The 144179-nt window shown below is 40.8% G+C and overlaps 2 protein-coding genes and 3 long non-coding RNA genes across 7 annotated transcripts; 1 reads left to right on the plus strand and 4 right to left on the minus strand.

Annotated features, from left to right (window-relative positions):
• Window positions 1-640: 640 nt before the first annotated feature.
• Window positions 641-38914, minus strand: Daw1 (dynein assembly factor with WD repeats 1). Of its 2 annotated transcripts, XM_013122361.3 has the most exons (13): window positions 38752-38896; window positions 28207-28279; window positions 27345-27489; window positions 25472-25530; window positions 24355-24477; window positions 19525-19624; window positions 16423-16530; window positions 13981-14087; window positions 11370-11472; window positions 10478-10592; window positions 4717-4793; window positions 1800-1962; window positions 641-1060 (listed from the first exon to the last, which is right to left on the minus strand). In XM_013122361.3, exons 1-13 carry the CDS (start codon window positions 38789-38791, stop codon window positions 1026-1028), a joined length of 1248 nt encoding a protein of 415 aa, XP_012977815.1. In that variant the 5' UTR covers window positions 38792-38896; the 3' UTR covers window positions 641-1025. The 2 variants fall into 2 exon arrangements, with proteins under 2 accessions (XP_012977815.1, XP_040609124.1); XM_040753190.1 differs by lacking the exons at window positions 641-1060; window positions 1800-1962 and adding an exon at window positions 1974-3223 and having other exon boundaries at window positions 38752-38914.
• Window positions 37045-67845, plus strand: LOC121142772. Its single transcript, XR_005879867.1, has 3 exons — window positions 37045-37216; window positions 63652-64987; window positions 67705-67845. It is a non-coding gene; the product is annotated as an uncharacterized LOC121142772 (long non-coding RNA).
• Window positions 67846-77652: 9807 nt separating this feature from the next.
• On the minus strand, window positions 77653-81197 carry Ccl20 (C-C motif chemokine ligand 20). 2 transcript variants are annotated; one of them, XM_040752675.1, is made up of 4 exons: window positions 80955-81197; window positions 79778-79892; window positions 79031-79108; window positions 77653-78116 (listed from the first exon to the last, which is right to left on the minus strand). In XM_040752675.1, exons 1-4 carry the CDS (start codon window positions 81031-81033, stop codon window positions 78095-78097), a joined length of 294 nt encoding a protein of 97 aa, XP_040608609.1. In that variant the 5' UTR covers window positions 81034-81197; the 3' UTR covers window positions 77653-78094. The 2 variants fall into 2 exon arrangements, with proteins under 2 accessions (XP_040608609.1, NP_001268628.2); NM_001281699.2 differs by having other exon boundaries at window positions 78058-78116; window positions 79778-79889; window positions 80955-81101.
• Window positions 81198-113389: 32192 nt separating this feature from the next.
• On the minus strand, window positions 113390-119909 carry LOC121142773. Its single transcript, XR_005879868.1, has 2 exons — window positions 118341-119909; window positions 113390-113642 (listed from the first exon to the last, which is right to left on the minus strand). It is a non-coding gene; the product is annotated as an uncharacterized LOC121142773 (long non-coding RNA).
• Window positions 119910-122358: 2449 nt separating this feature from the next.
• On the minus strand, window positions 122359-130111 carry LOC121142619. The gene is made up of 8 exons (XR_005879644.1): window positions 129899-130111; window positions 129631-129794; window positions 127847-127938; window positions 125863-125983; window positions 125063-125213; window positions 124538-124701; window positions 123037-123117; window positions 122359-122656 (listed from the first exon to the last, which is right to left on the minus strand). It is a non-coding gene; the product is annotated as an uncharacterized LOC121142619 (long non-coding RNA).
• Window positions 130112-144179: the final 14068 nt, after the last annotated feature.

Here is a 144179-nt window from a genome sequence, read left to right on the forward strand (position 1 = left end):
AACAGCAGTCATCTCTCCAGCAGCTCAAGATATGTTTAATATTTTAGCAACAGTTTGGTTGTTTCCTCTTATACTTCAATGTTTTCGTTTAGGGTTTTTAAATTTACTAATCTGAATATCTATTCTTTTAACGAATTCTTATAGATAAACCTACCTACATATATTCTATACCACTTTCAATGCAGAATACATTTGTTGGTGAGAACCATTTTATTGTTTGTTATCTTGCCCTCCAAACATATAATGAAACACTGTAGGAGGAAAACAATGCCGCCATTAGCCATGTGACTTACTAGAGGCGCACACAGATGAGGTAATAAAAGAGCGGTTTACCACACCGCTAACCACACCAACTTTAGGCATGACTAAAGACATATACGGACATAGGCGGTGAACTACGTCACTAGCCAGGCCCACTTTTGGGCATGTCTAGGGGCGTTACAGAGGAAGGTATAAAAGACTGAACAACGGAAGTCTCTCTCTTTTTCCGGCTTTCGGCTTCCAGTTCGGTGGCAGAAAACTACTCGGCTCATCTGGGTTACTTGTTTGGTCTCTTGTGAGTAATTTCTACAATACTTATTTTTACTTTTAGTAAGTGTGCCGTTTATCGTTGCAGCATCAAAACACTATTCATATGAAATTTTGTCTGAAAACTTTATTGAAAAGAAACTAACACGAACCTTCAGGTAGTATCTAGAAGATTCTAGAATCTTGACAAAGTACTGTAAAAGCATGTTGACTCAATTTTATCAATATCCTGATGCTATTGAAACACAAAACACAACTAAAACAATTAGTGGCATTTACCACATATGATGCTTGCTCCTGTTATCACCTCGGATAACATCAAGAAATGATGTAAGTTCGTCAGTTTTCACAGCCATGTCTGTAAGTGAAGGACAGGATGCTCTGTGGGTGAGTTGCACAAAAAGAGGAAGCAGAGGAAATAGGCTCACTTGTTCTCTGGGAGTTCAAGTTCTTCATCACTGTTGCCAACAGCCCTGCTCCACAGCAGAGTCCTTCAGTCAGCGCCATATCCTACAGGAATTGTCCTTGCTGCCTGATGAAACAAATTGCAAGATCATTTTCCCCTTATCTTGTTTCTGTTACCCTTTTTTTGAACAGAGGGACTTTCTCCTGGGTCACTGATACTGAGCCATGTGTGAATGTGAGGCTTTCCAATGGACAACTCACCAGGAAGTCACACAATTGCCGATAGCTGGGAAAACATTCAATGCATATTCTTCCCCCCACCACCACCTATTAGCACTTTCTCAGGAAAGATCCAAGAAAAAGACATTGAAATTTAACACCTCTACTGGGCTATTATTTTCCACATCATCTGTGGAAAATGAAAGTCCAGACTTGTTTACTTTATCGGTGTCTACTACCGTCAGTTGAGCAGTAACCATTAGTTGAGTATACACAAGTTCCTAGCTACCTTACCTAAAGCAATAGAATTAAAAGTCACAAATGTTTACCATCAGTGGCAGAGAACATTCTGGTGAGTCCTGGTGCAACTGAATGGGAACCTGGCATGGTGGCTAATACTTCCAAACCTGGCACTGGGTAGGCTAAGACAGGAAGACTACTGCAAGTCTGAGGCCAGGATGCAAAATATTTTCTTTAAAAATCCAATAATAACAAAAAATTCAATAATGGAAGTAAAATGAAATTCCAGGATAAGCCAGGGCCTCTAGAAAATTGAGCAGAGGTTGTACTCCTTTTAGCATCCTTTTAAAAAGTCTAGCAGGCAATTGAAAAGGAAACTAGCTCCATGATGTGTATTTCTTCCATACCTGTAATGACTATATTTCCTTTATAGTTGAAAGCACACGAAAATATTTCATCAGTGTGGCCCTTCAAGACCTGGAGGCACTGGCCAGTCTGGACATCCCAGATTCTGGCTGTCTTGTCTGAGCTGCCTGTCAAGAGGCGGTTTCCTTGGGGATTGAAAGAGATCTGCAAAACAGCAAAAGAGATGGTAGAAAGTAGAAGTTTGGGTTAACAATAGATTTCCAAAAGCAAACGTAGTGCTGAGCACCAATCTTCTCCCTGATCTAGTACTTATTTTAGAAGAACGTCTTCCTGATGGGAAAAATATAGGGACTAATATCTGAAAGTTGAAGCCTGGATGCTAATGTTTAATTGTTTACTTTCTCACAACTCTAATCATAAAAGACCAAAGCACCTGTATACTTTTGAGTATTTCCCAACGGTTTCTTCCCAAAGACTTGTGGTTCGCTCCTCATCCAAAAGAGAGGCAGAGACAAATTGTAGATAAAAACAAATCAGGTTCTACCTGTAAATTTCAATGTCACCTCTGCCACACAAGCTTCTGTCACTAAAACCACATAGAACACCCCTCCGTCTGTGCCACAGAAAGAGCAGACACCTAGGGCTGCAAGAGGATTTTCATCTATTGCTACCCAAATTGCATCACTTTCAGATAATACGTTTGGATGCTTCACTTGGACCAGGTGCTCTCCTTTAGTATCTGAGTGTCAGAGGCACCTGTCACTGGCCCTTGAATTCCTCTGATAACCCAGTGGAAGTCCTTTCTACTTAACACAAGACAATGATTTGAGTCACTTCAATTGGGTCTGGAGATATGAGGAGGACAAGCCATGCCTTATCTTATCACTGTCTCACCAGTGTCTGTAAAATTCCTAGCACAGGGGAAGCTCTCAAAAGGTGGTTACTGACACCCATAGTCCTCTAAGCTGTCCTAATGAAATTCTCTGGGTCACACACACAAAAGCACATGAAACCAGAAAGAGTGCTAACTGGTAATAGGAAGAGGGTCCACAATAGAGGAAGGGGAACAGGGAAGGTAATGGGGATACATATGATCACAATACATTACATACATATATGAAATGTCATAATGAATTCATTATTGTGATTACTGAATATATACTAACATCTTAACCATTTGGTGAACTAAATACTAGATGTTTTAGCTCTGTACTCCTTATAAATATTATCACCATGAGCAATATATTTGCTTGACATGCATACAATTAAATAATACAGAACTCAAAATTTTCTTATAGTCACATGTTCACAAAGACAAATACACACTCATTGAGAAAAATGCCAAACACTCAGGAACATGGCCCAGGCTGCCCTTCCATGCCCCACTTCCCCATACCCCCTTACCACTCTGTTACCTCTCAGTCCATGAAGTGGTCAGCAGCACCCATTTCCATGTATGCCAGCACTTTCAGCCAGAGGGCAATGGCCAACAGCAACAGGGATAAAGGATGGAGGGACAGGAGTATACATGGGAAATATTGGAATCTTGCTATAACCTTCAAAGTTCTGAAGCCATCAAGCTATTATTTCATAAGGAAGTGGCAGATAAAAATCTTACATATAAAACCAAGAATTCAGGCAGAACTGGGAGGCAAGAGCCCTGAGTCACAGTATGCTCTGCCTTGTTGCGGGCACACATACAAACCTCAGACTCTCACTGAGTGGCTCTGCTCTGTGACGCTTCTAAAAAGTGTTCTATACAACCCTAAGATACAGCCCTGTAGTTTCAAAATGGATAAGTTCATACTTTGTTAAATATTCTTAAACCTCACCCCTTCCATTACCTCTAATTTACAGAACCCTCGAAGCACCACATGTCTTTTTGCATAAAACAAACTTGCATGTTTACTAGAAGTAGAAAAAAGCACTTTGCAAGCTCCTTACATTGCTGAGTTGGGTATTTTCAGCTAATTAAATATTTGCTGATGTTTGAAAAGAATATTGTTTTATGCTTTTTAAATGTTTAAGAAATAATTTCTTTTTGCTGAATCAGAGAAGACATGCTTAAAAATAAAGGTTTGGGTAGTTGACTGGGCAGGATGATTTAATTAAAGAGACTTAAGTGCTTTAGTCCCAATACATCTGTTTTGTGGGGGTGGGTGTTGGTGTTTGGTTGCTGAGACAATGTAGCCTATAGCCCAGGCTGGCCTTGAACACCTGATCCTTATGTCTCTATCTCCAACCTACTACACTTACAAGCATGTGTCATTATGCCCAGCTAACCCCCATAAGATCCAAAAATACTACGTTTTATGTAACCAACACTAGATATAGCTCCACTCTCTATGAAGTATATGAGCTTAATCATATTTTGTAAAGAAAATTAACTGAAATCCCTTGGTTTGTAATAGGTCTACTATGTGTAGGTGAAGTCTAGTATGCTTCATTTACAGCTCTCTGCCATCCAACAGGAAACCCACTGTCAGTAATAGATGCAGGAAAGATGGTGAAGAGCAAGGAATTTATTTCATAATAAACATTTTCAAAAGAGGTGTTATCAGTTGCTTTGAGTGGTGTTTCCAGTCACTTTACATAGAAATTCACCTTAAAATAATGATCAAATGCAGATATAGCATAAGCAAGTTCAATAATGTGACTCCTCAGCCATTCAACTCCAGTAGCTTCAGCAATATTGGACACCATATTAGGCTCAGTGAGTACTCAGCAAAGTATCATTCTATTCACTTAACTTGTTTTATCTTTGTTCTGTATACCTCAAGCTACTGAATGTCAGGAACTGTACTTTTCTGCCTGTTGCATATTAATAAACATGTTGGCTATCTTAAAGGGTCTTATCTATTAATTTAGGGGGTTAATTTGTAACCTCTATTATCCTACTAACATTAAATATATTCTTTTTACAGTAAACACACAGATCAAAGTGAGAAAGCAACTCACCTTTGAGATCTCTCCTTCATGGCCTTCCAGTTTGGTTATACATTTTCTTGTGGATGCATCATAAACTCTTGCTGTTCCTTTTGGAGAGGTATTAGAATAAACATTAATCCATCTGAAATGAAGGACTTCACATTAACTAAAAGTCTATTCTCTGGCAAATGAGCTCTGCATTTAGTTTGTCCTTCCTGTGTCAAGAGCCATGTCCAACCTTCTGAATACAAGTTGTCCCACTACAGAAGAGGCTGGACAAGACTTGCTCTCTGTCTCTGACATTGTTGCAAGAGATCATGGGCTCCTGTTTAGAAGAATGTGTGATATGTGGAATAAGAAAAACTGGAAGAGATAAAATGATTTTTAATCTTATTTTAGAACTGTCTTACAGCTGAGATGCTTCACAATTCAGTAACACTGAAATGTGGTGCACCATAGAAAGGAAGATGGCGGATGAAATAAATTATGTGATGCATAGACTCACTCTTTGACATCACAGCTATGTGCAAGATAGAATGAGAATGGTCAGAAAGCAGTCTGCTGGTCCACATCTCACCTCCACAATTTCCTAACCCTGTGTCCTGACACAAGCTGCTTTAGTTAATTTATGTACACTTTAGCTCCCTCAGCTGTAAAATGGGGACAGCAATTAGACCAGCTGGTGTTAATTATCTTCTACTGTGCAACAAACTAATCCCAACTTCTGAACCTGAAACAATAAACATTTGTCATTTTGGAGATAAACAAGAGTGTTCTAAATTGCAATGCTTCCTAGGAAGCACAGGATTAGAATACCTCAAAAGAAAAAAAATCGTTTTTAAAGTAATGGTTTGTAGATGATGAAATAACAGAATTGTTACTGGAAAAACAGCAGATAACAAGGAAATAAAAACTATAATTGAACTTCTCCTTCAGCAAACTTTTCATTTCTCAGCATTCTGATCCTCCAGCCCTTTCCCCAGCAAATGCTGCTGAGTGACTTCTAATATTCTTTGCAACATAACATTTATTAAATAAACATGTATGAATGATTAATTATGTCCTGACCTTTAATTATGTCCTGACCTGCTTTCCATAAAATATCCATGAGGAATATGTTGAATTAGCCACAGTAAGATAAACCACAACATAAAATCATTAGAGAGTTTTCAAGGGCATGATGTAGAAGCCAATGTACATTATATGAGCTTATCAGGAAAGAGGACTGATTATGCGGCATTCCACACGACTCTAAAAAAACATGGCACAGGATATAGCTTGGTATCATACACAATAGGCAGAGGCGGTGATAATGAAATATGAACTAAGGGAGTAATGAGATGAAGTATCACACAGCTTCATGCAGTGTTATCAAGGATTAGACCCATTCTAAAGACCACAGGTGTATGCAATTTGTGTAGAATCACATCACACATTATTCTCAAGGATGTGCTGTGCATTCAGTATGATTGCTTATGCAGATTGTTAAAGATGCATTTTATTTTAATTGTGTGTGTCTGTGTGTGCGTATTATAGGTGAGTGCAGGTGCTGGTGAAGACCAGAAGACAATGTTGTAACAAACAGAACCGAAGCTTCAGGCTGTTGTGAGTCACCCTACATGAGTTCTGGAACCAAATTCAGGTCCTCCTAAAGAGCAACAAGCACTCTTAACCACTGAGCCATCTCTCCAACCCCTCTTACACAGATTTTAAAGTGACAGAAAGGATATGATACAGTTCAGGACCACATGTGGCAACCAGAAAGATAACAGAGACTATGCATGCCACCATCTGTGGTCTTTCTGGAGATGAGGCACATTCAGTGAAGATGTCTTTGTGCTGATCACAATAAAGTATGGGGCCTAGCTATTAAAGGGACATCAAAAACACAGAGGCATAACAGATTATTTGTACTCATGAACCATGTATTTATATCAGAATGATGACACTGATCCATTAAAGTTCATGTTTTTTTTATCTTTGAGACAGGGTCTCATTATGTAGTCCTGGCTATCCTGGAACTCACCATGTAGACCAGACTGGCCTTGAACTCATAGAGATCTGCCTGGCTCTGAGCCCTTTCTCTAGGCCCTGCTCATAACAACCTTTGTGCAAAGTTACAGAGCTAGGTTATAAGAAGTACTATTTCCATGACTGATCTTATGACATTGATTTTATGCATTTAAATTCATAAATTTACACAGTATAGCAGTCATTACTCAAGAAGGATTCTATGAGACATTTAGACTGTTTATTATGAATTAAGGAATGTGATCTCCAAAAAAGAATGAGGACAGAAAAGCAGGTAAGGACTAACAAGAACTAAAATAATTTAAAAGGATATCATTTGGAGAACTTTTATTTCCTGATACCAATATTTTCTTCATGCCATGGTAAATAGGATTGTGTGGTCTTGGCCAAAGAATAGACATGTATCACTAATAGAGAGCTCAGAAGAAGCTCACACATATGGTTTCCACACCACTGCCCTGTCCATTCCAGTCCAATGGAAGAAATAAAATGTTATATGGTTATGGGTATGGGAAACAATGAGATTGCACTTGTATTTACTCCATATACAGAAACTAGTGTGATAAATTGTAAAAGAACTATAAAATCTCTATATTGTATTTTGCTGCATGCAACAAGTTCCCCAAGACTTAGTATGTTTGTTTTAAAGATTTATTTATGTATTACATATACAGTGTTTTACCTACATGCCAGAAGAGGGCACCAGATTGAATTGTAGATGGTTGTGAGCCATCATGTGGTTGCTGGGAATTGAACTCAGGACCCCTGGAAGAGCAGTCAGTGCTCTTAACCTCTGAGCCATCTCTCCAGCCTAAGACTTAGTATGTTAAAGACTTATCTATTACCTGATAGTTACTGTGTGAAGAACTCGAGGGGCTTTGATAGAAAAGGATCTCCTTGCTGGGATTAAATGGGGATACCACCATGCCTAGCTTAAATACCATTCTTTATGGCTATCCAAAAGAAGACATATATAGTGACATCACACATGATGTTTAAGTTCATGATTAATACATAGGGCAGTTTCAAATATCATCAAAAAGATGAACCATAAGCCGGGCGTTGGTGGTGCACGCCTTTAATCCCAGCACTCGGGAGACAGAGGCAGGCAGATCTCTGTGAGTTCGAGGCCAGCCTGGTCTACAAAGTGAGTTCCAGGACAGCCTCCAAAGCCACAGAGAAACCCTGTCTCAAAAAACAAAAACAAACAAAAAAAAGATGAACCATAATATAATGTTACTTGAGAATATCTTGGATATCACAAATTACATAATATCATCATCAAAAAAGGGATGAAAATAGAGTTTTCATGACTACAACACTATCAGAGGCATAAAAAATGGCAAGGCTTCACTAAGTTGTCACAATATATCACACTTAAGATAATACTATGACATAAAATTTAAATATAAAGCACATGGTGTTTTGTTATATATTTTGCCATGTATATGATGCAGACACCAGAAATATAATTCTGTATCATCAGTTTCACCCATAACACAGCAGGATTACACATTGTTATCAAAGAGGCAAAGCAGTCAAACTACAGTGCCATACGTAGTATTCTAAAGTGTATGCATACAGTGTAACATGATGCATAGTTGTCGTGCTCATTACCTACATAATAGAATCATGTATAAGTTATCAGCAATTATGTATACATACAATGCCATATAACTGGCAAAGAGATGACATATTAATGCAGCATCATGTATAATCTTCAAGATTACTATACAAGCATTGTGCATATCTGATACAGTCAGTGAAATAATAAACCCAATGTAACACAGATGGATTATTTGACACTGTGATTATCTATAGAGATTATAGAGGAAGATATAGTCAATATTGATAATATATATAGTAGCAATATATAGAGTAAGATATTGTCAGTAGAGATCACACATACATACACACTAGAGGATTGTATAGAGTAAGATATTATTAACAGGCATATATCTATACACACACACACTGTAATATCATATAAAGTAAGATACCATTGGTAAATATCATGCAGATATATATATGTATATATAGATATATCATAGCATCATATAGACTAAGAAGCTACAAGTTCATCTCATGTAGATATATACCTCAAGCATCATAAGGCAGATAAGGTAAATGCGACAAGTGACCTGACATAAATTTACCATAGTGTCAGAGGTTTGTTTTTTTAAATTATGACTTTGATATACTGTGGCATAAAACATGCTGATTCAGAGAGTGTGGCTGACATTGTGGATTCTCATTTAAGATAATCAGGGAGGTGACAATGTATTGTCATTTATGGATAGAAAGGTTGACACAGCTGCTTCACATATAACATTCTCAGGCGCACATAGTACACGTGCATCATGACTGGTATTCAAGGAGATGAAACATAGACTGGTGCCATACATAGGCATTTATGTGTCTGTTCAGTGTAGGACGATATCTACCCATCAAAATGATGACCAAGAACATAGTGTTGGGGAATAGACATGAAGGAAAATTCATGGAAACTGTGTAGCGTCATGTGTGGTAATCAAGGACAGGGGCATACAATATTATAGCACCATTTGTAGTTAACAAGCAGCATCATATATGAAAATCAGGCCAATGGTACAAAATAAGAATGGGGACTTGGGGTTTCAAACACATACATGATCATCAGATGATGAGGACATAATATGGTATTGTTTTTTTCTGTAAACAAGGTAATGGGAGCATACTGTAGGACATGTTTTTCATAGGGATTTGACAGACATAGTGGAACTGTAGTGATATATTGTTTACACTCTAATAAAGATTGCCTGGAGATCAGAATGCAAAAATAGACATAGCCATAGAGGCCAGGCAGTGGTGGCACACACCTTTAATCCCAGGAACAGGAGACAGAGGCAGATGGACCTCTGTTCAAGGTCACTCAGGGCTATATGAGAGTGAATCAGTCTAAAAGAAAAACAGATCTCATGTCTTTAATCCCAGCACAAGAAAAGTATATAAGGACACAGTCAGCAAGACAAAAAGGCAGCCCACAGAATGGGAAAAAATATTCACTAACCCCACATCTGACAGAGGCTAATCTCCAAAATTTACAAAAGAACTCAAGAAGCAAGTCTCCAAAACACCAACAGATCCAATTAAAAAGTGGGCTACAGAACTAAGTAGAGAATTTTCAATAGAAGAGTCTAAAATGACTGAGAGGCACTTGAGAAAGTTCTCAACAACCTTAGCCATCCAGGAAATGCAAATCAAAACAACTCTGAGATACCATCTCACTCCTGTCAGAATGGCTAAAATCAAAAACACCTAAGACAATTTATGTTGGAGAGGATGTGGTGAAAGTGGAACACTCCTCCACTGCTGGTGGGAGTGCCAACTCGTACATCCACTTTGAAAATCAGTATGGAAATTCCTCAGAAAAATGGGAATCAATCTACCACAAGACCCAGCAATTCCACTCTTAGGCATATATCCAAAAGATGCCCATTCATACAACAAGGATGTCTGTTCCACTATGTTCATAGCAGCATTATTTGTAATAGCAAGAATTTGGAACCAACCTAGATGCCCCTCAACTGAAGAGTGGATAGAGAAAATGTGGTACATTTACACAATGGAGTACTATTCAGCAGAAAAAAACAATAGAGATAGGCATGGGTTTCCACCATAGTAGGTTCTTGGGGAGATGAAGCATGGTATAGAGTCAGGCACCATTTCCAAGGAAAACATAAGTTCCTCCATAACTTAAATGTGTGAACAGATGACTTACCATCAGCAGAAGCCGTTGCAATAAGTTTCCCCGTATAATCAAAGCAGCTGTCTAGTATTTCTTCATCATGGTCTGTTAAGGTTGCTATGCATTTCCCGCTTGAAGCATCCCACAACTGAAATTGAGAGAGACACAAACCATCAACTAAGCAATGAAATTCCTTCCCAAAGTGGAAAGATGCCCAGTGATATCATGATAGGAGTGTGTCTTGCTAATTAATTGTGATCAAAGGATACATATCATTCTCTCTGATCACTTAATTCCACTTTGATTTATAACCAAAGACCACAGTCAACCATTTGGTCACAGGAAAATCAAGGCAAAGGCACTTAGAATTTTCTACAACATTATGGAAAGAAAGAAAATCCTGAGTGGTATGCTTCAGGGATTGGTATAAAGGGATCTTTTCTGCAACAAAGACTTTAGATGACTAGGGGTTTGATCCCAAACTATGATGACAGTAAATGAAAAGTACATCCATCGTGAGATTTGAATGCCATTTGGATAAAATTATGTGGCAAGTGATTATAGCCTCTCAGTAATTATTTTTGAAGAGAAGAGAATCAATGGCAGGAGAAAACTTATTTGAGGCTTCTTGAGGGCAGTGCCAATCAAAGCAAGCATGCTAAATAAGCAGCAGGACACTTAAGAAAATTATTGTGGTGTTTCAACAAGACCTTTCTTGTCTTTGAAGCAAACAGTATTGATTTATCACTTTATAGTTCCTTCGAATTTAGACAACTGGAGACTTGAAGTGGAAATTAGCAATTATCATTTATAAATCAATGTTTAATTGTATTCCCTCTTTGAAGTCTATTAGTGTTACGATGAACACCTGAAACAGTATAAAGGAAAGAAACACAGTACAAAGACAGGCCAACTCTGAGCTCACCATGCAGGTCTTGTCCATGGAGCCTGTTAATATTAGAGAACAATCCCAATTGAACAAGGCGCTGCTGATCTCAGCACAGTGGCCAATTAAAGTGTGCACCTTCCTGCAAGACAGAAATAGGCACAACTGGTCAAAGATTACCTGGTTTCATTTCTGATTTTGTGACAAACCACCCTGAAGAAAACGGCGTAGGGGAGGAAGGGATTATTCAGCCCATCATTTCATGGAAGCCAAGGCAGGGGCTCAGACAGATGGTCACTTTTCAGAGGGAAGCAAGAACACCCCACACCCCATACTGTCTGCTTGATTCGGCTTCTGCCCAAGTGGCTTTCTTCACTGGTAACAGCTTAAGGCCCAACCCAGGAAATGGCACTGTCCACAACCAGGGTGGATCCTCATAACGCAATTAACAATCAGCACAGTCTCCCACAGACATGTCCATAGGCCATCCTTATCAAAATGATTCCTCACTTGGAGCCTCTCTTCCCAGGTGACTCTAGGTCAGTGGTTCTCAACCTTTTGAACACAATCCCTCTAGAAAACCTGTATCTCTACAGATATTTACATTATTATTCATAACGGTAGCAAAATTCTAGTATGAAGTAGCAATTAAAATAATTTTATGGTGGTCACTACAACATGAGGAACTGTACTAAAGGGTTACAGCCTTAGGAAGGGTGAGAAGCACTGTTCTAGGTCGTGTCAGGTTAGTGATAAAAACACAGGTGTTTTACTCCAGCATGTGCACACATAGTCAAGCCCATACATGTGAACTAAATTTTATTATTTACAAAATTACAGTTTTTATAATGAAACGAAGAGTTTTGCTGTGACTTGAAAAGAGCACACTAATTTCAGTAAAAACACACATGGGAAGTTTTAAGTAATCAAAGATAATATAACTGAGGCTGGAGAGATGGCTCAACAGTTAAGAGCACTCACTATACTCAAGAGATCCATGGCCAGTTCCCAGCACCCATATGGCAACTCATGACCAACTGTAACTAGTTCCAGAGATCCAATGTCCTCTCCCAGCCTCTCTGGGCACCAGACAAGTACTTGATGCACATACACACATGAATGCAAAAAACATTCACATGCATAAAAAATAAATCTGTGTTTGAAAAGGTAACATGATGTCTTATTCTAGCCTCAGACAGTTTCTGATTTGCTCAGTAACACATTATATCATATGCCCATATATCACACTGTACCCTACAAATACGTACAATTATTTCATACTAGTATAACTTTGAAAAAAGTATTTAAGGAGATGGAGATGTTAACTATCCTGTTTTCATCATGTAATAGTTTATACATGGATTGAATTATCACTGTAACATAAATATGTACAATTAAAATAAAATTGAAAACTATAACTTTACTTAAAGTAGCATTTCAGAAAGGAATGAGTAATGATTCATAAAGGTCATCTAAAACTCCAGAAATGGTCTTAAAATCAATGAGTACTGCTAGGAAAGTAGCTCATATGGCAAAGTGATTGCTTTCATTGCATGAAGAACACTCTGGGTTTAATCCACAGTATTACATCAAGTGTGGTGGCACATGTGTATAATACCAGCATTCAGAAGATGGAGGCATGGAGATCAGAAGTTCAAGGTCATCCACAGCTACAGAAAGAGCTCAAGGCCAGCCTGAACTACATGGGACTCTGACTCCAAAACTAATTTATTAGCTATCTAATTCATGAATGAATGAAAACACATTAGTGGGTCCCACAGACCCATGGGTGTTCAGGAGCAGTGCATCCAATAGTTGCAAGGCCCTTCCCTCACTCATGTTCTTGGATAATAGCACTGGTAATGAATCCCTCTATCCAAATTCTTAGTCCAAGAGTGGAGTTTTCCAACACAAATATGTATATTTAGCTAACTTCTTGACAAGTAAGACCAACAACCATTAGAAAGGAAATTGAAGTTCTGGACCAAATTAAGTTTGGGAATTAACTATGAGTTTTAGTTCATGATGCTCAGCCTTACCATAATAAGATGACACTGAAACCTGATTATATAGTACATGGGACTAGTAACAGCTATGCAACGAAGCTCTTCATGTTGCTGTCTGGTATCATTTGCCCAGAATTATAGGAACTGTCTTATTTTGTGGATCCAAAATAACACTAAAGAGTCAACCTGGGGACTGGAGAGGTGACTCATGGTTAAGAGCACGTGATGCTCTTGCACAAGACCCAGGTTTAGCTCCTAGCACCTGCATTGTGGCTTTCGATCATGAAAGTTCCAGGCATGTTTGTGCTGCTCATACATATATGCACGCAAATTACTAAAACACATTTTTAAAAATCAACTATGAGCCGGGCAGTGGTGGCACATGCCTTTAATCCCAGCACTCGGAAGGCAGAGGTATGTGATTCTCTGTGAATTCGAGGCCGGGCTGGACCAACAGCCTCCAAAACAATACAGAGAAACCCTGTCTCGTAAAACCAAAAAAAAAAAAAAAAAAAAAAAAAAAACCAACTATGAGTCATACTCCTGAAGAATTTAAATCATAAACAGCTTAGGCAAGGATAAGTTCATATATAACACAGATCTTCTTAACTACTGGCACAGATCAAAAATATCTAGAAAATTACCTTCCAGTACTAGAATCCCATACTACAACTGTGTGGTCAAAGGATCCTGTGATGATTCTGTCTCCTGAGGTGTCAAATGACAAGGAAATTATTTCTGCCAAATGGCCCTGGAAAAAGAAAAGACACAGTCATACGCACGTGTAGATGAGAGAACATAGATAAGAATATTGTAGATAAGAGTATAGTATCATACAAAAGATGGTAGAGAAGAGATAGGTGCAGGGGGACACAGGAAATCATCCTGGGCTAGACTAGGCTGGGCTGTATATATGCACAGCTTTCTATGCAGGGTAACAAGGAAGTTGAGAGACCAGAATTTGGTGATATGCACAGTAAATCAGCAAAGTTCATTGCCTTGCACAGTTCAAGCAGGTTCATTGCAGAACAGCAAAAATGTTGTAGGGCAGACTGGGTTATATTAAAGATAGAAGAATATGTTTGAAGAAGCTAGGTCCTGAGAAGACTAGAAGAACAGTCTTCAGGTAGTCATGATAATCAGCAGTGAGCAAAAGAAAAGAGTAGATAGGATAATTTAGTAACTTTAAAGAGGAAGAAACTCCTATGACTGTGTGATGTCAAATGAATGATGATAAGCAGCCGTCCATGACCTGATTTTCCCTCCTCACGGGCTATACCTGAGGAGCCCACTGTATGAGACCATATGAAGAAGTTCCTCCTGCAGCAAATTCTGAGAATCTGGAAATAGGATCTTATTTGTGATATGAGCATCATTTCAATTGTATCAGTAAATAAACACAATTAAATACCTTTATTTCTATTTTGTTTTGCTTCTGCACTATAAAACCTTGAATACATATTTCTCCTGTCTCAACCTCTAAATTGCTAGGATTACTCTCTCTCTCTCTCACTCTCTCTCTCTCTCTCTCAGTGTGTGTGTGTGTGTGTGTGTGTGTGAGAGAGAGAGAGAGAGAGAGAGAGAGATGTATATGTGAACATGCTTGTGGGTGCACTTGTCTATGCATTTGTGGAGGTTGTCAGAGGTTAACTTCATTTATCTTTCTCCATCACTATCCACTTTAGTATTTTTGAGAATGAGTCTCTCACTAGACCTGGATCTGACTGTTGGACTAGGCTGGCTGGCAAGGACCTCATCTGTCTCTACCATTTCAGGTGCTGTGGTTACACAACTGTGTCACCACACCTGACTTATATAAGAGTGCAAGGAATCAGAACTCAGTGTCTCTTGCTTACACAGAGGGATTTACCCGCTGTGATATCTTCTCATCTACTCATTATATTTGCAGATAATAGAATAGTTTAAAAGTTTACGTTCAAGCCTTTAATCCCAGCACTTGGGAAGCAGAGGCAGGAGGATCTCTGTGAGTTTGAGACCAGCCTGGTCTACAAGAGCTAGTTCCAGGACAGCCTCCAAAGCCACAGAGAAACTCTGTCTCGAAACTGCCCCCCCAAAAAGTTCATTCACGAATTGATTTACTGATTGCTGACAAGGTAAAGCATAACTGAGCATTCAAGTTCAGGACATGCACACAGGTTTTCTTCCCACCAGCAGATAGGCATGCAGACGCATGCGCAGAGCAGGACTCGGCGTGCCAAACAGGCACAGCAGAGTCAGTAGAAAGAAAAATATATTGAAACCACAGACACCAACTAAAATGAAGTTTTCCCTCCACATGTTCCTGAAAGAAAACACAGTCAGAAAACACTGGCCTATTCTGATGTTAATAATGCTAGGTCCTCAGATTTAAAAAATAGAAAAGTTGTTGGAATAACTTTTACAATAATGACCATCTTTCTTCTTGTTTTATTCTACTTTTAATTTTCTTAGAGAAAGTATTCTGTTTGTGCTTGTCTGGTTTGAGTTTTGAAAATTCACTTACACTTGCAAAAGGACAAGGAACCACTCCCTGATGGTTCGTACTCATTACAATATACTTTAGTTCACTTGCAGGCACTTGGGCTGGGTGGGATGAAGTGGAGGGTGACAAGCCCTGGGAAGGTGTCAAAGACATCGTGGTAACAGGTAAGTCAAAAACAAAAACAAACAAAAAAAACAGGCATGGCCTCTGTGAGTCACACCCTTTGGTTTTTGTGCTTTCAGTCCGGTACTCTATGTAATCCAGAAGAACTTGAAGCTGAGCATGAAGGGAGAGGGGGAACATAAATCATAATCTCAAAAAGAATCAGCTGGCATGGCTCTTCAGTTGTGCATCTTCTAAACGGTAACCGCCCCTACCCATTCTCTTTTAGCTAGATAGACTAGGGACGCTAAGATTATGTGGTTTACATTTAAAACACAAAAGCCTATTTGGTTTCTCCAGCACCTTTGCCTGAGTCTGTCCCAATTGTCACCAAACCAACTGTAGAATCTTCCATGGTTTAAACGCCTTCACTTCATAACAAATACAACTAATAATTAAAACAGATGATTAGTAATATGGCTTATTAACAATATGGACATACTGTTAGAGTGACCACTTCCTCTCCATTCTGAATGTCCCATAATTTGGCCGTTGTATCCATACTTCCAGTAGCAACCACTGTACTTTGTGGGTTGAATGATAAACACACCTACAACACATGAAATGGGAGGTGGGGGGAGACTTTAGAAACATGGTGTTTCCTGCTCTAAATTATGCACTAAAACTCTTGCAAATATCTTAGCAGATTCAGATTTAATTGGTGGTGTGTATAAGAACACACCAAATCATCAGAGTGAGAAACCTGTCATCTCCAGGTAGAACCCTGAACAAATCACCACCTAAAGAGAGACCCTGTTCTTCTCATGTCACCTGCTCTGTCACAGGTTCCCTTTACAGCTTTCAGAACACAGAACAGTAAGAGTCAAAGCACAGCTCATCTCCTGTGAGTTTCATGCTAGGGGCTCTCCAGGTTGCTATGATCACAGTCTGAGCATGTTCTTCAGTGAGGAACTGTGACTCTGGCTCACCCAATCAATTCCATGTCCTGGATGGCCTTCCTGCAAGCAGTCTTTCTAGTAGCCTCAGACCCATGCTTTTGGTCTTCCCATTAGCAACTGTGCCTATATCTTCATCACCAGCTAGTCCATCTCTGGTTAAAATTTCCAAATACTTCCAGCTTTCTTCCTCACTTGCCATCCCTTCCTTGTCCCAGGATACATTCCCTTTCCTCGAGACCTCCACTGGTCTCCTGGTCTATCTTTACCATTCAACTTATGATACTGAGACATCACTACCTCTAGCATGCTCAACACCATTACCTTCGACCTATCAAGTTCACTCTCCATGCAAACTCCTAACATTAACTTTATCCATCAAGGACTTAGAATCATATACACTCCCTGAGTCATCACCTGACCATGGAAGCTAAGGAAAGTATATAAAGTACCTGGTGAAATTATTTTAAGAGCTTTTCTTCCTTAAACCTGGCGATCAACATTATTAATGAATCATCTTCCTGTTCTCAGATGTGATGTTGTGGAATAGTGAGCCAATAGCAAAGGATGCTTGTTAGATGGCATAGGCAATTTTCCTCAGTCTGTCTGAGGTTCAAAAATCACGCGATCTCTTCTTATACACAGAATTAGGGAAAGGCACTGCCAATAACATAAACTCCCAAACAAGGAATCATTCTAGATTCCATTTCCTCATTCCTCAGATATGTGGTAACCAAGCACCTCTGTCCCCACTCCATTAACACTTCTCAGCTTCTCAACTACTTTAGGGCAGCCTTCACCATGGATCACTTGGATAGCAGCAGATCCCTAACTAGCAGAGACCTCTTGTCTCACATGCCTCCAATTTTTCCTTCATAAAACTAAGACAAATAGTAATTTCAGAGAACCAAGTCAGGCACACCCTCCGGGACAAGCCCCAATGGCTCATAAGATAAAGCCCAGGTTCCTTAGTATGCCATGATATAATTGCCCTTAGACCTACCCCATGATTTTTGCATGCCTCTTCCATGCATTCACTTCCACTTAATACTCTGGCTTTGGTTGAATATAGACATACAAAGACATGAATGTCAGTACCTCAGGAAGCTGGGCATCACAAGAGTTCCTTGCCCATCACCCTGGACCAGGTATAGCAGGCAACTCAGCCAGTGTGTGTATGTGGCATGTCCATGTGGCATATTCAATGCATATCATCTCTGGAGAAGGTTGAGTTCTCTGATCACAAAGCAATATCTGAATTCTCAGAAACACCCCCTGGTGCACAGCTCTGGACACACAAAAATGCTGATCCCTGTGTCTGGAAAGCATGCGCCCCTTCTCCATCATTCTTTCTGAATGTCATTCCTGGTCAAGTTCACTTGACGTCACCTCCTTCCCTGTAGCCTCACTGAGGTCACCACACACTTCTAGCACAATAACCACACCTCTTTAAACCTAGCCAGTGATGTATCTGCTCCTTCTGCTGAACTGAAAATTCCTGAGCAACAAAACCCTGCATCCAGTTCCATCAAGCATTCTACAACTACTGTACACATTACATGTACAGATAGCTTTGGGGGTTTTATTTTGTTTCTTTTGAGGTCATGTTGCCCTAGAACTCCCTATGTAGCCAAGAATGACTTTGATCTAATTCTCCTGCCTCCATCTCCTAGGGCTGGGATTGCAGAGATGTCTGGCCATGTCTAAATTATGCAATGCTCAGAATCAAACCCACACTTTACCAACTGAGCTACTTCAATGACTCTTCACATGTGGTTAACATTTAGTGTTTATTTGATAGATTTTGTTAACCATGAAATTGTATGACTGTCTTACTAGGAACTCTGTGCAAAAGAAAAGCATTTCAAAATTTTAAGGGAGTATGGGAACACAGCTACTTTCTGAAGACAGAGATTTTGTCTTTCTTCACCTTTGACCAATTACTGTCAGTGCCTCAGTCTCCTTAGCTGTGCCTCAAAATCGGATTTTCTAAGGGGCAAAGTAAGCTATTACACATCGATGTCTTGAGAACAGTGAGTGCCACAGAAGAATATCTGCAGCATCCCCTATCTGCACAGTACCTTAAGTCCACCATGGGCTCTTGTTAAATGAATAGGCCATGAATCTGAAGGTGGATGAGAAACAAGTTTGCTCCTAATTCAAGCATTCTGTTTGTTCTCAAGAGTCATCACCAGCTCCACAGGGTGACATATTGTAGAATACAGATGACAACAAACAAAGGCCTCCCCATAAATGGAAGCTATTTATTTAGAGTTTCAGATGACTTGTCCAAGTCTGAATCCTATTGAAATGCATGAAATAATCATTCTGCACTCTCAACGTGGTTCACGGAAGTTATTTTACAGAGACTGTGATAACCTCATTAACCCTCATGGAGTCAATAAGCAAATGTAAACCAGGGAGGAGTGCTGTCCATCACACACAGATGCCAATCACATTACAGGCTACTCTCACCAAATCTGTGAGTGGTTAACTCTTAAGTGGTGAGAATCACATAGACAATCCGTGCAGACTAAAAACATTGGGTCAAAGGTAGAAGATGCGATATGAAAGCAACCCCCATGCTCACTACTGAGTCCTCTAAGGAAGAGCAACATGAAGGAATCCTCAGTGTCAGCTGTACTCACGATCTCGGCTGTGTGACCCCTGAAGGTGTGGTAACACTTTCCCGACTCAGCACTCCAGAGTTTACAGGTCTTGTCAAAGGACCCAGTGGCAATTTTGTCACTGCGAATTTCAAAAGTCTGGATTTTAGAAACAAACTCGGCCACATTGCATGATACACTGAACTAAGACTAGATGTGCTGACGCATGGCTTATTGCCCTACTTAGGCATACGTTGTACTGTTAAAATAAACAATTTCATGTTTGCTCCAATGAGTAACAAAACCTATTTGATTTTTAGTGGTGTCAATTCATATGTATGGATATTGAATATGTGTTAACGGTATGAATATGCTTTTGTAATAACAATTTTTGAATTAATATAAGACTGAGTTAGAAAAGAGTGAGCGAACTAGCCCTTGCCCCACACCAGCTGCAGCACACAGGAGATGACCCTGCTGTGGGTGCACAGGTGAGCTAGACCAGAGCTAGCCTAGAGCAAGAGAGCTGGCCCCTTTCCCCCCTTACATGGCCCCTACAACAATCAGGAAAGAGTGCCCTGCACCTTACCTGGGCAAAACACTAGAGCTGGCCCTGGTGATATGAATGAGGGGGACTTGGATCTGAGGTCCCTAGAGCAGTAGAAATGACCCTACTCCTTGCTGTAGCCTGCATTGGGTGGGCTAGCCTGGGCAGTGTTGGCGAGTTCATCCAAGTAGTGACAACGAGGGAAGGCTAGTGAGTTGACCAACCCATCTAACACCCAAGCTCGGAACCAGAGCTATGAGTTGGCCCAGCTGCAATATCCACTGAATTTAAGAAGGGTTGGAGCATGTGAAGGGGACAAACCCACAGATCCAAAACAGCAGGGTCTCCATGACACAGGACAACAACAGGATATCAAAGAGGAGGCCCAGTGAAAGACCATGATTTGGGGTGTAGCAGAAATCAGAGGCCTTGAGCCAAACCAATGACTGGAGGCAATGAACACTTGCAAGTAAAGATGAATAGACTAAAGGGTAAACTCTATGTCTCAACAGGCCACACGACAGCTTCCACAACAAGATTCTTCTTCCTTTTGTTTGTTTGGTTTTGGTTTTAGTTTTTGTTGTGTTTTGTTTCTTTATTTTGTTTTGTTTTAGATTTTTCTTTTAAATTTGGTTTTGATTTGTTGGGAGGGATGCAAGGGCAGAGGGAAGATGCAAGGGAGATAAGAGGGATCATAGTACATGGTGTGAAATCCACACAAAAAAACCAATAAAAGTAAAAAAATGAAAACAGTTACATGAATATCATTAATATGTAATCTTAGCTGTGTGGACATATAAAAACTCTATTACATGTATACAAAAGGGAAACACTAAATTTAAAAGTGGGAAAGAGGCACATGATTGGTAAGATCTTGAGAGATTCCACCTCAGTGATTCCTTAAGAAAATAACATCAAATTATTCCTGTTGCAGAGGCATTTAGAGAGGATAGACTCGAAGTCTGAAATACTGTGGGCAAATGAGACAGTTCAACTGGACAAGTACTTGCCACACAAGCATGAAGTCCTGAGTTCAAAGCCCAGAATCCACATGAGAGAACCACATATTGGGGTAGGGGGGACAGCTCAGGAGTTAAGAAACTGCACTATTCTTGAAGAGGACCCAAATTTGATTCCCAGCACCAGCATCAAGCGGCTCATAACTGTCTACAAATCCAGTTCTAGGAGATCCAATGCCCTCTTATGGTCTCCACAGTCCCTACCTTATCATAACATAGTAACTTGCTAAAAATTCATTTTTTTCAAAAGCATATGAACTGGGCCATAAAGTCCAAGTCACATACACTAAAAGAAGTTATAAGTGCCCAGGACAGGCATAGAACTTAAATTTGTCCAGACTAGCATTGATGATGTCTTGCCTTTTTCCTATGGTTCCAGGCCATACACTCAGTGCACCTGCAATCGTTCTGACTAAATGAAGCATGGACCTTTCTGTGGATGCTCCGGGGTAGTTCATCCTGGTGAACACCCACACAATGTCCAAAAGCTTCCTGACACTCTGGTACTCTAGGCAAGTTAGGCTACAAGGTCTCAGAAGGGCTCCTCCTGTGGTGTGATGATTTGAAAGAAAATGGCCCCCAAAGTGAGTGGCACTATTAGGAAATATGGCCTTGTTGGGAGTAGGTGTGGTCTTGTTTGAGAAAGTGTGACATCATGGAGGTGGGTTTTGAGGACTCACATATGCTCAAGATACTGCCCAGTGTTTCAGACCACTTCCTGTTGCCTGAAGGATATAGAACTCTCAGCTGCACCTCCAGCATGGTGTCTTTCTGCATGCTACCAAGTCCCACCAGGATGATAATGGACTGAACTTCTGAAACTTCAAGCCACCACCTCAATTAAATGCTTCCTTTTTAAGAGTTGTCATGGTCATGGTGTCTCTTCACAGCCATAGAAACCCTAACTAAAACACATGGTTTCTGGTTCAAGGCAGCAAGACATTTTATCTCTATTTCTGTTGCCTTTCCTCTCTTGTTCAGCACAACTTCAAAGTCTTGTGACTAGCCTCAGACCTCAAAATCTTGTGACTAATCTCAGTCCACTTTGCTGGCCTTCCTGCCCTTCAAACACATCAATCTCATGTTGTAATTGTCTTTTAGTCAATTTGTACTCCATGACAAACTGTTCTCTATGTCTTATGGCATCATACCAGAATTGATAATTAAGGTTCAGCATTTTAAGAATTGTACAATTGAGTCGAAACTTATCCTTAACTTTATTTAAAAAAACCACACAAACACTGAGTGCACACACACACAAACACACACACTCTTAGACACAAACATGTAGGACCACACCACTCACACTCCATCTTATTCTTTGATAGCTATCTCAAACTCATTTCTCTGAAACTAAGATGCGGTGAGGTGCAATGGAAAAACCATGCTTTGGTTCATAAATAAATCATCAGACTAGGATGACTGTTTTGTAAGTTGACATGTGAATTTTCATCAGAGACATACGTAGAATTCAATAGAACAACAGAAATATATGCCTCTCTCCAGGAAACTTTGTTCACATTCACAAGAATATCATGCCTGTTAAAAAGACTGCTAAAGAACATTTAGTAAAAATTAAAGATTATACCAGTATTTAAACAGTATCATTTATAATTTCAATGACAGTTTTTATTGCTATAAATTAGTATAAGTTACTATTAAAAATTATCATTCTCTATAATGTAAACATGTATGCATCAAAGTTAATTTTTCTGCATAATCAGTTTATAATACCAATTTAAGTTGATTATGCCATCATAATTAATGTATTTTGGGATTGTATTTTAAAGATACAATGACACAAGAAGCCCACAAGTTGATTGTTTTAACTATGATGCAAAATTTCTAGTCTGGGTGCAAACAATCTTATAGACTACATTGTCTTCCTCTGTCACTCTGTCAAAGAAGGCTCCATGCCCTGTGGGGACTGGTCCCCTGCCTCCCCCACATGTCCCTTTGACCCTTTCAGTCTGCCAGTGCAAACCTTGTCAAAAGCACCTTCACTGTTCTGCTCCTGTATTCACAAGCCTCTATGAGCAGTCGAGCCCTGCAGGACAGTGTGCCCTCCCCAGGGCAAGCTGACCTCAGTCTTGGGCTCCTCTGCCACTTCAGAGACAGACTGGCTTGCACTGGGTCACTAAACTGGCCCAGGGTCAGCAAATTCAGCACCTGGGTTACAGAAATCGGACTGAATCCCCACAGATCCCAGCTTTGCTTTCTTTGAAATGGGATGAGAAGGAGCTGGAGAGATGGTTCAGTGGGTAAAGGTACCTGCTGCCCACGCTGAGATGGCAGTCATCTCTCTGACTCTACATGATGAAAGAAGAGAAGGGAATCCTGGGAAATGTCTTCTGACCTCCACACACGTCTGTGTGTGTGTGTGTGTGTGTATTATCTCATGTATATATAAAATTATATTTATATATATAATTTTAATTTTAAAATTGAAATAAAAATAAACATGTATTTTAAGATTTTTAAATAGAATGAGAAATGTAAAGAATTTAAATAGACTGGAAGAACAAAAATACAGTGGCTCTTGCTCACAACTTCATTAGGAAGAACTTTCTCAAACATTTCCCCTACTGCTTTCATAGAAGACAGTAACTCTCTTTTCATCTTCACAGCTCATTAGTTTAGGTAATATTTTTTAATTATTTTGACAATTGTGCAATTAGATTCCTACAAGTATGGTTAAAAGCACAGGTTCATGGATATACAACTACCCCTTGATAAGCTTAGACTCTCACCATGGAGGAGTCAAACACAGTGATGGGTATCTTTGTGGCTACAAACAGCGATGGTGTCGTGGGAATGGGAAACATGCAATGCTTGAAAACAGAGAGCATTCTTAATGTGCTGAGTCAGCTAACCAGAGGTTGGCCTGAATGGGGGCCTCCACTGTTCTTGGCACTGCTACTTAGCATACTTTTTCTGCTCCACAAGATTGAATGTTCACTTACAAATGAAAGAAACCATGTTATGCAGCAGAAGCATGTCACACTCCCCAGAGCCTTGAACACAATGCTGTACATCAATGAGTCCTTTCTCTTGGTCAGCATCACCAACTATGAACTCCAGATAACTCTCCACACACTGTTCCCAGGAATGGTACTTCAGCTTCCAATCCCTTATAAAACTGATGGCCATCTCGAAGGCAGCAAACATTGAAAGAGACTTTAAAAGGTTCCCGAGGAACAAAGGAGAAACACAATGAATTTCAAGCCTGTCTTTTTCCTGTGGTCACACAGTAGGTGGTGGGGTGAATACGAGTGATGAAGAAATGATGGGATGAAATGAACGTACCCGTAAGGATTGTTGAAGGCTATGGCATAAACCACGTTCCTGTGGCCCTTCAGCGTGTGCAGCTCCTCCCCAGATGCAGTGTCCCACACCTTGCATGTCCGATCGTAGCTTCCTGTGATGATGCTAATGTGGAAAACATGAGCACGGTGCATGGTGAAAATGGCGGGCATTGTGCTCATGGATACCTCCCTGGTTTTTGTGTTTTGTTTTGTTTTTGTTTCTTTTCCCCACTGGATAATAACCCCCTTCTTATCCTTTGGTATGCATTTTAATATTGGAAATCATACATTCAAAACAAAGGACAGTTTCCAAATCCTTTAATTTAAAAACCCATTAAGTAGAAAGTAAATCTTCCAGTTCTGTTCCAATAATAAGTATCCTTATACAATTAAAGTGTGTGCTATAATGACTTTTATGACTTCTGTGAAACTCCAAACGCTTCACTATGAGTAAGATTATATTCCCGATTGTTCAGATCATAACTTTTGACACCATCATTGACCCTCTCTTCCCCTAACCTGTACACACCCTCTGTCATTACATTCTACAATATCAAAATGTTTCTGTTTGAGAGTCATTTAGTTTGTGCTCTTTTATGACAGCAATCCTGGCAGAGTTATAAGGCATATTTGCATGTCTGTGTACCAAAATGATGCTTTTATCTCACCTTTCCTAACTAGACCCTCAGATCCCAAGCAATCAAAGCATTTTCTGAACATGACCTTGGTAGTTCTAAGCATTGTCCACCAAAACAGAGCTAGACAAAAAAGGCGGGCTCTGAACCAACGCATCCCTACCAGCTACAATGCTGCCCCTGATAAACAGCTCCAACAGCCCTGGCAAAAAGGCAGCTGCCTAGGGACTGTTCTGTTTCTTCTGATTCCCAGCCATAGTACTTGATGACACCTCCTAGTGCCTCTCACACAAATTACACAAACACAAAGAAAACCGGGGTTACACCCTGGGAGCGAGGGCTTGCACCTCTCCTCTGTAATCATAGGGATCAAGAAGTCCAAAAGATGGGCACATTAGGTCTGGAACTAACTGAACACTTTAGAACCCTCAGAAATGTTCATTCTTTGATTGCTAAAAGTTAAAAAGAACAAGGTGACCTTACCACGAGCCTGCTTTGTTGAGTGCCACATTGGTCAACGGCAGTAAGTGTGCTCTGAGAACCTTCAACAGAAGGAAACACCATTTATTTTGGACTCACACAGAATTAAGTTTATCAATTTTAACTTCAAACAAATGGTGACAGACTATGTATTCTTAGATGTATGTAGTAAATGGACAAGATCCAATAGTCAAACAAACTAGAAGTAAAACAGCAGTGTGCCTCTGATAAAGACAAACTATACTCTCAATAGCCACACATAATTGCAAAAAGTGATTGAGTCTCCGCTTCCCACCAATCAGTTCACTGTTGAGATTAATTGCAGCTACTGAAGAAGATTCCAATGGCACTCTTTTTTTAACATTTTTTTAAATTTTAAATAGCTTGTTTTACATGTCAATCCCAGTTCCCTCTCCCTCCCCTCCTCCCGCGCCCCCCCACCATCCCCCCCATCCTCCCACCCTATTGCCAATTCCTTCCACATAGGGGATATCTAGAGTCTATCATTTCATTCGGGGTAGGGTCCAGGCACTTCCCTAAGAGTCCAGGCAGAGAGAGCAATCCTCTTTGTGTTATGGACACATGATGTCTGTTAGTATTCGAGGGATAAACACTGATCCACTGCTCAGGACCCCATAGGGGTAGCCCAGGCCTCCTCATTGACTCTCACATTCAGGGGGTCTGGATCGGTCCCATGCTGGCCTCCCAGCTGTCGGTCTGGGGTCCAAGAGCTCCCCTGTTCGGAGGATCAGCTGTCTCTGCTGGTTTTGCCAGCCCATTCTTTGTCCTCTTTTGTAGCATTGTCTTGTACATGCCACACATAGTTTTCTATACATGTTTGAACAGTGTACTTAAGAAAAACATGTTTCAAATATATTTTACAACGCAGTGTTATTTTTCTAATCCTAAAAGTCTCTTAAGTTGGAATGCCTCATTTATATTTGAACCCCTACATTATCTATCAGTTAGGGGGTACTTAATGACTATTCATTGAATAAGTATAGTAATTGAATAACCTATTGGTTGAGTGATTCGAGAAGGTGAGTCAGCTTCAGATTTGTCTGGTTCCAGAGCACAACTATTAATACCTTTCTTTTTTGCTATCAAGTATGTTCCCTTACATGAGAATTCACAAGGTCAAGGTAGTTACACAGCTTGTATTTGTAATTGAACAGTGCCACCTGCTGTAGAAAAAATAAAGCATTAAAAAAGCCTTATTTTCTGGAAACTTGAATGGATGAGAACCAAGGAGAACCTGCATATTTATACCAGGTAGAATCAATGAATACAAAATAAAAAAGTATTTATTTTAATGATACTTTAAAACATAAGGATAAAATCAGTATAAAATGAGGCAATCTTAGAACAAAATTTTAACTTAAAAAGCTGTTCTTAAGTAACTACACAGATACATTTGTTATATTTTTAATTTAGTCAGAAAATTATAGAGAAAAAATATTTATAACACATTTAGTTAATAATTCAATGGCTTAGTTTAGTTTAGTTAATGATAAAGCAGAAAATGAAGAACATTGATTTATCAAGAAATACAACTTGTTAGAAGTACTGTAACTAGAAAATAATTTTAGTAATTTGATTAAAAAGGGAAATGAATTGACTGGTAATCCTTATTGAACATCTCAAGAAGTTAGTATTTTGAACTTCATCCATTCTTTCAATAAATACCTATTGAAGGTTAATTTTGGCCAATTGTATGTGAAATACTAAAACAACACACAAGTATTTTTCTAGAAAAAATTTAAGATATTACTTGTAAGAGAAATCAACAGTACACCCAAGTTGTCCTTCCTGGTGTCCCTATGCATGCCTTCAGCAGGTAGCTGCTGTGACCCTGGTGTTCCTAAGCACTCCTTACCTTGAACAGGTAGAAGTTGTGGTCACAATGCTGCCTGAGTTTCTCCTGCAGCCTCTGGACCAGGAGTCTGACTTGCTGTGTCCGGGAAACCGTGATCAGAGGCTCTGCTTTCTGGATCTCTTCTACCAGGGTGTTGACATCTGTACTGAAATTCACCCCACAACACTTACATGTCAAATTTGTGTCTATGCTCACTACGTGAAGAAATACATTCTGTTGAGCTGGGGAGATGGCTTGATGGATAAAGTTGTGAACTACACAAGCATGAAGACCTAAGTTTCAATCCCTAGAAGTTGGATGCACAGTAATCACTGTGTTCCTCTGGGCCAGTGGAGGCAGAACTGGTAGAAGGAAGTTCAAGACCAAAGATTGCAACTTTTTTGAATGATTCGTGTTAGACGCTGGCTCCAGTATAAGTGGAGATTTCCATGGCGTCTCCTACATGATGAATCCAGGGTACTCTAAGCTATACAGACATAACAGCTAGATGACCTATGGGATCCTGACTAGGGTCCTAGAACACAAAAGGGAAATGGGGTAAACCTCAAAGAGTCTGAGTACAGTATGGACCCAGACTGGTGATAATGTATCAATCCTAGTATGCTAGCTGTGACAATTCCATCAAGCCAACCTAAGACATTAAATAGGGAAAGCTGGACACCGTGTCTTAAATATTTTTCTAAAACTATTCTAGACTAACCAGTTCTTATTTTAAAATAGCCCTTCTCAGAAAAAAAGGCTAGAATGATGGCCTTTGTGTTTTGAATAATAGTTGTTCAGCCCAGCCATACGTACAACCTCCTTGGGTGTTTTTCTTAACAGTTCTGATATGAAGCACATTCTGCATTCATGGCTAACTTACCTAGGATTGAGCTCAAGCAAATCTATGGATTTGGTCTTTAGTTCTCCACCTTTTTCATATTCCAGCATAATTCCTGTAAACACACAAGCACGATATAATGTGCTTAAGAAAGGCTAGGAAAAGGTTATGCACTTTGAGTTCTTTTAAAACTTTTCCTTTGCAGATTTTAATTGTTGTTTTGTGTCTGTTTGTGTGTGGCACATGTACAAGTTCTTGTGGCCACACACATACATGAAGGAGGGTGTGCATTTACTTGCATGAGCACACATCTGGAGGCCAGAGGTCAATGTCAGGTATCTTCATCTACCATTCTCTATTTTTTGAGGCAGGGTCTCTCAAGCTAATCAATTTGGCTAGGCTGGCTTGCCCAAGAGCATCAGGTGTTTGCTAGTATCTGCCTCCCGAGTGCTAGAATGCTATAGATCTGAAATCTGGTCCTCAGTTTTGTATAGAACTGTGGTTTGAATATGAACTATCTATCCCCCATCAGCTCACAGGTATGAACACTTGGTCCCCAGCTGGTGATGTGGTTTAGCAAGATCATGGAACCTTTAGGAGGGAGAGCTTCCTTGGTGGATGTGGATCACTGGAGGGCAAGGGAGGTTATTATCTGGGCCCCACTTCCTGTTCATGCTTTGTGAGGATAGATGAAATGTGACCAGCCAGTAGCACCTTACAGTTGAAGCCCTGGGCTATCCTTGTCCTAACACAGAAGCAGCACAATACAGTTCCAGGCCTCCTCAGCGCATGCCCAACAGCAGACCCAGTGCTGGTAGAATGGGGACACAGCAGCTAAGACGTCCCACACTTTTTTCTGAGGCTGACCACTGGAGGACAACCCATCCCACCCATCCAAAAAAGGAGAAACAGTAAACTCCTGGATGTCCCAAACCTGTCCACAACTACACGTGTTCTAAAGCAATGCTAGAGAAGCCTTGTCTCCTTGTCCTCCAGACAGCAGCATCACCAGTCTCACGGGGTGACCTAGAGGGCACTCAGAAACATCAGAGAAGTACCTTCATGCCCCTGTCTGATGTCACAGGAGCACCGAAACACAAAGCAGAGCACAGTAATACTCTTGGGGCTCAGGAGAGCAAATTGCCACTGCCACTAAAGCCCTCAGAAAGGGACCAGACCTGTTTATTAAATGTAGCAAGGTGATGAGCTGACCCAACAAGCGGTCTAGATAGAAGCTTAATGATAACCTTATGGTGCTAAAACCAGGAAGAGACAGTCACCAAACACCAATACCCAGGATACATTAATAAAAAGAATCATCCATCATACTGATAACCAGCAAAGGCCAATAGCAAACACCAATGTTGAGATGAATGAGATGTTTCAATTACCTGGTATATAAATAGTCATTAAAAAGTGTCTTAACATGGGCTAGAAAGATGGATCAGCAGTTAAGTATGCATACTGTTGTTGCAGAGGAATCCAGCTCTGCTCCCAGTACCCAAAACCACCTGTGACTCCGGCTTCAGAGGAATTAGACTCCACAGACACCCTGAACCCACATGCATATGCTCACATATAGACACATACACATAATTAAAAATAAAAATAAGATATTAACAGCAATAGATGTTTATTTGCTGGTGTAAGACCTACACAAGGTGAAACCAGGCATCATTCTAGCTCTGAGAGGGAAAATGGACTCAACAGCCCCTATCCCTAACTGAGGAGCTATGGACAGTTGGTGAATGTTGGAGAGGGAGAGTCAGTTTTCTTTAAGGGTGTGGTCCCTAGTAGACAAACCATGCCCCAGTGACCACACTGAAGAGTTTATAGACAGGCATGATGTTGAGGAGTGGGTAGACATGAGAGGAGTTGGAAGAAGGGAAATTACTGTCACCAAAATGTTTTATGTACATGTATATAATTCTTCAAAGAATTAACAAAAAGTCTATGTGTTTTAATATTTCAACAATCACAAGGCCACTTGCAATTTTTAAAAATCTTTGGCAATAAACAGAACTTATTAAAATAAATCAAACAAGAATTTTAAAATACGGAATGGACAATGACATGAAAAATATCATTGTGGATTGGCTCAATGCTAAAGATGACTAGAGGCATAATCTGTGTCTGTGAAGACACACAACAGAGAGAAAAGAGCCCGGGGCAAAGAACTGATCACATCCTAATCACACGCGCTGCCTGCCTTGTTGTACTTCCCCTGGGCACTGCACAGCCTCCAAACACATGCGTGGGCCACAAGAACATCTTACACTTCTCAGACATATTGGGACAACAAATATGCTTTCATTGTGTAATGGTTTCCACGTTAAAGTTGATAACTTTTAAGCATTTGTGAAGTGGTTTTATTACAGATTCATAACATGCTAACACAACTGTACTATTTGTGTTTCCCAAAGGAAACCATCAGAGCAGCGGCACAGCAGCTTTACACACATCTCCTACACCCAGCCAAATTGAAGCCAGCTGTGACCTCACTGCCACTTCTGAGTTAGAATTCTTGCCATTCAGACACTATTCTGGTTGAAATACAAGAAATAAGCGGCCATATACAGATACGAAATATATAATAGCTTCTGCAAATGATGATGGCTCTTCATTAATATGATATTAAAACTTAGCAATTAAGAGTTTTTACAACTATCAAGCGATAGTTGCAGTGTAGAACTACAACCACTTCACTGAGTTCTGCGACATCCAGATAGAATAAAATCCAGATTTTCTGTGGATTTTTATGCAGGCATAACTGCAAAACAATTCTCTTTGAATTACATGTGGCTTCTAGTCTTCACAGGCCCTGTCATATGGTTTCCAGTGACCACATCTGTTAGCAGCCCCTCCAACCTATCATCAGAAAACTCTCACTGCTGGCAAACGGTCATAACCATGTGGTGGGTACAAGTTTTCCAAACATTTTGTTTTCTGTGAAAGCTCAAATTTTATCACTGGCAGGAAATACTGAGGTTTTCAGTAGAAACTTTGTCTGCCAAATGCACCAAATATGAAAAGCATCAGTTATCTGTCTGTCTTTGAAGTAAAGATGATCTTTAAGGAGTAGGAGTTGGGGGAGCGCCTCATTCTGCAACTCACACAACCACAGGTATGTTCTTAAGGACCACCATGGTGCCAGCTAAGCACATGAACACGGTATGTGGCTGGATATATATCCTCAGACTGCTTATTTAGATAGGCGTTCCCTGCCTTTTTACCCATGACCCTTCATAGGTAGCCAATCCCAATATATCTATCTTCCTCGGGATTTTCTGAATGCACTCCCTCTTTCTCCTCCAATGGCTTTGTTCCTTTTAATCTCAATCTACGCCCAAGTATTCTTCTCATTTTATCTGTCTGCCTATCTATCTTTCTTTCATTGGTGCTCATGGCCTGGTTATCAGTAGGCTAATCATTAATCATAATTATAAACATTAATTACAGCTCCCCACAATAGGCTTCTTGAATTCCAGACATGCTGGTGACCTGCCCTCACATTAAACAAGCAAGGCTCTTCCCCCAGCCCTGCTTCTCCTCTTATGGCCCCTTCTGGGTGTCACAATCTTGGAATGAATTCATCTCAAAACAGTCTTGCAACACTTTACTTGGCAAAACTGAAGTTTAATGCCTTAGAATAAGAAAAACACTCAGAATGTTTTTGATGACTATTAGAGCTACCCAGCCTTCCAGCACAAGAGAATGACTAGATTTATGGCACTTTTGTATAGTTTGTCTTGACAAAATTTGTCTTCATAAGAGACAGTTGTAGTGAAGATTTGGAGTCAGACTCTGGTTATATAACTGTAAAATAAACTTAAAAAGAAAGAAGAAAATTCTTGTTTATTTAGGATAAAAACAGACAGCCTTTGGCACAAAGAAATTTTCAGCAAAATGTAGATATCACAATATTTTTCTCATTTTATTGGTCCTTTGAGAATTTCACAGAATATATTTTGATGTATTCCCACCACTCTCCAACTCCTCCCAGATGTGCACCTTGCTTTCCTACCCTCCCATCTTTTCATCCCTAGCTTTTATTTAGGATCATCACACTTTTAAACTCTTTTAAGAGCCTGGCAGTAGTGGTGCATACCTTTAGTCCCAGCACTCAGGAGGCATAGGCAGTTGTATCTCTATAAGGTCGAGACAAGCCTGGTCTACAAGAGCTAGTTCCAGGACAGCCTCCAAAGCCACAGAGAAACCTTGTCTCAAAAAAAAACCAAAAAGAATCTTTTAAAAACAAATACACTGTGAACTAGAAATAAACTGAAGGGAGTTTAAAGGAGCAATTTAAAGATCTAAGGTTGAAATTGGATAAATTATAAACATATTTTAACAAATGAAGATGCAATTAATAGAAAAATCCCTTTTACAATTGGAAAGGGAACATCTGGGTGCCTGAATACAAAATCAATGTGAAATATACAAGATATGTCTGAACCATTAAATAACAGCCCGAATGGCAATGGAGAGATGTAATTTTGAAAGACAAAGGTCAATATTGTAAAGATGTCATATAAATGTATGAAACTGATACCATGGAATTTTCCTATTTGGAACTTGAAATATCGTTCCACTATGCAGAACAATAAACTATAAGACAATGAAGTATCGTTCTGATACAAAATAAACCATGGTTATATAATTACCTATACCTTGCCATTTCAAAGAAAGGTTAAGGGAACATATAGAATCAATGGGCAAAGAATCAATGGGCAAACAATGTGTTATTTAACAAGCAATGATGTAAAAATCAGTTTGATTTAAAAATTAGCATAAATATCTGCCACACACAAAAACATAACTACAAGTTGGTTAGAGATAATGTTTGTAATAAAATATGAAATAGTTTGAATCATAGGGCATATTTATCCGCCAGTGTCTGCAATCAGTCTTTTAAGTGTATAAAACTCAACAGCTAAAGATGAAGTTTTGAAAGGACTTCTGCAGTTTTAAACTCCCACACAGTCAAGAGTTAATGACATTAAGAACAAATTATGATCAGTGAAGGCGCTTCAACTCAGGAAGTTCAATAGGAAGAGTTCTAAACCTGGGGCTGGGGGCAGCCAATGATGAGTAAATACACAAAATAAGAGAGTCTCTGCCTCACTAATAAGAGAAAAAATATGATTTTCCTAGAATTAACCAATATAAACCCTTAAGGAATGAGGCCCAAATAAGATAAGCATTTTAAACTTTATAAAGCCAACCTAAATGTGAGGCAGTGTTAACATTAAAATGATTTTCCTTTTCTGTGACTGTAGGAGTTTACATCATATATAAATGCACTTGTTGTGTGCTATTATTGAGGAAAGCAAGCACTCAATATTTTCTAGTAAGTGCTAGAAGGCAGAAGTGGCCAACTTGTAGGTCACAATCCCTCTGGGGTTGAAACAACCTTTTCACAGGGGTCGCATATTTGATACCCTGTATATCAGATATTTACACTGTGATTCAAAATAGTAACAAAATCAGTTATGATGTAACAACAAAAATAATTTTGTGGTTGGGGTTACCCCAACATGAGGAACTTTATTAAAGGGCCACAGTATTAGGAAGGTTGAGAACTACTATAATAAGGGATGATATGTAATAGGATAATCTGTGTCTGAAAGATTGGAAAAATAGAAGTTGACACCCACATTACACAACCTAATATCCTAAAATACTCATTTTTTAAAATTATCAAATGAACTTTAATTATAAGTCTGGTCAGCTCTTTTTCTTTTCACTGCCTATCTTGTTTCTATCAAAATAAGTGCTGTCCAAAGCCCTGAATATGGCTACTAAAAATAAATTAAATTGCTATAATATGAGGTCTAGAAAGTAAAGTACAAAATCTCAAACAGACACATTTGGCTGCATCACTGTGATAAAATATCAAGGCAGTGTGATTATCCTTTCCACGACTACTGGGCTGCACCTGGAGCTGAAAGCTGTGGCATGAGCTTACAGAGAATTCACACAAACAGGTGAAAGTGCTAACGGTGTACATCTCTCACGGGTGATTTGTTTCTACCTCTCAATAGTCCCTACCTTCTGTTTGTCATCAGTTACTATGCAACAAGCCTACCTCTGAAAACACTACATAAAGAAGCCTCTACCCTCACACCGTAGCAATGTATCAAGAAATGCTAGTATTCTTTACTCAGAACAGCAGAAACTTTTGAAGTGCTGGGAATCCGAACCAGTTTAATTGATGTTTATTTAATTTCTAACCAAAGAGCAAGGAACTGAACACAAAATGACAAAAGAGGCAAAGACTGTCATAACTGAATTGGTGGAAAAACTCAGTGAGCACCTACGTTTCAAAAAGCCAAGACCTTTCGGTTACTGAACTACTGAACATGACCAACTTTCTGCTGCATGAATTTAGTCACCAGGTATTTAGGAAGGGACAGCATTGATTTAGCAGATGCTAGCAGAAGGGTGTTTCAGACTTTAAGTGGGAGGATTGAAGCAAGAGCCTTAGAAGGCAAAACAAAATTGTTCTCTATATAGACCTGATAATAAAGGCTATACAGGGGACATTGCATGTCAAGCATTTTTTCCATATAGTAATGTTAGTAAAACACCCACTTGCTATTCAGTAGTGTCTGGGAAACTTGCATATGCAATAGCACCCTGAGGATTGGAATTCAGAAATCAAATATCTAATTGTGCTAAGTAATATGGTCTCACTAGGAAAATAATCATGAAGGCAAGAGTGACAAGCCGGAGTGTGCAGCCTGTCTGACTCCTGGTACAACAGTGACTGCCGGGGCTGCATCATCACAGATCAGACTCCTCTGCTCTTACTTCAGCTGAAGTTCCAGGATCATCCTTGTGTATGGTCTCATCAAGCTTACCTATTCAACACATGTGTGTGGACATTTTATGCACCAAGCTCTATGAACCTGCCGAAAATAGGTAACAAAGCAGCCAAAGTCCCTCATAGAACTCTTCTCTTGGGAAAGTTAAGCAAGAAAAACTAGTAAGGGGATAGTGTATTGGACTGACATAGCCCTGAGGTGGAAGAGGGCTGGAAACTACCTTGGGAAGAAGGAACTCTTTAAAAGAGAAGCCGTCTAGGTTTCCTCTGATACATCTTTGAGGAAAGTGCTAAGAGTTTCGAAGACCTACTATGCAAATAACCACAGAAAACCACCACAGAAAAACTATCCCAGGAAGTAGTAGCAGCCTCACAGACTCTTAGTAGGACCACGTAAAGTGGGTCTGATGCACACAGAAAAGAGTGGTATTGCTAAAGGAAGACTAAGAAAATATCAGGGTCAAAGAGCCAGAAGGATGAGATCCTGCAGAGACTGGACAGAGTGACCCTTGGACTTTGAGATTTAAAATGAACAAAGGTGTGTGGGGAGCTTGAGCAGCAGATTGGCTTCCTCAGATGGGCTCTTCAACAGAGTCATCAGGTTGCTCTGTTGACATGGGAAGCTCTAGTAATAGAGAAAATTAATGTAATGTAATGGAGGTGGGATGAGGTCTCTGATATCTGGTAATACTGGTATAATATTGGTAGAATGTTATATCAGATGGAGGGTAGATGGATGGATGAATGGAGAGATAGACATGGATGGATTCATGAATGGATGAGGAGAGAGAGAGTGAACTGACAAAATCACTCATTGAACAATATACAAAGTGAGAAAGAGGAGAAATAAGAATGAGACCAAATCTTTGTCATGAACTAGTACAGAACCAAAGCTTCCGCTGAGATAGGGAAGACCACAGGAAACTTATCCCATATGAAGTGTACATTGGATGTACCTATGAAGATGCCAAACTTCCAGTTAGATGCTCTGACCTATAGTTGAGGTTGCCGAGCAAATGAGTGCAAATAGACAAGACACGTTTCAGGTCAGAGGTCTGGGGCATTCCAGACTACGAGAGCAGAGGAGACAGCACAGGACAGAGCAAGGAGTGGTGATGAGGTGGGAAAATGGCAGAGTAGTCATTTTAGAAACCAGACTGGGTAGCCATGGAGTGCAGTGCTGCTGCCTGCTTAGGACTGGGACATGGCCAGTGGATTCAGATACACGGAGGTCAGTGAAGATCTTGAAAAGACAGGTTTTGGGGTGTGATAACAGTGACAACAGGCCAGGAGAGAGGGCTCGGGGGTTAAGATTACTGGTTGCTATTCCAGAGGACCCAGGTTCAGTTCCCAGCAGCCACATGGCAGCTCACAACTGTCTGTAACTCCATTTCCAGGGGATCTGACACCTTCACACCAACGCACATAACATAAAAGTTAAATAAAATTTTTTAAAACAAAAAGAAAGAGAAACCCTGTCTCGAAAAACCAAAAAAAAAAAAAAAAAAAAAAAAAGAAACCCTGCCTCAGTGAAAAAGGAAACTAGCTAAAGAAAGAAAGGAGAGAGATTGGAGGACATGTGGCTCAAATTAGGCTTACACTGTAAGGAGAGAGCAACCATGCTGGCAACTCGAATGTCACTGGAAGTGTGAGTCTAAGAGCTATTGACTGACAACTTGACATATCCAATCAACTTGCTCCACAGAGAAGGTCTAATATGCTGATAATTGGCTGCTCAGGTCTCACAGCCCACAAAAATTTAAAACGGTGTAGAGTAAGTCGGTGAAGGTACTTTTGACATAGAGAAGGAAGGCTTCTCTGTGTCAATGACACTAGTTGAAATGATGTAAAGAAAAAAATTAGCCATTGTGAGGTCTAGGGGAAACTTTGTCCAGGGAGAGGACAGTGGTGACAGGCCTTCTTGTAAGTTTTGGAAGAATAGTTCAGAGATCTAAAATATAGAGAGGACAGAGGGTAAAGTTCTAGAAATGAAGAGAGCCGGTTGAGTGGACCATTTCAGACTATTCATTTTATTCTAATCCTAACAGGAGCATAATGGGAGTCTATTGGAGTTGTCTGGTTCAGATTCCACTGGAAAACAGTAGATGAGAGTTGACAAGACACTGCCATCCCAACAAGAGATGGAAGATGCCTGAAATCAAGAGTCGGGCTACATTAGTGGATGGAAGAGTTGCTGAGTCAAGAAAACTGTGATTCTGAAGAGGGGTGAGCTGATGGATTCACAAAATGTTTTGGAAGTAGAAGTGATTGATACAATTTGTTGACAGATGGAAAAGAGTGAGCAGAGAGGGGCAGTGAGAGGTGTCAAGAGGAAATAAAGGGTGGTCATGTGGCTTCTGCAGGGAAAAAACTGGGCAAGGAAAACAGACAGGTGATGATGTTGTCTGCTGACTGGACAACGTCTAAGACAGCGAAATCAGAGTGGCATCACAGAAAGGAATAATGATAGCCTTGTCTGGTAGATACTTTGGTTAGAATTATGAGCTGAAATGCTGGCTGCATTGCTAAGGAAAATGAGACACCTGTTCCCGCAATTCTGAGTCCACATCCATAAAACTGTCTTGCTGAAAATGCTGCAAAGTGAATTAACTCTCCCCTGACATTCCTGCAGCTTCTATCCCCAAACGAATCGTTGAGAAGGTATGTTTAGCAGTTATCCAGAGCCAAGTTTTGAGCATTTTCTTTCACACTTTCCATGTCATTTGCTATTTTATCTACATTTATTGTTTATGGTGTGCACATGAGCACATGAAAACAAGCATACAGTCCACAGTGCACATGTGGAGGTCACAGGAGAACTTCAGGAGGCAGTTCCTCCTCCGACCACATTAGACTGGCCACAAGTATCTTTACCCACTGGCTTTTTATTTTTAAATTGAGTTCCTAGATAAAATCTGGGAGGTATCCTCCTATTTTTGTTGTTGTTTTGTTTTTTGTTCGGTTAGTTTGTTTGTCGTGGCAGATTTTTCTCTGTGTAATGGCTGGCCATAGCTGTCCTGGAACTCACTCTGTAGACCTGGCTGGCCTTGAACTCACAGAGATCCACCGGCTGCTGGGATTAAAGGCGTGTGCCACCCTGCCCAGTTTCCTCCTATTTTGACCCTAACAAGTTTTATTTCATTTACTCTCCGATGGTGACCATGTCCCCCTCAACCTATAACATGTGACCATCAGAAAAGTATATCCTACTCTGAAACAGCAGCATTTTGTGGACATAGACCACAATCACCACATCAGAATCAAGGACCTTCTCTAAACGCATGTGGCCAGGTGCATGCACAGAGCCTGAAAGTTGTGGGTTCGTAACGTGATTTCTTGAGGAGGTACACTGGAGTGTGTGACAAAGGTAACAAGCTTGGTTGAGTGAGCATTTTTTTTTTCATGCTTCCTTCACTTAGACTTGGTCATTAAGAGTTTAAAATAACAGATGGTTCTAGAAAACACTATCCCAGGACATCAGTATTCATTACCCTTCCAGCCCCACCTACTCAGACTCGTGAGTTACTAGAAAGCTGTTTAAAAGTTGAACAACTTCCTCAGACAGTCACTTAAAGGACTTTGAGGAACAGGGGTCGGTCAGCATGTGAAAGGCTAGGAGGCCCAGACTGCAGAGCAATGGCTTCCTGTCCCACTGGGTCACAGAAGCAGGACCTCCATGCCCCTCCCCGAGTTCCCGCCCCTCCTTCGTCTCAGACCGTCCCAGGCTGGGAACCCAGGGTCCACACATGGGAACTCCGTACCTGGTGGGTAATACCGAAGCAAGAGGCTCTTGAGCTTCATTTTCTTCCTCTCCCACGCTGATGGGCTTCGTAGCCATGGAAACGGGCAAACAGCAGTGGGCCACTGCAGCGCATGCGCAAGTGATTCTGTTTGGGCTTTGGAGAGCCCAGCCGCGGCCGGTCGGGAGCGGTCAAGGGGAGCAAGCTGTATTCCCGCTTGGTGGCGCTAGTTCATCCCATTGGAAAGAGTTGATCCTTTAACTGATTAACTGAATCGATTCGTTTATTTTAGCTCCTTTTAGAGTGAAAGAAAAAGAATTGCTATTGTGGAAAAGAAAATGTTCATACAGTTTCCAATAAAGAGAAGACAAACTATTCCATTTTAAGAAACGATTGGATTGGTGTTCTATTACCTGCCAAAGCCGCTAAACCGACACTTTCTCTTTCCTACCTCTGAACACCACTGCATAGCGGGGTCCAAGCCCCTCAATACATACTTCTTCAGACCCAAACTATAACACATCTTTGGAGTAGAAGCCCTGCCTCCCTAGGGGGCAGCAGGAGGGCAGCAGGCCTTGTGTTGATCTTTGTATGAAAACAGTTTCTCAGAAGTGTACATGCATACTTACTTCCATTTAGTGTCCAAAGCCCTAGGAGTTCCTTCAAGGACCTCTTATACACAGAGGGATATGAGGGTCCTAATTGAAACCCAGAACTGTTGTCAAATACCCAAGCCATTTTCCTACCAGATAATAGAGCTGTGTACAAACAGAAAGGAGCAAATAGAGCGTTGAGTAGACTCAAGCTCTCTCTTGGCTTTGGCTTCACTTGTAGTTAAAGCTGACTCATCACTTACTCATTGCCGGAAACCATGCACCATCCTCTCAGCCTGGGTATGGATTCTTTCACCTCCAGTGAGTGTATTATGTGCAATTCACCCAAAAAAGTGCACATACTGCCCAGGGATGGTCCCCATCAGGGTGTGGCTTAGCATAACTATGTCACAGAGCCACATTACTGCCCTTCGTGAATGGATCCCTCGTGGTTTTGCACAATTCCTCACTAGATGATCAGTTGACATTCACAGGGCCTTAGTCACGATGTAGTATTTGATTCCCTGCAGTGGACTGACAATCTCTTCCACTCCCCCCAAATTTCATTAAGTTCAAATTCTCACCCAAATGGAATGTCATAGGAAACAGTTGAGACAACTACTTGGAACCTTAGGATAAGGCTCTTACTAAGAGCTCACAGAGAGTTCTATAATCTCCTTTCTGTGTGAAGATACAGTGGGCTGTTAACAGTTTAAAACCCAGAAGAGAGGCTCACCAGAACTGACTAGAGTGTCACCTTGAGTTCAGACTTCCTGTCTCCTGAATCATGAGACATTGGTTTCTATAGTTCATGGACCATCTGATCAATAAGATTTTGATGCAGCAGCTTGAACTAAGAGGATCCTTTGAGGACTAGCCTTGAGCAGTCAGAAGCTATACATGTAGGAGCCTTCATGTCACTCCCCTAAACCAACCCAGCTAGCTAGTCAAGTGAAGCTACTGGGGCCTTCAGGTCTCACAATGTGATCCAGGAATGAAAGCAACAAAATTACCTGGGAATCCTTCAGAAATGTTTGTTCTGGGCTCATTTCCTATCTCCCTAGACTGGCTGAAACAGAAAAAAAATCAGCAAGGAGATCCTACAATCTGAGGTGAAAAAAAATTACAGATAGCAGTTTGAGATCCACAGCACTGGTTTAATAAGTTTCCCTGATGCGGCTAAAACTGAGTGATTCTATTTGGACCCTGTCTCCCATGAGCAGATCCTTTGTGAGCTATAGTCATAGCAAGTTTCTTTGATTGTCAGTGTATTAATTAGTTGATTTTCTGTTGTTGTAACCAAAGCAACTTATAGAAGGGAGAGTTTATTTGGCTTATAATTCTGGAAGGAATCCATCACAATCATGGTGAGGAAGTGTGGCAGTAGACAGGCATGGAGGCTGGAGCAGCAAGCTGGGAGCTCACACTTTAAATTACAAGCATAAAGAGAGAGAGAGAGAGAGAGAGAGAGAGAGAGAGAGAGAGAGAGAGAGAGAGAGAGAGAGAGAGAGAGATTGAACATTAAACTACAGGATTCTTTACACTGTCAAATTCCACCCCATTGCCACACTTCCTCCAAAGCTTCAACAAGCAATACCACCAACTGGGAACCAAGTATTCAAATGCCATAGACAATAGAGTGCATCTTCTTCAAACTACCACATACAGAGACCTTGTCTTCATATTTTCAAATATGAATGAGACCCCAAAACATATATGGTAAAACTTGGAATTCTTTTTTATCATTTTTGATTTTATTATTTTAATTTTAAATAGCTTGTTTCACATGTCAATCCCAGTTCCCTCTCCCTCCCCTCCTCCCTCACCTCCTCACCATCCCCCCCCAGCCTCCCACCCCATCGCCACTTCCTTCCACATAGGGGATATCTAGAGTCAGTCATTTCACTCAGGGCAGAGTCCAGGCACTCCCCTAAGAGTCCAGGCTGAGAAAGCATCCCTCTTTGTGTTATGGGCACACGAAGTCCATTTGTATGCCAGGGATAAATAAATACTGATCTACTGCCCAGGGCCCCATAGGTTGCCCAGGCCTCCTCACTGACTCTCACACTCTGGGAGTCTATAACCATCCTGAAGCCTTCATCCAGGGACTGATGGAAGCAGAGGCAAACACCCACAGTTAAACACTGAACTGAACCCATGGAACCCAGTGACAGAGAGAGAGGAGCGATGAGCAAATTGGCAAAGAATGGGCTGGCAAAACCAGCAGAGACAGCTGATCCGAACAGCGGAGAGCTCTTGGACCCCAGACCGACAGCTGGGAGGCCAGCATGGGACTGATCCAGACCCCCAGAGTGTGAGAGTCAATGAAAACTTGTAATTGTTTACATAACTTTGCTCCAGATTTCCCAGTAATTGACAAAGGCTGGTGGACATGGCTTCGAGAGTGATAGTCACCAGGAAGGGAAAAGTAGAGGGAAAAGTAACCCCTAAAACTGATAGAAGCACAGAAAGGCAAGGGGACAGAGGGGAAGGTCAGGCTATGGAGCAAGGGTCTAGATTCAGTATTGAGAATGGACAGAGTGGAGTATGAGTGCGATGTCTATCTACAGTTGGGCTTCGTGGAATCCATTTGGACCCTCCTTGAGAAAGTTACAGCATCAACAAGAGGTCGGCAGCATTGGGCCTTGTTTGAGAGCAGTAGGTAAAAGAGCCTGGGTCTCCTATTGGAGAGGAAAACAATCTGTAGACACCATAAGTCAGGCAGGGGAGGTGAGCTACACATGGAAACTAGAGGTGGCCTTGCTACACGGGGACTCAGTGTGAAGGGCCTGCTTTGTACTGGTGTACATGACGTTTCATTGCATTTACCTCTTCCCATATGGCTTACACTCCCACAAAAGGACTCAAAAGCATCTGATCTTACCTAGAACTTGAACCCTGACAATGAGAATCCCCTGAGTCATTCAGTAGATATGCATGAAAGAGCTGGTAAAGCTGGATGTGGGACTGTTACTGGTACTACTTCTGAACAACATTGCAAAGGGATCAGTGTTCAGGGAGATTTGAAATGAGTCATACTTCAGCAGCGTATGCTCTGGACATGAATAGAAGGAGCCAGAACCTTCCATTCTCTCTTGTGAATCTCAGCCATGAGGTGAGCAGCTTAGCTCCACCATACACTCTCTACTGTGATGTACTATCTCAACACAGTCCCACAGCAACAGAACCAATCCTTCCAAGACTGAAGCTTCCAAAAACATGATCCCAAATAGCCTCCTCTTCTAAAATTTGCACTGTCCATAAATATGCAAATATACAAAAGAGTTAAAATGGAGTTGTCACCATAATAGGACAACAATGCCTCTACTAGACACTACTAGCTGAAAAGAATTAAAAGTCCAGTGTCAGGAATGGGTTACCTCTTTCACAGTTGTTGGCCACTGAAGTCCCATAAACCCTTGAGCATTACAGGCTATTGCCAATGTTATTGGTTACCCTCCAGAACTTGATGGTAATCCTCTATTCCTGAAGACAACATGTACTGGAGACACAGAATATGGAGATATCAAGCTGTTTCTGTCCTAGAACTCATCCCTACTAGCCAGATTTCATGGTTCAGAAAGATGCCATGCACACTACTCTACAAGAAAAGTGGTAGCTGTTTCCAGGCCACTTGCCTATGCTTGATGTCTGCTACTGCAGCTTCCATCCAGGCAGGAGCCAAAGCACCACAGCATCCTAGTCCATTTATCAAACCACAGGACCAGGAAGAGGAGAGCTATCAGAGCATTGGACTTGCGTGCACCCACTGGAAGTGAACCCTGGTCCCGTACCCACCAGGAGAGGAAGAGGCTCCTTCTGCACCCACTAGAAGGAGGAATCGGAAGGAGACAATATGAAAACACATTCAGCAACAGAAAAACAAATATGTCGCCGTCAGAGTCTAAAGACTCTACGCCAGCAAGACTCAAACATTCCAAGACAAATAAAGGAGAAGAGAATGATCTTAAAACAACTTCATGAAAATGATAGAGGCCCTCAAAGATCATATGGGAAAATCCCTTAAAGAGTTAGAATAAAAAATAAATCAAAAAATTCAAAAAATGCAAGAAATGGAGGAAAAGACAAAGCAAAAATTGCAAGAAACAATTCAAACAGTGCAAGGGCTGAAATCTGAAATAGAAAAAAATAAAAAAACAGTCTGAAGGGATGCTGGAAATACAAAAGCTGGACAAACAGTCAGGCACTACAGATGCAAGCATAACCAACAGAATACAAGAGATGGAAGAGAGAATCTCAGGTGTTGAAGACACACTAGGAGAAATTGATTCATCAATTGATCAAAGAAAATCTTAAGTCCAGCAAATCCCTAAAACAAAATATCCAGGAAATATGGGACACAGTGAAAAGACCAAACGTAAGAATAATAGGTATAGAAGAAAGTGAATAAATCCACCTCAAAGGGGCAGAAAACATATTCAACAAAATCATAGAATAAAACTTTCCCAACCTAAAGGAAAGCATGCCAATGAAGATGCAAGAAGCTTACAGAACACCAAATAGAGTGGACCACAAAAAAGTTCCCTCAGCCCATTATAATCAAGACCCCAAACATACAGAATAAAGAAAGATATTAAGAGCAGCTAAGGAAAAAGGCCAAGTAACATATAAAGGCAAACCTATAAGAATTACACCTGACTTCTCCATGGAAACTCTGAAAGCCAGAAGGTCCTGAATAGATATTCTACCAACACTAAGAGACCATTGATGCCAGCCCAGACTACTATACCCAGCAAAGCTTTCAATCAATATATATGGAGAAAACAAGATATTTCATGACAAAACCAGATTTAAACAATATGTATCACTAACCCAGGCCTACAGAAATTTCAGGAAGGAAAACACCAACCCAAGGAAGTTAACTGCAACCAGAAAACCATAGGCAATAGATATTCCAACTTTACCAACAGCCAAAAGAAAAAAGGGGTGGAAATCCACATGCATTTCTACCAACAACAACCATTCCGAAATAAATAAGAACGAGCAATCAATGGTTATTAATATCCCTCAATATTAATGGTCTTAACTCACCCATAAAAACACACATGCTAACGGAATGGATTCAAAGACAAAAAAAACATCCTTCTGCTGCATACAAGAAACACTCCTCAGCTTCAAAGACAGACGTTACCTCAGAGTTAAAGGTTGGGAAAAGATTTTCCAATCAAATGGACCCAAGAAACAAGAGGGGGTAGCAATCCTAATATCTAACAAATTAGACTTTAAACTAAAATCAATCAAAATAGATGAAGGAGGTCATTTCATATTCATCACAGAAGAAATCAATCAAGATAAAGTCTTAATTATGAACATCTTGGCCCCAAATACAAAGGCATCCACGTTCATAAAAGAAACAGTACTAAAACTCAAATCACATATAAAATCTCACACACTTATAGTGGGAGACTTCAACACCCAACTCTCACCACTTGACAGGACTACCAAACAGAAACTTAACAAAGGAACTAATAGAAGTTATGACCCAATTGGATCTAACATACATCTGTGGAACATTCCATCCAAACACAAAAGAATATACCTTCTTCTCAGTGCCACATGGAATCTTCTCAAAAATCAACCATATACTTGGCAACATAGAAAACCTCAACAAATACAAAAAATGCAATAATTGCATGTATCTTATCAGACCACAATGCTGTAAAGTTAGAATTCAATAACAACACAAGCTGCAGAAACCCTAAAAACTCATGGAAATTGAATAATGCACATTTGCACCATTCTTGGGTCAAAGAAGAAACGGAAAAATACATTAAATTGTTCCTAGAATTCAATGAGAATGAAGGAACAACATACCCAAACATATGGGACACTTTGATAGCAGAGCTAAAAGGAAAATTCATAGCACTAAGTGCCCACATGAAGAAACTGGAGAATAGTCACACTAGAGAATTGACAGCACAACTGAAAACTTTAGAAAAAAAAAGGAAGCAAACTCACCCCAGAGGAGTAGACACCAGGAAATAATCAAACTGAGGGCTAAAATCAATAAAATAGAAACTAGGTAATAATACAAAGAATCAATGTAAAAAAGAGTAGGTTCTTTGAGAAAAATCAACAAATAGACAAACCTTTATCCAAACTTAACAAATGGCAAAGTTTGAACATGCAAATGAACAAAATCAGAAATGAAAAGGGGGACATAACAACGGACAATGTGGAAATTCCAGATAATCATCAGGTCATATTTTGAAAACCTATACTCCACAAAATTGGAAAATTTAAAGGAAATGGACAATTTTATGATATCATTTACCAAAATTAAACCAAGAGCAGATAAACAATTTAAATAGACCTGTAACCCCTATGGAAATAGAAGCAGTAATCAAAAGTCTCCCAACCAAAAAAAGCCCAGGTCCAGATGGCCTCAGTGTAGAATTCTACCAGAAATTCAAAGAAGAGCTTATACCGATTCTCCTCAAAGTGTTCCACACAATAGAAGCAGAAGGATCTTTGCAAACCTCTTTTTATAAGGCTTCAATAACATTGATACCAAAGCCTCACGAAGACACAACTAAGAAAGAGAACTTCAGACCAATATCCCTCATGAATATTGATGCAAAAATACTCAATAAAATACTGGCAAATCAGATCACATCAGAAAAATCATCCACCATGATCAAGTAGGTTTCATCCCAGGGATGCAGGGATGGTCCAACATATGAAAATCCATCAATGTAATCCACCATATAAACAAGCTGAGAAACAAAAATCACATGATCATCTCACTAGATGCTGAAAAACCTTTGTCAAAATACAACACCCCTTCATAATAAAGGTCTTGGAGAGATCTGGGATAACAGGAACATACCTAAACATAATAAAAGCTATATACAACAAACCAACAGCCAACATCAAGCAAAATGGAGAGAAACTCAACACGATTCCTCTAAAATCAGGAACAAGACAAGACTGTCCCCTGTTTCCATACCTCTTCAATATTGTACTTGAAGTTCTACCTACAACAAAAGGAGATCAAGAGGATACAAATTGGAAAGGAAGAAGTCAAACTTTCACTATTTGCAGATGATATGATAGTTTACATAAGTGACCCAAAAAACTCTACCATGGAACTCCTACAGCTGTTAAATACCTTCAGCAAAGTAGCAGGATACAAGATCAACTAAAATATCAGGAGCCCTACTATATACAGACAATAAAAGGGCTGAGAAGGAAATCAGAGAAACATCACTATTTACTCTTGCCACGAACAACATAAAATACCTTGGATTAACACTAACCAAACAAGTGAAAGACCTGTGTCACAAGAACTTTGAGTCTTTAAAGAAAGAAATTAAAGAAGATACCAGAAAATGGAAAGATCTCCCATGCTCTTGGATAGGTAGGATCAATATAGTAAAAATGGCAATCTTGCCAAAAGCAATCTACAAACTCAATGCAATCCCCATCAAAATCCCAGCACATTACTTCACAGACCTTGAAAGAAAAATTCTCAACTTTATATGAAAAAACAAAAGACCCAGGATAACCAAAACAACCCTGTTCAACAAAGCAACGTCCAGAGGCATCACCATCCCTGACTTCAAGCTCTATTATAGAGCTGTAGTCCTGAAAATAGCTTGATGTTGGCACAAAAATAGGCAGGAAGACCAATAGAATCTAATTGAACACCTCGATATTAACCCATACATGTACGAATACCTAATGTTTGACAAGGAAGCTAACCTTATACAATGGAAAAAAGAAAGCATCTTCAACAAATGGTGCTGGCATAACTGGGTACTGGTATGCAGAAGACTGCAGATAGATCTATGTCTATCACCATGCACAAAACTTAAGCCCAAATGGATCAAAGACCTCAAAAAAAATCCAGCCATACTGAACATTTTAGAAGAAAAAGTGGGAGGTATCCTTGAATGAATTGGTACAGGAGACTGCTTCATGAACATAACACCAGTAGCACAGACTCTGAGATTGACAATTAACAAATTGGACCTCCTGAAACTGAGAAGCTTCTGTAAGGTAAAGGACACAGTCAACAAGACAAAAAGGCACCCCACAGATTGGGAAAAATATTCACTAACCCCACATCTGACAGAGAGCTGATCTCCAAAATTTACAAAGAACTCAAGAAGCAAGTCTCCAAAACACCAAAGGATCCAATTAAAAAGTGGTCTACAGAACTAAGTAGAGAATTCTCAATAGAGGAGTCTAAAATGGCTGAGAGACACTTGAGAAAGTGCTCAACATAATTAGCCATTAGGGAAATGCAAATGAAAGCAACTCTGAGATATAATCTTACTCCTGTCAGAATGACTAACATAAAAAATACCAATGTCAGTTTCTGCTGGAGAGGATGTGGAGAAAGGGGAACACTCCTCCACTGCTGGTAGCCAAGTCATATAGCCACTTTGGAAATCAGTATGGAGATTCCTCAGCAAAATGGGACTCAGTCTACCACATGACCCAGCAATTTTACTCTTAGTCATATACCCACAAGATGCGCATCATACAACAAGGATGTCTGTTCCATTATGTTCATAGCAGCATTATTTGTAATAAATAGATCCTGGAAGCAGCCTAGATGCCCCACAACTGAAGAGTGGATAGAGAAAATGTGGTACATTTACACAATGGAGTACTACTCAGTGGAAAAAACAGTGGAATCTTGAAATTTACAGGCAAATGGAAGGCACTAGAAGAAACCATCCTGAATGAGGCAACCCAGTCACAAAAAAGACAAACATGGCATATACTCACTCATATATAGAAATTAGACATGTATCAGGGGAGTGCCAGCCTGCAATCCCACTGCCAAACATTCATCCAGCAACTGATGGAAGCTGATAACCCACAGCTAAACACTGAACTGAACTCCTGGAACCCAGCGACAGAGAAGGAGGAGAAATTAGCAAAGGGGTCAAGACCATGCTGGTGAAACCCACAGAGATAGCTGACCTGACAAGGGGAAGTTTTTGGACCCCAGACTGATGGCTGAGAGGTCAGCATGGGACTGATCCAGACCTCCTGAATGTGGTGTCAGTGAGGAGGCCTCAGCAATCTCTGGGGCCTTGGGTAGTAGATCAATATTTACCATGGTGTACGAATGAGCTTTTGTAGCCCATTCCACATGGAGGAATGCTCTCTCAGATGGGATACATGGGGGAGGGCCTAGGCCCTGACCTGGATGAAATGACAGACTCTGGAGATCCCCCATGGAGGGCTTCACCTTCCCTGAAGAACAGCATAGGGATTGGGTGGGGGGGGCTGGGGAGCTTGTGGAGGGGCAAGGGAGGAAAAGAGGCAGAGGGAGCTGGGACTGACATGTGAAGCAAGCTTGTTTCTAATTTGAGTAAAAAAATTATATTAAAAAACATTGTCATCAATATTATCCAGCCACAAACCCTGTAAGCTACAGTAACATCTGTCCTGGCCAGACATGTCCACTGATACAATAGTAGCATGAACATCATATGAGTAACCAACCACATTCTATAACCACATTCTGATTGGATTTATTGCCTGCTCCACAAGGTGAAACTATCTGGTGCCATCACCAGGCCAAGAACCTGTGGCTACATAGGCCATAGGTGCTATGGAAGAATCTACTCCTATTATTCTGATAAGTAGATATAGATTTAAATGACTTATGATTATATCTGTACATTAATGTATCTCTTTGCCCTCATCAGAGAAGCTTCCATTTGTAGTGCACAGTTATTAACACAGAAACCCACAACTGCCTAAGGTGGAGAGAATGGGAGACTGCACAATGCTTGGCCCTAAGTGGGACATCTGAATCACACCCCTTCCTCTCATGGTTTGTGGGATCATTGCAGTGGAAGGGGCAGAGAGATTTTAAGAGCCAGAAGCAGTGGGTGAATACAAGGAAATAGTGTCCTCTGAAGGCAACATGGAAATGAACATGTAAGTACTCAGAGAGACTGTGACAGTCTATAAGCTTAACCAGACCAAATCCCATGGAGAAGGGAGACAGAGGTAAAGTCCCACTCTAGCCAAGGAACTATTTGCGATAGATAGATGTTGGGAAAGGGACAATCAGTTTTCTTTAGGAGTAAGCCAACCATGCACTACCATCCCACAGGCATCCAAGAATACATGAACAGCATGAACTGGAATGATGGATAAAAATCTAAAAAGAGGATACAAAGTTGAGAGGATAGGGAGGGGTGGATCTGGGAAGAGTTGGGGGAGAGGAGTGACTATGATCAAAATTCTCAAAGAACTAATAAAATGCTAGTTGCGTTATTTTGGATTTTGTTACAGTGATGGTAAGCTGACTAACTCGGGCTGTCTCCGAAGCTCAGAGACTTTCCCAGCACCCAAAATGTTCTAGCTGGCACACTGTGACCAGCTGCCAAGTTACAGAACCTGGTGCCAAATTGACTCAGAGACAGAGACATATGAAAATTCCCTTGCAGTTCTATGATCCTATGAGTCTGTACTCTTAATGATTTTGTGTGTTTCATAGGGGGTTGAGAAATTTTTTAATGTGGGTGACTGGTTAGACCTCATCTGCATGCTTTCAGAATGACCGATGATTCCTCAGTCACTCCATGTTGAAAGCTCCATTACATTTCTTTTTTTTTCTTTCTTCCAACCAATTTTATTCATTTCTTTTGTTTGTCTCCACCACCACCACACACCACCCACCTGCACACCCATGCTCCTGTGTGTGTGTCTGTGTCCTAAGGGGTTCTCCCCAGGCTAACACCACTAGTAATGAGGTCCCTGCACATTGCCTCATTTGAGTCATATAACACACCACTCCAATGTGCAATGGTTCCTCACTTAGAAGTTTTCAATTTGTTGACTTTGAGATGGTGTGGAAACAATACATACCCAGTAGAAATCATACTTGTGTTTTGAATTTTAATCTTTACTCTGGCTTTCTGTGCTGGAATCAATGAACCACATATGGCAAGCACCGGCACTCAGCAGGATACTATGCTGCTAAGCCGCTATGCTCAATGGGTGCATTCTCCATGCAAATGGGTTCCTCAGGACACAAGGTCCTTGTAAAGTGAAAAAAAGGCACCTGCGTTCTCTTTCAAGCTGCTTTTCAACAAAAGACAAGTATGGGAAATGTTGTGATGTGTGTCTGGGATAGAATTTCTGAGTGCCAGGCCTCTGCTATTAGGAAACGTCTCCTTAGGAAGGCAGAATGCACAACTATGAATCAGAAGAATTGGCATTTGAATTTCCATTCTGTCATGTATTGACAGATTTGCTTTTAAAGGTCAGTTGCTTCCACTTAATGTGTGCGTGATAATAATACTTCCTGCTTCATGGGACTGTAAGAGTTGATGACATACATGAAGTACATTGTACCCAAGTTCTAGACATTAAGAACACTATTCTAGGAAGTCTTACTTCAGCTTTCCCCCCTATAACAAAGTTCTTTAACTCTCAAGTCTGTCTTAGCATGCAGAATATATCTAAACATCCACTAATGATAATGATAATAAATTATCACTGAGAGAATTTTGCCATCCAGGAAAAGGTCTGCACATGATAAATTTCTCCATGACATTAGAGGGCAGAAGCGTACATGGTTCCATCTGGATGCTGCTGTTTTCCTTTAGAAACCTTTGCTAGGTCCAACCACAGGTAACATTGGGTTCTGAGTGGAGTAAACCCATTCCTTATAACTTCATGAAACCTGTCTTTAAAGGTAAATCTGTGAATATAACACAGCAGCAGAAAACCAGATGTTATATTTTTCTTTTTCTGCATATATGTTATGAGTGTTTAACTTGATATTTTTGTGGGACTCCTAACAGTGGGAGTGAGGGTGTCTCTGACTTCCTCCTGATCTTGGGACATTTTCCTCCTACTGGGTTGCCTTGCCCAACCCTGAGATGAGGATTAGTGCCTAGTCTTATCGCATCTCATTATAATGTGTTCATTATGTGTCCCCACCCTTTTTGAAGGAAACAGAGTGGTTCTGGGGGAATAGGGAAGATAGGAGAGTGGGACTAGGAGCAGAGGAGGGAGGGAGAAGTGTGGTCCCAATGTATTGTATGAGAGAAGAATAAATATTGAAAAGTATTCATTTCTTTACTAAAATTAATATAATCTGAAGGTATCCCTCTCTTTATTTTGAAAAAATGTTTCAACTTAGTAATCTGTGATGCATACAAATTTGAAATGTGACTGTCCTCAACAAATAAAGTATATTTAAAAGTTTTAAAATTTGTGAACTAGATTTAGTCGTCACTTCCTACTATATCTAACTTTACTTAACTGTTACTACTGTGTCCTTAGCCGTATTTGAATATATTTGAACAAGACAAAAATTGATAACAAATCTTGAAAATAAGATTAAATGGTGATAGTTGCATTAATATAGCTATTTTAAAAGTTATGGTTTAAGTAGCCCCACAAAAGACAAATATGATAATAATACAAGTCATTATTATTAAAGGTAAGAGTTATTAAGTACTGACTGTTTGCCAGACATTGGGTTAAGTACGTGACACAAATTGTGACCTAATCTAATGTCTCGAATCTCTATGATATAAATATTGTTGTCCCCGGGGCTGGAGAGATGACTCAGAGGTTAAGAGCACTGACTGCTCTTCCAGAGGTCCTGACTTCAATTCCCAGCAACCATATGGTGGCTTACAACCATCCATAATGAGTTCTGGTGCCCTCTTCTGGCATGCAGGCATACATAGAGGCAGGATGTTGTATTCATAATGAATAAATAAATCTTAAAAAAAAGATTGTTGTCCCCATTTTATAGATGAAAACCTGAGGACCTTAAAAGATTGGTAAAAAACAATTAAGCTTATTTCTTCCTGTATTTATAATTTGTAAGTAGTTCTTTAATTTTGCCAATTTTCTTTCTTGTTTTTTAGTCAATGGTTTTAATTTTTTTATAAAAGGAAATCTTTTTGCTTATAACTTTGTTTCCAAGAATGTAACCTTTTCACCATGAAAGAAGCCCTGCACGCATTCCTTCTCTAAGTGTGTGGAACTCAACATCACAGGTCCCTACGGCACTCACTCTAAGTTATGACAGAATCCAAGATAATAAGGTCTCCAGAAGACCTCAGCCAGAATGTCAATGACAGACAGGAACTGAACCAAATGTGTGGTTACTAAAAAGCAATATTTTCAATGAGAAAAGGGGAAATCAACCTCCGTTTGTTTCCCAGGAGAATATTTACAAAAAAGGAACAACACTTTAGGACCTGGGTCTGTGCTCATTGCTGCTGCAGCTGTCATGTTTTGGACCAAGCCTTACGTCTGGTGAACTGTATAGCCATATAGAATAGCGTCATTCCTGGATAGCTGTGGGAGATAGGCTGAGCACATGGTTGGACTCTGTCAAAACCAGGATTCCGAATGTTTTCTATCTTGCCTCTCTCTGCTTCCACCTGTGTCCCTTTTATTTGTAAAGTACTTGGCTTCTTTCTAATCTCCCTTCCTCTCAGTTTTAATCCATATTTCTGTCTCTAACTCAATGTCCATAACCCCTATACCCCACCAGCTCTTCTTCAGTATCTTCCTCGACTCCTCTGCCTCTGTTGTCTCATATTAATCACCCTGCAAAGAGTTAAATTTCTACACTTATGTGGTCATTTGGCTAGCTGGTGGGTTGGCTCACTGGGCCCTATTTCATCCACACCTTAGACGGTCTAGTGCCTACAGCAGAATGCATGTTTCCTCACAGCCCAGGTGCCATATACAGCTTGACTCCCAACAGCAAGTGACACCTGTGCCCTCTGAAAACAGAAGCATTGGACAGAGGCACATCCTATACTGTGTCTAGTTAAGCTCAGTCACTCTGTTGCTGAAGCTTTATGGTTTTTGCAGTGGTTTCATGGCCCCCGCTGCATCTAAACTACAGGCTTCACAGGTGGACAAACCAGAGCAAAGGTGATCAGAGCACCAGCAATCCTGTGGGCCCAGGGCCATCAGCTACTTGCTGATATCCTGACTCCCTGCTCCTGCTCACAGCAGAGCTAGTGACAAACCTGACTGGTTTTGGTAGACACAGCTGGAATTTCTTTTCAAATTCTGTTCCTCTAGCTGTTCAGCAGTTTTGAAAACATGTGCTTACCTGTTTTAAGCACTTTGGGTTAAATTACCACTGAACTCTGCCAAGTCGTTCATTGGTGTAAGCAAGGTGAGCAGAAGCTAACACCTTTCCAACAGCAGAGTCTGGGTGGTTGTAGATTGTTTGTGGTCAATGACAAATACAGAAAGAGGTGCAGAGAGTTCTCATGTGCAAGGACTCAGGTTGTCTCAGCAGCCATGCTGCTTCTCTGTGATGTCACCGTACTAATAAGATGATATGAACACAAAGTAACAAGATATCTGATGATGACCTAAGAATGTCAGTGGTTCACAGATTAAACCAAAGAATGGGTCAAAGATAAATTCAACAAGGGCCTGCCACATCACTGACATTTCTAGAAGACCAATGTTCTTGGGCTTGTCAGCAACTAAAAGTGGAAAAACAAGAAGCAGAGTGTATCCCATTTCTTCAGGATGCAAACACCAATTGCATGTTGTCTACTGAGTAAACTTCTAAATCAATTCACATGAACAGAGGTGAGTATAAGAAGAATTTGCATCTGGTCCAGGAAGAAATTCAAGTAACCATTCTGTCACTTACGCTTGTTAGTCAAAATGTCTCTGGCTTCAGAGAACATGGTATAGAACCTCTGGCAAGCCTTCACAGAAGAACTGCATCTTCGAACCCACAGTTGGAAGTGAGTCATCTCCTATGCCTTGAGTAGCTCCTCTTTTGAAAATAGTTGTTGGTTTACTACAGAGACCTGGCAGGAACTAATCCTTCCCTTGGCAAACTAAATGGGAACAGTGTCTAATTATATAGTCAAAGGAAACTTCAATGCACAAGACACTGGGTGAGCAAAATTAAAATTGAAGACTCTAGTACACACATCTGGAGACACTAACATCTTTTCTTCCACACACAACTTTCCCCCAATGGGGAGCTCAATTAGTTGCAATAAGAAATATAATCAAATATATTTTAAACATGTCCCCATAAGTGGTGAGTAGATGGCTATAAAGTCATTGTCCCAGCCAGAGGGACTCTATCCCAAGAGAATTCTCCCTAAAGGTCTCCATGAGAGGAGAACTTAACAGCAATGTTTTTTTTGTTTTTCTGGGGTTTTTTTTGTTTTTTAGAAAAGGGCAGGTTTCTCTGGTTTTTTATTCTGAGTTGACCTCATAGCCTCATATACACTAAGTAAATATATCACTGATCATCCTAAGCTTTATGAATATTACCAATAATCAATATAAAAAGAGACTCATGGTGGAGAGACCTGTCAGTATCCTCCCCATAAATTCCATTTTGAACTCCAGAGGGCCATGCATAAGTTGGCTCTAGAGGCATAGATGGAGGAACACATGGCTAAAGAGAAGTCCCTCTCAGCAAGACTGACCTATTGTCACTGAGCTGGAGTACATATTGCTTGCTGAATGTTCAGGTCACCTTAACAGAAATGAACCTAAAATCCCAATTGTGTATCACAGGCTGATTCCATGAGAAGGAAATACCCTACCACTGAAGAAAGAAGAGACTATGCTCGGTGAAAAAAGAGTAAAGTCAGATAAGAACATTGCTTCTGTTCCTTAATGAAACACTACTTTATCCATAGTCACAGTGTTCAAGCAGTATTGCTTCTCCACATGAACCTCATGTTCAGGCCCAAGAATAAAGGCATTCCAAGGACTCCCTACTCTTGTCAAGACACTACAGGACTTGGAAGTGACAGGCTTACAGAGTACATAGTTACAGAGTTGGATGGAAAGTAGTACATTGTTGCCCTGGTATGATTATTTGCTCTGAAATACAAACTATATTGGGTGCAAAGTCTTTGTAGACAGGACACAGAGATCCAAAGAATGAAAATGGTTATAGAATTCCATCTACCAAGTCACCAAAAGGGGTTTCATTGTTATCTTTTCAACCATCATTACCTTTCTTTGGAAATTTGAGGTTCCCAAAATTATTCAGACATGACAAATAGGTTCTCGTAGCTAAAGGCTTCCCTTTGGCCATTTCGGGTTGTTATGTCCCTGGATAAATAGAACAAAGGGGGGTTTACCACAGTGACTGGAAAAGATTAGGTTATCAAAAGGAAATGGGGTTCCTGTTAAAATGCAAGACTATTCTTCAAACATAGAATTTCTAAGGGATGGCATTTTTGTCCCAAGTAGTAAAAGCCAACAGCTGGACAGTGAGTTCAGCAAAGTCCTCCTCCCTAAGCTTCATGCCTTCCAGTAATTAAGATTTGAATTACCTTGTGACTATAGACCCTAACACAGTATATAGATAATTGAGGTAGAATTAGCAATGGAATAAGAAACGCACAAATATACAGCCACTGAAATAGCTCAGCTGGGAAAGCATTAGACTGAAGAAACATACAAAGACTATGTCCTAATTAAACCTTGTGGTTATTCATTGTTGTTTGCAGCTAATGTATTTCCTTGTGCGTCATTTTATTCCCTCAATCCCTTTCTTCTCTCATACATGGAGAATTGTTGGTGGCATGTAACTTCATAATTTTATCCAAAAGATAAAGTAAAACAATTATGCTAAGAAGAAAGGATGATGTCTAGAGATGAGTGTTGCCACTGATAATGATCATGGTCTCTGTTTGGGGAAAACATTGCATGTGTTCTCATTTTCATGAGAAGCATTTTCATTACAACCATGAGAGGATTTTTTAATAATTTTTTATTTTAATTTTAAATAGCTTGTTTTACATGTCAATCCCAGTTCCCTCTCCCTCCCCTCCTCCGACACTCCCCTTCCCCCCCCACCCTCCCACCCTATTGCCAAATCCTTCCACATAGGGGATATCTAGAGTCTGTCATTTCACTCTGGGTAGGGTCCAGGCACTCCCCTAAGAGTCCAGGCTGAGAGAGCATCCCTCTTTTTGCTATAGGCACACGAAGACTGTTTGTATGTCAGGGATAGACACTGATCCACAGCTCAGGGCCCCATAGGTTGCCCAGGCCTTCTCGCTGACACTCACATTTGGGGGGTCCAGATCAGTCCCATGCTGGCCTCCCCACTGTCAGTCTGGGGTCCAAGAGCTCTCCCCCTGTTCAGCTCAGCTGTTTCTGCTGGTTTTGCCAGCCCATTCTTTGCCAATTTGCTCATCACTCCTCTCTCTCTGTCACTGGGTTCCTTGGGTTCAGTTCAGTGATTAATTGTGTGTTTGCCTCTGCTTCCATCAGTCACAGGATGAAGGCTCCCGGATGGTTATAGACATCAAGTTCAGTATCAGGAATGGGCATTCAAGGTGGTCTCTCCACTATTGCTTAGCTTGCCAATTGGTGTTATCCCTTTAGATCACTCGAGGTCGCTCTGGTGCCTGATCTGTATTCGATCCTATGATTCCCTCTTCTCCCTATTCTACCCCCACCGCCTCAACTTTATTGCTTTTTCTATGGTTTGAAATCTACAAAGGGGAGAAGAGTGAATATGCATATTTAGTAACCGATGGTAGTGTGATAGGCAAAAAAAAAATAGTCATTGGTCCGGTGAAGTCCATTTCAACCACTTTGTCTCTGACCTTTACTACAAGCTGGAACTAAAATTTTTTTTAAAAGGCTAAATTCCCTAGCTACACTTGCTCAGGTTCCCACTGTGACCAGACCACACAGGCACTCTGTGAGCTGTACCAAAGAAAAGACAGAGAGTATTCAAGCCTAGATTTGGGCTACTTTTTAACTGAATTTCTAGAAAGTTGAAAGGTGTTCAGGTCAGAAAAATGGAAATTTGAACCCATGTTCATTTACTGAATTCTTTAAGAATGTGGGCAATTATGGACTTTATAGAGCTCTGAGTCTTACTAGCCTGTATGAAAAAGAAAAATGAAGGTCTATCCCCAGAAGAACTAAAGAAAAAGACATGTAAACCACCTAGTATTGTGCCTGGCACAGATCACAGAGTACCAGTCCACTTAACAACTGACAGATGGATTTGACAGTGTGACAGCTGGTCATGCCTCTTCCAGGGACAGCTAGAGTAAAAACCATGTTGTGTTACAGGAAGGATAAGAGAGAATTTGCGATATTATCTACCTGGGCATGAAGCCAGGGGAAATCTTAGCCCAGCTGGAATCTGATTTCTTTTCTGGATGTGAAGTTACCTAGACAAAGGCCCCCAACGTCACAGCAAAACTGGACCATCTCATGGCTTGCAGGGATAAGGGACAGAAGTACATCCTGTACATCTCTGTATCAGCTGTCTTGCTATCTTTCCGCAAGCAGGAAGTGCTATTTAATACACAAAAATTTCCCACAGTGACCCCTTTCCAGTACTTCCCACATGTTACAGTTCCTGAAAGCTGTTACACACCTTCCAGTCTCTGAATAAACCATTTGAATGCTTGCTCTTAAAACGCACCCAGAATTTTAACTTCTAGACAGGAAAGAAAAATCAAATACTTTGCTTACCCATGGAAAGTACCTCTGTTTAAACAATGAAGTGAAGCACTCTGCCAAGACTGTTGCTTCAGAAATGTCTCACACCTGAGTACTCTGGGCAGAACAAGAGGACTATTGATTATCCAGTAACAAAACACACACCATGTGATACAGATTCTGGTGTAAACCTCTACAGACTTGGTATGCCCTGGGTGGAAAGTTCCTCTTTTGAGATTTGATTTGGAAGAGACAAAGAACTTATTTTTTCTTTTATTGAAGTATGTCAGGAGTCCAAAGAAAGTCACATGTGAGACTTAATGCATTTTCAGACTTACTAAATGAATATTTTCTCTGCAACCAAGAATATGAAATGGTGAATATATATCTTAGAAATGTTTGTATCTACATAATAGATTTTGTTCAAAATTGTGTTAGTGCTATCCATATATTAATGGGTAATGGCAACGAGATAGGTGAAATAAGGGGTAAAAGACCAAGAACAAAAACAAACAAGATGATAAAATGAGAAGATAATGAATCAGAATTAGAAAAGAGGAACAGAAAATGAAAAACAAGGGAAGGAAGGATGGAGGAATGAGGGAAGGGTAGAAAGTAACTCTAAAATGTAAGCAGAAGGATTTGCTTAAGTCAAACAGGCTGCAAGTCTGTTATTAGTGATACACAAGTCACCCTGCTCATTTGCGCGCTTTCCAAAGATGTGTGTATATACCACCACATCAGTCATGCTCAACACCAAGTCAATGAACTGTTGCCCTGCGTGAAGCTGAGGAATCATCATAGAACCACAAAACCACAAGTCATTTGAAAGACCTGAAGGCACATACCCTCTCCACAGTCATTGTTCATCTCCAATGGTTCTTTGTAATAACATGAGAGATGTTTTCCAAGGTCCTTGGACAGAGTTTTCTCTTGTCATTAAGTCTTTCTTTCTCTGTGTATTACCAGATTGGATCTTGGGATTACACTCAGCAAGCTAACTTTCTTCTATAGGACAGCTCAGAGAAAACCACCAGGACATGTCTTTCAAAATGGCCAGACCCCACCCCTTCCTTATACCCGTCTCCACAGCCTTCGTCCTTGAGACCTTGTTATGATTTGATATGAAATGCCCTCCACATGCCCATGCATTTAAATGCTTAGTCCACTGCTGCTGCTGGTATTCTGGGAAGTTGTGGGACTTGATGAGGTCTGTTTTAAATCTGAACTAAGTGGATTTCTGGGGAGAAAGGCTTCCGGATTATAGTCCAGCCTCACTTCTTGTCAGGTCTCAGCTTCCTGGTCTAATGAGATATGCCAAGTTCCACTGCCAGCCTCCTCCACCATGCCTCGCCCACTGTGATGAACTATGACCCTTTATATCATAAGCCAAATAAATCCCTCCTTCCAAAAGTTAATACAACATATCCTTCGAAAACGCTTCCCTTCTCTCTGCTTTTCCAAGCATGGCTCATTCTTCTGGTGTGTAAACAAAGGAAAAGACTGATACATCTCTCATTCTAGAAACTTCAAGTCCAGTGTTGTGCTGCATGGGGACAGAGGACAGCCACATGGTAACAGGAAATTATCCTAATGGTAACCTTACAGGTTACATGCTTCATACTAAGCGTCAGTTTCTGTCTCTCCTTTTGCACAAACAGGCATCATGCTCCTTCCCACTAGGGATGTCCCACGTGCTCTTTTCTTTCAGCTTCTGCCTTGAGTGAGGCTCTCCCTGGACTCACCCTTAAAAGTTGATGTACTGTAAGCCTGAACACCTAGTTTCATCTTTAACCATCCCCCGTAAGCCCTTTCCCAACCAAACTCTGATTTCTCCTGCCCACCAATCTTAGTGAAGAGGTAAATACTGAATCAAGCCACATTCAAAATTATGGAGACACAAGCAACATGATTCCAGGCCTCATATTTAACTTCCATTTCCTCTCCTGCAACATGAGGTTGATAGCAATGCATACCTGCTCGAGTCCTTGACAGATGTGGTAATACATGGCCACCCCAGAGCATGCCTGGAGACTCAGTAAGCACTCGGGAAGTAATACTTATGTTACAATGCCTCTCCTGGCCCCGTCTCCTCAGGGAATCCCTGATTTCTACAGTCACACCAAAAAGCATTTCCCCCTAAAAACTCTTTAGTATGGTTATATAAAATCTTTGTATGGGATGTCCCTATAACTTCTAGTGTGTGTCCCACACCCCATACAAGTCATCGGTATGTAAGCAGTACTGGTTAGGGATGAAAACACAGAATCATAGCAAGGTTCATAACACTTGATTGGTTTGGAAAAACATAATACCCATACCCCAGGAACTTTGGGCCTAAAATGGAGCTGAGTAACTGTCTGTTTGTAAAACTATCCATACAGGAGGTTCTGGTGTGCTCTGTACAGCCACTGACTAGCAAATTTCCATCATACTTCTCAAACACAATGAAAAATGGCAGCTCCCAAATGGACATTGGTGCCATAGTATATATTCAAAAGAAGGTTCCCTTGGGTGGAGCTTTCTCATTTGGACCCACACTAAGCTCCAAGGGTTCAGTTTGGGGTACCAGTGGGATCTCGGGAAAGAAGTCTCCCGGATTTGCTGGCTCTTTCTTTTCCAATGGAACAAACCACCAACCACAGTACCCTCTTCACTAAGAGTAAGACAAGGCAGGACCTGACTGCAACCCTGAGGTCCCTTCTTTGCCTTGTTACAGAGTGTTTTTGGCTGAGAGAAACAGCCTCAAGAAAGTTGCTTCTGTTTCCATCCACATATCCATATGCAAACAGATTTTCAATAATAAACTGATAAAATGGAATCATGCTGTACCAAAAGTATCAACTGATAACCTTGAACAAAAACATACAAGTCAAGTAAGCCATTGTGTTATTGTTTTTATTTTCACCTACCCGAATTCTTAAATACTCTTTTAAAGACATCCATGTGTCAACATTTTCACCTCCAGCCACTTCTTACAATATTTCCCTGTATTCTGAAATTGTTCTCCCCATATTTATAGTGATAAATGTTCCTTTATCTTGAAAATAGTAGCATACATACTTGTTCATTCTTGTATCCATGACTACTGGCATACCCCAGCAGGGATGACAAAATGTATGAAGTATTTGAAGGAAGTCAAGATTAGTGGGCTTGCAAGTGTGTTTTTTTTTGAGATAAAAAACAACAACAACTAAAAGATAATGGTTCTCAGTTGGAAGGAAGGAGTAGATGGATACATGGTTGAATGGTGTTTGGGTACCTGATATCGATGTTAGGGGACATAAATAGATAGAGTAGAAAGAATTGTGAAGAGAGCGGTAATTCCATAAAAAAGAGGAGGAAAATAGAAGATAAATAATGCCTGGGCCGCATTAAGGAAAGAAAACTGCAACTGAATTACCTGGCAAGCACTTGGTAATCATGCATTCAGTTTCTTTCTCTGAGCATGGACACAATTCTGATCATCACAAGCGTCCTTCCAGCCTACACATCCTCTGCACCTCCTCAACAAACAGACAGAGGAAGAGGAAGGGGGAATGTGTGGAACATAATTTCTCTTAAAAAGCTATTCTGGGAGCTGGAGAGAAGGCTCATCAGCTAAGCACACTGGCTGCTCTTCCAGAGGACCCAAGAATGGTTCCCAGAATGCACACGGGACAGCTCACTATCAACTATAACTCCAGTTCCAAAGGATCGGTCACACTCTTCTGGCTACCATGACACCTACACATGTGGCATACCCATACCCAGACACATTATAAATAAAAGAACTATGCTATTTGCTTGAAATTCAGAGTTCACAGATTATCCTCTAATTTATTTTATCCAACAACATTTCTTGGAGTCTTATCAACCAACTGGATGGGAAGACATCATAGAGAATGATGCTTTGAGGAGTGTTTGTGGTCCACGTCGGACCAAAGTTGCTCATCAGCCAGCAGCCTCTCATACTGGTTCCACACTCCAGCACTGGTCTCCCTTGTACATCAGTACTTCTGCTCTGCTTTCAAATGCAGGTCTGGTCACATTACTACTCTCTCAATCAGTTCACAGATGTTCTATATGGTCTGGAGACACATGTCTGGATCTATGTAGCCACGTTGATTTCTTGCTCATTTGTGTACCTCACTTCTGCTTTGTAACCCTCTTAGAAATCTTTGATACAAAATGTACCTCCCCAATTGCTCAGAGAGGGACACATATAGGCACTGAACTGCCGTTTAACACCAGGGGGCTGGGACAAGTTTGCTTTCCTGGCACTGTCCCAGATCCTGTTTCTTTGCTCAATGGACACTAAGTATAAGCTCTTTGGTGGACTTGAGTAACTTTTCTTAGCATCTCCAAAAGAGTAGAATGGAAACCAATTGCACAGAATAACCCAGGCTGCATACTTGTTTAAGCATGGTGGCTTTTTAGGCTTCTATTTGGAAAGAAAGAAAAGGGACTGACCCAGTTCTCAACTAGGTCAAGATGTGGTAGACTGAGTGAAATCACGTGCCATAAATGACTCCAGAGCAGAGGCCTGTGTGAAGTCACTTCCTTAGTAACTTGCCTTTCCAGCAGAGCTAGTGCTTAAGCTCGAGGGGATGAGAAGGTGAACTCATAACTTAAACAACCGTCTACTTGTATTTTCCCATCCACATCTCCAGTTTTACCAAGTTGAGCATTCCTTTCTGCCATGGTCGGTATTCCCCTGTTTTAACGACTAGGAGTGGCTCCAGATGGATGAGGGTGTGTTTTCAGCTTTTCTGCCACCTTTCAGTTTTACTTTCGAAAAGACAAGAAGCAATAGCATTGAAACTTAGAAAATCTGGTAGTGTTGTGATCTGTATTTTCTTTGTGTCTGTGTTTGTGTTTGTACATCTGCATACATGTGAAGGCCAGAGGCCAAGTTCATGTGTCATCATGAATATGGTCCACAGTAGTTTTTAAGGCAAGGTCCCTTCGTTGGCTCAGAGCTGGCTGATTTGGCCAGGCTGACTAGCCAGCAAGCCCTAGGGATCTACCTGTTAGGACTTCCTCTAATCTACCATCATCCCTGCTTTTAAGGTGAGTTTTGAAGGATGGAATTTAAGTCCTTGTGTTTGCATGGCAAGAAATTTAAACATGGAGCTGTCTCCCTGGTCCATTCTCTATTTTTGTCCTCCCCTCAGTTAATACTACAGCCTAAACAACCCAATTATGAAGACTTTCAGGTCATTCTTGTTTTCTATTACTTTGTCTTATTGAGCTTTAAAATATGAACCCTTCTGATTTCCTATAAATGTTTTCTCTTCTTAAAAAAGGAAAGAAAAGAAATAAAAAATAACCCCATTTCATTTTTCCTCGTGAACTTTTGATTTTCATGTTTCTTTTAAATCTTTGAGTAATTTCTTCATGACCACACTGCTTTTCATCTCTTTTAACCTTTGTCCTATCTTCCCGTGATCAGGAAATTCACGTCAGAGTCTAGCTGCAAGTATTTTTTCTGCTTCTTGTTTCTCCCCTCTTGGCATAGTTCTTCCCTCTGCTTTTATTTTTTTGTATTATGTCTCTATTCTCCTGTCTCTTGCCCTCCCTCTCCTCTTCCCATCCCCTCCTCTGTTCATTCTCTACTCATTCGTCCACCTTAGTTTTTCCATCCACGTTTCCCTCAGCCTCTTTTTCTGTAGATCGCCCTGATTTTGCCAGTCTTTCATTGTTTGTTTCAAGAGGTGAAAGAAATTTTAGAAATTGAAAGCCTGTAGAGATGACTCTTTGGCCTGTCTCACCAGCCACCTTGCTCACAGTCTCACACAGACCTAACTTGCTGACCAGTGAAACAACTCACTTTCCTAGAACGAGCCTTGCTTCTACCTCAACGCCCTGCCCTTTATCTATTTCTCTCTTCGTTTTCCAGGGTCACCTTCCACCTAACCTTCCTAGCCTGGTCAAGAAAACTTCACCTATGCAACTATCAGCACACAGACAAACCTCCTTATCAACCTAAATTCAAACTGGGATTAATCTTTGGAACTCTGTGCTGTTTATAAAAGCATACATAATTCATAGATAAGTATATGTTGCATTAAATAATTATTGTGTAAAATTTCATAGAACCTACATAAAACTCAAAGCTCTCCAACCCCATGCATCCTGTATCAGCAATGCTCTACTCATCAGTGCACTGCCAACCATCAAAACTTTCCTGCCTTCCCAGCAGGCACTCCCACCCTCTTCCATCTTCATGACTTAGACATCTGTACTGAAATGCACAGTTTACTGCTAACCACCTCGATGTCATAAAGAGGAGATTCCCATAAGTCCTCTGTCATTTTCCTTCCTGTCAAAGCTGTGTCTACATTTCCAGGGTGTCATTGTATTCAGTTACACATCATTTGTTACCTCCTCTCTTTAGACTGCCATTGTGTCTGGTAGCCTACATTTCACTTATCCGTTGTAAAGCTGCTGGACCAGTTTGGAGCCCCTGTAAACAACGCTGCTGCAAACACTCCTGAACAAGAATCCTGGCCCACATGTGCCTGTGTCTCCGCAAGGCAGGTAGAACAGCTGAGTCACGGCCCATACACCTACTTTGTTACCAAATGCCAGAGTAATCCTTTTCCAAAGGTGTTGCCACCGTGTGCACTTCCAGCAGCAGAGCATAGAAATGCCTTTCACTCTAGTTTTGACTAAGGCCTTGCTCATCCAGTGGGCAGGAATGGCATTTTCATCTCCCCATGCCCAGAGCTACCAAATTGACTAATGTGTAGGAGGAACTTCCATCTATTTGTTCATTCATGAAATTCCCTTACACTTATAAATCCTTACTGACCTATTTGGTATCTGAAATTCCCCAATGATCAGTTTTAGGAGATTTTGTGATTGAATGCACATGGACAAACCTGTTCAGAAGACCCATTTTCCATTAATTCATAAAACATTTGCATTAGTGGTACTACAGGTTTATAAAGAAAAATGGACTTACTTTTATACAGAACAGAGTCAACAAGTGTATCACACAGCCAATGTCTAAAATCCTAGGACAAAAAAATGGAAGATGCCCCGCCCCTCTCTTTCTCTCTCTCTCTCTGAACCCAAGCCCCTCTTCATATTAAGCAAGAGCTCTACCACAGAACCAGAAAGATGAAAGGATGTGAGAAAAAGGAAGGAGCCAAGCATGAAAAGCAGTCTGGTTTCTGCTTCTATGGACTTCTGAAACTCATCTATAGCCATCTTTGCCTCTAGGACCATTGGTAAGCATTGGAGAGAAGATTCCAGGGTAAGGATGGTTACATCTCTTTGACTTTCGTTAGAATTTATAGAATGGTACTCAATGTTGTTCTTCACATTTCATTTTTTAAAAAAAAAACTTCAAAAGAAATGAGACATTGGAATTAAACACTGAGTAAGAAGTTGAAAGGTTTAGGAAGAGTGTATTGTTTTGCCTTTGCAACTTATTTTGAAATTCATTCTAAAATATGTTGGGTGGATAGGTGGATAGACTTAGGAGCAGAAGCAAGGATGTATGCAGATACACACCCAGCACACAGTGCAATCATGTGGTAGGTCTAGCTTGTAAACACCAGTGCACAATCATTTCAATGTTTCTATATGTTTGAATGTTTAAATAATAAAATGTTAGAAAACCATGAAATAAAAACATGGTGGCATTTATTTTAAGATCAAATAAATCTAAAATAATAAATAAACAGCTCCACTCAGTGGTTTAATTCTTTTTATTTTCAGGAACCATGTATTTATGCATCATTTTCCTAATTATTCCATAATATACAAATATTTGGAATATAATGAAAATTTTGACATATGTATTTTTTGCTTAATAAATAAATTAGTATAATTGTCATAGCCGGGCATTGGTGGTGCACGCCTTTAATCCCAGCATTCAGGAGGCAGAGGCAGGCGGATCTCTGTGAGTTCGAGGCCAGGCTGGACCGACAGCCTCCAAAACAATACAGAGAAACCCTGTCTTTTATAAATAAATAAATAAATAAATAAATAAATAAATAAATAAATCAGTTTAATTGTCATATCCAGTACTCAAACATTATTTACTTTTGGTGGAACATTTAATATCCTTTAATTTTATGCTTACTAATTTATGTGGAGGGTGGGGAAGTATACACATGTAAAGGTGAGGGAACGACTTGAAAGAGTCCATATTCTCTACTCACTACTCGAGGCCTGAAGAATCCAACTCAGGCCATCTAGATGGCTCACAGAAAGTGCCTTTAACTGATAAACCACCTCACAGGCCCTGAGTCATTTGTTTTAAAACCGTAACTCCCGTGTTTCAGTAACCCAAATGCTTATATTACATATGATAGGATTGTAGTTTCTTTCAGTTATCCACCCTCCCAAATTCCTGCTTTAAAAAACAGCAACTTCTTAAGGACTACATATTACCTCCCATGGGTTAAAGGAAACTCCATTTTTGCAGAATTTGCAGATGAATGTAGAAAAATAACAAGAGATTTTAACCATTACCAAAATAATTGACTCAGGGCCATCAGGCATACAAAGCTACCAGTAAAATCATGACAGAAACTGGATGTGATGTCCAAGTGTCACCCTACGGGTTAGTATTTGCCAAGGGGACACCTCCCTGATGATGGAAAGATGTGACCTCCACAGCCTTGCCAAGCAGTTAAATTAGCATTACTAATAGCAGGACAGGGTGGCATAATGTGCTTTGTGAAAATAGACACACAATCCAAGCCTCACCAAGGAAATCATATCAGAAAAAGTTTATATAAAACTATACACCTATTAGAACTAATTTCCAGCTTGAAGGCAATATAAAACTAAAATAAACAATCATTAACTCTCAATGTGAAAAGGTCTAACTTTTAGATTGTGTCAACGGGTACAATGTGTTTGTGGGTCCCTAATTCTGAAAAAGAAAAAAAACTAAAAAGAGAGAAGAGGAGGAGGTGGAGGGGAAGGGAGAGGAGGAGGAAAGTATCATTTGGACATGTATACTATGAATCTATACACCAGAGAGGGATAATTACATTTATTAGGTATGACATTGGGCAGCTAATGCAAGAGAATCCCGTGGTCTCTCCATTTCTGCTGAACACTTAGAAGTGAGGCATAACCATTTCTCCCAAATGATTTGAAGAATCCAGGTTGCATATCAGATATCCTGCATATCAGATATTTGTAGTACCATCCATAACAGTAGCATAATTAGAGTTATGAAGCAGCAATGAAATCATCTTATGGTTGGGGGTCACCACAACTTGAGGAACTGTATTACAGGGTTGCAGCATTAAGAAGGTTAAGAATAACTGGCTTGTGATATGCAGTTAATCACACAACTTTCAACTTCTCTGTACATTTGAACTTTTTTTCCCCAAAGATGTCAACAGAGAAAATAGGAAATAATGAATAAAAACTACAGGTACTCATAATAAAGACTGGACTCAAAACGCAGTAGCATCAAACCAAAACACCTTTAAAGTGAAAGTAAGCATCAATAGCACTGGAGGCACATGCCTGGAGTTTCAGCTACTTGGGGGATGAAGATAAAAGATGATCTGAAACTCAAGGACAGCCTTGGATAAAGAGTGAGTTCAGAGTTAGCCTATGTAACTTAGCCAGTACATGTTTCAAATTTTTTAAAGCCTAGAGAAACAGCTCAATGATAGAATGGCCTGTGAGAGGAGGTGGCTTCCAACCCCAGTATGAGCACACCTGACATTTTGTCCTCCACTCATCTAATGGATGAATACCTTATCGTCAGATTAATTTTCAAAGATCAGATCAGGCATTCCATCCTTCTGGGTTCTAGAGAAACAATCACAGCTTGCTTTGGACACTTCCTGACTGGCACATGTCTGTTTAGTTAGACAAATGACTTTGCCCTGCAGACTCCTCAAGAACTGCCCTGTGCCCTGTCCATGATGGGCACTGCTCCTTTCATACCCATGCCATATCTTTTTTCTAGCTTCCTAAACTGAAAAGCTAACAGTGGCAACCCGCCTACCACCTGTGAACCAGGGAGTTGGATATGAGTCAGGATCAAGCACCAGATAACCTGCTTCGAGATTTGAGATGCACACCTACAAGTAACATTATACAGACTGAGCAGGAGGTAGGTACTTACATATTTAGGAACATATAGGTATACATACATTTATGTAACAACAATTGGTGGGGAAAAAAGGAAGTCATGAATTTGTAAGAGAGCAGGAGGAGTATATGCGAAGATTTGAAAGGAGAAAGGAGATGGGTGAGCTAATGTAGCTATATTATAGTCTTGAAAATAGAACATAATTTAAGAAGATTTGAGCTGGGAGGTGGTGGTGCACATCTTTAATCCCAGCACTCAGGAGGCAGAGGCTGGCAGATATCTGTGGGTTCGAGACTAGCCTGGTCTACAAGAGCTAGTTCCAGGACAGCCTCCAAAGCCTCAGAGAAACCCTGTTTCAAAAAAAAAAAAAAGATTTGTGATTCAGAAGTAAGACAGTGTCACCCTTAACCACCTCTCCTTCTTTTTGTAGATTTTCATGTCTGGAGACGTCACAGAGGATGGATTTTTTTGCTGTCATCTCACGTCCACCTTAGCTTCCTGAAGAGACTTCCAGTCCCTGGATTGCATCTGGGTGTCCACTTTCCAGGGTCCTGGTCACGTAGACGTGGCTGAAGTGGTCCATCACATGCTCCACAGGCCCTGGCAGCTCCTCTCAGCACTCTCAGTTTCAGAATTGCATTCATGGGTGATCCGCCTTTCATGTTTCTAGAACCATTTCCAGGAACTCACTCCTTCAGCTTTCCAGCAATTTTCCATAACTCAATTTCCTATACCAAACCCCATCTTGATTAAAGTACCTACAGAACTTTTTGTTTCCCAAATGAAACTCGGACTGACAAAAATCTGTGAATCTGGAAATAACAATCTAAAATAATAAGTTAGTTTGAAATGACAGGAACTTACATATGGACTGGGAGTGAAAAAAATCTGGGACATGAAGTCACCTTAGACATTTGAGAGGGGGAAAAATACATTACCGACTCCACCCTAGACCTATAGAGTAGGAATCTCTCCAGGAAGAATACCGGATACATTATGTTAAACTGCCAGGTATTCATGATGCAACCTACCCAGTGTAGAAGCCCAAAGGCTGTCATGTAAGATTATTAGATGTGAGGTCACTTGGGCGTCAGGGAACCCAGCCTACTACCTGGTTGATGCAAGAGTGTCAATGCTGGCATTTTCTTATTTCCCAATCCTCCTCTCCTCCAGATTACAAACACCATCTACAGCAATTTGTCAGACCAGCAGGAACTCTACTGCAGGAAGCATCCATCAGAGAAAGAGTAAAGTCACTGCTCTCGGAACTGTACAACAAAGCAAACGTCAGGGCTAAACTGTGATTTCAAAACCAAATTTTGCTTTGACTTTGAAGTACTACACAACTCTTAAGCTCCTTGAGAGAATGTTTATCAGTTGTTGTGGTTTAAATGCATTTATTTCTTGTCACTGTAAAGTGTCCATAACTGGCTCATGCTGTTGGCACTGTTGGTCTATAGCTAGTAATTCCTTTTTAGGGGCGGTCTGGGGACATGAGCCCTTTGCAGTAGAGGTTGTTACTAAGCAAGGGTGATGTTGGTGTAGCTGCTGGTGGTGCCAGTTGAAGCTCTCTGCTTCCTGTCATCTGCCCATGATGTGACCTCTTGACATTCAAGGCAGCACAGACAGAGCCACTACTTATCCCAGGCATTCACCAGCATGACAGACTGACATCCTCTGAAACAGGAGGCACATAAACCCTCCTTCCCTTGAGCTGCTTCAATGGTGTGTTTTGTCATAGCAGCGAGAAAGTAATTGTTCTATCAGTAGCTTAAAACACAGTAATGATATTATTGGTATGCCAAGTGATATATGAAAGCAGTATGTCATGGAAATGTGGAATTACACACTTAGAAGGAAACATAAGAATAATTACTTGATAATAGAGATCTAGAACAAGAGGGAGCTCTTGGAGATCAAGGGGGAGGTCTTGGACCCCAGATTGATGTCTGTGTGGAAAGCATTGGACTGACCCAGACCTCCTGAATGGGTGTCAGTGAGGAGGCCTAGGCAATCTATGGGGCCTTGTGTAGTATTTATCCATGGCATACAAATAGACTATGAGTGCCCATCCCACAATGAGGGAGGCTCTCTCAGCCTGGACTCTTGAAGGAGGGCCTAGACCCTACCCTGGATGACATGGCAGACTCTGGAGATCCACCATGGAGGGCCTCACCCTTCCTGGGGATTGGAGTGGAGATTGGAAAGGGGACTGGGGGACCTGATGGAGAGGGATAAGGAGGAGGGGAGGGAGAGGGAGCTGGGATTGACATGTGAAACAAACTTGTTTCTCACTTAAAGAAAAAAAGAGAAAAAAACAGGGATCTACAGTTGGAAGCACAACTTGGAAACAAGTACATTGTGAGGGAAAGAAAAGTTGAGGGCTCTTCCCTTTATACTCAGTGACTATTGGACACATGACCATTCCCTACCCTCTTTTGAGATGTCTATTGGCCTAACCTTATCTGTGGATCCATTTTAAAAATAAAGTCAGAAATCTGATCAAAAATAAGCAAAAAAAATTACTGCAAAGTAGCAAAAGTCTACAATTTTCAGAGAGAAAAGCTATAAAAGAAAAACTTACAGCAGTTAAGTCAGAAAATCGAGGTAACAAGACAAAGTTTCCCCCACTATCACCTCTTGAAGCTTAATTCCAGAAGGCTCTCTTGATGGGGGAAGTCCTTCTGTGTATATGTTTGTCTTATTGGTTGATGAATAAAACACTGCTGGCCAATAGGGAAGCAAGATATGTGGGACTAAGAGATAAGGAGGATTCTGGGAAATGTAGTAGAAAGTCGCCATGTGATCCTGGGTGGAGAGGAAGCAAGTCTGGCATTCTCGGTAAGATAAGACCTTCTAAAAATATATATTAGTAATTATGGGTTAATAATTAAGTCAGAGCTAGTTATTAAGAAACCATAGCAAATGGCCAAGAGCTTTATAATTATTATAGTGTCGCATGTGTTATTTGGGGTTGATGAACATTGGAACCAGACTGGTGGGAAGAGTTATCATAACACTCTCTATTCCAGATGTTTGTGTGGGCACAAACAGTGTAAACTAACCTTGCTTTTTCTTGTTTACAGAGGTGGGACACAGCCATACCCTAATTCAATTACATTTCTTTTCCCCTTTTTTGAGAACTAAATGGAGTTCCTTGAAAACTGTATAACTGAGCAGTTATATGCTAGTAAAATATCACAGAAATAGCCTGAACTGACTTAGATTCACATTCAAACATGTTAAAAACTCATCTGGATATGTTCATAAGTTCATGGCTAACAGCTTTGTGTAAACTAATTTGGCATCAGGATTTCAGACTTAAGAGTAGAAATTGGCTGCTGTGTCCTAGCTTAGTGACTTCAGAAGGACTCCTGAACAGAAGAAGGGAGGGAGGGAGAGGAGGGAGGGAGGAAGGGAGGGAGGAAGGTAAGGAGGGAGGACAAGGAACTTTATTCAGCCATTTGAAACATAGAACAGCACACACTTATCATGTTGTAGTTACACCAGTGATTTCAAGATGGTTCACTAACTTAGAAGATGAGTACTGGGTGCTCGGCCAAGCCCCTGTTACTGAGACTCCTCCTGGCCTGGGATAGTGTGGCAAACCTTCCATGCATGTTACACATATCTGGAATATTTCCATTGGTCTCAGTACTTCCTTCTGCCCAGACGCTATAAAGAAGTAAGCACTGAGACCACACTGGTGAGAACTCAATTGTCAGAAGTAAGCAATGGGGCCACACTGGTGAGAACTCAATTCTCAGTCCTGATAGTGAGTTCAATCTGCTTCCCCCTCCTCTTTGGAGACCCTCAGACTACAAGGGACCACCCTTGGAAACAGCTTGATCCCACCTCATCATGACAGGTAGCAAACATCCTTCAGATATGCAAGGATAGCTCTCGGGGAGAAAAGAAAAAATCCTTTAAACGCCCTCTTAAATGTTCTGTCTTGAGAGACCCATCCAGACAGGTCATCTGCCAGCTGACTCTGACCTCCACAAAAAGGAGAACCATTCTCTTTCCCATAAATGGGGTCCAGAGACCAGACCCATCCAATGGTGAGAATCAGGTGACACAGATGCCTCCTCCACTCAGACCTAATCATTAGGTACCAGAATCAGCAGGGATTTCAATTTTCAACAAGCAACATGGAGAAAAGCTATTTAAGGAACACACAGCCCTCAAACAAAATCCAACACTAAGCCCAAACCAGGAGGCTTGGTAAATCACAGGAGCACTCTTCCCCAGAGTGCTGACGAGAAGGTAACCATATAATGTCTTTGAACTTCTCTAGAATTAGCCTTTTTAATTATAAGTCACAAAGAAAGAGAGTTGGCATGTGGTACCTTGTTAAAACTGTCCCTACTGTTTGGGTTTCTCTGAAATGGACAGGTTTTTGTCCTTTTAGATTCAGAAATAGTTGCCTTTAGTATCCTACAAACCACACTACAAATTTATCACAATAACCCATGGAAATTTTAGGTAACATTCTTTTTGAGGGCTTTTCTGGTTAAGAAATGAAAACACATGTAGTTAAAATATGTACATAATATATAGTATTTTGTTAAGAAAAAATGAAAGTTGCTTGTTACCTGACAATTTAAGGTTTTTAAAAGTTATTTGAGCACTGTTTCTCCCTTCATTTTACTTCCTATGCATATTTACTTTTCTCATAATATTTAAAAATAATGCTAGAAATACTGATGTTTGCTTGTGTATGTCCTCACATGTATCTATATGTATTTGAACACATGTCTGATTGCTATTTCACAGAAATCAATTCAGTTCTCTATTGTCATGAGCAGCCCCCACAAGCAGACACTGTTAGAGGTCTTGGGAATGCAATAATGAGGAGTAGGCTGAAACCCATGCCTTAATCAGCTTGTCCTGGTGGGACATGGTGGAGAGACCACCTAGCCAATGCATAAGTGAATAAAATAGCGACAGGTAATGAATGTCAGCAGAAATGGCAATATTTGAGTGCCTGCCAAGAGTCAGGAATAAGGTTCCAAGTTTAAGTTCATCTAATCCTTCCTATTTTTTCAAGTGCTAAGACAAATTACTGACAAGCTGCCTAACTATTAACAAGATGCTATGAAATAAATAACTAGAAAAACCTTCTGAGGTCAGGTGGTCAGAAAAGCTTCCCCCACCCCCCGCCTTGTAGAGATGTTTACTTACAAATTTAGAGGCTAATACAGGGACAATAATGTAATGTCTGAGCAGCTTATAGGCATGAGTAAGGGCATTCCTTATTACAGTGTGCAAAATCATGCTGTGTGAATTCATGGGATCAGCTCGAAGATACCCACAAGGCCTTGCAGTTTCCTGTAGCTGGACCTAACTTCAGGCTACCCATTTACAGTTTTCTGACACTACCTCCTTCCTTGGAGTATCTATATTAGAAAACTTTTTGTGAGCTTTCTTTTCTCCACCTCTTTGATATTTAAGTTTTTGAGAAGCTATTTTTTAGAACCCAGGCATGACTTTCTCTAGGACCCAAGAGTCAGTCTTTTAAGTGTAATCAAAAAGAACAAAAACCTAATGTCCTATCCTCCCAGCTCTGTCCTTAGGAGAAAAGCCCAACTTCTGGAGCCAAATGTTGCTCCAAGATGTAAAACTGTTTCATCTTGTAGTTAGGATGAATGTGCTCTCCTATTGACAAAGCCAATTAACAAACACAGATTGCCCATAATACCCTACTCCAGCTCTTACAAATGCATCTGTCCTTGGCTTCAGCAAAACTGAGTCCAGATTTATTACTGTCTTCTCTCCCTTGCTGTTATAGCTTTGTTCAATTTTGTCCAAAGCAATCTTTGCTCTGGCAATCACTCTGATACCCAGTTTGGAGAACCATGGATTTACAGCTGGACCAGACGACAAATGGTAGAGGAACATTGTGACCAGTAGTCACCTGAGCATCACGATGAACAAGACTAAGTCACAAGAAAAACATTGAAGTGTGGATGTGGTGCAGCAGAGGAAAGGGATACAGACAAGAAATTGACTCATTCCGTGTTGCATTCTGGGACTTGGGCAAATGGGTGGGGAGGAGGAATCAAGAAATTTGATAACTTTGTGGAATTAAAAGATAAACACAGCAGATGTAAGTGCCAAGCCAAGTTGGTACCAATGATTTTAAATAGCAAGAAGCATAGCAGCCATCCTCAGGAACGGGCCAGCACAGAACTTGTGACTCACCACCAGGGGTCATTGCTGGGTTTCACTATCCCAAGCATGAAATCACTTTCCTAAGATGACCACCATTTTTTGTAACCCCCTCTCCAGGCACTTCTGCAGTATAGGCTCACATACACTCACTAGGCTGTGGACACACACCCTAGCACATACACACCTGCTAATATATCATGAACAAGAGCTTCAGTGTACAGATGTTGATTTTTTTTCCACCCAACAGCATTAAGTACATCCTTACTCACTTGGAAGCATGTTCCTTGGAAATCCTGGCAGAACCTGCAAGGCCCAAGTAGAACTCCTGGTCCTTCCCTTTACTTTTAAAACACCTTCTATGAGTTTAGGAAATGTATCTTTGTCCTTCTTAGTTGTAGGATAAATGTAGGAATTAAGGGTTTGTTGGTGGGGGGTTTGTAGTTGTTTAGGCTCAGGGGAAGAATATTTTATACCTTTGTTGTAAAACAGGAAACATCTCTTTACTCAAACTGACGTTGGCACCCACAGTGACTCATGTGCAGGCAGGTTCTGCCATCCAGAGAAAGTAGAGTTACTTCCACTCAGGGAAGGGAGGAGGGCAGGGTGTGTCAGGCCCAGGCAAGGTCAGGCGAGGCTGTACAGGATGTCAGAGGAGCAAAAGCAGGCAGATGAGGAGGTGCAGGCCGGCTCATGAGTCCTGAGGGGTGAAACTAAGGAAGTTAAGTCCTTTCTACAGCGAAATGTAGCATCTCAGGCCAGGTCAGATTGTGCCCAAGGCACCAAACACAAGGTTCCACCACCGGAACTGGGTGATAAAAGAGAGTGGTGACAGCTGCCACTATCACTCCAGACTTTATCTTGTTAAAGATGACAAAGCCACCCAATCTACTTGGAGTCCATACCTCATATGCATTCAACTCACTAATTCAGAGAAAGAGAGCTTGCTGATTCGCCACCACCACACTAGGATGGAGGTGTGTACAAACACGCATACACAGATAATGATATCCTTAGTGTGTTTCAGCACGCAAGCCACTGCCTTGAGATGTCCATAATGTGCTCCCAAATAATTCATGTGGTATGGGAGCACTAATATCGAAGTCTTGCCTGCACTGTCCCACCACCCTCACAAAACAGGACTAAGGTACACAAAAGAAACTTCTATGGCCCAAGAATTTCCATTAGGAATTGAAGATCTTGTATCAAAATGTGGTTGGTCTTGGATCTGGAGATGGCTCAGTGCATAAAGTGATTAGTGAGAAAGGATAAGGACCTGAGTTCAAATCCTCAGTACTCACACACTTACCCGATCAATCAGTTTAGCCCAAACCATGAACTTAGACCAACCAATGAGGGACCATGCCTCAAAAATATGGTGGAAAACTAAAGGGGATAACACCCAAAGTTGACTTCTGGCCTCCAAAAACCCAGACATAAAATAATTAAAAAGCCGGATACCAAAACATATATTCTGTAGTTTCATGACTATGAAATCAAGAGTAGGCTATCTACTGTGAAACAAACCCAAGCATCTGTTACCTTTGAGCTGCAGATGGAAGAGACTATGAGGACATATTCTTAGATGCTGAAAAACATTTACTATCCCTGATCTAGCCAGGTTACTACCAGGCATTTACCAATGTGAAAGAAAATCCATCAAGCTATATATGTAAGATGTACATATTTTAGTGTATGCAAATTATACCTCAAGTAAAAATTAAGTAGAAAAACTGTATACTTTCTAAAATGGAAAACAAAAGACTTGTAGACTAAGAACATTATCCATGGTTAGTCCAATAAACTAATGCATTATATACTCAAGTTACAGTGTGAAGTCCTTCTGTGCTTGGAGGCCACGTTCAACTATGATTCCAACATGATTTCTGAAATAACTTAATGATTTTGGTTAATATACCCATATGGCACCTGTGTTGTTTCATTGTTGGCTATGAAACTGTCACCTGTCTTGGGAATGTCAATCTCTGCAAATTTACCTCTCAGTTATTAGAATGCTTTATTCCAAAAGCCTTAGACATGTTCAGAATATTAATAAAATATGCCCTTTTCCTGGCTCTACAAGGCTTGCGCCTCTCATATGTCAGCCAAATTTTCCACTCCCTGACAATGGTTATCTCCATCTATGCAGTTCCAAGAAATGGTGACTTGTAAGAGTGGACAGGAAGCAGCTAGGCTATCTCAATATTGATCAGCCTATCTCCTCTCTATCTTTCCCTCTACCTTACTTTGTCTGGGGTTTCATTATCTCTCACTCATTCGAGCAGCTGTACTTCCTATTTGCCTCACCTCTCTTTCCTCCATTACCAGAGACCCCACCTGCCTTGGCCTTTTTAGCAGTCATGTGCCAACCCTGTGATCAAGGTCAAACCACTCTCCTCAGTAAACGCAACCGTTTTCTGCTATCTCACGCCCATGACTTCTTGCCTGCATTCGGCTTCATCCAGCATTGTCCCATGGGCACATGACTGTGACTGACATTTCAGGTGGGACAACTCTTCATTGTGCAGAAGTATTCTGTGCATTCCCAGTAGGTTTAGCATCCCTGATTCCTGCCCACTGAATACCTGTGGTACCCACCTTCAGATATTGTGACAACTAAAACATACCCCGGATGTTTCCAAACACTCTGAGCTGCCCCCTTTCCAACTGACTACATCCTACTGGTCCTTCATACCTCACCTCCAGTGCTGAGCTAAGCCACATGGAGCTGCTTTGGTTATAGTCCAAGAGGATGGCATTAGCTATTTAATATGGCTAACCTAAATATTCTGTTCTCCTGGGAGCCTTCCCTAGTTATGTACAAGTATACCCCAGGACTGTCTATATTAGAGTGCTTGCCACCAGGCATTGTAATAACCAGGCTACTTGTCATCCCTTCCTCTTACCACATGGTTTAACCCTAATTAACTATGGGTACATTACCAGCTCTTACATCATTTCATCTCTCTAGCACTTGTGTTTGGCACATAAGGAGACTAACCCTAGGCTGGCTGAACCAATGAACAGGATGTTAGGCATACTTTCCCTGATGACTCAAGGTTACTATTCCTGGGCATGAAGATGTCTTCAGGGTATACCGACTCACTACTCTTTTTACTCATTAAAAGACCCACGTCTGGGCTACATTGTTGGTTGTGTGTGTGTGTGTGTGTGAGAGAGAGAGAGAGAGAGAGAGAGAGAGAGAGAGAGAGAGAGAGAGAGAGAGAACTTTGCTTTATTGCATCAGTCTGACTGCCTCCAGTAGTCGGTGGCCCTTGGTGCTCTTTAGAAACAGAGGCAGACCATCTGGAGGGCTGTGGGGGCACATTAGTGAGCCTCCAGAATGATGCCATGAGTCTACTTATTGACGTTAAAATGCTCGTGTCAATAAACACTGGACTATGCACCTCAAATATAGAACTATTCTAATTTTGGAGGGATGACTTCCAATTACAAGCGTGCAACTTTCTGCTGTAATCCAGGTAGATAAAGGCCAGGCCACGAGGAGTAGAAGCAAGGCAGAAAGCCAGGCAAAATTAAATGAAGATACATTTTTCTTCAGAAAAATATTCATGTGTGTTGTACCATTAAATATCCTTAATATACACCTAAATAAATAATATGCAACTCCATCAACAAGTAACCTTTCAGTCCTTTTATTTTCAATTTATTCATAATTCTTTTATGTTTTATAAGGTAATTGCATCCATTTAAGAGAGAATTAAGTATACAGAAGAAAAGTAAATATTTTTACAATAGCTTATTGCCTGCAAGAAGATTAATATAATCTTATTCCCTTAAACATAATATTATACCTTACACTAAGCCCTACCATTGCTTGTGGGAAATTAACATTAAATAGCTAAACATAGAAAATCTAGATCTATAAATAACATAAAATACAACTTAACTCTAACATGAGCTTAAACAAGACACACTGTGATGCAATATGAATCAACTTCATCCATTGGACAAGTCCAGTGAGTCACAAATCAGGTCTGTGCAATGACGTGCAGGTGAAGCCTCCAACCTCAGCTTGTGAGCATTTTGTCCTTGGGCTGTGTCCAATTCCATCCAGAAAAGCATCCGATTTTTACATCTTCTTTAATTTTTGGCTATAGTAAAAGAGGAAAATGTAAATTGTCAATAGAGGAATGGATGGTAGGAATGGCTTTGGTATCTAAAAGTTACTTCACACATCTTCACTCTCATCTCAATATGAGCAACAGCTCAGAGTCCATATGAGGAATTTGAGTCTGAGAAAGGATGGCCTTGCTCAACATAACTAAACCAGTTAGTGACAAGAACAGGATATGAACACTTATCTAGGATAAGCTCAGTATATATGGTGCAATAGTGTTAGCTGCCATCTATTAATTAAATGCTACATTACTGATGTAAACCAGGATCACTGGTCTGTTTTTAACTATGTTCATTTTTCAGGGTTCAGCAACCAACCAAGTGTCAGAAAGTCTATAAATTATGTAAAGAGGAAGCATCTTTGTTTTATATTTTTATTTTATATTTTAACATCTTTGATATTATCTTTTAAAAGCGGTATTCTGTCATGTTCTGGTTCAACTAACACAGTATACAAGCCCATGGCATCTTTAATATGAAACTCAAATATTTTCATTGCAGTTTGCCATAATCACTCAAGAATATAAGGATCTGTCCCCACCACTATCTTTTAATAGTACAAGACTTTTCTAGAGAAGCATTTCACAGTGAGAATATAGGAGGGAGTCAAATGTCAGTCTGAATCAAGTAGCCCATGACTATCAGATGTTCAGGGAAATCCAATATTACATGATCATAAGAAAAACTTATTCAGTTAAAATAATAACAAAAACGACGGTGTTGACATATAAGTGCAAAATGCATTCTGTGCTTGCATGGTCTAACTCAAATTCCCCCTTCTAAACTCCGATGTCTCTAGACTGAAGACCTCCGACATGTCGGCAGGCCACTCTCTGTGCCCTTCTTTCCCATCATTTGGGTAGACTGCTTGTCCTTCAGCGATCCATACCTGAAGCGGTGCATGATCCTTTTCACCCAGTCCTTCTTTGGATCAGCACACACGGATAACTTCCTTTTTGTGTGAAAGCTGAAAATCAAAATCAAACATAAAAAAAGATGCATTTGCATTCAGTAGCCATCTAAATGTGTTTGTTTTTCACCGAGGATGCAGGGAGTCCCACATGCTAGTTTATTGTTCCACAGACTAAGCATTTGGCTACAGAGATGAGAGGAGAGGGAGAATGTGTGTAATAAACCCTGATAGAAGGAATGGAAGAGACTCTTTAGACTCTCCCTATTATGTAACAGATGACTACAAAATTGCAGAAGATATAACCCCAGACTTGTCATTCAGTGTTACTGCTGGTGGAGGTTTGCAATATGTATGTATGTGGTTAGCAGCTTTTATTATTCCAAAATATAGCACAATAAATGAAGCATGAATATTTTAAGTGATATTATTCTTAGCCCCATATTCCAGCAGAAAATGATGAATTCAAAGGTGTTTTCTATGCATCACATTCAACAAGTTTATTCTAGAAAGTAACTTCTGCTCTGCACAGTATTTACTTTTTCAAACACTAAAAGCTAAACCTCAGACTTATTTTGGTCCTACTTAAATTTTGAAGTATATTACGAAATAAAGCCATTTTGTTCCGTGTATTATTTCTGAATAAAATTCCAGTAGGTTAAAAACTGTTTCTGAAATTTACATGTATTCCTGACATAGTAGAATTAAAGTTGATGAATAACTTACATGATAGCGTTAATGTCACAAGCTTCGTCAGCCCGCTGTTCTGTGAAACCCACAACGGCTCTGGGTGGGATAGTGCTCCTTGTGTACCGAAGGCAGCAGTCAAAGTTGCTTGCTGCTAAAAGAAAAACTAAAAGCTATTGATTTCACTGGAATAAATTTTCTTGTCTTCAAAACCTAGTTGAGGGTCTTTGAGATCTAATTTAACAAAGTTCCCAGATATAATCTTTTAAAAGTGGTATTCTGTTATGTTTTGGTTCAACTAACACAGTATGCAAGCCCACGGCATCTTTAGTACGAAACTCAAATATTTTCATTGCAGTTTGCTATAATCACTCAAGAATATAAGTATTTGTCCCCCACCACTATCTTTTAATAGTACAAGACCTTTCTAGAGAAGCATTTCATAGTGAGAATGTAGGGGGGAGTCAAATGTCAATCTGTCCTCTGACTGCTAGGTAGGCAGTAGTGAAATCACAAAGAAAATAAGATTTTCTGGGAACTACAGAAAAAATTACAGTAGAAAATGTAGCTATCAGGAGTTGTGCCCAAAGTACTCTAAAATTGTTGTATTGGCTGGTGGAATTTAAATCCCATTCATGAATTCATCACATGTCCTCAGGCATGCACCTGTCGCAGATGGTGATATAATAAAGCAATACTCAGGCACTCATCAGAGTTAAAGTATAACCTGCTGTAAGGTACTGGATAAATGTTATCTCAGAGTTGGAGAACAATGTTCTCCAGGCCTCACGGGGACACGGAGTTTAAGTGTCACAGTCTGAACCCTAAAGGGAAATTATGGGCTATAGTAATCTTACTTAGTTGGGAGGTTTAAAAAAGAATATGGAAGTGAAATGTTCTCCACATTTCTGAAGGACCATATATCCTGAGAACATCTCACTCAGAGCATCACTCCCAGAAAAGGTACTTGGGCACTGTCCTGAAGTTAAAGTGTCTCTGAAAGCCATTCACTCTCCAAATCTGCTAGCATTGACCGCAGAGAAGATTCCTGATTGCTAGCTAGCATCCACTCATTCCTCCTCCTCTTGCCCATAAGCCAACAAGTCCCTCTTACACACATTTTAGCAGGCTGCTATCCACAGAGCTCCCCAAGAAAAAGCCTAGGGGACATAAAAGATTTTGTCCCTCCTGTACCAGCACAAGGGGCCACACTTACCTTCTGACTGACTATAGAAGTGAGCTAGCAGCACCCATGCCAGAGCAAGGAAGAGCACGCTCTTGCCACTGCAAAACATTCTCAGCTCCAGGAGTGATCTGCTCAGGGCTAGGTGCTCGGTGCTGGGGACCCAGTGTCCTGTGAGTGTTCTGCTACTGCTGCAGCAACCCTACTTATAGCAAAACATTGGGAATGTACACAAGAAGGCGTGTTCTCTTTCGGGATTTTCCCCCATTGATTAATCTGCCTCCTCGTGTCATCACAAAGAAAACTCACAGGGAAAACTTCCTGCCTTTCCCTCATGTTGGGAAGGTGTAAAGGTCAGGTGGAGGCTGGGGAGGGAAGGGGAGAGGAGGGTAAGGGAGGAGAGAGCAAGGGAGGGGAGAATCGTATTAATTCCTCCCCATGTAGGAAGAAGAAAGGCAGCTCAGACTAGTGGCCCAGAAATGGCAGCTATCCAGGTTTAACTTAATCTCTCTCTTTCTTTTTTTTTTCTCTCTCTGAAAGAGAACAGCCTCTGAATGGGAACATATTCATACTTCCAGTGTTACACCAGTTTCCTTCCCACAGCCAGCCCTGGAGGGGGAATATCAGGCATGCTGCGACACAAGTTTGTGATTACGTGATTGATACTTAGCAGTCACAGAAGATTCCAAATTTCTAGACCAACATCCAGAGCAGGTTGTAAGGCAGCATGGCAGAAGTGTCCCAAACTATTATGGAAAATACCAGCCTCACTACCTCCCTTCAAACAGCAGTTTCCCCTAGATTTTCCATCAACATCCCTAAGAATCATTGATACTTATATGCCTTTAATGGATACTGCAGCCCAGAAAATCCCCCCCCTGACTTTTGTTTCTTTGTGATGATGCACCTATCACAGAGCCTAAGGAAGGGAAGAGAGCAAACACTATCAGCAATGGCCAATCTGAAAAACACCCCCAAAATGTTAATGGTGATAATAATAATGTATTGAAATCCTTAGTATATGATAAGAGCCGTCTACCAGAAAAAAAAATGAATGGAAGTAAAAGAATCCAAATAAAACAGACTAAATAAAAGATAACTGGTTTTTGCTATCCCTGTGCTAGACATGATAGATTTTAGACAAAACAGATAGACACTGTTCCAGACAAGGAGGGATTCTCAGGCTATTAAAGGATTTATACTTCAGAAATATAGGAATGTAAACATATACACACCAAGCAATTGTGCCACTAAATACATGACACAAGAATTGACAGAGCTGAAAAGAAGAAAAAGAAAATTCTACACTTTTCAGTCATCATCAGGAAAATGAGCTGAGGATCCACCCAAAAAATAGGGAACTTAAACAGTAGTCTAAGCCAATTAGACAATAGACAATAGATACTAAACAAATCCTAATAAATTTTAAAAGCATTTAAATAACAGTATGTTTTTAAAAATGCACATTGAAATTGAGCCATCAATCAATAAGAGAAGAATTTTGAGGATTCACAAATGTATAAAAATAAATTGGCATATTCCTAACTATCCAACATGTCAAAAAAATCACTAGAAGTAGGAAAATACTTTGAGATGAGTGAAAACAAAAATACAGCTTTCCAAAACTGAGGAGAGGCTGTGAGAACAGTTGCTCAGAGCAACATCTGTGTTGAAACCAAGAAGGATATCAAGTGAGTAACTTTACCTTCCACATCTGCTTGAAAAACTAGAGCAAGCTGAGCCCAAGGAAGTCAAAGGAAGACACGGTAATGACTAGAAGAGAGTAAAGAGGGCACAGGATAGCAAAGCAGTAGAGGAAACTGATGGGACCCAAACCTTATTCTTAGTCATAGTTGTCATTAGCAAGCGTTAGTTACAATAACCACACAGATAGAAACTCAAGAATTGTCAGGGAAAACTATGGGCCACTACATGGTGAGCAAACATACAACACGAGTGAAAGGACCATATTTGTGAAACTGAGTCAGAACTAGAATAGAATATGGAATTGATTTAAACAAGAGAGCATATTAGTAAGTATAGTTTTTCTTCACAAAGAAAATCCCAAGATCAGAGTGGTTCACAGGGAAATTCTGTCAAACAGTCAATGAAAATTCACTGTCAGCCTCCCACAGCTTTAACAAAAAGTCAAGAGAGAAAATTTCCAACTTATTCTGTGATACAATGTTGGCAGACAACAATAATATGAGAGAAAGACCTCATACAGAAAGAAATGGCAGGTCAGTGCCTCTTGTGCGTGCCCTGTTTTGCCAAGGACCCTAGCTCTCAGTTCTCAGCATCCAAGTTAGGAAGCTCACCCCTAATTCCAGCTATAAGGGAATCCAATACCTTCTTCTGCTCTCACAGACACATATGTATACATAATTAAGAATAAGATTAATCTTTTATGAAAATTTTACAAAGAAACAGACATGAAAGTCTTCAACAGTACACTAGCAAACTGGATCAAATCATTTCTATAATGGAATTATGTATCACACCTAGATGGGGTTCATTATACCAACCAAATAGAAGACTGGGCACCCCAGAGGGTATGGAAATGTAGGATATGTACTGCAACATAAAAAGTCCATTTGAAGAAATATTTGATAGACTGTAATGTTTACTCATGATAAAAATATTCAACAATCTAGGAGTCATAGAGAAACTCCTCAATCTGATAAAGTTGATCTGTGAAAACCCCAGAGTGAATGCCATGCTTACTGTTGAAAGGTTTTAATACCTGATCCTGAGGGCATGAACAAGACAAGGATGTCTGCTGGCTCCAGTTCTATTTAGCACTGTACTGGACATGTAAGCACAACTAATTAATCATAAAACAAGGAAGGAGGGGGCACCCAGATGATAAAGGAATCAGGAACTGAATAAATGCACAGATAATATAAACTTGTACATGAAAAATCCTTTTTTAAGTCCTTTAATATAATTAAAACTGGTAAACAAGTTCGTTGAGGTCCAACGATCAACCTCACTATACAAAAGCAACTGTATGTCTGTATACTATCAGTGAATATTCTGAAAGTACAACTAAGAAAATAACTTTATGACACCATCAGAAAGATAAAATGAGCTTCTGGTGGTGGTACATGCCTATAATATCAACTCAGAAAATGAAAATAATAAAATAGGCATAATTTTGATAAAAGAATGGCTCATCAGATGGAGGGCATTTGTTTTTATAGGTTTATTTTTATTTATTTTTTAATTTAAATTAAAAAACAATCTCCTTTTTTGTTTTCTTGAGACAGGGTTTCTCTGTATTGTTTTGGAGGCTGTCCTAGAACTCACTCTGTAGACCAGGCTGGCCTCAAACTCACAGAGATCCGCCTGCCTCTGTCTCCCGAGTGCTGGGATTAAAGGTGTGCACCACCAACCACTGGCTAAAACAATCTTATTTCACATTCTAATCCCAGTTCCTTCTCCCTCCCATCCTCCTATTTCCCCCACCATCTCCCCATCCCACCCCCATCCACTCCTCAGAGAAGGTGAGGTTTCCCATGGGTGATCATCAAAGTCTGTGTCATCATTTGGGGCAGGACCTAGGCTCTCCCCCATGTATGCGTATCTAGGCTGAGAGAGTATCCCTCCATAAGGAATGGGCTCCCAAAAAAACAGTTCATGCACTATGAATAAATACTGGTTCCACTTCCAGTGGCCCCATCGACTGCCCAAGCCCCAACTGAAACCCACGTTCAGGGGGCCTAGTTCGGTCTTATGAAGGTTCCACAGCTGTAAGTCTGGAGTCTGTGAGCTCCCACTTGCTCAAGTCAGATGTTTCTGTGGGTTTCCCCAACATGGTCTTGACCCCTTTGGTACCTCTTTACAATTGGATTCTGGGAGTTCAGCTCAGTGCTTAGCTGTGACTATCTATTTCTGCTTCCATCGGGCTACTGGATATAAGCTCTATGATGGCATTTAAGGTAAAAAAAATGAAATTCGCATTCAAATGGATGGACCTAGAAGAAACCATCCTGAGTGAGGTAACCCAGACACAGAAAGACAAACATGGTATGTACTCACTCATAAGTGAATATTAGACATAGAGCAAAAGATAACCAGCCTACAATCCACAACTCCAGAGAAGCTAGGAAACAAAGAGGGCTCTAAGACAGACATATATGGATCCCTGAGAAGGAGCAAGAGACAAATTGAATAAATGGGGAGAATGGGGCGTAGGGAGGAAAGGTAGGAGAGAGGGGAGGGTATTTTTCTCTGAGCTACACTTCCTGTGTTTGATCTCCAGAACCTACATGATGGAAATAGTGAACCATTCCTGCAATTTATCATCTGCCATCCATATGCACATAGCTGGCATATGCCCACTTATAGGCACATGCATAATAAATAATTTTTTCATTTGACATAAATAAAAATATACTGAAAACTAAAAGAAAAATCATTAAACAATTAAGAACAGATATATAAATGGAAACATACTCCATGTCCACAAAATAGACTTAATATTATTAAGATAACTATATTCACTACATTGATCTGTATTTTCAATACAGTCCCCATTTAAAGTCAAGTTAGCTTCTTTTTAGAAATAGAAAAAAACAGTATCTAAAATAATATGGAATGTAAATGTATCCTGAATGGCCCACACAGTCTTGAAAAGAACAGAAACAAATGGAGAGAGTCTCATTTTCTCACTCCAGCCCTTATCACAAAGCCACAGAGATCAAGAAGTTGGCTTGAGGACAACTGTGATCATTGGCAAAGAACTGAAACACTGGAGTTAAGCCCCTGTCTTTGAAGAACTGATATGTGCTTACTGTGACAATGGCAGTTGGCAAAAGAGTCTTCTCAGTACGTAGCGATAGATGCTCAAATGAAAAACAAAAAAAAAAGATGTTAGACTCATAACTTACACAAAGTCATAGGCATAATCAAAATTTTAAACCATAAAACTCCTTCAGGGAAACACAGAAGTCAATCTTCTTGACCATGGATTATGTAATGGCTTTCATACTTGGCATCAAAAGCTTGAGCAATGAGACAAAAAAGAAATAAAGTGAATTATATAAAAGCTAGCAAGAGGGAGGAAGGAGGATGAGGGCAACAGGGAGTGAAAACAAACAAAGTGTAATGATACACCTGCATGAAACATTACAAAAAAACCAATTTACACACACGTGTGCATGCACACAAATAGACATATACAAAAACACATTAAAATGTAATTAACTTTTTAATGAACAAGTGCATGAGTATTCATTTCTTCAAATGGACCATATAAATGCTGGATGAGCACATTTGAAAGCTCAAGATACTTAAGGTTCTGAGTCATTCAGGAAATGCAAATCAAAACCACCATAACATACCGCATCACACCCACCAGGATGGCTACAATCAATAAGAAAATAGACAGAGCTGCCAGTACTGTAGAGAAATGGGAACCTCATGCCTTGTTACTGGGGGTGAAAAATGGAGCAGAGATTTTTAACAATGGTTGGACAATTCATCAAGTGTTTGTTTAATCAGAGAGTTGGACTCAGCAATCTCATCCCTATATATACACCCAAGGGAGTGAAAATACATATCCACACACAAAGTCCATGGATGGCTGTATTCACAATAGTTAACAAATGGAAACAGCTCATGTCATCACATGATGAACAGATAAATGCAATGAAATATTACCCAGTAAACAAAACTAATTAATGAGTCGATAGAAACAACAAAATGCATAAACCTAGGAAAATGCTGTCCTAAGCAGAAGAAGCCAAGTACTAAAAAAAAGACTGCCTACATCCAATTCCTTCTATATTAACTGTTCAGAGCTGGCAAGTCAGTAAGAGTTGAGAGGCAACAGAGTGATTGTCCAAGGCAAGGCTGAGGGAATGAATGCAGAATGTGGGTGACTGCTGATGGACCTGTGATATTTTGTTCTTCTTTACCCAAAAATAGATACTGGTAATAGTCATACAGCCCGGGGAACATACTAAAACACAGTGAATTGTGCAGCTTAGCTGGTGGATTTTATGGTATGTCAATTATAACTCAATAAAGATGACAACAACAAAGGAGTGCCCTGTCTACCTGTGTCTGATACCTGCCTGCCACAGCTGACAAAGCCTCTTTATTGTCACTACTCACGAGGCCTTGCAGTCTGTGTTTATCTTTTCTATTCCCTCCACTCTGGTCACACCTCCTACTTGCCTCCTTCCTTCTAATGGCACAAAAAAGAACTGTCATTTTAGATCCGGGATTGACGCAAGTAGGAGAGAAAACATATAAAATTTGTCATTCTAAGTTTAACCTATTTCACTTAGCATGATGATTTCCAGTTGTATACATTGTCTGCATACATTATTATGCAAATATCATGATATAATTTTATTTATGGCTGCATAAAATTTATGTAACAGATATGTGAGTTTTGTGGTGTGTGTGTGTACATAACATTTTCCTTACATATTCATATTTTATGGACATCCAGGCAGCTCCCATTTCTTTGCCATCATGACTAGTACACCACTGAACATGGATGTACAAAATATATACAATTATATATGTATCTCTGGGGAAGCACTTAGAGTCCCTTCTATAAAACCAAGAGTATGTAGCTGAGTCACGTAGTAGTTGGGTTTTTAGTTTTCTCAGAAATGTTTAAATTAATATCCTCATAGTTACATGTTTGCATTCTCACCAGTGAACAAGAGTTTTTCTCTCATATCCTTTGCAGCACTAGTTGGAATAAGTTGGAATAACACTGCTTATTACTTTCTTGATATCAGCCATGATGACTAGAGTGGCTCAAACTAGTTTTGGTGTGCATTTCTTGATCACTAGGGATATTGAATATGTTTTAAAATGTTTATTGACCATTTGTTTTCCTTCTTTTTCAAAATAACTTTGATTGAAGTTGTCCTTTGACAAAAAGCTATCATCCCAGATTTTTTTCTTTAGTTGGTTGAATTTTTATGAGGGGTGAAGGAGCCTCTGAAATTTATTCTTTTCAAATAACTTAGTCAAAAGTACTAATTCCTACATATAGTAGAATCTCAAGGTCTTGCTTTCCATGCTTTCCTGAAACAGTTGACAAGTATCTTTTTTATGGAAGGAACTTATTGATGTTGTTATACACACGGCTGAAAGCTGGTGTCTGCATTCACTGTAAGGATCTTTAAAAGCAGTGTGTGTCACGTGTGTTTTACTTAAAACAGTAATAGAATTGCTAACAAAAATGATCATCTAGACATTGCATGACTTCCTATGTTTCTATGATAGGTAAATATTAACTTGACATGATAATCATACTCTGTGTCCACCCAACTTTGTCTTCTGTCTCTGAATTTCCATGACACATTTTAGGAAAGAGGAGGAAGTTCCTTTCAAAGTTGCATAGACTCTGCCTCTGTCATGTGCAAGACAGTTTAGTAGGGAATATACTGTGAAAGCAAGGAGCCGTGATGATTGATTGCTACTAAGGAAAGCACATTCCTGGGAGAGGAAACCTTCAAATGAAGACACTGACCACCCCAGAGCCTGGAAAGTGCTGCATCAGAGAGAAATCTGGAGCTGTGGTGAAACAAGGGTGATAACACTGTCTGGAGCAACATAGGAGGCGTTTCTGAACCTCATCTTGAAGGGAATCTAGAAACTTCACATCACAATGTCAAATTCAAGCATGCCCGACCTTCCTTCTTGATCCCCAAAAGACTGCCAACTTTAAATTTCTAACCTTTGCATGAAAAAATTCAACATGCACACTGGAAAAATGTCTAATAGTATGGATACATACCTTGCACTCTTTCTGATTATTTGACTTCAAAAGAAAGTAAGAAACTGATTCTCAGATCTCCTTCTCATAAGTGGGGATAGTAAAATGCTTCACAGGACGCAGTAGATTTTCATCAAATATTCTCTCCCTCCCTCTCAAGTTTCCTTTCAATTCATTCCATATGCCTCTCTTATCTCTATGCAACTATACAGTCATCTGTCCCATTCATTGCTTATCCGATGGTGCTCCTGTATGATTACATGGAAACAGAAGAAAAGGTATTCTCTGGTACTGATGTGACTATCTTAACATCCTAGCCACACTTGTGTGTTAATGATGATGCTGATATAGAAAAGCCTGCTGTTCTGTTAGTGCATATGATTCTATATATTCATGAGACTTGATAATTAGTACAGTGATACAGACTTATGTACTTCCTGCTATATAATTTTCATAATTATATTAATGTACACCTCCTACTTATATGAGAGGGAGGGGGAGAGAAAAAGAGAGATTGAGGGAGAAAAACTGTCCTTCGTAAGATACTTCAGAAGAGGACATTGCTGCCAAGCAGGAAAAAAGCTCCATGATGCTGTTGCCCCTCAAAATCTTCCAATAGGCCAAGGTGTGGAGGCAGAAAACAGTGACATTGCCGACCCTGGTCCAGCATGGATGCTATGGTTTAGATTTAAAATGAACCCCCCTATGGTGGTTTGGATAAGAATGGCCCCCATAGTCTTATGTATTTAAATATTTAGGTAGTGTTACCATTTGAAGGGATTCAGAAATGTGGGCATGTTGGAGAAAGTGTGACCAAAAAGCCCAAGCCAGGCCTAATGGCACTCTCTCTTCCTGCTGCCTGTGGGTCTGGATGTAGAACTCTCAGTTACTTTTCCAGCACCATAAATGCACATGTGCGGCCATGTTTCCCACCATGACAATAATGGACTTAACCTCTGAAACTCTAGGCAAGCCCCAGTTAAATGTTCTTGATAAGATTTGCTGTAGTCATGGTGTCTTTTCACAGAAATAAAAGAGACTAAGTAAGATAGCCCATAAACCGATGCATCCCAACACTTAGACAACAGCTGGCTGTTCTGTCTCAGAAAGTTGCAGAACTTCGGAGACTGTGATCTAACCAGTAGAAGTGGGTTTCTGAGAAACAGGACTTGAAGACAATAGCTACTTCTAGTTTGACCCTAAGTTTTCTGTTTCTTGGTCTGCTAAGAGGTGAACCATGCCTCAAGTTCCTGCCATTGCAGAGCCATTTCAGCTGCCATGCCTTCCAGGTTGTAATGTTCTATGTCCCCTAAAACTGTGTGTTCCCAAATTAATTCTCCTCTCTTAGGTTGCCCCTGTCAAGGATTTTTGTCACCCACAGCAACAAGGAAAGTAACCAATACAGTAGGTATTCCAGACAAACCTAAACCCATTATGGGAGACCAACTCCCAGGTGCTCTGAGACCAAAGACAAACAGAACCAGGTTCATACAGAGGGCGCTTGCTGATGGAATCATGGTTCTTAGGACAGAGCAAGCCCAAGTAGATCGCCATAAAAATATTTAAGTCCAAATATGAGGACTTCGAAAGCACTCAAGATAAAAATGACCTCCTTTAATATGTAATCTACCTGATTTATCCCAGGCTAGTATCAAAGAGTCAGACATATGCCTGGTGCCAGGGTCCAGTTGTAAGGCTCCACAAACTGCTGTCATGGACTTTGTTCATTTATAGTAAGCTTGGTAAGTATTTGGGGATTACCAACCAGGTTTACTCTAAGGGAGTGGAGAGGATTAGGAGCCAAGACGGCTACCGCCCTCCCAAGGGGAACCCATAGAGTAGTTAATGTGCATGCTCATGTCTTACCTTTTCAAACTAAGTTTAGAAATGAAATAATAATAATAATAATAATGAGAAAATAATGTTATAAAGAAAGAAACTATTTCTGCACAGTCCTATCATGTCTTTGTGTTTTAAGCAATGTTTCTTTACAAAAGTCAACAGGTTTTAAAAATGTTTATAAAGTAAAAATGCCACAGGCTAATTTATTCCTGAAAAATTAAGAATTTAGTATACAGCACTTATAATCTCTGCACAAGTATATAGTCGTGTCCTAGGCCTCCATATTCTTTCACCACTCACCCAGCCAGTGGAAGAGCAAACTGCCAGCCTTGTAAGCTCCAATCATAGTACCTACCTTATACAGGGTTATCATCTTCTAACTTTTATAGCACCTTTTTGCGATGTCTGTCCTATGCTTAAGAACACAAACACTTACACTTGTCTGCAATATTCAATAAAGTCATGTGCTGTGTGGTTTTATTACCTAAGAGGGACAGACTGTACTTAGAACCAAAACATATAATCAACTACACATCTAGATTTGTGTGACAACAGAATCTCCTGTGTTTTTCTCAGAACCTTGTTCCATTGTTAAGAAACATGTGACTGTGTTTCAATTCACTCATCTTCAAAATCTAGCTTTAGCTTCAAGATGTGTCCCACAAAAATAACAGTCAGTATCTGTCCTGTCTACTTGGAAACAAATGTGATCATAATAATATATACCATGGCATGTGCCTCAGAGGTATAAATTTTAGCACAGAAACACACTGGTAACAGCAGTTTCTCTATTTATCTCTAAAACAACTGTTGTGGCATTTGCTATATTTATGTGTTTTCTGTGTCTGAAAATGTAGCCTTTAGACCAAGATTATCGTTTCTCTTCTTTTACTAAATCAGCCTTCTTATATCTTACTTTATCTTTTATCTTTCATATGGATAGTGTTTTGGTTTGTTTTTTGTTTTTTATTTTTTGTTTTTGTTTTTGTTTTTCAAGACAGCGTTTCTCTGTATTGCTTTGGAGCCTGTCCTGGCACTCATTCTGTAGACCAGGCTGGCCTCGAACTCATAGAGATCCACCTTACTCTGCCTCCCGAGTGGCTGGGATTAAAGGCGTGTGCCACCAATGCACAGCTCTAGCATTATGTTTCATAAGTGAGCATTTTCCTATTACTAGAAAGACATGTTTGCTTGAGGGAAGAAAAAAAGAAAGGAGGGAAGGAAGGAAGGAAGGAAGGAAGGAAGGAAGGAAGGAAGGAAGGAAGGAAGGAAGGAAAAGGACCCTACAGTCCCACCCTACCCAGGGCCTCATATTCGTGAGGCACAATTCCTTGCTATCAGAATAGCCATCCTGTGCATTATAGAATGCTGAGAGGCATCCCTGGTGTTATAGTTATACCAGCAACCACCGCCCCCCCACCTCCAACTATGACAAACAAAATGTCAATTGTTTCTAGAGGACAAACGTTTTTTGCAAGTGAGAGCCATAATCTCCAAGGAACCACAATGGATACCTTTTTGTATTTTATTGAATTTCTAGTTAATTATTTTCAATGATATGTCTTACCTTTAAAAATGTCCTATTTTAATATATGTAAACCAATATATTTAGGCATTTTCTCATACACTAAATATTTTTTTAGATCAGGGATCTATAAACTATGCCCACCCACAAACCAAATTCAGCCCACTTCTGGATTTGTGCATACAGCTTTGTTGGCACACATCACACTCTCTTGTCTCAGCACATCATGGGAGAGATGAGCACTTGAAATGGTCTGTGTGGCCTGAAAAGCATAAACTATTTACTGACTAGAGTTTTATAGTTTCCCACATCCTGTTCTAATATGTGATCACTAATGGACTCACAACATTTGGTCATTTGGGGAAAACTATAGTTTATTCATTCACTTGTGAAAGTTAAGTTGTTTACAGTTTTGTTATTACAATTTTTTCAGGTAACATGTAACGTTGTGTGCTTCTTTAAATATTCAGACCCTGGGACACATGTGTGTTCTTTATTAATTATGTCAAATGTATAGCTTTTAGAAAGTACTCAGGATTTGCATCATTCAGCATCCCAAAAATAAGTCCTTGGACTCTCACTATTACTTATTTATACACAAAATCCAGTTACGTGCTATTAGCAACATTCCAACCATGTCTGGCTCTATGAATATCTCTACTATTTACATCTAAAAGTCATTCTAAGAACACAAAAAGATGTAGACTTCAAAAATTATGATTGGCTAGCTAGGATACTCATACACAGAGACCTAAGATCTTCCCAAGAGCCACTGTTACCAACAATTGAGTAAAGGACAAAGATGAGCTGAAGCTTGAGTATTTTGGCCTGGTGCTGTTGGTCTGGCCTGACTTGAAGCATTTTTAAAAGTAAAAACAGGAAGCTTTGGGTTAGAAGCAAAATCTCTCTATCCCTCTCTGTCCCTCTCTGTCTCTCTCTCTCTCTGTCTTTCTCTGTCTCTGTCTCTCTCTGTCTCTGTCTCTCTCTGTCTCTGTCTCTCTCTGTGTCTCTCTGTGTCTCTCTGTCTCTGTGTGTGTGTGTGTGTGTGTGTGTGTGTGTGTGTGTGTGTGTGTGTGCAATTTGGTTAAGGATCACCATGACTAGAACGAGAGGGTGTGTTTCACATGCAACATTTTTTTGCTTTTAAATTTTCTCTCTTTCTTTTGTAGTCCTGGGGGTTATACCCATGACCTTGTTCATGCTGGGCAAGGAACCCTCCCTGTCCCCAAGAATCATAGAGAATGCAAAAAGTTGTAGTTGTAAGGGGTCTTTTGTCCAGACGACCCCTTTAAATCCCTACTGATCATAAATACTAGAAGTTCTTGAACCACTTTCTGCCCTTGGTGTCAGGAGGGGCTTGGGGTTTCCTCAGTTGCTACTAGGGCAACATTGATTCCAAAGTTGAAAATATATAGAAGGTGGTTGAAGTTACATGTTACATCAAGGACTACTTTGCAGCCAGTGATTTTAAAGCCATTTGGTCGTTGGTGTTCATCAGTTTGGTCTGCGAGAATCCAAGAACAGTAATCCACAGGTAGCCACACTAGCAAAAACATAAATGTCCCAGAGAGCATCAAGACGAAGAGCCAAAGAGCACCAAGTTATCTTCATAATAATAAAGGGTTTTATTTGGTTGGTTGGTTGGTTGGTTGGTTGGTTGGTTGGTTGGTTGGTTGGTTGGTTGGTTGGTTGGTTGGTTTTTCAAGACAGGGTTTCTCTGTGTAGCTTTGTAGACCAGGCTGGCCTCGAACTCACAGAGAAACAACTGCCTCTGCCTCCTGAGTGCTGGGATTAAAGGTGTGTGCCACCACTGCCTGACATAAAGGGTTTTAAACACAAGTTTTATCAGAATGTATACATCATCAATAGTTACAAAAGAGCAATTTTGAAGATCACTGTTATGACTGTATTGATATAATAATATAATAGTTTTACATTTTATTTCAGTACTAGTTGTGAATGACACACCAGAGACTAAGAATTAGTGGACAATCTTCATGATAACTTTTAAAGCTTTAGTGCGAATCTACATAAATTACATTTCTTATCCTTTTTTCATAGCTCATGATATTTTTTTTACTTAAAATGTAATTACATCCTTTCCCTTTCTGAGATACCACCCCTCCCACATACCACCTCCCTTGTTCTCTCTCTCTCTCTCTCTCTCTCTCTCTCTCTCTCTCTCTCTCTCTCTCTGAAAATCATGACCTCATTTTCTGTATCACCTCATATATATCCTGAATATATAAATACCAGCTACTAATTCTGTTCAGTGTTACTTGTTTGTGTATGATTTCAGTGCTGACCACATGGTATCAGATAACCAGCAAGGGTGCATCTCTGGGAAGAACTATTTCTTTCACTCTTAGAATTCCTTTGTTGCCTATAAACTACATTTCTACTCTATTCACATAGTTTTGTCTTTTATTTTAGTAAACATACAAATAGGGTTAGTAGCTTACTGTCTGCCTGTATCCTAGTGTTATTTATTACGCTAAATCCTCTGCCCACTTTATGACTGTTTTGATGAAATACAACTGCAGTTAAAGTGTTCTTATCTGTTCCTTTTTCCTTCTTAAACATTGCCAAACCATAAAGTTCCTAAAAGCGAACTTCCTGAAGTTCATCTAGTTCAATACCTTAATGTTAAAGGTGAGATCACCATGGTCAGAGAGACATAAGACATAGCTGATGTAGACCAGGAAGACCAGAAGTGAAGCTTCTGACCTCCTCCCTAGGTCAATGTCTTATTCCTCATTTCCTTCACAATGATTTATTACCTAATTGTGGAATAGATCACATTACTACACATCATTAACCTAGCTTCTTTCAGGGAGCAAACACAAATTGTAGTTTCTATTCAGACTTAATCATATTCAGTGTATCATAAAGTTCACCAAATAAAATTGCCATGCACGCATCTACAGACACAAATACCTGGGGATCTAAACTGGGAAGAGTATCCCAGACCAAGAGTTATATGCCAGCTTTGGCAACCTAGCAAGACTTTGCCTCAGAAAAACAATTAATTAAAACTAAATTAAAAGGCTATAGTTTCATAAAGGATGACAATTGTATGAATTACTGTAATGACTACTTAAAACAAACTTCTTGGTTTTGGGCATCTTAGTCTGGATTCCCTTGAAAGCACTAAAAGTGTAGATAATTTGGTTGCCAGGTCATCTCAAGAAGCAGAAAGACAGACGGGAAGAGGGATGGAAGCTTCCAAGGTCATCCAAGGTCATCTGTGGGCATTGGAGAGTTGGCTTTACTAGAAACTCCTGACGGGAGAAAAAAGAAATAGTTGTCTTTGAAAATAATCTCTCCAAAGGATGGGTGACAGAATGCTGTGCAGTAGTTCAGACCCTTCATTTGGGGAAGATTTCTTCATGGGCACTAGCTCCCACTAGTTTCATTCAGTGTTAGAAGAAATGGAGTGGTCCAACATTCCCCCCTCAGCTCAGAACAGATCTAGGAGCTGAGAGGAAGGCAGACAGAGAAAGCATGGGTGTTGCAAGGACCCAATTCAAAGCTGAAATCCATGATGACTGACTCTAGAGAGGAACGCCTACTACAGACACTCAAGAAAATGCCTCTAGAAGCAGCTATTTTAAGGGCATTTGTGAATAAAGGAAACATCCACCATGCTCAGGCCAGATGATTTCTCTAAAAACCCCAGAAGAACAACTCAGCTCTTTGGTTTTACAGAAACAAAAAAACAAAAACAAAACAGTCTTCTCCAGATCACATTGAATATCCATTGGCTGTTTCTTTATGATTCATTTAGTCTGGAAGAAAAGATTTGGCACATAAATCCATGACGCTGCTAGGCAGTGTAGCCCTAGGGAGGGATACTCATATGCTACTCTCAGGAAAACCAAAGTGTCCTGGTTATAAGAGCTGCAGATGACTAAAAATATTGTCATTGCTCTAAAAAGAGAAAGTCAAAAAAATTACTCGGAGGAAGTTCAGAGCCAAGGCATGAAGGGACTTGCAAGAAAACACCAAAGTAAAGAATTTTTTGCAATTTTTCATAAATTCCTTACAAGGAGTAATTTGCATATGACCTCTCTAAGGAAATGTTATGAGACCTTATAATAAACCTTAACAGACTCATGCACCAATTTATATATACATGTTTTGTGATGTACATGTTCAAGTGTGCACACATGCATGAAGAAGCCAGAGGCCAATGTCAGATGTCTGCCTCAGTGTCTCTCCATCTTATCTTTTGGGAGAGGGGCTCTAGCTCAGCAGTTGGCTAGACTGGCTGTATGGAAGCTCCAGGGATCCACCTATCTCACCCCTTCCCCTAACACTGGGGTTGCAGACATGTGCCAGTGCATCTGGCTTTTTATTTGGTTGCAGATTATATGTACTCATATCCTAATACTTTAGAAACAAGAAGTATATCACTAAAAGATTGCTTAAAATATCAGTAGCAGGTCACCTAGTACAGAAAGCCAGTTCTACTATCAATTCCTGGCTGTTGTTAATAAAACCAAAGAGTACAAACAACCAGTCCAATGATCACCGGTGCTATCATCTAAGAAATGGAGTCTTTGGGCTCAATAAACAGATTGTTAAAATATTTGGACATCTCTCTAAATCAACAACCAAGGGAAGTACATTCTCCCCAGTCCCACACCATTTCTGTCCTTATTGAGAACTCATCCAGATCAGACTATGTCCATATTTAAAATGGGAAGAAAATTCAGCCCACTCCTCTATTCTCCATCCTCATTGGGAGGTTTCTACTTTCCTTGGTCCTCCCATCTCCTGGATTTCTATTGAGGTTCACAGAAGAAAAATGTCCATCAATGCCATACAAAGGGGAGGCAGCAGATTCGCATAGATGACAGAACTATCAAGGTTCTCTCTGAAAGACGATAAAAACTCTGCCAGAAGCCAGGTGGTAAGACTTGGAAGAAGCACTTGGATGAAGGCAGAAGGAGGCTAAGGAGGAAGAAGAGGGTGGGGCCTGATATGTCTGGTAAACCCCTCAGGAGAAGCACAGCTGTGGTAAGTCACTGGTGGTCACATCCCTCCAGAAAGAGTACAGTGACATCTGGTCGTCTTTCTTCTGTGTGTGACTCTTATGAGCTGCTTCCCATTCTTTACACAAACCCATCTCATAAATGGTTTTGATAAAGTGTTTGTTACTTTCTCTTATAGTCAAAGTTTTCATTATTCCATCTTCTTGGACATCATAGCCTGAGATAGTTTTAACACTGGAGGATAGATGGATACCACTTAGCAGAACATATCCAGAGAGGCCTGGAAAGATGGCTCAGAGGTTAAGAACCCTTGCTGCTCATGTAAAGGACCTGACAACACCCACACTGTGACTCATAACTGTTTATATCTCCAATTTCAGGGATCTGGGTTTTTTGTTTGTTTTGTTTTTGTTGGGTTCTTTTGTTTTTGTTTTGTTGTTGTTGTTTTTCTTTTCTCTTGGGGGGGGTTCGGGACAGGGTTTCTCTTATTTCTTTGGAGCTTGTCCTGGAACTCACTCTGTAGACCAGGCTGGCCTCAAACTCACAGAGATCCACCTGCCTCTGCCTCCCAAATGCTGGGCTTAAAGGCGTGTGCCACCAATGCCCGGTCAGTTTCAGGGATCTGATACCCTCTTCTGACCTCTGTGTTCACTAACCAAAACACTCATAAAAGAAGTAAATCTAAATTATATATTGCATAGGTATATGTGTATATACAGAGAGGGAGCAACCACTTTTTATATCCACTGTGCCTCACTTACTCAACATAGGTTTATTGGCACATAATTAGTGCCAGGAACTATGTACAAGACACTCTTTACCCACATCCTGTTTAGACTATATCAGTTACAACACAGGAGGTAAATCAAAGCACAAGGAATTTAATAGCAGGCAGGGAAAGTGTATTGGGAAACAACAAATCAGGGTGGTAGGAAAAGAGTGATCCAGAGGCACGTTTAGATACGGTGGTTAGGAAAAGAAGATATTCAGCAGAGACATGAGGGAGCAAAGGAGTAAGCCCATAAGACACCTGATGGAAACACTTCCAACAGGGAGGAAAGAACGAACACAATGACCTTGAGATGGGAAAGTCAAGGAGCAGGAAGCACAATGCATAAAGTAGGCTGGAGTAAATGAAGAGTGGCTGCAGTAAAAAATGAGACCATGGGATATCTACAACAGTTCATTGGCCTTGAAGAGACCCTCCTTGTGGTAATAAGTGGGATGGGATAGGACCCCACTAGATGAGTTTACAAGGGGAATAACATGTTCAGGTATCATATTCTAGAAGGATTCCTGCCCACTATGAGGGGGTGAGAAATGTCCACATTTGAGTACTTGGTCCTTACCTGTTGGCTAGTGTAGGTTCCACTAGGAGTTTAAATCATGCTGGAGGAAGTGAGTCCAAAACTTGATAGCCCAGTACCTTCCTGTCTGTTCTTTCTTTCTCTGCCATTATGAACTGTAGTTGAAGAAGCTGTAAGCCAAAACAAACCTTTCTTCCCTTAAGTTGCATCTTGTCAAGTATTGGTCATAACAACATGGAAGTAACTGATCCAGAAGGTGCAAGCAGAGCTTGTATAGACTGTGCAGATATAATGGAGATGGTCAGAGGTGGTTGCGTGGTTAGAATATATGTTAGAACTGAAAGTCTGTATTCATCATATATTGAATACAAAGAAAGGGGAAACAAAGAACAACTCCAAATGTGCAGGTTTCAGTAACTAAGGGATTACTGGCACAACTGAATGGGACACAGAGCACAGAAAGGGAGTAAGAGTGCAATCAGAGAACTCTTGGTGAGAGACCTTGTCTCAGAAAACCAAATGGAGTACACTAAAAGAAGATGCTCTGTGTTGACCTCTGACCTCTGCATGTGCTCCAGCTGGCATGTCTGGTGGTCAAAAGAATTTGTTTAGGTATTATAAAAGAGATTGCTCCTAATTATTTCAGATTACCACTTCAGCTGCTTGAGGAAGTTAGGGACTTGGCTGCTCTCCACCAGTCCTTCACTGTAATACGATTCTGATTATTAATGTAACTGTAATGAGAGCTCCAAAGTTTCTGTAGGGATTTCCCACTGTGAATCCTAAAGCCAAGAAGCCTCTCTTGCTGCTGAAAAATAATTTGCATAACCAAATAAGTCTACTTCCCGTGGCTAAGTTTTCATTTCAATAAAGACACATTGTGTTCTACCAAAGCCAATTTGTTCTTAGAGAGTTGTTTGTTTGTTTGTTTACATCCTTGTGTCATTTATAATACAATGGTGTTTCCAAATACCAGCATTTTCATTGCTTTTTCCAGTAATTAGCTGAGTTCCTTTAACTCCACTAAGACTTGTGCACTGAAACCGAGACTGATGCTAAATGTCTGTGAATGTGAATAGAGCTCTGAGAAACCATTGTAACTTTTCTAGGTGTATACAACTGACAGGTGCATAGTGATTGCTTTGTTGCATCACAAAAATACTCTCGATTTGTCATGTCTGCAATGAATAACATTCACCACACTATTACACTTTATCTTCTTCAAAAGACTTTACTTGATGAAATCTGCCTTCTGTTTTAGGTGACTTCCCTTAAAATAATACCCAGTGGAAAAATACAACAAACACTCTGCAACAGTGTCACAGTTAATTAGTAGATGAAAATTTCCTGAGGTGGCATATACATACCAACCTTTATGAAATGTGCTGAGAAGAATTCTGAGGAGAGAGTGCCAGGATGCATTGGATATGGTGGCTTTGAGTTGAGGGATTACCTAACAATCTATAAACTACACATTTATAAGCCTCAGAAACATCTCTCTTCTGAACTTCTAGATATGAATGTAATGGCTAAATGGTCCATCTTTTCTCATAAGATTTTATCACAAAATTATCTATGTTTGTTAAGCTGTCTTTTTGTGTTATCTGCTGTCTTTTTGTGGAATCTGGAGAAAGTCTATAAAGCAAAATGTAGGAAAAAATAGGGTTTTTTAGCTTATTACATTAAAAGTTTGCCATAGGGCTATTGGGAGGGGTCAGCGGGTAAAAGTATTTGCCACACAAGTGAGTGAGTTTGATGCCTGGACCACACAATGAAAAGAAAGTTAACTCCCAAAAGTTGTCCTCTGACTACCAAATACACATGCCCATACACACAATAATAAATAAATTGCTATGATGCATACCCTGTTGAAATATAAAAATATATAAATATGGAAAAAAGAATCACAGGCTGACCATTCAGAGAACAGAGAGTTAAATACTAGATTACTTATAGACTGATTGCTAGTCATATGTTTAGCATAACTTAAAGGCACCTTACAGTGTCTCCTTTCCATTTAAGGCTATGAATCAGGCCTTTGACTCACATAAACAAATGAACATTCTATGCCACCATTTTCCATCATTTTCATTTTCTATTGCATGTTTATCCATTAAGTATCTCCATAGGCTGCTAGAAGTCATTCATCTACTATTACCTGTACTGAAAAAAGCATCTTGCATGAATTTTTACACAGATTATTAATTATTTTCTTAGGAGAAATATGGTATTATGGAGTCAAAAGTCCATGTATATATTCAATAGCTTTTGATACAGCAAAATTCCTTCCAGAAAATCTCTGTACAGTTGGCCCACTGTCCTGTACAGTTAACAATGTGGGGAAGTGAATGTATTTGCTCAAGATGGATGAAAACAACTAAGACTCACTGACTGGAGTCTTTAGTCTGCCACCTGACTCAGTACTTCCCCCTACGGTGATATGCCCTGGTGCAAACTCACTAGAGGCTGATAATTTTTAACTTTTTCCTCCTGGAGAAGAGGAGAGCGTGGCCTATGATGTAGCACTACACCCTAACCCCATCGAGTAAATATTTTGCCAGAGAAATGGAAGAACCGGAAAAAGGGAGCTGAGGAAAAGAGAGAAGGCATTCTCTGTCATTCCCGTACTTTCCAAAGGAGCCTTGGGGTACTAAGTATATTTATTCAGCAGACCAAAGGTTTTAATATGTAACCGAGCTATTGCTCCAATGATGATGGAATCATGGTAGCTCCCTATTGTAAAGTGGAAAATTCCCCTACGTGTTTTCCTCAGCACTGCCACGAAGAAGTCGGCTAAAAATAACCATCTGACTGATCATAAAGTAACTTGCTAAAGAATTCTGTTCATCTTGTCACGAAGTCCCCATGGTCTTTTGGAACATGAAGCTTCAGGACAGAGCCGAGAATAATCATTTGACCTTTACCAATGCCATTAGCTGAAATGGTAATTAGTCAACATAGTAATGGGCAGTATTTCAATATTCCAGTTTTATATAGGTTTAAGTTTATTATTCTGTACAGAAGGTTAAGGTAACCATTTATTGCATGCTTCTGCAGTCTATGACATATAAACCTAATTGTTTATATAAGAATATATATCTACTAAGAATATCATCAGAGCCAGGCTTGATAGAGGCACATGCTTGCTCTCCCAGCTACTCTGGAAGCTGAGGCTGGAAATTACAAATTCAGGACCTGCCTGGACTAGAGTTCAACCCTGGCCTGGGCAACTTAATCAGACCATCACAAACTTGAACTTAAAGGATGGCTGGGACTGTACTCAGTGGTAGGACACCTGTCTGGCATTTGTAAGACTCTGCATTCAATCTCCAGTACTTCAAACCATGTGTGTGTGTGTGTGTGTGTGTGTGTGTGTGTGTGTGTGTGTGTGTGTGTGTTTTCTTTTTTCATTGCTGTGACAAGATATCTGACAAAAGCAACTTAGGGAGGGAATGGTTTACTTGGTCCCACAATTTGAGGGGAAGTTAAAGCAGCAGGAGCTTCAGACAGATGGTCACACTGTACCCACCATCAGGACGTAGACAGAGCTGAATGTCTCTACTCAACTTGTTTCTTTTTTATTAAGTCTAGGATCCCAGCCCATGCACTGGTAACACCCATGTGCAGGGTAGTTTCTCCCACCTCACTTAACCAACCTAATCTAGAAATTCCCTCCTACATATACCCAGAGGTTCATTCTCATAGCGATTCTAAGTCTCACCAAGTTGGCAACCAAGGTAACTATTAATCTGTGTGTATGCACACGTGCTCGGGTGTGTGAGAGCATGCACTTGCATGTACGTGCACATGTGTAAGATTGTATGCAAATACCTGGTTAAAAAGTTGAGAAAAGGCTGGGTGTTGGTGATGCACGCCTTTATTCCCAGTACTAGGGAGGCAGAGGCAGGTGGATCTTTGTGAGTTCAAGACCAGCCTGGTCTACAAGAGCTAGTTCCAGGACAGCCTCCAAAGCCACAGAGAAACCTAGTCTCAAAAAAAAAAGATTGAGAAAAAGAGACTGAGTGCTCAACCCTACATGGAACATCTTTATTAACATGACTTGAATAACATCTCAGAAGGGGAAGCAGAAAGAATGTAAGAGGTGGAGGATGGAAAGGAATGCTGTGAAACACTGTCCTCCACAAATGGCAGGGCTATTGCACATATGAATTCACACAGCTGTGGGTACATGCACTAGAAAGTCAGTGAAAATGCAGAAGATGATGGAAATGAGGGAGATGATGGAGATGAAGGAGGTGATGGAGTTGAGGGAGATGAGGGAGGTGATGGGGATGAGGGAGATGAGGAAGATGTTCTCAAGGCTCCACCCCTTAGCGAGGAGCCGTTGGCAGGAGATGGTTGCTGGGGGAGGGTAAATCATCCGTCTTCGAGGGTGTGACCACCTGTAGGTTTCCAGCAAGTAAGTGGATAGTCCCACACTCATCCACATATGGGTGGCACTAATCAGGCTTAGTCAGTTATCAAAAAGGAAAAAAGGCATGAAATTAAACAGGGGGTGTTGGAGGAATGTGGAGCAAACTGGAAGGTGTAAGTGGGAGTGCTTATGATCATACTGCATAGAATATACATGGATGAAATTCTTAAAGAATGAAATATGTATTAACTTTGGAAGATTACATGCAAACCTGTTCATTGAAGTGCAACTAGAGTAGAGAGTACAATGATATAAAACCAAATATTCAATAATATAGTCATAAAATAATTACAAAACAGCCTAGAGTTGGGTGCTTTGCTGCCGTTTAATGTCTTTGAAGTACTTATAAGATGAGGAATCTACTGCATAATGATAGGAGACGAGTAAGAAGCAAGATTATAAACTATCGGTTAAATCATCATAGAAAATCATGCTTACTTACATTTATGTCAACAAAATCTGAAGAAATTCACCAACATTAAAATAGAATTATTCCCCATTATAGGAAAGTTTCACCTTCTATTTTCTCATTTTTCCTGCATCTTTTTAAAAACATATTGATAAGCCCATTTTAGAAAAAGAACAATGGCTTAGTGGTTAAGAGCACTGACTGTTCCTCCAGAAGACCAAGGTTCAGTTGTTAGCACCCACATGGCAGCTCACAACTGTCTGTAACTCTAGTTCCAAGGGACCCTACACCTTCACATAGACATACAATTAGGCAAAATACTAATGCACACAAATAAAAATACATATTTTTAGCCGGGCGGTGGTGGCATACACCTTTAATCACAGCACTTGGGAGGCAGAGGCAGGCGGATCTCTGTGAGTTTGAGGCCAGGCTGGACCGACAGCCTCCAAAACAATACAGAGAAACCCTGTCTTGTAAAACCAAAAAAATTAAAAATAAAAATAAATAAATATTTTTAAAATAAAGAAAAAGAACAAATTGTTTTCAAAACCAAATATGAAACGAACCCAGACCCTAGTATAGGAAGTAAATTGAACTTGGAAACATGACCTTGAAAAGCTACTTTTTATTTCCATTTTCAGTAGTTTTCTAGTACAACAACAACAAAAACAAAACAAAAAATGTCACTAGAAGAGAATCAAGGCTTGTTATCTTAGCATTCCCACACCATATTTTCACAAAATAGTAAGATTAGCCTTTCAAAATTCTCACTGCCTTTGTAGGTTTGTAACTGGCCCTGAACAAGACACAGCTCCACCAGGAACACAGTGATACATCCTGCTCTGGAACTTACAGGACACAGTAAGGAAAACCTTATGGAAGGCATAACCCTCTTGGTAATTTAATTGTGAAGTTGCTTTGTACAATTAGGAAAATGAAACAGTTTTAGAACAAACTGCTCTGTCTGCTGGAGCTGAAGAATGACTAATTACCTGAGTATCCATGTCAGTAGCTCTTGTGTGACTGGGAAAGTCATCATGTTCTTTGGTTCTTAACCTCTCTGCTGGAAAATGTGCAAATACTAGTCTCTGAACTCTTTTGGGGAAGTTATAGGATGTCAAAAGTTGTTCACATATCTCAAAACCATAAAATATTTTTTAGAGATCTTGCTACCTAGTGACTTCATTCCTAGTCAGTAGGAAATGACTCTTAAGTTCTTACAATATGTCAGCCTTATATATCAAACCAGTTTATAACAATCTAGTTTAGCCAGTAGATGTTTTCCATCATGACCTGACCCTATACAAGCCTCCATTTTGACCTGTGTGTTTCCATGACTATATTCTTCTCATAGCACAAGTGAGGCAAAGCTTAGGCTGCCTTGTACCTCCCTGCTACATACATTACCATTTACGACAGACTTCAGTGCTCACAGGTGCCATTGGGAGTAAACCCAATGACAGAATCAGATAAGCAACTGGAATGTTCCACCATGCCCTCCAGCTTAAGCCAAGAGGCACTTACTTATCTGCCTAAAGTTTATATGCCAGTTGAAAGATGAAATGAGTCATTAGCTCCATTCAAAAGCTGTTAAGATTGGAATGAGGTAGGGTGATGGCATAGCTATCCAGGGAATGATGCTAGTTAAGTCCCGGTTCAGAGCCATTGATGGCTCGTTGACTGCTTCTGTCTAGGCCTGCCTCATGGAAGCTGGACAAAATACATAGATGGTTCCTCTGCCCTAAAATCAGTACCATATCTCCAAAATTACCCCCAAAACCTCTTGTGAAGATATCCCAGCAGAATCCACCCAGTGGGATGAGTTAAGCATCTTCTGCAATGCTTCCACCCTATCTGAGGGCCACTGATTTCTTTCACTGGAGACTCACAAGTGAAGCCAGTAACACCCTCCACTACCAATGCCACACAAGTTTTCCAGGAAGGAAGCTGTTCCAAACATGAGTCAGATGTCTCTGAAGATTTTTGCCCGTGGGTAAGCAGGACCATTGGGAGAATAAAATTTATGCAAAATTATTATGAGATTCTATGAAATTGTGTGCCCCACCCTTAGAATGACTGAAGACTTTCCCTCCATAAAATGGTGAGTTACTAACTAGCAGAGATCCATGTTCCCTTCTCCAACAGCAGTAACTCAAACACCACTGAATACAGAGGTTTGGGACACACCCTCACAAGTGTCCATCATGCATTTCATTCACTCAGTGTACCATCACACATGTCTTGCTTGGGAATTAAGTTTTTTTTTTTTTACCTTACTTCACCCTTTCTCTTTCTCAATTCCTTGCTTTCTTCTTTTCCTACTCGATCTTTCCTTTTCATTTAAGTAGGTCATTGCTTTCCACACACACAATATTGAATTAAGATGCATCTTGCCTTCTCTTTCTACTCATTTTTTCTTCCTTCCTTTCTATACCAAATAGTCACACACAAGAATAGAATATCCATTTACCTGCTCTAGAAAATGCATTTCCGCTATTGATTGAAATATGTGTATTTAGTCCTATGTCTATCAGAAACGTAAAAGATGTGAGCAAATTCTTATACAGACCTTTCATAATTAAGAAGCAGTAAGTGACACAGAATGACCATTTTAGCCATTACTCATGAGAAAACTTGTTTAGAATGAAGACAGCTAAGAAAATCATTATCTAACAGTTTTCTCACTCCTTCATCTCCAGGGGATCCTGACTCTCATTGAATACATACATAGAAGACTGCGTACTAAAATGCAAAGAGCTGAGCCCTTGGAATTTTTTTTTTTAATCATTTTTTATTTTAATTTTAAATAGCTTGTTTCACATGTCAATCCCAGTTCCCTCTCCCTCCCCTCCTCCCGCACTCCCCTTCCACCCTCCCTCCCACCCTATTGCCAAATCCCTCCACATAGGGGATGTCTAGAGTCTATCATTTCACTCTTGGTAGGGTCAAGGCACTCCCCTAAGAGTCCAGGCTGAGAGAGCATCTCTCTTTGTGCCATAGGCACATGAAGACAGATTGTATACCAGGGATAGACACTGATCCACAGCTCAGAGCCCCATAGGTTGCCCAGGCCTTCTCACTGACACTCACATTTGGGGGGTCCAGATCAGTCCCATTCTGGCCTCCCCACTGTCGGTCTGGGGTCCAAGAGCACTCCCCTGTTCAGCTCAGCCGTCTCTGCTGGTTTTGCCAGCCCATTCCTTGCCAATTTGCTCATCACTCCTCTCTCTCTGTCACTGGGTTCCTTGGGTTCAGTTCAGTGCTTAGTTGTGTGTTTGCCTCTGCTTCCATCAGTCCCAGGATGAAGGCTCCCGGATAGTTATAGACATCAAGTTCATTATCAGGAATGGGCATTCGAGGTGGTCCTTCCACTATTGCTTAGCTTGCCAATTGATGTTATACCTTTAGATCACTCGAGGTCACTCTGGTGCCTGATCTGTCTTCGATCCTAAATACACATTTTACTTAATTATTTGGGAATTTCTTATACATACAGTGTTTTTATCATATTCATCTCTATGTCTTTCGCTAACTCTTCCGAGATCCTACCATCCACCTCTCAATTTCACATTTGTTTCTTTTTCTTTTTATAACCCACTGAGTCCAATTTTTGTTTCCCATATCCACCTGGGTGTGGGGCCATTCACTGGCACATAGTCTATCTAACAGGAACCACACCCCTAAAGAAAACTGCTTTCCTTCCCCTAGAAGCCACCACATAACAATAGCTCCTCAGCTAGGAGTGGGGGCCCATGAGTCCCACCCCTGTCCATACTAGTAAATGGTGACTGGCCTGATGACCCTGTGCAGGGTGGCAACTGAGCTGCTATGTATTCATGAGTGCAGTTGTCCTCACGTCCAGAAGGCACTGTCTGACTTCGATCCTCCTCAGTCTTCGACTCTTACAATCTTCCACCTCCTCTTCCACATGGTCCCTGAACCTTTGGGGCGGGGTGTATGATACAGATGTTCCATTGGTGGCTAAGCACCCCAGAGATGCTTATTTTATGCAATCGGACCAATTGTTAGTTTCCATGTTAAACACCTTGCACCACACATAGAAAACTCTCCCATGGACTGATCAAGACCCCCTGAATGGGGGTGTCATTTTGGAGGCCTAGGCAATCTATTGAGCCTTGAGCAGTAGGTCAGTATTCATCCCGAGTATACACATGGACTTTGGACTCCCATCCAACAATGTGAGATGAACTCTCACCCTGAACTCTTGGGGTGAGGGTCTAGGCCCTGCCCTGGATGAAATGACAGTCTATGGACACCCCCATGGAGGGCCTCACCCTCCCTGGGGAAATGAGGGGATAATGGGGGGGTTGGGGGAGGGTACAGGAGGAGGGGAGGGAAAGGGAGAGGGACCTGGAACTGACTTGTGAACCAACCATGTTTCTAATCTAAATTTAAACTTAAAAATAAAAAAATTAATAATAAAAAAGAAAGAAAACTCCCCCATGAGGTCTGAGAGCTATGCTGATTTATGAATTATAAAGACAAAAATGTAGAGAACGTTTTGATACCATATTCATTAGCAAAACAGTATCAGTGGGTTCACCACTAGAACCTGTGAGCTTCCCAGCTATGAATTTTAGATGATTTACAGTACTAGACATGCATTTCATCCCATTGAAAAAGCCTTAAATCCAATCAGAAAGTGGTTCTTACTCCAGCAACATTTGTGCTGCTACTGCACTCGTTGTATATCTTACCATACTGGCTATTATTATAAGTTAACAAGTGGTAAAAATTATTGGTGACTCCCCCCGTCAGCAGTCTTCATAGTACTTTCCAGTCCTATTAACCCTAGTCAGCAGGGAGGAAACTTACTGGTCAGTGCCAACTTAATTTCTCCACATCCTGTGACCAAAGGGCATGGTGTCTTCAGCAATAGGGACTTACCATCAATTCCTGAGCAATCAGAAACAATGGCAACAGCCTATATTTGGGGGGTATCTTTAGGATAACCTGACCAACAACTCAAGAGAGGAATCCCATACCTGACACTGGACTTTTTATCTGATAATCTATGGTATATGCGAGCGACGATTATCCCTTTTGTAGGGTAACCCAAATTAAACTCTTTCACATGAATTTAGGAAATAAATAAGTTTCCATATGGCTTTTACAAGTCCTCAGTGTTAGTTGTACCTCCACTCTACTGCTGGAGAGATTTCATGAAGGAGGAAGAATACAGGGAGAGAGTGAATGTGGGACTTCATATAAAAACAACAAAACAAATTAGGAAGACGACAAGGGCCCAAAGGAAGGCAACTGCTTCCAAGCCTGAAGACCTGATTTTGGTCCCCAGGATCCACATGGTGGAAAGGGGAAACCAACACCCACAAGTTGTCCTCTGATCACCTGTGCACACTAAATAAGTGTAATTTTTAATTTTTAAAAAAGAAGAGACTGAAGACCCTAGTTTTTCGATCTTGATCATGTAAAAACACATAAATAAGAAACAGATCCTCTGTCAGATATGGGGTTAGTGAATATCTTTTCCCATTCTGTGGGTTGTCTTTTTGTCTTCTTGATTGTGTCCTTTGCCTTACAGAAGCTTCTTAGTTTCAGGAGGTCCCATTTGTTAATTGTCAATCTCAGAGTCTGTACTACTGGTGTTATGTTCAGGAAGTAGTCTCCTATACCACCAATTTGTTCAAGGGTACCTCCCACTTTCTCTTCTAAGAGGTTCAGTGTGGCTGGATTTATGTTGAGGTCTTTGATCCATTTGGACTTAAGTTTTGTGCACAACGATAGACATGGATCTATCTGCAGTCTTCTACATGCCAGCATCCAGTTATGCCAGCACCATTTGTTGAAGGTGCTTTCTTTTTTCCATTGTATAATTTTAGCTGCTTTGTCAAAAATCGAGTGTTCATAAGTGTGTGTGTTAAAATCAGGGTTTTCAATGTGATTCTGGTATACCTGTCTGGTATATTTGTGCCAATACCAAGCTGTTTTCAGGACTATAGCTCTGTATATAATAGAGCTTGAAGTCAGGGATGATGATGGGCTGATCTCCAAAATTTACAAAGCACTCAAGAAGCAAGTCTCCAAAACACCAAAGGATCCAATTAAAAAGTGGGCTACAGAACTAAATAAAAAATTCTCATTAGAGGAGTCTAAAATGGCTGAGAGACACTTAAGAAAGTGTTCAACATCCTTAGCCATCAAGGGAAATGCAAATCAAGACAACTCTGAGATACAGTCTCACTCCTGTCAGCATAGCTAAAATCAAAACACCAACAACAATTTATGCTGGAGAGGAAGTGGAGAGAGGGAACACTCCTCCACAGCTGGTGGGAGTGCCAACTCGTACACCCACTTTGGAAATCAATATGGAGATTCCTCAGGAAAATAGTACCACAAGACCCAGCAATTCCACTCTTAGGCATATATCCAAAAGATGCACATTCATACATCAAGGACATCTGTTCCACTATATTCATAGCAGCATTATTTGTAATCCAGAACCTGGAAGCAACCTAGATGCCCCTCAACTGAAGAGTGGATAGAAAAAAATGTGGTACATATACACAATGGAGTACTATTCAGCAGAAAAAAATTAATGGAATCTTGAAATTTGCAGGGAAATGAACAGCACTAGAAGAAACCATCCTGAGTGAGGTAATCCAATCACAAAAAGACAAATGTGGTATGTACTCACTCATATATGGATTTTAGACGTGGATCAGGGTCGTGCCAGTCTACAGTCCCACTGCCAGAGAGTCTTAGAAACAGCAAAGAACCTAAGAGAGATATGTGTGATACCCCAGAGATGGGGAATCAGGCAAGATGTCCTGAGCGGATTGGGAGTGGGGGGGAGTGGGAGCTGGGATAAAGAAAGGGGGAGAAGAGGAAGAGAGAGGGTCATGATGGAGCAAGAAGGTTAAGTTGGAGGAAGAATAGAAGAGAACAGGATGAGAATACCATAATAGAGGGAGTCATTATAGGTTTGAGGAGAGATCTGGAACCAGGAGATCCCTAGCAATCTCCAAGGATGACACCAACTGGCAAACTAAGCAATAGTTGAGAGACTACCTTAAATGCCAATCCCTGGTAATGATTTTGATGACTACCTTATATGCCATCCTAGAACCTTCATCCAGTGACTGATGGAAGCAGAGGCAAACACGTAGAGCTAAACAGTGAACTGAACCCCTGGAACCCAGCACCAGAACGGGAGGAATGATGGGCAAAGGTTGTAAAGAATGGGCTGGCGAAACCAACAGAAACAGCTGACCTAAACAAGGAGGAGCTCTTGGACCCCAGACCAACAGCTGGGAGGCCAGCATGGGACTGATCCAGACCCTTTGAATGTGGGTGTCAGTGAAGAGGCCTGGACAACCTATGGGGCCCTGGGCAGTAAATCAGTATTTATCCCTAGCATACAAATGGACTTTGCGTGTCCATGCCATAAAGAGGGATGCTCTCTTAGCCTGGACTCTTGGGGCAGGGCCCAGGCCCTGCCCTCAAGGAAATGATAGACTCTAGATATCCCCCGTGGAGAACGGAGTGGGAATAGGGTGGAAGGCTGGCTGGGTTGGTGGGGGGGTACAGGAGGAGGGGAGAGAGAGGGAGCTGGGATTGACATGTGAAGCAAGCTTTTTTTCCAAAAAATAAAGTAATAAAAAACTCAATAAAATTATAAAAAGAAAAAGAAAGAAAATAAACAGATCCAACCCTTCATCTCTTAGAACTAGGCTATGAAACATTTATGTTTATATCCATAGGCAAATAGTACTCCCAAACTTACCAAGAGAAGGTTCTCTGTGTGGATAATGATCAATACAGAGACACTGCACTCACGGTGTTAAGAAAAAGTAACCGTTTATTGGTCAGTTCTGAATATGGCATTTATATTATCCCCTCTAAGACTCTGCAAATGTTATGGAAAAGGGGGCAGAGAGAATGTAAGATCTGGAGTATAAAGAGAATGGCAGTGAAATGCTATCTTCCAGGCAGAAATAAACAAAATAGAAGGTTGAGGATTGTGGTATGTTGGTGTTTGCCAGCATTCATCTATTCCCAAGGCAAAGTAAGGGAAGGAAAGGGGTGGGGAGCAGAAGAGAGAGGGGGAGTAGAGGGAGAGAGAAGAAAAACCAAAGAAAATATGGTTCTATATTATGTGTTTCTCATAATAAAGAAGACAGTTGAGGTGACCAACAAGCTATTGAGCACCCACACTAATAAATACACTAAGAAAACAGGAATTTAAGAATTAATTATTTGTCCTCAGTATGTCTATTAGTAATAATGTGGTATGGTATGAGAATTCAACACATGACACTTTATCAAAAGATAAAATGGATTTGTTCACCCCCACACACAGTTATCTCAAAACTTGTCATGACATAAGTGAGAACATTCCTTGAGTGAGAAGGAAAATACACAATATGGAAATGGGAGGAGTGGAATATTAATTAACTAACTAATTAATTAAACAATTGATTGAAAATGCTTTTTACTTGATACTGTTTCAAAAACATCTTGGAAGCTCCTAAATGTGATAAGATATCTGTGGGCACCTGTAGTCATTGTTTTTATCAAGTGGCTTAAAAAAATAAAATAGAATAGAATAGAATAAAATCCACACCCATCCTCTTGCTTGACATTCCAAAAAAGTTTGCAATCCTCCTACACTCTGCGTGATACCATCCTACGAAAGTTTCCCCAGCACGTGTGCCATTTGGCCAGAGGGGCTAAGGATGCCACCACCTTCCTCCTTCACTTTGACTCTTGCTGATCTTAGTCCTGTCTTTCTGGTGACCTAGTTATCGTTTCCTGCACACCAAGAAGAGACTTGACTCTGCTGAGTACAAAGTCACTCTTCAACATCTTGTCCCAACAAATGTTTTAGCTCTTGAATGTCTTCCGGGTCCCGGGAGTGAGTAACAGCCGCCTGGCATGATAGTACTTGAGCCACCAGATTCCCCAATCCACAAAATAATGCTCACACACAGCATAGCCAAACCACCCACTCACCAGGGTGTGATCAAAAAGGAGGATGGGGAGATGAGGCTAGTGGGAAGACAATGCCTGGGAACCTGAATGCAAATTAGCATCAGGCAAAGGACACAGCCAAGAGCAGAAGTGAACTGTCTGCTCCTTTGCCTGAGATACCTCAGCATCCCTTGGAGCCAGACATTCCAGTCATTCACTGGTGTCCAAAGGCACCTAGAGTGGATGAGATCCCCAGGAATCCATATGCTTGGGAACCCTGGGTGAGCAAGAGAAGCCTCACCTGTTCAAGGTCTACATAGGGCCTTCAGCTGCAACTCAGCTATCCTAAGGACCGTGTAGAAACCTCTGGCCTTATCTCCCACTGAGCCCTGGAGCTCTCCAGAGTGTCTTCCCCATTCCTGGAGCCACCAGCTCATTGTCTTTCTTAGGTGTTGTATCTTTGTAGCCTTTCTTAGACATTGTATCTTCGTTATCACTCAAGATGCTGTCTGCAGCTGGCTTTTCCAGACAAAGAGACAAAATAAGATGAGTGTTTACTGTGAACTCGCACAGGGCCTTTGTTTTCCACAGCAAGTAGTCACTGGCACCATCACATCCTTGTCTATTTAGCACCTCACAGAAGCTTCTCAGAGGTTCACATGTCTACACAGTGATCTAAACACACTGGATTACCCGCACCCTGTATCTGTTAGTCACTGATTATTTTTCACACTTTAACTCCAACTCACATTTCTCTCACCAACCTCTGCTGTCTGGTCTCAAGTTTCAGAATTCAACGTCTGTGTTAATACACTAAGTGACTTTCCATCCCATTCACAGAATCAAAGAATGTAGGATAGCAACATGAGGAACTGTCTCCAATGTTGTAGTTGGTTGGTTAGCTTGGGGGAAGAAAAAGATATTGGCATATTACACCAGGCCATCTTTCCTAATGGGGACTAGTTTTCTTTTTAAGCATGTCACCATTAAAAAAATTATACTACACTTACTTATTTAAGTGAATGCCACAACATACACGTGGGATCAGGCTACAACTTGTAGGAGCTATTTCTACCATGCAGATCCTGGGGATTGAACTCAGGTCATCAGGATTGGCAGCAAGCACCTTTACCTGTCATCTCACCAGCTTCTAATTCATTTTTAAGATGTCCACCAGTTACATAAACCATTAGAAATTCTCCATGTATTTTTTCTGGACCACTGTCATCACAATACTTCGACAGAAACAGCTTTCGAGAGGAAATATTTATTTTGTCTGTGGTTTCTAAGGGTTTAGTACAGTACATAGAGGGCGGGGCACTAAAGTTCAGTTCATGGGGACATCTAGTAGAGGTTGTTCAGACCACTGCCAACAGGCAATGGAGCAGAGAGAGTCCTCCATTAACCAGGAGCTGGCATAACTTCAAAAGCCCACCTCTAGTGGCTCTATTCCTGCCAGCTAGGCGCCATTCCTAAAGGTCCCCACAGTATCCCATAACACCTCCTGCAGGAGACAAGCATTAAATAAATAAATAAGTGTGTGAGAAACGTTTCAGACTCAAACCTTAACAGACTAGGTCAAATACTCAGATATGAAAATGTTAATGTGTGATTTTTCAACTTTTATTTCACTTTGTGCCAGAGGTGCTTTATTGGGGGGGCTCCAGCACTCATGGTGTCACAATTAGCTCTCTCAGAAGGCCCATTTCTCCAGAGGCTTCACTCTGGTTTTGTGCATGGAACTTGGCTCTTTCCTGGAGCCGGATCATGTTTTGCTTCTGGGAACTCTTGAACCAGTCTCCGCACAGGCAAAGCTGGCCAGAGCTACACGGTCAGTTCAGACCACACAGAGCTCAGGTCTAGGGAGGAGCCAGGGCGGTGTGAAGGGGAGCAGGGCAAGGCCCTTTATGGACTTTAGGAAGACTTCACTATGACATTACTGTGTAAGTGAGGTGGGGTTGGGAGAGAGGGACAGCATAAAGGACCAAGCCAGAATGAAAGGCCTTCTGAACATTATAGACTCAAATGGTTCCTGCCAAGGGCAGCCCTGGTGTCTCCCTGTGGACTCAAGGAACAAAGGTAGGTATCCTCACCAGGCAGTGTTCAATTTTAACAGAGAATTTTGTCAAGACCTTCCTATATATGCTGCATGTTAATTGTAATGTTATGGGTTTCACTGGGACATTACCATACATCCATGCACAGTGAGTACCTGATGTGCACTGCCACCCTGCCCTTCCATGTTCTCACTCAGCTTCTCCCTCCTCATGCTCCCCTTCCTCTTTCCTGATAGTACTGGGAGGGGGGATGTTTTGATTTAAGCAAGAATATTTTTCCCTTAAGCAAGAACGTTTTGCAGGAGCTAAACCTTAAGAACAAAATAGGAGAATCATAGTTGGGGAAATGTCATAGGGAGAATGAGATAGAGAGATTTTAGACAGCCATAACTGAATTTGAAATATAGAGAAAAGAAAAAATTAATGGTAATAGTAAGTCAGCATGGAGAGGGAAGGGACTCATTAGAGCCACCCCTAGCTGAGAGCTATTGGACGTTAATGGTCACCAGGGTAAGGGCAGTCAGTTTTCTTGAGTGAAGTAAGTGGATGACCTTATGCCCATATGCACACTGGCAACACTAATTGGATTTAGTGGGGTATAAAAGACAGATGATAGATAGATAGATAGATAGATAGATAGATAGATAGATAGATAGACGGATGGATGATAGACAGACAGAAGGATGATAGATAAAAACACAAGACATGAGATAAGGTTAGAAGGGAGAGACATGGAAGAGGGATTGTCCAAGAAGAGATGGGAGTTGAAGTAGAAGCAGAGGGGAAACATATTATCTAAGTACAGTGTATGCACATATGAAATTCCTGAAGAATAAATACAGTTAAAAAATAAAAACAATGGGGTAGTACAGTGTGTACACATATGAAATTACCAAAGAATAAATACAATTAAAAAAAATAAAAATAAAGGAAGTAGTACTGTGTGTGTGTGTGTGCGCGTGAAGTTACCAAAGAATAAGTACAATTTTAAAAAACAAAAATAAGGGAGTAGTACATTATATGCACATATGAAATTACCAAAGAATATGTACAATTTTAAAAAATAAAAATGAAGACATAGTTTGAAAGATTTCCTACATAATGCACTATGAAAAATGAAAAGCCATGACCTGCTTCTAACAGAAAGCCAACATTAAAATGAACTTTATTTGTAAAAAATTTAAATTTTTGTATTTTGAATTTACATATTTTTTCAGTGTGTGTGAATAAAGACTAGAAAAGATAAGCATCTCTGTCTTAAAGAGGCTCTAGTGGAGTCTTGGAATCATAAAATCTTAAGATCCAAGAAGAAAACCATCTCTTATGTGAATACAATGAAGCCTGGCAAGATTAAGTGACCTATGTAAACTTGTCACTAATTACTGGGATATTGGTCACCCCAGAAAACACTAATTTCCCAGTTAACTAATCTTGCTGTTCTAGTAGCTGAAGAATTCCTCCAACTCTTAACTCATTACCTACCAAAAGACAGTCTAACTGTCTAATAAGAGTAGGATGAAGACAGCAAGGCATAGCAAAATATTAAATGAATAAAGTTTTCTAAAAATAAAAATAGGCAGATCCTAATACCCCTTCTATATTTTCAGTTTCGCATTAGGCCTTGCATAGGATCAGTTTCCACTTGCTCTCAAGATGTCACCTCTGCTGGAGTTGAACTGGAGTCCTATGTCAAAATAAACATGACTACTCCGAGTTCTCTATGTAACATTTCATTTATATTTGCATTAAGTCTTTGGGTACATATATCTATTCCTCTCTTAGAGACAAAGAAACTAGAGAACTGAGCTACTTGTTTAAGGTTTCCCAGCTAATAATGACAGATCTTGGTTCTGAATCCATCCAGATCCACAGTCCACTTGGATCTATCGCACTTTCTGCTCATCCATGTGTCTACAGGGAGTGAGAAGAGGATCACTGGGCTCTGAGCATCTGAGCAATAAGTGCTTATTCCAGTTGGATTTCCATTGCTGTGATAAACACAATAACCAAACGCAACCTGGGAGAAAAAGATGTATTAATTTACACATCTCAATCACAGGCCATCATGGAGGAAAGTTGGGGTAGGAATTCAATCAGGAGCAGAAGCAGAAACCATGGAGGGAGACTGTTCACAGGCTTGCTATTTTATAGAACCCAGGTGCAGGTGGGTTTTTCATTGGGACTGTCAGCTCCCCAATAATGACACAGAGACTTATTATTAACTATGAAAGTTTGGCTGATAGCTTAGTCTTGTTTCTAACTAGTTCTTATAACATAAATTAACCCATTTCTCCTAATTTACTTTCTGCCTCATGGCTTTATAGCCTCATCTCTGTATTGTCCATCCTGCTTGCTCTCCATTTCCTGGTGACTCTGCCTTCTTCTTCCCTGCATCCTTTCTGCCCTCAAAACTCTACTTAGCTATTATTGGCTATTCGGTCTTTTATTAAACCAATCACAGTGGCACATCTTCAGAGTGTACAAAAACATTAGTCCACAGCACCCGGGACCATCTGCCCAGAAGCAGCACTGCCACTGTGAGCTTGGCTTTTGCACATCCATTATTAATTGAGAAAATACCCCCATGGACATTCCAACAGGGAAATCTGGTGGAGGCAATCCCTCAGTTGAGATTTCCTCTTCCCAGGCATACAAAGGCTAGAGTCATCAGAGAGGAAAGAGCTCAGTTGAGGAAAGGCCTCCATGAGATCTATCTGTAAGGCATTTTCTCAATTAGTGATCAATGGAGGAGGACCCATCCCATTGTGGGTGGGGCCGTCCCTGGCCTGGTGGTCCTGGGTTCTATAAGAAAGCAGGCTGAGCAAGTCAAAGGAAGCAAGCCAGTAAGCAGCTCCCCTCCAGGCATCATCTCCTGCTTCCAGGTTCCAGTCCTACTTGAGTTCCAGCCCTGACTTCCTCCAATGACAGACTATGATCTGGAAGTCTAAGCCAAATAAGCCCTTTCTCCCCCAACTTGCTTTTTGGTCATGGTGTTTTCCTCAAAACAATAGAAACCCTAACTGAAACACCAGGTGACTGTATTTTGTATCAAGTTGACAAAACTACCCACTGTAGCAATAAAGACCAAGTCCACATGACCAGACTGCTTCTGAACTACAAGTACAGTGGTGACCTAACTTCTTCCTGGACCCAAGGTTCTTGGCTGCTTTACTAGCCATCTAGCCTTGTAATCTTGCTTTTGTCTGTTGCTACCCAAGTTTTACTAACCGCCCATGGCATCACTTGGGGCGACTCAATCTTCCATACGGGCTTTGCTCTCCCTTTGTGTCCTTGTATCATAATTGTTTATCACTTAGGGAAGCTGGCTGCAGTATTTACAAACTGAAGGATTAACCTAATATTCTGGGGGGTACCTAGGAACTCCTAGAGATAGGCTTCAAGAATGTTCCCACACTCCTGCAGTTGTAACTAAAAGGTTGTGTGTGGGGGTTTATGTCCATTTTCGTTGAGAGTTGGCCCATAGCTTTTATTAGAGCTTTTAAGGAAGATAAAACTCCAAAGATCTGAAGAATTCTTTCAAACACTTCTTCAAATACTTGGATTTTCTTTGAATTAAAAAAAAGTAATAAAAGAAAGAAATAGAAAAAGCTAGGGTTATTCTCCTTGTTAATTTCCTCATTTTTCTGAAACACACAGTTGTACACAGAATTACTCTCCGTTGCTTCCTATAATAGAATTACAGAATTCCTGCTATTTGGGCTATGGATTTCCAGTCCTGGTACTTCCCTCTTTTCCCCATTTGGAAGCCTGTGCCCAACTGGGCCCATGCACCCCTCATTTGGAAACCTAAGTAATAAATGTTCCCAGGCTCTTATCTTAAGCTTTCCCCTCTGGGCCTGACTGAGCAAGTACTTTTCTAAAGCTGGGACAAATGCCAATCAGTTCTTTAAGAAAAAAATCCCCCAAAGGAAAACCCAAACCTATTGAGGAATGTGAAGAATGTGAACCCAATTTATTCTCCATGTCTATTTCCTCTATCGATTCCAGGCTTCAATATGAGACATAATGCTGATTTGAGATGAGAGTGGTGAAGTGTCGGAATCCATTGTCAGGTTTTAATGCAGTGAAGGATTTGAGTCATCCATAACTCAACACTAAAGCCAGACAGACACTAAGAATCTTACCTAAGTGTTAAAATTACTTCAATGCAGTCAAGAGAACTTTTATCTCCAAACTCTTCTTTATCAATGACTCTTAGGCACACATGCACATTTTTGTTATGTGAACTGACAATTTTCTAATTATCCACAGCAACTCTTCTAGCCCTGGAAACAGAAGCATGTGGGCATATTCATGGATTCAATTTTCCAACCCCTAATCCTAAAGTAGATAATACAGATGTGCAGGCTTGATTGTATAGCATCTGGACTGAAAATACATTCGTTTCTATAAAAGACAAAAAGCCAGTAATGACCAAGTTTGGAGTCATGTGCAACCAGCATAACACCTAAGATCACCACTGGCCTCACAGTAAGACTGTTTGCCAGTAACTGTGTCCAGGCTTAGAAGCATCTGAGACCCTGGCTAAGTATCAAACCTGTGTAGAAACTCTTGCTGGTTAGAAATCTCATAGCCTCCAAAACCAGGAACTCACCCACCTTGAAGGTCCTGTAAACTCTAACAAACCCACACCTCACAACGGCACCTCCTTCAGGAGACACTGATTGCAGAAACTGCCTCACGCTTCAGAGGGTACCACACAGTCACTGTCAAGCTGTGGCTACAGGTAACACACACTTCTATGATGTTGGAGGTTCACTTCACTGTGTTATATGGATCTAGAGATGAAACAAGCAAAAGGAGGCAAGATTTAAAAACAAAAAAGTTTGAGATGACAGCAATGAAGTCTGGTGGGTGAAGGGCAAGGCAGTCATTCTTGTGTCACAAGCCGAGGGTCTCAGGGTAGCACTTGACACAGGAGCAACTCCAAGTGGACATACATTAGAATCACCATTTACTTTGAGAATCAGAACATCCTGTAAGATAGCATCTTCTGAAATACAGAGAAATCCCACCTGTCTATTCACATAGTAATACACTCTTTCTTGCTGTTAAGCATTCTAGTTTGTTTGGGGATTTGTTTGATTTTTTTTGTTCATTTGCTTGTTTTTGCGCTGTGTTCCATGGAGAAGCCCAACCTAAGTGAGTACTGGCCCCACTTGTAGCATGACCAGCAACCTCATGTAAAGAATTCATTGTGGCTTCTTGGCTTTGACGCCTCATCCAATGGCTCATAAGTTCTTAATTTCTAGAAGGAATAAAAAAAGGAGGAACTTCCTTTTCCAGCAACCACACACTGCTTACATTCCTTTTTTAGCAAACCTTGGCCTAAGTGGTTTTCAAATATTAACTCAGGAAACATAAAGCTTCCAGGCTCGGGGATTTTGTACCCACAGTTTAGTCTCCTGTTTCTCAGAAGTATTTGGAAACTGTTCATACAGTCTCAGGATGCTTGTTTAAATGAAATTGTCTGACCCTGTTCTAAATCATTCTCCATAACTGGAGAATTTGTATATTATCCCCCATTTTACTGAGAGATGGACTCCAGGCCTAGATAACAAAACGTCCTAGAGCTAAGAGAAAACCTAAGTCTGCCTGGCTCTAGAACTCATGCCCCTTCAGCAACAACATAGTATAAAACTGAACTTAGGAGGAGGATGAACACACTGATGCTGCTACGATGTAATTTCAACAGCATTTTGTATCCTCCAGGCTCAAGACAACCATATAAGGCTCTGTTCTATCTCACACATCGCCCCTTTGAGACCAGTACATTTAGGAGTTGTACTATTCGGCAGTGAACCATACAGGCAAAGGAACATAGTACTAGAGCATTTTAAATGAAAGAAATAGGGGAACCCTATAATACTTAATATTATACATATATGTAATATATAATGTATAATAATAATGTGAGTATACAATGGAGAGGTGATCTACCAGGGAACAGCCAGGATGCTTGTTCCTGATGCTTGTTCCTGGGTTAACATGTTAAGAGTAAAATGAGAACAGGAACTCAGAAATCACAACAGAAACAAATGCTTGGGTTGGGCAAGGCAGCAGTGTTCCAGCAATTTCTCCACTTACCTATGGCCCATTATCACTTGAGATAATATTGGATGGCCTTGGTTAATTCAGTTTCACCAGATAACTTTGCCAGTATGTTTTCAGAGGCATTTCTATTTGCTGTTTCTCAAAGTGGAATATGATACATTTCTCGTGTGCATTTACCTATAGGGCTGTTTTTCTGTTCCTCAACAGACATCAACCCCCATCTTCTAAAACAAGAAACAATCAGCTAACTCTCTGTCAGTGGAAATGTAGACTGGCACTATCCTGATCAAGAACCTAAGAGAGATATGCATGGTACCCCAGAGAAGAGGAATGAGGCAAGATCTTCTGAACAGATTGGGAACACGGTGAGAGGTTGGGGGGAGTGGGAGCTGTGAACAAGGGGGGGGGGAGAGGAAGAGAGAGTAGGTCATGGGGGAACAGGAAGGTTGAGTGGGGGGGGTAGGATAGGGGGAGAACAGCATGAGAAATACCATAATAGAGGGAGCCATAGGTTAGAAGAGAGATCTGGCACCAGTGAGACCTCTAGTGATCTAAAGGGATGACACCAACTGGCAAGCTAAGCAATAGTGGAGAGACCACCTTGAAAGTCCATTCCTGATAATGAACTTGATGTCTACCCTATATGCCATCCTAGAACCTTCATCCAGTGACTGATGGAAGCAGAGGCAAACACCCACAGTTAAACACTGAACTGAACCTATGGAACCCAGTGACAGAGAGAGGGGAGCGATGAGCAAAGAATGGGCTGGCAAAAACAGCAGAGACAGCTGATCTGAACAAGGGGGAGATCTTGGACCCCAGACCGACAGCTGGGAGGCCAGCATGGGACTGATCCAGAGCCCCGAGTGTGAGAGTCAGTGAGGAAGCCTGGGCAACCTATGGGGCCCTGGGCAGTAGATCACTGTTTATCCCTGGTGTATAAATGGACTTCATGTGTCCATAACACAAAGAGGGATGCTCTCTCAGCCTGGACTCTTAGGGGGAGTGCCTGGACCCTGCTCTGAGTGAAATGACAGACTCTGGATATCTCCTATGTGGAAGGAAATGGGGATAGGGTGGGAGACTGGAAGGGATGGTGGGAGGTGCGGGAGAAGGGGAGGGAGAGGGAACTGGGATTGACATGTGAAGCAAGCTATTTAAAATTAAAGTAATAAAAAAGTTTTTTTAAAAAAAGAAACAATCATAAGAAACAGTGAGACTATGTTTCTTACATCCTCTCTCTGCCTTCACAACCGAAAACTCACTTCCTACTGAAGCAAGGCTGTGATTTCCCAAGGGGTCGAGGGATCCTGGCCATGCAGGGAAAATCATGTAACACACACAAAGAAAAAAAACATAAAAATGTGATTCTTGCTTTGCATCACTCTGCATTCTATGACCATGCAGTCTTTCCAAAAAGGCGGAAAGACCTTCACTTCTGCTGCACTCAAAACACAGGCAGCATTTTCACAATGGTTCTGCTGGCTTGTTCTTCTGCTTCCCATCGTCAGTCATTAAAAATAAAATGATGTCCTGGCCACACCAGGATCTGCAGATCAGCAAAACATGGAAGTACTCATGTGTGCTGCAACATAGGTGAAGATCCTCAAAAAATGAAGTTAAGTGGGGAAAACCAGACACAGCAGGTAACACAACAGAGCTGTCTGTTTAACGCACAATGTCCTTAGCAGGCACGTCCACAGATAGTCAGTACAGCAGTAGCTGCAGGAACTGGAGGCAGCGGCAGAATGGTACACTCCAAGGAGCATGGGAATTTGATCTTAATTCAGTTGTTTACACAAATGGTCTACTGGGCTGGCCAGATGGCTCAGCAGGTGACAGCCCTTGCTGCCAGGCATGAAGATCTGAGTTTAATGCCTGGATCCCTCACTGTAGAGGGAGAGAAGGAATCCTACAGGTTGTTCTCTGGCTTCCACACATGCGCCATAGCACACAATCACCCCACACGCAAACACATATGCACGTACACAATAAGTAAATGAAATGTAATTTTAAAAATTCAAAGCCGGGGGCTGGAGAGATGGCTCAGCAGTTAAGGGCACTGACTGCTCTTCCAGAGGACTCAGGTTCAATTCCCAGTACCCACATGACAGTTTATAGCTGTCTATAACTCCAGTTCCAGGGGACCCAACACCCGTGGTAAAACATCAATGCACATTTTTTTAAAAATCAAAGTCTACTGGGAAGTTCCTACATGTGTAGCTTCCCTGGGGCAGGAGGGCATTGGCTCTCCATCACCAGGCTGAGGAGAATCTTCTCTTCCTTTCTCGTTATTCCTCTTTTCTTTCTCCTGGAAACTCAGCTCCTCTGTGGAAAGTCACATCATTACCTTCTTCCTGCCATGCGCACAGAACTCCAGTCATCTCTAAGAAGGAAATGGCTTAGTCAGAGCATAGTTCTTGAATATCCCTAAAAGTCTCCTCGTTCAAGAAATGGTCATAGATGACATTCACACTCTTTTACCAGATCATTCAGAGGTTGAGAACACAGACAACTCCTAAAATTGCAGTGGGTCAGACATGGAAGATCGTAAGTCAATGGGAAGCACAGACAAGAGACCAGCAATTTTTCACAATTAATGGAAACTCTTTCACATTTCCCAGGTCTTGGATGCCTTTTAAATTAAAAAAAATGGAAAATGCTAGCTTCATTTCCTCTCCTACAATCTTTGTCTCTCTTTTACCTAGATCTGCAGTCGAAGGACATTTAAATATGGAAAAAATAAATCTAAGAAAAGTGACCTACTTCATGCAAGCTCAGCGATAGTTCCCTGGATCAGTGATTCTCAACCTGTAGAGACCCTCTGGGCGTTGCACATCAGATATCCTGCATATAAGATATTTACATTAAGATTCATAGGAGTAGCAAAATTACAGTTACAAAGTAGCAATGAAATGATTCCATAGTTGAGGATCACCCCAGTATGAGGAACTGAATTAAAGGGTCACAGCATTAGGAAGGTTGAGAACCACTGCTCTAGAGACTATTGAGGTCAATGAACACAACCACTGCTGTTTCCGAAACCGGAGTCAGATGGAATCAACACCTTTAGTTCCCTAGGAGAGCAGGGGACCAGACTCTCAATCTGGGACCTCTAATCCTAGAGCTCATCATTCATATACCCCACAAACTCCTTACTGCTGGTTTACTTTAGATCAAAACATAAAATGTCAGAATATGGGAAAGGTATAAAATTATTCATCACTTATAAAAAAAACAGACATTCACAATCAAAAGAAGAGTCTCGAAGGAAAACCCGGAGGTAATAGATACCTGTTCTTGGAAAGTAACTACTTAAACATAATGGTATGGACAGAGAAAAGCTATGCTTTCAACAAGGAGGATTTTATCCCACAGCCCAAGATCCTCTGTCTTCATTAGCCTCCTCCGTCCTTTAATACTAGGAGATAATTAATTATATAGAGAACAAACATGTCATTAGTTTAACACCCGGGACCAGAAATACCTTCAGAGAAGCAACTGATTTTGTAAGCAAAATGTTCTAAGTGGGAAAAGTCACCAGGAGCAAGGGCAGGCAGAGACAGAGAACTCTAAGGTGTTTTGTATTTGAAAAGCAACCAAAGTCTGGCTTTGACGAAAGCATTGGGGAGATGGATGAACATATTTGTACGCTCCAGGGAGAGGCACACAAGACACTATCAAACATGTGAGAAGAAACACAGCAGGCGTAATGTGTCCCATCTACTATCTTGTTGGCATTAGATCCTAGGAAGCAGGGCTATGCCCAGATAAACACACATGGCTAGGGAAGTGAACAGAGGTTCAGTGGTCTCTTGACAAAGTGTGCCTATGGGACTTGAATAGGCAACTGAAAAGTGTGAACCTCATTCACTCCACGCAACCTAGTGGCATGGGCCAAGGAGCAAGTAAATGCGACTCCTCCGATTCCAAATGTGGTCTTCCTCCCCTCTCTCCCCACCCCCTTCATCTTCTGATCTTTATTCTTTATTCAACATGATGAGTGTCTGTTATTTCTCAGAAGATGTCAAGAGAGATAGGGCCTAGAGGAGGACTCAGTAATGACCCCTAAACTTATACAGACTTAACTTATAATTTACAGCTGATGGAACAGAAGAAAGGGGCTTGGACCTGGCCAACTCTTTCAGTACATCATGAGCAACCAAACCCAAGTGCCTGGTCCCATGTAAATCAACTGGTTAATCTATTTCTCCTATTTTTCAGGTTCATACAAAAGAAATTCAAACTTAACCACTTAAAAACTCACCTGGCCTGCACTGGGCATTCAGCTGGGCAAAATAACTAAAGAACAACACACAGATGGGTAGATCTGAGAGCAGTTAAAGAATTCCAGAAATGAAGATGCTCTGAGGAAAATACCCATAACCTAGAGCCAGGTGGAATTAGCAGATAGCATCATGGCTGTGTTAACTGTAGGAACAAGCAAAGAGAATTAGAATGATATGAAGAGATAAATGAGGTAATAAGATGATGATATGAAAATGAGCTTTGTCTAATAAAAAATGCTTCATTTGCTAACAGGTTGATCACTTCAAGGATTTTCAAAGGAGCCTTTGCTTTGAGAAGATAACACTTCAAAGCACTTAATCTTGGCTTTTAGAACGGTTATGTCAGTCTCATAGTTTGCAAATAGGCTCTGCCCTTGTAAGCATTTCCCCTGACTAAACATGAACCTCTGAGTCATCAGTATGACCTGTGTTAAAGGCTGGGAAATAAAGCATACTGAAGATGCTTAGGTCCTAATCCCTGAGGCTCATGAATGCCACCTTACCTGACAAAAAGGACTTCGAAGATCCAATTAAGGGTTATCTTGGCTTGACAAAAAGGGCATTGCAGGTCTGATTGCAGATCTTGGTGTGTCAGGGCGGACCCTAAAATTCCATCACGTGTGTCCTTATAGGGGGAGGCAGCTGGAAGCCTACCTATTGAAGAAGAAAAGGCAGAGGTGATCATGTAAGCCAAGGTTGGGAGGTTCTGAGTCAAAGACAGGCAAAACCTCCAGGTGATAGAAGAGGCAAGAAGGCAGATGCTGCCTACAAGAGGGTTCAGTCCTGCTGTGACAGGACTTCAGTCCCATGAGACCAGCGCGGGACCTCTGGCTTATGGTATCACGCGAGAGCAGACATGGGTCATTTGTGCTTCTTCATATACTGTCGAGAGGAGATGAGCGGAGGTGGTAGATGGGATGAATTTGTTTTGTCTTGTAGATGCTATCAAAGTAGTTATGGGGCTGGAAGTGTGGTGGAGGAAAGCCCCCGACCTCTAGTTTGTCCCCTGAGCACTTACTCTCCGTCTGCTGGCATAGTACTCCACAACACCTTTCTCACACTGCCTCACCAGAGACCCTAGGCATGCATCCAGGGCCTGAAGGACTTCAGAATGAATAAATGAAGTTAGACTGTAATGTTAGTGTATTGTTGATACACTTCCAAACAATTTCTTATACTCTTCATTTATCATTTCAATTATCCTCTTTCTAGTTAAGTAAACCTTGTGTATGTTCTCAGTATGTTCTGATATACACATACATTGTAAAATGGCTAAATCAAGCTGTCAAACTATATACATTACCTTAGTAGTTACCTTTTATTTTATCATTTTCTGATAGGAACAGTCTCTGGTACTTTCAAATATACAGTATATAAGGCTTTGTTTTGGCATAGGTTGGGAGTTCAGGGATGTTAATTTGGTTCTAAAAAGACAAATAAACAAACAAACAAAAACAACATGGTCTCAGTCTGTCCAGGTGTAGCCCAGGCTAGATCAATATCATGAGCCCCCTGCCTCAGCTTCCCAGGTCTGAGACTCTAGATGTGAATTACCACATCCCACCAACTGTAGTCACCAAGATGTTCAATAGATCTCTTGAACATATTCCTCATGTTAGCAGGGTCTTTGTACCCTCCTGCCAACATGCTATTTTACATTGAAAACATCAATAGGTTAGTAATATGGATTTTCTCATGAACTCATCAGGAAAGGAAGACCACGGCCCAGGTGGTCCCCAGAACTCATCTGTTGAGATCTAATTGCCAATGAGCTATAAGTAGGAGGTGAACCTTTGTAGGGTGAGAGGTTGTATCCTCTGTAAGTATAATTAGTGCCCCCATCACAGAGTCCATGAGAGCTCGTCCTTTCTGCCATACCAGGATTTAGTCAAAAGTCTTTGTCCAAGTGAAATGAGACTCCCAGGCACTAGATCTGCCAATACCTTGATCTTCAACTATTCAGTCTTCATAACTGTGAGAATAAACATCTATGGTTTGTAAGCTAGCTAGCCCATATTGTGTTGTAGCTGGGCAAATAGACTAAAGCAGGGACAGTTACAGAGTTACACTATTCTGCATCTTATGCTTCTAGGCTTTTCTTTGGAAAGTCTGGTGCCAGATTGTCCCTGGGGTGGGACTATATATTCCAACTATCCAAAGGTGTAGAACTTACAGGCAAGTCCAAGTTTTTTACATTGCCATTGGCAAAGTTTACTCTTAAGAAACACAAAATGTCTCATCCAGGAAGCCATTATAAGTTGGAGGAGAGATTTGGCACTAGTGAGATCTTCACAGACCTACAAGAATGACACCAACTGGCATTACGGCTACCTTAAATGCCCTCCCATGATAATGAGATTGATGACTACCTTATATGCCATCCTAGAACCCTCATCCCGTGGATGACAGAAGCAGAGGCAGACACCCACAGTTAAAAAAACGAACTGAACCCCTGGAACCCAGTTGCAAAGAGGAGTGATGAGCAAAGGAATCAAGACCAGGCTGGCAAAACCCACAGAGGCAGCTGACCTAAACAAGGGGGAACGCATGGACCCCAGACTGATGACTGAGAGGCCAGCAAGGGACTGATCCAGACACCCCTTGCCCCCTGAACCTGGGTGTCAGAGAAGAGGTCTTGGCAATCTATGGAACCTTGGAGAGTAGAGCAGTATTTATTCCTGGCATACAAATAGACTCTGGGAGGCCATTCTACATGGAGGGATGCTCTGCCAGCCTGAACACATGAGGGAGGACCTAGGCCCTGCCAGCGATGATATAACAGACTTGAAAATCCCTCGTGGAAGCCCTTACCCTCCCTGGGGAGTGGAGGGGGGAATGGAGTGGGGTGGGGAGTTGGGAAGATTGGGGGATCAGGGGAGGAGGTGGGGAGAGGGAACTGAGAGTAACTTGTAAAAAGTTAAAGAAAAAAGAAACACAATCTAGTTACAAAAAAATCACAAAAGACAAATCTCATAATGTTTTATATATGTTTATGATTTGGTACTAGATCACATTCAGCTATCCTTGGCCAACTACAGCCCATAGACCACAGGTTGGACATGCTGGGAGGCTGGTGCCTGACCAGATTCCTACTTCTAATTTCTGCTTTGGGACCCTGGCATCAGAGCCTGGCCATCAACATTAGCCTTGGAAGACAGGACGTATATCAAAAGCTCCCTGAGCATTGCTCAGCATCAGGAGCTCTCAACACATTCCCCTATCCTTAATTGTGAAGAGCAAAGTAGTAGCATTTCAGAAGGTAAAGGGCATGCAGGGAGATACCATACCTCTTGGTATCTTCATCATGTAATGCTTACAAAGTTCCTCCACTCTATCTGAAGATCTGAAGATGAGAAATATCATCTTGTAGCTAGAAGATCTATGAAAAGTGGAGAGATATTGGTACTTCTAGACATTAAGGAATGATACTTCATCCCAGGCCAACCAGCTCTTCTTGCTATTACAAGTATTTCAGAAGCTACCAAACTACTTCCAGTTTTGTTAAATGATGTCATGTTTCAAAACCAATGGAGAAACTGATTCAAGTAGCATTGTAAAACCACAGCACCTATTTCAAGAAAATGTGAGGTGACATGCTTTGTCCACGCTGCCTGAGTTTGTACCTCATTTCAAAAAAAATTAACACCCAAGAAAAAAGTATAATATAAGTCATTAGAGATAATTATTTCTCGGGGTTTCAGACATCTCAACTGGCACTGTGGTTTTTCCAACCAAAACTAGAATCAGCGTTGAAAATGCTTTTACCAAGATTTTGTTTTGTCCCGAGGCAAAAAGGAATGTGCTAGAAGATATCAGGGTTTTGTGGCTGGGGTGTGTGAATAGCAAGCAGCTTTGTCTGTCCAACAGCCCCTCTTAAATATATAATATATATGTATGTATATATTAAATATATATTTCTTTAGAGTAATTCCTTCTTCTTCTTCTTCTTCTCCTTCTTCTTCTTCTTCTCCTTCTTCTTCTTCTTCTTCTTCTTCTTCTTGGTTTATTGAGACAGGGTTTCTCTGTGTAGCATTGAAGCCTGTCCTGACACTTGCTCTGTAGACCAGACTAGCCTGGAACTCACAGAAATCTGCCTGCCTCTGCCTCTCGAGTGCTGGGATTAAAGGCGTGTGCCACCAACACCCAGCTTTTTTGAGGGGGGGGGATTCATTCTTGACAGTCAATCTGGTACTACCAACTAAGGGGCACTGGTTGATTCCCCCAAAGAACACAGTGGGAGTTAGGGGTGTATAGAGGTGTCTCAGACTGGGCTAACAACTGTGAAAAAGCTGTTTTGCAGAGTGAGGGGATCCCCAGACATCTTACAAGTCTTTGCCCTTCACCTGCTTTTCCCGGGGATAACTTGCCCCATGTCCATTTTCCTGGCAGCCACCAGGGAATTTATGTAAAATTTAAGTCTCTTTACATGATCAAACCTCTTCAATGATTTCCCATGAGCCCAGCACACAGTCCAAGCCCCCTTACCAGCTCCTCCAAGGTCTCCAATAATGTGACTCCTTCTCAATATCCCAAAAGAGCCCATTTGTTACCTCTCCTCGAATAGCTCAAAAACTGTAGTCTTTGTATATTGGCACAGCTGTTTCCTTTGCTCGCCCAGAACAATCATCATTTCTATTCCAATTCAACCTCTTCCAGGGAGCCATGGACTGCTAATTCACCTTCACTAGGCACCTCCTTTATTGCACTGTACCACTTCTGACCAGTAGGTGGCAGTACGGGGTTGTTTTTCAGGGCTCAATTCCATCTTGGGCTCTGCAAAACAACTGGTTAAAGGAGCCCTTTCTCAAGCTGCCTCTTGCTTCTGTGTGCCTTGTTTTCCTTCTCTGTAAAGCATAGATAACAAAATCTGTTCCGTAAGATTTGTGTGTGTGTTATATGAGACAATATAAACAAGCTCTAAAATTCCCACGATGAAAGCTCAGTTTGAGAGACGTGCTGTTATATAAATCTGTGTTTAATGTCAGTCGCTCCTAGCCGACTGTGATTAACCTTTCATGTTTAAACATGAATAACAGAAAATCCATTGCACTTCACAGGAGTCTCTACGTACCATCCCCAGGGTTGAATATTTATCAGAGTATCTGAGCAGTTTCCTGGCGAGCTGTAAAACTCCCTTTGTCAGTTGTCTGTTTAAAGCATGTGTCTTCTATTTCTCTTCCTCGCACTAATGTTTCCAGCTCAGGGATCACACCTTTTCCCGCATCAAAGCCCTGTCTGGATGACAATAACCCACATGTTAAAAAAATGAATGAACACTCTAGCCTAGGTTACCAAAGTTGTGGGGGAGGGGATCAAAACTAATTCTAGGGCATCCTTACCTTGGATCCTGCTCATCTGCACACCCGCTGTACCTCCTCTTAGTATGGCTGTGCCCAGTTGTGGCTTCTGGCTAGTAGACACTTGCTCTAGGACAGGCAAAACACTACCTTCTCTTCATCATTCATGTCATGAATTACTGTTTGATCCTTCCTTGTGGGGACACCAGACCTTGAGCAGAAACCCACTTCCCCTTTGGCCTGGGAGCAGGCATCTGTGTAATGTTTACTGAAAACAATTCAGTGCTTTAAAGCTCTTGATAGGGCTCAGATAAGGGCTCGCTCACTGAGATACCATGACTTTCACACCCCCTACGGCTAGATGCCTCTTCCTGTCCCCGCCCCCTGCGGTGTCTCCCCGATTCTGGGGCCGGAGATTATTCCTCCTCCATCGCATCCCCCAACTCACTCAAACCACTTCTCTTTACTATGTTCATTGTACCCTGCATACCACACCTTGGTAGAAACTTATTGTACAACATATGGCAATGTTTAACAACCATGTATTTTATTCTTGGCAAAATAAGTCATTTGCTGTCTCGTAATTGTTGGTGCTGATATCTGATTTCATGAAAGGAATTTCATTCAATTACTACTAGTTGATAATTTTCCCCAAAAAAGATAACCTTTGGTTTTGTGAAAATTGGTCTTTTTACCCATCTACTAAAACTATTTTTGGGAGCCATGAATAGAAAGAAATTGGAACTTAAAAGCCCAGGATGTTGAAACAAAAGAATCCCAATACTCAGCAGGCAGAGGCAGGAGTTCAAGGCCAGGCTTGTCTGCAGAGCAAGAACCTGTCTCAATATAAAAAAACAAAAATCCCTAAGGTCTTTTTCCTCCCTCAACAGTTCAGTTTTTGAGGTCAAAGAAGATGAGATGTACTCAGGATGGAATGGCCATGGACCACAAGGCACTTCCTATGCAAATTTACATGATCAAATTTTAGCATAAAACAAGAGCAGCCTGACTTAACTACCCAGAATGCAATATGCTAATTTACTAACAAGCATGTATACTCACTCACTTGCATCTATACAGGAACTCACTCAAGGCATACATAAATTCCAGGTATAAGCTAGCAATTGCAGATAGATTATATTCTCCCAATATAAAATTGTTATAAGCATAGAATTATAGATACATAGATGTGCATATTCTTAGTAACATGGTTCATCTCAATAACAAGCCAAAATTGTCTTAGAAAAGTAAGAAGTATAAATCTTAAAGTCCAAGTGTTCTTAGAAGCAAATTATAGGAGCTAGATAAGGGACTGGCAAGGCCAGCCTCCATCCCTCTGTCTCTCCTGAGTACATAACCAGATAGATCCCTTCCTATCCCCACACTCAAGACAACACTCAAATCCACATTTGGGGCTTTCTCCCAGAATCTCACTGCTGTTGTTCCTGGCCCTACTCTTCTTATAAATGATTTTCGTTTAGCTGGACCTCTTGTAGTCTTCCAGGCAGAGATCAGGCAATCTCAAGAGCTCCAGACAGAAAGGGAGGGAAGTTTGCTTATACTCGAGCAACATTTCTGTATGAAATGTGTGCCACATCTTGTGTAAATCCCCGAAGCCACAGACCCATGAGTGCACACGATTCTGTTTCTTTTTCCTGTGTGCCAATGGGTCAGCACAAAAATGCTGGGTAGTTACCTAGTGCACTATTAACCCTTGTTTTTCAGAATCATTGTTTAAGTGGTGAATATTCTTCTGTGCACTCTGTAAACCAACTTGTACTGAACATCACAGAAAAAAAGCTCCAGCCCTAGCTAGCGCCCACAGACTGGTATTCCTTCAGATGGAACCCATTTCCAGCTGAGAGGGAAACAGCAAGGGAAAAATCTGTATGGGAAGTTGCCCTACATGTATTCACAGCTTTTAATAAGTGACTTCTGCTATCAAATGTTTTCCAAAAGCAACATTTTGTTCATAGGTATGACCTTTAAGGGATACCAAAGAGGGACAAGGAAAAACAATAATTCTTAAATATACTAAGAACATAATTGTAGTGAAGGATTGATATAGATGATTTAAAACATGATGTTTCCGGATGGCCACCAAGTGTGGCCAAGAGTTAATGCTAAGGGTTAGAGATGAGTGGCATTTCTCTGGGGTATGAGCAAACCCTTCAGTCTTACCTACCTTTGTTATCATTATGTACAGTCTATTATTCTGAGGATCTGTAAGTCCATCTTAAACCTTGCATCAAAATATAATGGGTAGATGTTCAGACAAAATGATGGCAGAGAGTAAGGGCATTCATTAAAGCAGCCAAGGGCCCCTTTTCAACAGGAAGCAAACTGTTCCAGGTGAGTGAAACCATGTGTGTGCCTGGTGCTCATGGAGGCCAGAAGAGACATCAGACACTTTGGAACTAGAATTAAGGATGGTTGTGAGCCACCATGTGAGTGTTGGAAGCTGAACCTGGATCTTGAGGCTCTTAAACACAGAATCATTTCTCCTGATAACTAATTTCTTATTGATCACCAAAGACACTCATCAGGTTTCTGTGTCCTCAGTTTTAAATTAATTTTAATATATAAATTATATATTAAATGGCAATTGTGCTGGCTAGTTTTCATGTCAGCTCAACACAAGATATGGTCATCTAAGAAGAAGGAATATTAATTGAGAAGATGCCTCCATTGGATTGACCTGTGGGCAAGTCTGTGGGACATTTTCTTGATTGATGATTGATGTGGGATGCCCTCCTGTTCACTGACCATCCCTGGTCAGGTGGCCCTCAGTGTTATGAGAAACAGATCGAACAAGTCATGGGAATCAAACCAGTAAACAACACTGCTCCTTGACACCAACTTCAGTGTATGTCTCCAGGTCCTGCCTGGAGTTCTTGCCCTAACTTCGTTCCATGATGGACTACGATGTCCAACTATAACCTGAAATAAATCCTTTCCTTCCCAAGTGCCTTTGGTCATGGTGTTTTATCACAGCACTGTGAATCCTAACTAACACAGCAGACAATTTCTTGTATCATTTTTCAGACAGAAATTAGGAAAGACTTTCTGAAACATAAAATAAAATGTTTAATTGCTGACTTGGATTTTATGCACAGTTGTAAAACATGTTACATAACTGCATGATTTCCAAGTAGTTGTGTACTCCCCAGAGTGTTACCTCTCTCTCTTTCTCTCTCTCTCTCTCTACACACACACACACACACACACACACACACACACACACACACACACACACAGGGCTTGCACACCTAATCTGATAGCTCTAACAATACATCATTATAACTCTACATTTCTCTAAGACTAGAAAGTATTTAATTCAATTTTCTTTGTAACCAGTCTATGTATATAATTTATATTTTTATTAGATTATATACATCTTTAAATTTGTTAGTTTTATATACCTTTAATAATACACCTTTGTTTCATATATCACAAATATTTTTGTCTTTTAATATTATGTGGTTCTTTCTCATAAAAGTGTTTATTATTATGAAATCAATCTTATCATTTCACTTAATTTGTGCTGTTGATCTCTGAGAAATCTTTTATAATCCTAAAGTCATAAAGATACCATATATTTGAAAGTGCATAAAGAGTAATTAAAGTTTTGCTATCCATATATGTATCTTAAATCCACCTGCAATTTACTTTTATGATCTGTGTGATGTGAGGTATAAACATCTGATTTTTTTTTCTAAGTGATGGGCCTAATTGCTTCAACACTACGAATTGAATTACTCTTCATCTCACCCAGTAAATTACAGTCTTGCTCTACCACACACCAAGTTTCTAAACATTTACATTTGTTTCTAGACTCCATCATTTGCATTATTCTCCTTCTCTTACTGATATGACCTCAGAAAACATTAAGTCACCTAAGAGTAGTAAAAGCTACATTCCTGCGTCGTATCATTAGCTTTCAAGAAGGTAAGCATCTAGAAAAAAAAAAAAAGCTACATTCCTACTACATTCCTACCTGAAAGGACAAAGAGCCCTTCTTTCTCGTGTTGTCTTGGCTCTTCGTGGCCATTTATTCTATACTCATTTTATGATTGGCTTACTGATGTAGTTTAAATGAAAATGGATGATCATGGGCTCATGTGTTTGAATGCTTGCTCCTGGTTGGTGGAACTTTTGAGAAGGATGAGGAGGTACCACCCTGTTGTTAGAGGAAGTGTTTCACTGGGCATGGACTTTAAGGTTTCAAAAGCCTCATTCTCTCTCCCCATCTCTCCCTCTCTCCCTCCCTCCCTCCCTCCCTTTCCCCTTCCCCCCTCCTCTCCTGGCTATTGTCTCAGCATGTATGCTCACAGCTACTGTCCCAATGCTGTACCATGTCTGCCTTCCCGCGCCACTTCATGGACCCTCCTTCTGAAACTTTAAGCAAGCCCTAATTAAATGCTTTCTTTAATGTTCCCTTGTTCATCGTGTCTCTTCACAGAAAAGTAACTGAGATACTCATCCGATTCATCTTAAAAACTGTTCTGTTGTTTTATAATTACATTAAATTTGTTTTTATTTATTTGTGGGGCTACAGACATCTTCACAAAATTTCATCCTTTAGACTGGGCATCTAGCTCAGTTGGTAGAGACATTGCCTAGCATGAATCCCTAAGCTCCATCTCCCAACGCTGCATAAAACAAGGTATGGTAAAACACACTCTTACTTACAACCCCAGAACTCTGGAGGTAGACACAAGGAGATCAGAAGGTCAGCAGTTCAAGATCATCTTCAGTTACATAACAAGTTCAAAGTCAGTCTAAGCTACACAAGACTCTATATTTAAAAAAAAATACAAAGTTCTGCCCATGAATATTGTATATCTAGTTTATCCTTCATTATCTCAGCTTCCCTTTTGTATCCTTTAAATACATGGTTATTTCTCCAATAATGGCCTTCCATTGTTCTTATAAATTTATTATCAGATGCAAATAGCCTCTGTTCAAATAGTGTCCTTTCCCCTTGTTACATTTTTGTTGGCTAGTAATGGCTTGTAGCATATAATTAATTTTATGTTGTTTCCAACATGTGTGTCTTGTCCAGTAGTTTGAGGTTCATTTTGATTTTCTGGAGAAAGAATAATTTCACCTAAAAACAACAGTCTGGATTTTTTTGAGTCATTCTTTTTCTTTTATCCGTAGCATGAACTGAGTTGCCAATCACTGTTTGAAGAATGATGGCAGCATCATATTCTTAACATTAAAGGGAAGTTTCCAAAATACAAAGTTGCTATTGCTTTTGTGCCTGTCTCTTGTCAGGTATATGACATTTTCTTGCATTCCAGTTCTACTCTTTTTAGCATAGTGAGTGGGGAAATTTGAGCAACGGGATCTCTTATCTGTTAAAACAGCCTTGAGCATTTTCCTCTATTTAGTCTTTCAATGTAGTACATTCCATGAATACATTTTTCAGATGATAACCTGTTATTACATTCTTAGGGGAAAACCTGGTTGGTCATCATATATAACACATGCAATGAGTTCTGTTTGGTAACAATTTATATAGAGCTTTCCCATCCATGAGCACAGCCAGAATGGCTTTATATGCTTTTTCTAATGCTATCCTTGTCCAATATTGAAAACACTGTTGTACCTCCTTGTTCTGTATTCCAAGTCCCTCCTTGCTCATTTGTATTTTCCAGTAAAACTGTTTCCAGTCTAGTAGCTGACACTGGAACATACACAGATATCCACCCCTACCTGGCACCTATACTATATCCTCATCTGCCTCAGAAAGGTTGAGTTCCTAATATGTATCCATTGCTCAGAAACAGTAAATCAGGCCTTGACGGGCTACTTACTACACAGGTGATTTTAGATGTCACACGCACACGCACGTGTGTGCATACACACACACACACACACACACACACACACAGAAAGAGAGGGAGACAGATACAGAGAGACACAGAGAAACTAAATACATAACTAAACCTCAAACTGGCATTAATTTAAGAAAACTTGACATGAGCTCATTGCAAGAGTAAGCAGAGTCCCCAACCTAGACCTGCTAGGAGCATAAATTAGAGGTTCCTGGCCACACTGAAAGTCAAAAAAGTTCTGACACAAGCTAGAGTCATTAGGGAAGAGGGAACCTCAAATGAGAAAATGCCCTTCCAGATTTGCCTATGAGAGAGCTTCTGGTGCATTATCCTAATTAGTGGTTGGTGTGACTGACAGATCCTAGCTCACTGTGGGAGGTGCCTCCCCCTGGGCTGGCTGTCCTTGGTACTATAAGAAGGCATGCTGAGCAAGCCAGTAAGCAGAGTGACTTCTACATCAGTTCCTGCCTCCAGAGTCCTGCCTTGCTGGTGTTCCTGCCCTGAATTCCCTCACTGATGGAGGGACCTGAGATGTATAAGGCACCATGAGTCCTTTCCTACTTACGTTGAATTCTTCAGTGTCCACACTTGCCTATATCCTCAGTGTCTACACCTGCCTATATCCCCAGCAATGTGTAAGGTTTCTGCTCCCCACATTTTCACCAGCATTTGCTGTTAACTACTTCATGAAGACAGCCTCCTCACCAGGGCCAGAGAGCAGATGGACTTGGGGCAGAGAGCAGATGGACTTGCACTTCCTGACGACTGGAGATGTTGGCGGGTTCGTGGGTGCCCAGGGTACACTCTACGTGTACCCCATGTCTGAGGCCTGCGCTCATCTCAACTTCTCATTTTTCAATCAGGTTATTAGAGGGTTGGCATTTAAATTTTTGAGCTCTCTATATGGTTTAGATATTAATCTCCTGCTGGATGGATAGCTGAAAAAAGATTTTCTTCCATTCCACAGGACATCTCTTCGTGTGGTTAGTTATTTTCTTCACTGTAAGGAAGCCTTTTAATTTCAAGAAATCCCATTTGGCGATTCTGGCTATTATTTCCCATGGTGATGAGCCATTTTCAGAAAATACTTGTTTGTTCCTGTTCCTGTATCACAAGTTTTCCTACCAGTTTCTATGAAGACTTTTTTTTTTTTTTTTTTTTTTTTTTTTTGGTCTTAATGGCCTGGTTAAAAGAGAATTGGGTGTGTGGTGCTGCTGCCATCTAGTGGTAAAAGACAAGAATCATGTTATGAACACAATTTTCTCCCCATTTGTTCTTAGAGATTACTCGTAAATTTATTTTGGGCGCTCCCTTGATACTGTTCAAACTGTTCCACTTCTGTGAACTAATAACAATATTGTGGGCTGTGGACAGAACTTAGAGTTCCCCAAACTCACTGTTAAAACCCTAAGCCCAGATATGACCGTATTTAGAAACAGAAATGTTTAGGAAATTAAACAATGTCCTAAGGTTGGAGACCTAACACAGTTTCTGGGTGAGTTTTGTTTTGTCATTTTCAATACTAGAGAATGAACTATGGCCTTGTACATGCTAGGTAAGTGTCTACCATGAAACATACTCTAGCTTTCTTCTTACTTTTTTTTTTTAATTTTGAGATATGCTTTTACTATCTCAAACTAAGTTACCCAGACTAGCCTTGACATGACTCCACAGCCCAGGCTACCCTTGACATGTCTCTACAACCCAGGTAGGCCTTGAAGATTTTTTCCCTCCTGCTTCGGACCCCCAAGTAGTTTGAGTTACAGACCTATGCCCTAAGAATTGGCCTTAGTGTGGTTTCATGGTTTGAATGCTCTCGATTTCTTGTTCTCTCAGTTTGGGGAAGTCATGAGACCTTTGGGACATGAGACATAGCTGATGGACATAAGCCATTATGATTAGACCCTTAAAAGTTCTACCTGCGTCCAATTCAAGTCTAGCTCTGACCCCCAATCTGCTGTCATGTAAAAGAGTGACAGCCCCAAGTGCCTGCCATTACAGAGCTACTCCAACAGCCATGTCTTCCCTGTCGTGACGGACTGCTCCCCACTCCTCAAATTGCTTCTGTCAGAGGATTTTTGTCACTGAGGATAGAATACATGATGGGTAATATTTTTATAAGATGAGGGAAGCACCAGGGGTAATAGGCACAGAAGGAAGACCATGTGAGGGAAAAGAGACAGTGGCCATACAGACCAAAGAGAGGGGCCTCTGGGAAAACCATTCCCACAGGCTCCTTGAATTTGACCTCTCAGATCTCAGAAGATCAATTTGACCCCTCAACTGAAGAATGGATAAAGAAAATGTGGCACATTTACACCATGGAGTGCTATTCAGCGGTAAGAAAAAAATGACATCCTAAAATTTGCAGGCAAATGGACAGAACTAGAAAAAAAAATCCTGAGTGAGGTAACCTGTGTTTCTCTATGGACATATCAGAGAAAGTCAGCTGAGACATAGTTTAGTATTTTATAATATACTTCTAAGTAAATGACTTCTAAAACTCATATATTAGAAAATCAAATAGTAAAACGCCATTTTCTTTACCACTGGGGTTGAAAGTCAATACTACCAGTTCCTGGTTCAGTAAGTAAAACTAGAACTAAAAGCAGGTTACCATTTGTATTATTCCTTGGTAACACAGGGGAGATGGAATGCACTGTGATATTAGTTCAGACTCTTGTCAAGGACTACACTCCTTCACGCTAAGAGGACCTAAATCATAAGGAATCCAACAAGGCTCCATTTTTTTAACTTTGGACATCTTAAACAAAATTGGTCATTTTATCAAATAAGAGAGCCAGGAGTAAAGCCCAAAGAAAAACTACTGTGGGCCAAGTCCTAGCTTTCCTATTTGTAAGCGCAAACCATCTGTCATTGCTCACCTTTGCATCATTCCAGAGGTCACTCTCCCTGTCATCACCAAACCTCCCCCCTACTGGGCCAGCCAGCACACAGTTCAGAAGTAGACTGTATGTAAGAGCATTGGTGTCATTTTACCCAGTGTCATGCCACATATGATGGTGGTCCCATAAAATGACAATGGATGTGAAATTTTTTCTATTGCATAGTGACACTGTAGCCATTGTACATTTGTAATGACTCACTGCTCAGGTGTTTGTGGCATTGTTGGTATGAACAAGCCTACCTTGATGCTATTCACATAAAAGAGCAGCATATATAATTATGTTCTGCATGTATGCTTAGTAAAGATAGCAAATACTGTTACTGGTTTATATATTTACTACACTATACTTTTATTGTTTTATTTGGAGTCAACTCACTTATTAAAAGTTTACTGTAAACCAAAATGTCACATTCGTCCCGGCACAACCTCAAACAGCCATGTTTATCAGTTTCTCGTGTGTGTGTGTGTGTGTGTGTGTGTGTGTGTGTGTGTGTGTGTACACATAGGTACACAGGTGTACATGTATGCATATGCACATTTGTATAGAGGCCAGAAGTGAACCTCTGTATCATTCTTCTGGAGGTGTCCACCTTGTTTTTGAAGCACAGTCACTCACTGAATTGGAGCAAACAAAGTAAGCTAGGCTGCCTGGCCAACCACCCCAGAGATACACTTGTCTCCACATCACTGGGATTACAGGTACATTGGCTGGGAGGCAGGATCTGTAGATCAAACTCAGTTTTCTAAGAGCTGTCTCCTAGCCCCAAACGTCTGGATTTTAAGTGCATCATGAATGCTTGGGCTATTTGGATTGTTGCTGCCACCACTGTTACCACTGCCCCTCCAACAATCTGTAGACATCTAAATCAGTCTTAGCCTTCCTTTTCTTGCTTATCTCAAACTCACTGTTGGTCTCAAACTCCCATTATTCACTGTTCTGTCCTGATTGGAACATCTACCCCTAACCACTAATTCTACCAGCTCTTTTTTTTTATATAGGACAGGGTTTCTCTGCATAACAGTCATGACTGTCCTGGAACTCGCTTTGTAGATCAGACTGACCTCGAAATCACAGAGATCTACCTGACTCTGCCTCCCAAGTGCTGGGATTAAAGGTGTGAGCCACCACAGCCCGGCTCCACTAGCTTTTAGTAACCCTCAAATCACATTCCCAAATGGCCTGTTTCTTGAGCTCTAATTCTTTTTAATCATAATCATGCTCCACACAGCAGCGTGGTAGTCCCTTCTGTCCATGTCATGTGACATCAATGGGATATTTTACAGTGCTTACCATTTTTCTGCTTCATATCTGTGGTCTTCTGTATATAACTACATAATAAATCACACATGGACTTAAGTATTTGTGTCTTCAATGGACATATCTCATTGAATATAATAATGAACAGTAATTAGGTGAAAATAACAAAATGAATTAAAACTAAAGCAAGGGGGTGGTGGTGCACATCTTTAATCCCAGCAGTCTGGAGGCAGAGGCAGGTGGATCTCTGAGTTTGAGGCCAGTCTGGGTTACAAAGTAAATTCCAGGATAGCAAGGGTTACACAGAAAAACCTTGTCTCAAAAACAAAACAAAAAAAAAACTAATAATGAATGAAACTAAATGAGGCATTTTACATTTTATTTTCTAATTTTATTTAAAACAAATTAATACATGGCCTAGATGCTAGAAAGACGTCCATGACTACAGAAAATATAGATTATCATTGTTAAATACAAGGAGACCTAACCCACAACTTGAAGTTCAAGGAGGAAAACAAACAAGTCAAAAAGCATTATACCATTTTGTTGACATCAGTAACCAAGATATGCTGCATCTTTGTCCTTGGCTAACATTGACTATGTCTGCCTTTAAAAATACAAAAATTACTTGAAGTTCAGAGTATTCGAATCAGGGAAGAAAGAACCAGAGTCCCAATGCTGGAGAGACAGCAGACTGTTGTAAGAGTAGGAAAGAGGAAAGCCTTAGCAGTGAGAGCACACCAACTTGGAGCATCCCTGCAGACTGCAGGACTTACCAGCAAACCAGTCCTGGCAGTACCTGCCCAGAGGCCAGCTGTCATCCTAGCAGCAGCACTGCTTCTTGCAGCAACACTTCTGCTGGCAGCAACACTTCTGCTGGCAACAGCCCTTCCCACAGCCACAGCCACAGCCACAGGAGCCACAGCCACAGGAGCGGCAGCAGGTGCGGCGGTAGCAGCACATCACAGGCTTGCAGCAGCCACAGCAGCCACAGCAGCCACCACAGCAGCCACCGCAGCAGCCACCACAGCCGCCACAGCTGCCGCAGCCGCCGCAGCCGCCACAGCCGCCACAGCCTCCACAGCCGCCACAGCCGCCACAGCCGCCACAGCCACCACAGCCACCACAGCCTCCACAGCCACAGCAACCCATGTTGTCAGTAGAGAGGACTCAGGTGCAGTGAGGAGAGAGACTCAGGAGAGGAGAGGGAGATGTGATGCCCCTCCTTAGGTTAGAGCCCCTTATATACCAGCTCCTTGGGACGCCACCTGACTATTTAGGTAGTTCTTGTTTATCTAAATACCCATGAAAGACCTCACGAGGCCTCTAGCATACTTCCTTGTTGACATCCTGACCTTGTAGTTAACTCTCTTACTCACCACCTCTGTCTATACTTAGATTCCAGCATGAGTCTGAGACGTCTCTACCCATATGTGTATGTTTGTTTTACTCTAGTACTTGCAGTAGGACCTGACACATTGCAGGTATTCAATGGACACCTTTAATATTAAATAAATACCGAGAGTATTTCCTCAATTGAAACGACACTCTCTTATAGCCATCAATGCTCAGTCTAGGCTCTGATAAAAAGTCCCGTGTTTTCTATGTCTATGTCTTAGTCATTGAGTTCAGACAAAATAGTCTTTGTAGATCTTTGGGAACTGTCTTGGGGAACATGCCCCGTTAGGAAAATGTTCGCGGAAGAATTGGTGGGAAAGCGGCATCGAAAGGGACATAGCAGGCAAGCCTAAAATTATGAATCTCACCTTAAAGCATGGGTAGTCTCTACATGGTTCACTGGGACTCTTTAGTCACTAGAAAAACTTTTAAGGTTACAGTAAAATAATTGTGTGATGTTTGGTGCTTAAAAAGTACAATTTTGCGTCAGCCTAGCCCTAAGCTACCAGCAACAGTGGGGCTCCTGCCTTTTGTTTATCTGTTTTATGATTGCTTTCAAAATCATGAAGCTCTCTTGAAAGGGCATGCTGACTGTCAGGCCTCCATTTCTGGTCCAAGGACCTGCAGCAGTCATGCGCTGTTATGACCTTGCTCAACTGTCTTCAAACTGAAGGCAACTGGGCTCATTTAGATGCTATCAGCAAAGCACAGCAGAGACCTGTGCATGTTCTGCGTGCTGTTTCATTGTCACTAGTGTTACGTGGCATACTCCAGGTCACAAATGAATGACGTGACTTTTCAGAGTCTGTATGTACTCCACGGTGGCCAGGGACAGCACTTCTCATTGGCATCTCTTTGATAAGCCAGTGGGAAACGTAGGAGAAATAAAGACTTTAAATCTATTCCCAGGGGCTGGGTAGATGGCTCAGTGGTTAAGAGCACTGGCTGCTCTTCCAAGGGTCCTAAGTTCAATTCCCAGCAATCACATGGTGGCTTACAACTACCTGGAGTGAGATCTGGGGCCCTCTTCTGGCCTGAGACAGACATGCAGGCAAAATACTATATATATAAATAAACCTTTAAAAAAAAAAGTCCATTCCCTCGCTCAATAAAAACAAGGTTAAAAAAAATCCACTTCCTTGATATGCTTCTTGTCAACCAGAGGCTGGGAGGACTACAGAACATGTTGGTATCCCAGCACCCTGAGAATCCAGCCTCATTCATAGGACACTCATAAATGTCTCCTGTGCCCCAAGTCTTTAGATGCAAAAATCATGTTGTGATGTTACAACTACTTTTTCTCTTCATTCTGTGAATCATATTTTTCTGCTCTTGGATTTCATGTACACCAGAGTTTTTTTACTCTCAAGGGAATAATACTCCAAGGATTTTGACGATAGTAGTGCTAAAAATAGCACTGCTGTTGTGACACCCTGACTCAAGAAGGAAGTCAAGTCTTGGGAAGTTCTCCATGGAAATGAAGCTAAAAATAAAGGGGGCAGTATAAAAGGGGGGTTCCCTGTAGAATAGGGCATCACATCTCCCTCTCCTCTCCTGAGTCTCTCTCCTCACTGCACCTGAGTCTTCTCTACTGACAACATGGGTTGCTGTGGCTGTGGAGGCTGTGGTGGCTGCGGCTGTGGTGGCTGTGGTGGCTGCGGTGGCTGTGGCGGCTGTGGCAGCTGTGGTGGCTGTGGAAGTTGTGGTGGCTGTGGCGGCTGTGGTGGCTGCAACAGCTGCACCACCTGCAGGTGCTACCGGGTTGGCTGCTGCGGTGGCTGCTGTGGTGGCTGCTGTGGTGGCTGCTGTGGCTGCTGTGGTGGCTGCTGTGGCTGTTGTGGCTGCTGCAAGCCTGTGATGTGCTGCTACCGCCGCACCTGCTGCCGCTCCTGTGGCTGTGGCTCCTGTGGCTGTGGCTGTGGGAAGGGCTGCTGCCAGCAGAAGTGTTGCTGCCAGCAGAAGTGTGGCTGCAAGAAGTGCTGCTGCTAGGCAGAGGGGTGTTCAGGAGCTGTGGGACTCCTTGGTTCTGTTGGTGCCTGTCACTAAAGGTCTTGCATACTCCATTCTGTCTATCTCCAACTGTCTCACTGTCCCTTGAACTCTGTCACACTTTCTTCCTTGCTCTTTAAGGTAATCACGCAGATAACTCTCACAATGTCTTCTAAGGGATAACATGGAAACTTTTTTATTTTCCTCAGGGCCTGGCCTCTGCTCCTGGGATCAGGGTAAGTCCTTCAGGCTGCTCCTGCCTACTGCTCCTGACCAGTACCCTACTGCATGGGATTGTGCTGGAACTTTGCTTTTTTGCAACTATCTCTTTTCTGTCTATCTGGGGACTCCAAGCCCTCCCTGTCAAAAAAAAAACAGTCTGAACTCACAGCAGTTAAATGCAAGCACATGATTATATTTCCCGGACTATCAGTATGACCTCAGGTCACTGGGACCATAGAGCTAGATTGTCTGTATTTGATTCTCATATGTTCATGTGGTTGTCTACCAATGTCTGTCTTTCCTGTCTTTGAGCACAGTGGATTCCCAGTGCCTTCATTGCTGTGTTGTAGTTATCTGCAATATCCTCAATGTCTAATAAACTATACAAAATGTTCTCCCATTTTTGACTCACAAAAGCCTCTTGTTTGGTGGTTACTTCTGAGGGAAGATGGATGGGTAACACTGAGGGGAAGGAGAGGGTCCTCCCCGAACTGATGGGTTTTACTGTGAACTTGAATACAATAATGACGTTTCAATTGGCTAACATTAAAATTATAAAAGCTTTATCCATGTGAAATCTACATCTTAGCCTGAACTCCTTTTTGTGTCTGGAAAGGCTTAAGTACACTGACAATATATATTTACACACACACACACAGAGAGAGAGAGAGAGAGAGAGAGAGAGAGAGAGAGAGAGAGAGAGAG

Source organism: Mesocricetus auratus, unplaced genomic scaffold (genome assembly GCF_017639785.1).
Source record: "Mesocricetus auratus isolate SY011 unplaced genomic scaffold, BCM_Maur_2.0 Super-Scaffold_100010, whole genome shotgun sequence".
In the NCBI taxonomy this organism is placed as follows: Eukaryota; Metazoa; Chordata; class Mammalia; order Rodentia; family Cricetidae; genus Mesocricetus; species Mesocricetus auratus.

Bases quoted from the DNA above. Each gene is read 5' to 3' on its own strand.
- Daw1 (XM_013122361.3), bottom strand. From the start codon at position 38,791: ATGAAGCTCAAGAGCCTCTTGCTTCGGTATTACCCACCAG. The intron at 28,280-38,751 runs GTACGGAGTTCC...GTGTGTTTACAG, and splicing joins GCTTCGGTATTACCCACCAG to GAATTATGCTGGAATATGAA. The intron at 25,531-27,344 runs GTAAGGAGTGCT...CTTCTGTTGAAG, and splicing joins ACAACTTCTACCTGTTCAAG to GTTCTCAGAGCACACTTACT.
- Ccl20 (XM_040752675.1), bottom strand. From the start codon at position 81,033: ATGTTTTGCAGTGGCAAGAGCGTGCTCTTCCTTGCTCTGGCATGGGTG. The intron at 79,109-79,777 runs GTAAGTTATTCA...TTTGATTTTCAG, and splicing joins TGTGACATTAACGCTATCAT to CTTTCACACAAAAAGGAAGT. The intron at 78,117-79,030 runs GTATGGATCGCT...CTTTTACTATAG, and splicing joins AGGATCATGCACCGCTTCAG to CCAAAAATTAAAGAAGATGT.